This window comes from Nelusetta ayraudi, unplaced genomic scaffold (genome assembly GCF_046127955.1).
Source record: "Nelusetta ayraudi isolate G7.1 ecotype Tasmania unplaced genomic scaffold, CSIRO-AGI_Nayr_v1 ptg000135l, whole genome shotgun sequence".
NCBI classification, from domain to species: Eukaryota; Metazoa; Chordata; class Actinopteri; order Tetraodontiformes; family Monacanthidae; genus Nelusetta; species Nelusetta ayraudi.
The window spans coordinates 15,353,525-15,497,703 of NW_027466185.1; the positions used below are offsets into that span (position 1 = coordinate 15,353,525).

General features: G+C 40.6%; 8 protein-coding genes across 10 annotated transcripts in view; 5 read left to right on the forward strand and 3 right to left on the reverse strand.

Moving 5' to 3' along the window:
• The first annotated feature begins 15,965 nt into the window (after positions 1 to 15,965).
• On the forward strand, positions 15,966 to 64,838 carry phf14 (PHD finger protein 14). The gene is made up of 18 exons (XM_076051490.1): positions 15,966 to 16,073; positions 17,034 to 17,144; positions 17,408 to 18,147; positions 19,165 to 19,297; positions 22,251 to 22,410; positions 24,132 to 24,243; positions 24,449 to 24,586; positions 27,037 to 27,183; positions 27,310 to 27,580; positions 30,023 to 30,129; positions 30,445 to 30,540; positions 32,342 to 32,448; positions 32,621 to 32,752; positions 33,292 to 33,442; positions 40,300 to 40,362; positions 41,297 to 41,418; positions 53,011 to 53,128; positions 63,481 to 64,838. Coding segments are annotated over exons 1-18 (2,781 nt in total). The 5' UTR covers positions 15,966 to 16,072; the 3' UTR covers positions 63,553 to 64,838.
• Positions 64,839 to 72,250: 7,412 nt separating this feature from the next.
• On the reverse strand, positions 72,251 to 80,607 carry glcci1a (glucocorticoid induced 1a). The gene is made up of 7 exons (XM_076051650.1): positions 80,515 to 80,607; positions 80,142 to 80,225; positions 79,539 to 79,766; positions 77,755 to 77,907; positions 77,437 to 77,647; positions 76,492 to 76,612; positions 72,251 to 76,399 (listed from the first exon to the last, which is right to left on the reverse strand). The coding sequence occupies exons 1-7, from the start codon at positions 80,605 to 80,607 to the stop codon at positions 76,081 to 76,083; spliced, it is 1,209 nt and encodes a 402-aa protein (XP_075907765.1). The 3' UTR covers positions 72,251 to 76,080.
• Positions 80,608 to 85,880: 5,273 nt separating this feature from the next.
• Positions 85,881 to 89,153, reverse strand: umad1 (UBAP1-MVB12-associated (UMA) domain containing 1). Of its 2 annotated transcripts, XM_076051688.1 has the most exons (5): positions 88,924 to 89,153; positions 88,369 to 88,450; positions 88,012 to 88,102; positions 87,497 to 87,582; positions 85,881 to 86,773 (listed from the first exon to the last, which is right to left on the reverse strand). In XM_076051688.1, the coding sequence occupies exons 3-5, from the start codon at positions 88,091 to 88,093 to the stop codon at positions 86,501 to 86,503; spliced, it is 441 nt and encodes a 146-aa protein (XP_075907803.1). In that variant the 5' UTR covers positions 88,094 to 88,102; positions 88,369 to 88,450; positions 88,924 to 89,153; the 3' UTR covers positions 85,881 to 86,500. The 2 variants fall into 2 exon arrangements, with proteins under 2 accessions (XP_075907803.1, XP_075907804.1); XM_076051689.1 differs by lacking the exon at positions 88,369 to 88,450.
• A 142-nt stretch (positions 89,154 to 89,295) lies between these two features.
• Positions 89,296 to 90,817, forward strand: rpa3 (replication protein A3). The gene is made up of 4 exons (XM_076051690.1): positions 89,296 to 89,561; positions 89,709 to 89,777; positions 90,418 to 90,529; positions 90,613 to 90,817. Exons 1-4 carry the CDS (start codon positions 89,463 to 89,465, stop codon positions 90,693 to 90,695), a joined length of 363 nt encoding a protein of 120 aa, XP_075907805.1. The 5' UTR covers positions 89,296 to 89,462; the 3' UTR covers positions 90,696 to 90,817.
• A 2,122-nt stretch (positions 90,818 to 92,939) lies between these two features.
• col28a1a (collagen, type XXVIII, alpha 1a) lies at positions 92,940 to 112,150 on the forward strand. Its single transcript, XM_076011768.1, has 33 exons — positions 92,940 to 93,078; positions 94,249 to 94,817; positions 95,348 to 95,368; positions 95,774 to 95,833; positions 97,062 to 97,115; positions 97,211 to 97,255; positions 97,404 to 97,430; positions 97,627 to 97,671; positions 100,887 to 100,940; positions 101,075 to 101,143; positions 101,222 to 101,290; positions 102,114 to 102,182; positions 102,352 to 102,420; positions 102,519 to 102,587; positions 102,688 to 102,756; positions 103,123 to 103,191; positions 103,270 to 103,341; positions 103,586 to 103,654; positions 103,873 to 103,944; positions 104,518 to 104,586; positions 104,856 to 104,924; positions 105,362 to 105,430; positions 105,609 to 105,677; positions 106,041 to 106,109; positions 106,182 to 106,250; positions 106,650 to 106,718; positions 106,805 to 106,885; positions 107,528 to 107,563; positions 107,669 to 107,705; positions 107,992 to 108,546; positions 109,220 to 109,362; positions 109,620 to 109,851; positions 110,618 to 112,150. Exons 1-33 carry the CDS (start codon positions 92,940 to 92,942, stop codon positions 110,788 to 110,790), a joined length of 3,450 nt encoding a protein of 1,149 aa, XP_075867883.1. The 3' UTR covers positions 110,791 to 112,150.
• A 379-nt stretch (positions 112,151 to 112,529) lies between these two features.
• sdhaf3 (succinate dehydrogenase complex assembly factor 3) lies at positions 112,530 to 116,925 on the forward strand. Its single transcript, XM_076011501.1, has 2 exons — positions 112,530 to 112,824; positions 116,455 to 116,925. The coding sequence occupies exons 1-2, from the start codon at positions 112,648 to 112,650 to the stop codon at positions 116,629 to 116,631; spliced, it is 354 nt and encodes a 117-aa protein (XP_075867616.1). The 5' UTR covers positions 112,530 to 112,647; the 3' UTR covers positions 116,632 to 116,925.
• Positions 116,926 to 131,416: 14,491 nt separating this feature from the next.
• Positions 131,417 to 135,524, forward strand: tac1 (tachykinin precursor 1). 2 transcript variants are annotated; one of them, XM_076011799.1, is made up of 5 exons: positions 131,423 to 131,828; positions 133,183 to 133,285; positions 133,360 to 133,383; positions 135,192 to 135,248; positions 135,344 to 135,524. In XM_076011799.1, the coding sequence occupies exons 1-5, from the start codon at positions 131,712 to 131,714 to the stop codon at positions 135,388 to 135,390; spliced, it is 348 nt and encodes a 115-aa protein (XP_075867914.1). In that variant the 5' UTR covers positions 131,423 to 131,711; the 3' UTR covers positions 135,391 to 135,524. The 2 variants fall into 2 exon arrangements, with proteins under 2 accessions (XP_075867915.1, XP_075867914.1); XM_076011800.1 differs by lacking the exon at positions 133,360 to 133,383 and having other exon boundaries at positions 131,417 to 131,828.
• Positions 135,525 to 137,198: 1,674 nt separating this feature from the next.
• The window catches only part of asns (asparagine synthetase), a 16,694-nt gene continuing 9,713 nt past the window's right edge, over positions 137,199 to 144,179 (reverse strand). The window contains exons 8-13 of the mRNA XM_076011182.1: positions 143,131 to 143,257; positions 141,885 to 141,991; positions 140,833 to 140,933; positions 140,399 to 140,480; positions 140,116 to 140,271; positions 137,199 to 138,710 (exon numbers count right to left, since the gene is read on the reverse strand). Coding sequence (XP_075867297.1) covers positions 138,501 to 138,710; positions 140,116 to 140,271; positions 140,399 to 140,480; positions 140,833 to 140,933; positions 141,885 to 141,991; positions 143,131 to 143,257 — 783 coding nt within the window. The 3' untranslated portion in view covers positions 137,199 to 138,500. The remainder of the gene's footprint in view (positions 138,711 to 140,115; positions 140,272 to 140,398; positions 140,481 to 140,832; positions 140,934 to 141,884; positions 141,992 to 143,130; positions 143,258 to 144,179) is intronic.

The following is a 144,179-nucleotide window of genomic DNA, read 5'->3' on the forward strand; positions in this document are numbered from 1 at the left end:
TTGTTCGTGTTTGTTTCTTGTATGTACTGTTTTTGTTGTTATGTAGTTTGTTTGTCGTGTTTTATGTCATTTTAGGGACCCCAGGAAAACTAACAGTTGTCTATGTGTCAGCTAATGGGGATCCATTAAATAAACAAATAAATTACACTCATGGCACATTTTAGTTTCACTAATTTTAATCTGAAAAAAGAAAGAAAAATTTTGTTGTAGGGATTAAGTGGCGACTGCAGAACAACAGCATTTATACTTTGTTAATATTTTGTATTTTATCCCATCCAACTGCAGTCGTTAATTATATGTGGTAACACAGATAAATCTTGTCTGATTTTGATCATGTATTTTTTTTCCGTCTTGCACGTCCATCTCCATGCCTAAAATCACTCTAATAGATAGCCTCTTGAGGGTTTGTGCTTTCCTTCCCGACCTTTCTTCCATTTGATCTTTTAAACATCACTGTCATACAGCAGCACTGTGCTGTATGGAGTCAACTTTATTTAATGCCTTAGTGATAGCAATCATAAAATACAATAGGCCATGAATAAGTCATAATCTCCCATGATGCAATAAATCTTGTCAGAATCTGGCCATGTACCCAGTGAACTTGTATTAGTTGCCTTTATCACTGTAATTGAGTTATGCAGGATAGAGACATTTCCAAGGCATTCAAAATTATTGAATTGTCATTTGTCTTGCAGCAAAAGTGTTTTCCTACCAATGCTGACAAGGTAATCTCCAATTCTGGGCTCTGAAAACGACTTAAGTGCCCCCCAATTCAGTCACACACACACACACACACACACACACGTCTTGGCGATACCTATAATCCTGGCTGCCTTCTCCCCTAACATCATTTTGGCAGTGTGTCATCTGGAGACTGATGATCCTGACAACGTCACCTGTCCCCATCCGTAACACTAATGTCCCTGTCAGGTGATGCCAAGAGAAAACATAAATCAGCCTCTGCGCTGATCTGCTAATGGGACGACTCCTAATGCATATCTTAGCCCGACACCCCTACCGCTACCTCGCCTCGCACCCCACCTCCAAATTCACTCTGTATCCTGCAAAGACAGGGCTAGTGATGAAGGTACGGTTCTTCAAATTCAGCTTGTTTATTGCCTTTGAATAGATTGAAGCTTAGTTTAGCCTTTGTGAAATGTATTTGTGCATAAATAGAAAAAAGTAGGATTTATAACAAAATCACATGTAATTACGAAACACACTGTCAGGTGGTGCGGGATTGTACACACCAGGCTTCCTTAGAAATACAGAGGTGCAAAATCGCAGCTTGAGACCCTTGTTATATGTATATTCCTTTGTATAGGGAAGATGTGCACAGGACAATTTTCAGCTAAAGTGTGTAATATTTGGAGATTTAGAGAAGAATCAGCGACATCAAGTGGTTGCATTTTAGATTGCAGCGCTCACCCTCCCTCTCCCAAACATGCCAGTAAACTACGGTGGCTGTCCATACTCATATATGTTGGTGTAAGATGCCAGCTGACTACGAGCAAGACCTTGATCTATATACAGTCTTGTACTTAAGAACCGTTCTATAGGTAGGAAAATAAAATAACTTTTATTGTACTTTCAGTATACGCTTTTATTAATGTAGTTTTGGGCAATATATTAAGCTTTTACCAATCTAAAAATCATAAATCGGGCAAAAATCTTAGAGACTGGATGGACCTTTAAATATTTTTTTCTTGAAATCAGCACCCCACCCATTCAGCTATGGTGATGTTGCTGGTGAAAAGACAGAGGCCATTGGAGAGGACAGCAGGAAGACACCAAGACAAGACACCACCGCTCCAATTCACACGTGTTCCACCTGCAATTAGAACCTGTGACTTCCCAATTGGCCTCTTCAGCCATCAAAGAACCTGCCGCTAACATCATCACATATTTTCAATGGACAACTGCAAGCGAGCAAATGTATGTGGAACTCGCAAGCTGCTTGAATATCACAAGTTATTCATTTAATCATTTCAGTTTGCCCACAGCGGTTCATATGGAAAACATGACGGTAATAACATGATGAATGGCAGCGAGATGCCGGGTGATTTGTGATTGGACAGGGAAACGTTTCAGGGGAAGCAAGATGTTGCTTGAGGTCTTTTTTTGTAATACAGTATAAGAACAATGCAAAGTGTAACATTTATATTAGAATACAAAGAACAAGATCGCAGTAAGTTCACAATAACGGCTACGACAGTAATCAAAAAATCCTTGCTGAAAAAATATTTTTCCACAAGTGTATGTACTGTATATATGTGTGTATGTGTGTGTGTCGAACTTCCTTCAAAGCCACTAAACACACAATCCAATCGCTTCCAAACACTCTCATGAACAACATGTGACCTACACGTTCACCACGCTATGAAAGAATAATGTAAGATTATGAGTTATTATTAAGGCAAATACATAGAACAGCCTGGTCTGGTACACTTAAGGCGTGTTTACAGAGTGGTCACACACTAGTCAAGTGTACCATGCTATAGGGCTGGCCCTTGCTTTTGCACGTTATGGGTAGCATTGACTCACTTGGTCTCTTCCTTCACCCTTCAAGTGTTTGAAGCACTTGAATGGTTTGAGGTTGCAAATCATCTCGCTTCATTTAACTAATATTTTTTAAACTGAATGGCGTTAAATCATAACACATGAAAAATAGTGTTTTGCCCTTGTAGGCATCTTCTTTGGATTGTCTGTCTTTCTCTTTGCTCATCTTTCCGTCCTCTGCTCTGTTTTTCTCGCAAAGCCAAGTCAAACATGTCGCGCTGTGATTTCACAGGTCACTCGCTCACCTTTAATGCTCTGGCATTTCGGTTTTCAGCTCATCCCAAGTAAAAATCTTTGAGCAAACAGTTTGTTTCTGAGCCTCGCAGGCATTTCTTCAGCAGAGTAAAATGCACGGGTTTGGCAGCTCCCGTACAGCCTTGTTTATTATTAAAAGGAGTCATTTGACGCCATAAGAGCTGGACTTGGTCAGTGAAAGCTCACTGCTAACCATGCAGTAGGAAAAAAAACCTAAGGAGCGAACATACGACACATTCAGAGACATGAATATGCAACAAGAGGAGAGCTTGTCTCTGGAAAGATCTGTCCTTTTGAAGTTATTTCAATGGAGTTGTACCACATGCATGAAAACGAAGCAGAGAAAGACAGTTCTCGCATTTTTCTCTCTGTCTTTCTCTAATTGGACTGAAATTAAGTGGAAGTAATTGCGGAACAATTAACTGCTTTCTTTTTGTGTGTGTGTGTTTTATCTGGGTTGCACATTGTGAAGACGGTTCAGTGGTGGGCCACATGCGCTGCCAGCCACAATCTTTCCCTTTCTCTCTCACAGCCTTTGTTTATCTCATTTTTCAATTAACCTCCTGATTTAACACTCTTCATAGAGGCAGCCGCATGTTTGCTCCAAAGAACAAATAAAAGTCTCTCCCCCTTTTTCCCTGGAACACACGCGCACACACGCGCACACACACACATACACACACACACACATACACGCACGATATCTTTTTTTTTTCCCTGTTCCTGCGTCTCTCCGTCTCTCGCTCGGCTCTCTCTTGGCGTCAGTGTTCTTCCAGTCCAGGATGCTGAGCTTCACAGTTGCCTTGCAGGGTTTTAGCAGGCATGAGGCTGTATGTGTCAGATTAAAGAGGGCAAATCTGAGGCATACAGGGAGAGCTTTGTAGATATGGCAATTTGGTGATAACTTCCTCTTCTCTGCACCGCTCTCTCCCCAGTCCCCTCCTACCCGCTGCCCCTCCCTCTCCCCTCACACACACACACACACAGACACACACACACACCACCCTGCCTTCCTTTTTGGACAGGATCCCTGGTGCAGGAGGGGAGTTTAAGAAGGGCTGCTGCTGCTGCTGCTGCTGCTGCTGATGCTGCTGCTGCTGCTGTTGCCAAAGGAAATCCTGGCCAATCTTTACGAAACACCGCGGGGTTAACGCACATTTTGGAAAAACGCTCACTATTTTCTGACGCTACCTTACTTTTATACTCCAACTCAGCTGATCCTGTAATTTTAATTAAATCTCAGTGCCATGTGCCAGCGCAATACGGTTCGAAGCTTAATTAGAAACTTGTCTTGCCTTCACACCTGAGAAATTTGTCAATGCCTTTAATCTTGCCTATTGATTTTTAAACGCTGCAGAAATGTGGCACTTAACCCGGCGAGTCGCGCCGCTAATACTCAGGAGAAGCTGAAAGAGAGCGAGTCTCAAGGATACCCTGTGATTAATCATCACTAATGAGAAAGGAGGACCAGAAAATACATTGCAAATAAAAATCAACTAATTGCATGAGAACAGAGTGGTAGACTGTTTTATTTTGGCCATGTCACAGAGATGAAGGTGTTGTTGTTGTTGTTGTTGTTGTTGTTGTTGTTGTTGTTGTTGTTGGGGGCTCCTGCAGCTGGCAGAGTCTCTTAAAGCAAACTGATCTCAGGAGTGGAATCGTGTGATTCAGGCGACCCTGACACAGAAAACACCAAGCCACAGGACATAGTTGCCTAGAATACAGAGACTGGGTCACCCCGCTGGTGCTGGGGGTCAACCAGCCAACCAGAAGGTTTGTGATCTGTCCAACACTCTGCTAACTGAGTTCAGCACAGGGCCAATGACAGAGAAACATGGTGGGGTGGAAAGTATGGGGGTTCCATAGTAGGAACATGATTTGCAAATGCATGTCTCCATCTCTGTGTGTATAATCACATTTGCGTGTGTGCGTGTGTGCGTGCGTGCGTGTGTGTTTGTGTGTGTTTCAATGAACGCTCTGGCCCTCAAATAAACCAACAAAGAAGAAGGTGGACAAGGTATCCCGGTTTGGGTGCACAGGGCCACTGTAGCTCCGTGGCAAGCTCAGGAGGGGGACAAAGAGTGAAAGACGCTGCAATCTAAAATGAAACCACTTGATTTCGCTGTTTCTTCCTCAAAATATCCAAATATGACACACTGAGCCTTTAAACTCAGCCGATGCAACCGTCCAAAGTTGTTAGCCTAACATTTTCCCGGCTGTGGAATGACATCAGCACATGATAGACTGGGATTGAAAAGCATTTTTCGACACACTTTTTGGGGAAAACGTAAAGCAAATAACAATGTAAGAATGTAATCCAATAGTTTTGATTGGAAGCGGCGTTTAATTCTTCTCCCTCTTCTTCCTGCTCAACCAGTATTTCAGCAAACACACACAATGCAAGTGACAATGAATGTGTGTCTGTCTACACTATAGGCTTTCTAAAATGTATCATAAAATACAGATTATCTGTCTAAACAACAAAGTTAATCTCTCAATTTAACACTATTAAAAGAGGCTGAACGCAGGTCATGATAGAGAACTTTGGTTGTTAAATACCACAATTATACCCTCCGCCCTATCACAACACACACACACACACACACACACACACACACACACAGAAAAATTACCACTCCAGCCTAATCCTGTTCCTGTGATGTCGCCTGATTTTGCTACAAAATATATAAATTAAGAAGCAGCGCAGTGGAAGTTTGCTCTGCACCTGCAGGCATTCGCACAAGGGGAGGATAAATTGGAGGAAAGTATTGAAATGGCCTCCAAGGTTTCGCTACCTGATGTTTTTTTCTCTGTGTCTTTTCTCTTCCCTCATATTTCAATAAAATCTGAGCTACTTTAGCTCATATGCTTGCAAAGCCTTGTAATTGACTCTGGGCTGTTTGGGTTGAGCTGCTATATCAGACAGCAGAGCAGAGAGCGGCTAAGCTCACGCTGCAGCTTTAAAGCCTTAGATAGCCTGCTGATAGCCACTCAGTATGGTTAGCATTCAGCAGTATTACACCAACTATTACATGTTCCAGGGTTCAACCATGTTAACCGAGATAAAAAGCTGCCATGAGAAGGGATTTGTTCTTTAGACCTGTGATTGTTATATTATTATATTATATTATTATTTAAAAAGACATTATACTGCCAAACACAAAGCAGCTGTACAGTGAGAGACTCCTCCCTAATCTCTCAGCTAATATCTCCCACCAGCAGTTCATTGTGCCTCTGGTTGGTGCTATGGGCAGCCTGTGCAAATCAACACACATAATGTTTTCAGTAATATTACACTCAATCGTGTATAAGAATAACATTACTCAATAGTGTTATGTATGTACAGTATATACGAGTCTCCCAAAAAATGACATCAATTTAAAAGCAATGATCTTGAAAACTACTCAGTCTAGCTCAATAAACTTGAACAGTTTAGGTGTTGAACATCGTAAGTTTATTATGGGAGCGATTTCATAAGTGTTCAATATGTGCACTGCCTGTGACACGGCTCACTGGGTCAACTGGGTGAGTGTGTGCGAGCAGATTCCAAGATGTAACATGACTTATTTTTGGGAGTGAACGGCTCAACCTCAACAAAATAAAACATTCAATATAAAACCTTGAACATTTGAGGTTATTTTGATAAGAATTGACAAAATTATTGGCCTGTGAAATGATGTCAAATTTTTTGGGACACCCTGTGTATATATATTGTCAGAGGCAAAATGTGAATAATATCTCCATCCTAGACTAGGATGGAGATATTATTCAAAAGTTGTAGAAAAACACCCTTGGTTTTCAATAGACAAAATATAGATTTTTTTTTTTTTTTTTTTTTTTAGCTGTATTGTGACACACAAAATCTATTGGTCATGTCTTTTCTGCGCTATCATCGATTCTATACATCTGCGCCTCTTGTCTCTCCATCCTATCACCGTTTTCACAGTCCAGATCAATGGAGAAGGTGCTCCAGCAACCATTCAAACCAGTAAAGCAGTACAGGCGCAGACTGAATCAGGCTGCAGTTCCGCTCCACTTCCACTGGCTGATGTTCATTAAGCCAGGCCCATGATCGAACCAGCAACCTTCTGTCTGTGAGGCGACACTACTGACCACCGTACCAGGCTGCAATATCAGAGGCCTGTCTCATCAACGACAGTGATTAGTTGTTAGTTGATGGATATTTATCACTTTATTTTTTATTTCATTCATTTAGCTGCAACAAAACAATCAAACACTAACACAAACATTCCCAACTCCTGAATGACAGCAAAAAGAATAGTCTTATATTATCTGCAACACAATGAATATTAAAGTACTAATAATCAACAAATAATGATAATGATGAAAATAATAAAATAAAATAACCGTCCTCCAAAGCTGACAGTCACATCCTACTTTAGGTTCCTTTTCCTTCAATACGTCTTCAAACAAAACAGAAAATCTGAAATCATGATATTTTTTTATTTTTCATGACAATCACTCAGTGAAAATTCAGTGACGAAACACTAAGAAATGACTAAAACTAGCCCAAGACTAAAGTATGTCACATGACCAAACTAAATATGATAAACTGAATAGTATGATGTTGAAGGGACAAAACTAAAACTAGAGAAAAGAAAGTAGTCTAACATGCTTGACCTGATGTGATTGCTCGCTGAGGAAAACGGAAAACACAATCAATTTGTTCTTCGAAGTCTTGTTGCAGTTAAAAAAAAAATCTAAACTAAATCAGAGAGAAAACAATGCTGAGGGTTCAGCTGCTGCCAAGAAGCAGCTTTACTCAACCTGCAAATGAACTGAATGTTGGCAAGAGATCAACATCAGCTGGCGGAGCTGCCACATTGTCCTGCTACTGGAAAATGCAAATACAGGGAGTTATTTGAGGTCTGCAGCATTCTACAAATGTTTGCTTCTGTATTTTGGCCGTCAATACAGGAATCAACACAAGTTCAATTAGATTGGGGTGGGAGGGCTATGAAGCAACTGTTAAAAAACAAAGGAAAGTCTTAGAGATAGAAGATTTTAGAGGACTAACAGGCGAGAGAAGAGCGCCCTATGTCTGGAGATTTCATCGTAGTTTTGACAATAGCATGCTGTGACTTTGTATATTAATGAAAGTGAAGGGCTATTCTCTGCAGGGTATTTAAAGTCAGATGTCAAACTGAATTCGCATGTTGACGTGGCATGAGTACACTGTGAAACACCGCCAGTCTCAGTGGCGGCGCTAGATTAATACAGCAATCAAAACTTTACTCACTCTCTCTCTCTCTCCCTCCAACACAAACGCACTCATTCCTTCACTTTTCTCTCGTTTAATGTCCTGCACAGTGGCACGACAATTAATCACACACTACAACACAACACACCCTAAATAGTGTTCCTTGGGCACCTAAATGGGGTAAATAACCCCAGCGCTCACCATGCAGGGAGACATTTCGTCAAACAAATATGATCAAAACAAAACTAATGATGTGTAGATTGTTTATAATGTATTCTGAAATGAGCAGACACAGCGCGCTGTCAGGGTGTAATGAGAGACACGAGAACGACATAATCAGAAGGAAATGAAAATGAGCATGGCCCCAGTGTTGTTTGACACGGTGGCACGTGTCAGCCTGGTGATGGTGAAAGGCTGAAACGTGCACTTCTCCGCCATTTGTGCTCCCAGACAGACAGAAATGTTGTTTGAGGGCAAACAAAGTACTTCTCCATCTTGCCAGCAAGCAGTCACGTGCTGAGCTGAGGATCATTTCAGAGACAGACGAGCTGGGCACAACTGACTAATGACAAAACAAAGGAACTTCAACTGCATCACATTTTAAATTCCCAGTGGTTGTCGCATCCAGAATGAAATTTGTCCTCCGCATTTGACCCATCTTCCCTGAGGGAGCGGTGGGCAGCAGCGGTACTGCGCCCAGGAATCAATGGCTGATGCAACCCCCCCAGTTCCAACCCCAAATACTGAGTGCCAAGCAGGGATGCAGTGGGTCCATTCTTGGTCTGACCATGCTGGGGGATCGAACCCACAACCTACAAGTCTCAGGGCAGACACTCTACCACTAGACCACTGAGCTGGTGGTGGTGGTTTAACTGGCCAAGACACAATGCTTCACAATGCTCATCAGGAGATCTTTATGTATGCTAAGATGTAGGGATGCACAGATACTGATACCAGTATTAGTTATCGGTACCGATACCAGGGTTGAGTACTCTACTTGTGCTTGTAAAATATGTGCCGATACCACAACACCGATACCAGTCGTAAATTTGTGTTTGTACTGCAGTGACAATTGTGACAGTTGCCCTGCTCTAGAAAGACATGTGGGAAAATAAATAATCAAAGTAATTCTATGATGTATAATGGCCTTATGAAGTACTCAGTATCGGTGAGTACTCTCCTTGTTCAGTAAGAAAGTGGTATCGGTGCATCTCTACTAAGATCCCATCTGGAATAAGCTAAATTGGAAGTTAAGTTCATCTATTGACTGTGAATAAAAGCACACAGTGCTCATGCATTGTTCACCATCTACACCTCAATCATGAAAAGGTGGAAAGCGTGGATGAGGTGCGCAATGGTTTTTGGTACCTTGAACGTCTTCAAGATACCAAAAACCAGTCCACCCGATAAAATCTAAAATTAAAATTAAAGCGGCAATACTTAATTTTTTTCCCTCATTGCAAGAGAGCGCATGTAAACCAAAACAAAGAGGCTTCACGTTGGCAATCGTCTAGACTGCTACCGTGCACAACTTTTAGTTGAATGTTTTTCACGCAGTTCTGTGTCAACTTGTAGTTGTCCACTTGGATAATCCAGCCACCATGGTTCACTGGCAAGCTCAGGAGAGAGAGGGTGAGAGGCTGTGATCTAAAATGCAACCACTTGATGTTGCTGCTTCTTATTAAAATCACAAAATATTACACACTGTAACCTAAATTTCTCCTATGCATGTTTTCCTCAAAAAAATAGTGAACTAAATAAACCTTTGTTACTACATACTGTATCGCTATGCATTACTGGATATTTATAAATCTATTGATGGCACATCAATTCACACCACGTCTGTGATATCACACGTATTACCGGAGCAGTTTACTTTTTATTTTTTATGAGTGCAACGTGATAGAACACAGTGCTTATTTCACAGGGGACACATTCCATCCAGCAGGGCCAGAAGTTAATTTAGCGTGGTGCAGATAGGGGGTGCCGTGCTCTACCTGTTTTCATGTTGATGTAAATGGCTGTGATTGAGGGCTGCAGGAAACATGATTTCTCCACACAATCTCTGGGCCGCGCAACAGATGGATTTTCCCCTCCAGGAGCTGAATGAAGGAAAGGAACATTCAATATGTAATTACCTTCCGTGGACGTTGTCACGCTCATGTCAGGAATTCAATATGCACCCATGACACTGGCGCTGCAACACAGAGGAAATAAATGTTTGTTTGGCTTTGTTGGAGGAGGCCAAGAACCATCTTGGCTGTTCATCATGAGAAGCAGCTTGAAATTCCCATTTCTGACACCAGAGATGCCTCACCATGACAATGTGCTACTGTGGAGACCCGCACACATACACACACACACACACGCACACACACACACCCTTCTGCCTCCCATCAGCTAAGTCCATGCAGCATTTGAAATGCTTGTGTAAGACTCTATCGCAATATATATTTTATTCTTATTAACTGCATGGGTGCAATTTATTTTCCTCTCAGGCGATGGAGGTGGTTGGGAGTGAGAGCAACTCTGGTCGGCGCTGATAAGAGCGCCGCTCACACGCAGGCCCGCTGGAGGGAGCAGATTTACCAGGAAGACAATGTCCACCAGGTCTGACATTTGCTTGTGGAGAAACGCGCAAACACAGGGAGACACGCAGACACGAGCACTCGCTGGTTGTGAAAATACTTATTTTGCGAGCGTGCGACGTTCACATCAAAGCTTATCAATCCTGTCCATCCCCGTGTTTTATAGACGAGCCTCCGGGTGCCACGCAGCGTACGCAGTGCAAAGACTTTGGAAATGGAGACTTACTTCTTTGTCGACTGAAATATTGGATAAAAAAAAAAAATATTGACGAGGAAACAAAAAGCCAGTAGAGGTGAAGAAAGGACAACGAGCTGGGGACGTGTCTGTAGGGGGTGAGGGTGGGGGATGAGGTGGGGAGCATGGCAACGCTCTCAGTACCCAAACCTCACACACTCACACGCAACACGTGAAGCCACGGTGAGTGTCAGGGATGACACACCAGCCCTGTTTGCACTTGGTCATTTCATGCGTTTTTCGTATTCCGATCGGCAAAAAACACACAAAGTAACCAAATGCAAACAGTCCAAATCCGTTTTGTCATCCGAAAACAAACAGGTGCAAACAGGGCCACTGACTTTGTTGCATCCTTAACTCTTCTAAGGAAGAGACATTAGGTGATGATGGCGGGTCAGTGGCCACCGAACCCGTTCTAAGAACCAGCTCCTGATTGGCTGGGAGCTGGGGTTTTCTTGTTTTTGAGTTGTTGGTTTTTTTTTCAGAAGCAGAACCGAAAAACAGGTCAATGATCCACATTTGGTCGCTGTTGGAGTCGGTGGCAATTTAGAACCAGTTCTAGTGAAGATTTTGTGATGTACATATATGTCTTGACCTTTCACCTTATATTTCTATTTCACTATCAGTCACACCTCCTCCTCAGCTCTGCTGCAAGGAGAGAGTCTGAAACACTGGCTGTGTTTCCTTCTGTCAAACTACATCTGGAAGTCAGCGCACAGTTTTTGTGGACAAGGCACTATTTCTAATGAGGCATATTTGCATAGAAGAGGGGGTCATTTTGTGCAAAATGTGGGCAAAAGATCAATTCAAATATATTCAAATGAGTCCCGCACAGCCCCGCCGCTACCTGCGCCACGTCGCAGTTTCCACCAGTGTGTGGACAGGATGCGTTTTCTTTTGTCCTGTTTCAATTTTAGTGTTTTCTGCTGCTGTTTATGCTGTTCATTTACCACACATTGCTAATCTGGTAGAAGAAAGTTAAAGTTTGGAAATTAGTACAATTATTACAGAGCACAGTTATTGAAAAGTAAAAGAAGTGCCAGATCTATACTTGAGACAGACTTTTACTTTTGTGGCCTTTAAAATATATATATCATTTGCATTGATAAGTAGCTGAGCATGTGAAGTGCATCGCATTGCTTGCAGGTTTTAGCACTTGGGTTAATTAATTGTAACACTTTGAATTATCATATTTTTTTTATTTTTTTTTACAGTTTTGGTGGTAGTTTGAAAACGGAGGTTGAGGACCAGGGTGATGATAGTGGAGGGAGTACTGCTGCTCACAATGCACAGTCAGTCAGCAGGGTAGTTATGTCTGCGAAGTGGAAGAAGCTGCACTGCACTGAATAAGAGCCTTAAATCCATCAGAGACGCAAACTGACTTTAAGCACAAAGCAGAGAGTGGCTGCAAGTTTTATTTAAAGTTATGCCTTTCAAGGAAAACTGCAAGTACTCAGACACACGCTATCTGAATTTTTTTTTATTTTGTGGAGAGTATTCATGCAGTGGTTGCACTTGAGTGAAACATCATAATATCCGAAGTGGCAGAGCTGAGAGCTGATCTGAAAATGATTCAATCTTGCGTTCACAGCCCAGTAACAGCGTCAAGGGGTCAGAGTTAATGAATCACATTTCTGTGACATCTATTAACCTTGCTGAGACTTGCAGAGTGTTTGTGTGTGTGCGCTTGTGTGCGGCTGCTACTGCATGCGTGTGCTATGTTTGTCACCAAAAAGACAGATGACGCAGATACTTTGAAAGTTTTTACTGTTATTTTGTGAATGTGGCCAGTTTTAGACGGGAACATTAAAGTTAGCCAAGTTAGGGCTTCTATGAAGTAGTGAGACAGTAAATATACTCCCATGGACCTTCTATATAGGACAGGGTATCATTCTGAAGAGAGAGATCAGGCAAAGATGGCATGTTTACCACCTATTTTTATGAACATTTATGTTGTTTCAACCAGCGCATTTGCACAGTAGCTTCCCTTTGGAAATGGAGCTTTTAAATCAAGGTTGATGTCTTTTGGTCACAACATATCACGTTTCCTATATTTTACCATGATGGGGGTCTGGTCACCAAGGCTATTTCATCGTGTGGCTGCAGATTAGCAAGATGTGCCAAAAACTACTAGTACTAAGAACTAGTAGTATAGTATCAAAGTACTACTAATACTAGCAATGATAATAGGCATCTTGCTCTGCATAAATGTCTTTGTGTATACATATTCATATATAACAACACAGTTATTATATATGTTATATTCCATATGTATGTGAATACATATATCTGGGTGGTCGTCCAATGATTGAAGGGTTGGCAGTTCGAATCCCGCCTCCAACTGTCCATATGTCAGTTGTTCAATGTCCAGGGAAGGCATTGAACCTTAAATTGCTCCCAGTGTGGCTGGCATTTTGAATATCTGTCAATGGTGAATGAGAGGCTATTGTAATGGGGGTACAATGAAGGTGCTGGAAAGCACAATATAAGAGCACTTCATTACATACATACGTGCCATGTATAGATTCCACTCAGAAGCAGATTCCTTACCTGCACAATCATGTTCTCCTGTCTTTCCTAGTGAAAAAATAATTTATTTGCAAATTTTTCACACAATTTCTTTTTTTCCCCTGCACCATCCAATAAATAAAATGATCTGTTTTGTGGGATTGTATGTCCCTTGTGACCAGGGAGTGCCACAGGGTGTTGGGGCCTTGAAAATACATGCTTTCGGTTCTGCAACCTCAATTTAGATAAGCAGAAGAAAATGGATGGCTGGAAAGTTTTTTCATCAAGTTTGTCAACTTTAATGGATGTGTTTAGAATAAAAGGCTCCACCCAGTGGTGTAGCCTACGTGCTACATAGGCATACGGCGTATACCCTCTAGAAAAGGTCCCGAATTTCCGTATAACCACTGAAAATAGATCAAAGATACGTAGTATGTTTTTTGGCATAATGTACTTTCTCCTTTTTAAGTTTGCAAGTGTGACAATTTTTCCTCTGCCTCTCTGCACGTCCTGACTGGCTTCCATACACCATGTTGCAACACACGCCACGCTATTTTGTTAAGCGGGTTAAGTCACTGTCAGCAACTAAAGCTGACAGCACTCAAGAGGAGCGAGAACTTTGGCCAGTCTCATTTTTCTAATTCACATCCCTACAAACAAACTCCATTAGACAAATGTGCATGTGCATTATAATTATTCATATTATTTTGGCTGTACCTGCTCGACATCAATCTGCAACGTTCATATGTTGTATAAAATAAGTTGTGTTTGGGAAAAACAAAAATGTGATTCATTCAGCTTTTTTTTTTTTTTTTTTAATTTATGCTCGGCTCTACGATCATTATCGTGGACTATTTGTCATATTCCCTCCAACAAGCAGTGGCTGCATCACAGGCCTCATGTTGATCAAAGCAGAGCAGGAGAGAAAATGATGAAGATGCTGATAGCCATGATGACAAAGATGGCCACAGTGATATCCCCCAATTCCCTTCCCGTATTTTGATGCAAGTTGGCGACCACCTTGGCACAATAAGGAGTCATTTGTCATCGAGCAAGGCCACTTGTAATGATGCCTTCAGATTTCCCTCCACAACAATCTAATGCTATTTATCAGGATTAATCAGTTCTTGGAAAGTCAAAAGAGGACAAGAGCAGCAGAGCGCAATTAAAATAAGCATCATGCAGAATTTTTCCCCTGAACTTTATTGAAGTAGCCTGAAGCAGGTCTTTGTATAGACTGAATATAGCTTTTAAAAAATGCAATTGTAAAGAGAATCTACCCAACAAACAAAACTAAAATAATAAATAAAAACAGACTAATTTGTTGCGCTGAAGAGAAAGACATCAAACAATTGTTGGCACTTGTTACAAAATTAGTGCAAATATTTCACAATTACAATTGACATTTTTGGCATGTGCAAAAACTGAATTCCACACTCCCGTGGATGTGTTCACACTTGCCTTATCCTCTATTTTTGTCTCATTGACCATTACCTACATTTTGTTAAATTAAATTTTCAAGGACGTGTATTTCAACCTCAATGTATCTAATATTTTAGAAAAGACTCTGTGCCGATTATGCCTATTTGATTAAATACTGTGCTATCATCATATTATATTAATGTTTGCCTTCTATGGGCATCTTATCTCTTCCCTGAGAATGTTTAGTTCAACATTTTCCAAGCATGCCCTCTGCTGAAGCCACAAGATAGGGCTGAAAGTTGACATTAGAAACTCCTCTAATAATACCTTAGTGTGGCAAAACATATTATATTAGCACATTGAAACACAACTCTTGTACAAAGCAACTACATTTTATGTAGAATTGCAATAGCACATTTGCTGAAGACATAGAAAACTAATCCTAAGTGGCATATTCATATAGTTTTGCTGGATACGTTTTATTGAGATAGTGTTTAGAAATAAATCCTTAAATGTGAAGCTGTGCCATTGTGCCACACTCTAATGTTGAGTGAGGGTAGGTTGCTGAAAAGGTCATCTGTCCTGCTTTGTGACAACATAAGTTCAATAGACACCAATGCTGGTAGTGAATCTGTACATATTATAGCCTTTTTCAGTTGTTTTTTGTTTTTTTATTTTATTGTACTGCCATCATAATTGCTAACATTTCAACTGTATACTATACTACTACTGTATACTGTATACTACTATATTTAGTTTGGGAAGACTAAATACAAATTTGGTTTGACCTGATTTTATATCTTTAGAAATCTGAACAAATGTGTATTTCTTAGCTTTTAGTGTTCTACTAAGCACCTCTGACCAATTACCTCTCTTCCTGTCCTGCAATTTCTCATTGATTGTGTAAAAGGAAAACAACAGTATGGTGCCATTGCAGAATGATATTCCCACCCCTCTACCTTCATTTTTTAAAACATTTTTTATAACTGCCCAAGATGATTATTATTATTATTATTATTATTATTATTATTATTATTATTATTATTATTATTATTATCATTATTATTATTATTGTTGTTGTTGTTGTTGTTGTTGTTGTTGTTTTTTCAATTCCAAGGTTGTTTTCTAAGGTTGTAATGATGAGGTAAAGCGCAATACGATGAAGCTGCATCCCCATGGTAACGGCATCTAGACGTCATTACGTCACTTCCGGGGTCTTTTGTCCAAATATCATGCTAACACAAGAAAATTATCCTGGTTCCGTCTACTGAACAAACGCTACAGAGTAAGTGCGCAATACGTGTTGAACTCACCGACGTACGTTCGGCACGACTTTGATAATATCCGCTGGCTGGCGCAGAAGTTTGATTTATTGTTGCTTTGTGGAGCAAAACCGCAGCTAACTGGTTAGCTACGTTAGCACGCAACGCTTACTTAGCTCGCTAGCTGCTAAGACAATGTGTCGCTCGCAGTCGTGCTACTGTTAACATTTTCAACTATGTGTGTTTAACCTTATGTGATTCAATGCTTTGTAAACCAGAATGTCAGAAAAACATGTTTTTTTTCTGCATCCAGAGAGTTTGCATGATGCTCGCTGCGAGCTAACACAAACGATGAAAGTGGCGTCACAGCTGCTTTCAATGAGAGCCGCTGGTTTCACTCTGTAAGCTTTGGAGTGTGTGTGTGTGTGTGTTGCGTTAATTGTTTAGCATATTTTAGCCTGTTTGGTAGCCCGCGGGCAGTGCTAGTGTTGAAATCAAGACCGTACCAACCGAGACCAAGACCTTATCAAGATTCGTTCCAGACCAAGACTGAATATAGCAAAGAGAAATAACAAGTTTTCTTCTAAATGGAACAGGAACATCTCTTTTCAGCAAGGCGTCTTCTAATAATTTTCTTGAACATTTGAACATTTTCTTGAGCCAACTGTTTTGAACCATTTTCAAAAAACAACTTTGCTTCATAAAATTAAAACATAAATTAACTTAGAACTGGATAAAACGAGAGCAGCTGGATTATTTTCTGTTATCCATGGGTATGATAGAAGAGAAGAATAGTAACTAGTGGCTTGAAACTCATGCAAGTGAGTCAGTGGAGCAAAAATAGTGACATGGTTCTCAATGACAAACATGTACATTAGGACAAAGCCTAAAAGACATGCCTATATTATTAGCAATTTTGTTCTTATATCTAATCGTATTAACGTCTTAATTTTGTTTTGTGCTCTGCATCATTTGTGTGTCAGTGGAGCGGAATGTGAAGCGCCGGCAGGTGAAGCCACTGGCTGCCTCTCTTCTGGATGCGCTGGATTACGACAGCTCAGATGACAGTGACTTTGAAGTGGGAGATGCCTCGGGTAAACTTTTTTTATTTTTGAAGTCCTTTTTACTTAAAAATATTATTAATAATAATAATAATAATTTAAAACAGCTGGTGTCCTTTTTGTTACATACAGCCTCTTTCAGATAATTGTGTTGTCCCATCTCCCCAATGACCTTTGAACTTTATGTGCATGTTTGTGAATAGTTGGTTCAGGTGACTCTAGTAACGCATGAATTTCTACAACTATGATGGCTTGTAGCAGTCTGTTTACTGTTGTCATTCCTTTGTCCCCAATAGGATCAGATGGCACCGGCAATGGCACTGATGAAGAGGGCTCCAAAGGAAGCGCTGCAGGTTCAGAGAGTGAATCAGACAACGGCGGCTCTGCGGATGATGGTATAGATGAAGAGGCGAAAGATCTGGCGGCTGAGGAGCGCTTAACAGAGGACGAAGACAAGAACAGACAGCAGCCGTCGTCAGACAGCTCCACAAAGGAGGCCCAGGGTCCCACCCCTCCCAAAAGCCGACGGAAGAGTAAGAAGTCACCAGAGCCCGAACCCAGCGCTGTTGTCAGCTCTGATTCGACACTAACTTCAGCATCGGGAGGCGCCAACGCAGACGAGTCGCAATCTGAGCCCAAGAAATGGAATTTCCGCAGAAACCGGCCTTTGCTGGACTTCACCACCATGGAGGAGCTGAATGAGATGGACGACTATGACAGCGAGGATGACAACGACTGGAGACCCACCGCTGGCAAGAAGAAGAGCAAAGCTGCCGCTCAGAAAGGAGGCGGCGAGGAGGGCGAAGCCGGTAGCGCCAGTGACGACGATGACGACGACGACAATGAAGACGATGACGACGACGACGATGACGATGAAGATGATGATGAGGATGATGGCAAAGAACGTGGCGAGGACAATAACAGCAGCAGTGACAGTGACAAAGAGATGAAGAAGACCAAGAAGAAGTCGAAGACCAGCAGCACGTTTGATGAAGAGCTGACCAATGACAGCATCTCCCAGGGAAAGGGCATCGAGGTGAGTGCGGTGCAACAATTTATAAAAAAAAAAAAGAAACGGTCAGTGTCAAATGTCAACCTGACGACACTCAAAAAATATCAATTATGATATGTTAACTCTCGAACCATTTTTTCATCTAATAGAACAAATGTTTGATTTTTCCATTATCTTTTTGTGCAACCTACCTGATCTTGTCCTGCCAATAATGGATTATGTAATTTCTTTTCAAAACAATAAATTCAAAACCAAAACAAATAACTAAAGTCTAGACACAAACGTCCCGAGCAACAATATTTCCTACTGCCACCAGATCTGTATCTGCTGTTGAACAAACCTATGAGATTATTCCGCTCACAGCATGATCTTCCAAGTATGCAATACAAAATAAAAAAAAAATAACAATTGCATAGAGCGTATTTGCATTTCATAGCAAACAACATTTATAATCTCGAATGCAATATACTCCCAATCAATATACATTCACCATTCAATGTATAGTATACACAACCAGTCTTTCATTTGGACACATACTTCTGATTAAATGGTTTTTCATTCAGTTTCTATTTACAGTATGAAACAAAAAAGTGTGAAATAACGCAAGCAAGTTTTATATTTTACACACTCCAGAATTGCCACCCTTAAAATAAAATCTATAGAACATACTGTAACATATTATTTATTTAACATTTTTTTTTCTTTTATCACATTAATCCACATACTACATCAGTATTTGATGTCTTCAGTGTGTATCTACAGTGTAGAAAGTAGTCAAGATAAAAAAGAAACAGGTGTGCCCAAACTTTGGACTGGTAGTGTATCTACTATTTATATGTAAATACACGGTTTCTATCAGATTGATCTTAATTTCATTTCTACCTTCAGTTTGCTGTGGTCCTTTTTTTAAAAACTTGACTGAGTGTTGATGTTGATTGGATATGGGACTTCCAGACTGACCATTACTGGCTGCGTTCAGAGGGCGGTCAGGTTGAGATAAGTGGCTTTAACGGCAGCTCTGTTTGGTTTGTTGCCTCCCAGGATGCTTTGCTGGAGCGGCCCCAGACCTGGAGTGCTCAGCATATCCTTATCTGCTGTGTCTGTCTGGGTGACAACAGCGAGGACGCAGACGAGATTATTCAGTGTGACAACTGCGGGGTGACTGTGCATGAAGGTAAGACGCAGCTCACTGTAGGGTTCACCGTAAGTAAAAGGCTTTGCACACCCACCACTCTCACAAATATGGTGCAATGCTTTCCTCTCTATCTACACATCTCCTCTTCATGCTCTTTTACCCTGCCATTGGTTCACACACACACACACACACACACACACACACACCACAGATTGTGCATACTATTGGTTTGCATGTTGCATGTTGCACGCATCATTGATAACCGGTGTAAAGGTGCTGGTCCTCTCTTCCCATTATGACTGTTTAGGAGACTACAATACTTTGCCAGCCACCATCCGAGTGTGGCTGACTAATTCCAATATTTAGAAGAAAAAAAAAAGGTCTCCTTTTGGGGGCGTGGTAATGAAAACAAATCTTTCAGTTTTGGTCTCATTAGTCCACAATTGTGGCTGAAAAAAACATTTTTTTTAGCTTTTTTTTTTTAGCTTTTTTTTATTTTTTCAAATGAGCTCTATGCTGGAAAAAAAATGGTCCAAAAAAATAAAGAGAGAGCAGGAGACAGTAGCCAGCCAAACCATTCTTAACCCTGCAGCTGCTTTTCCAGTATGTTTTTTTTTTTTTTTTTTTTAAATGATTGTTGTTGTTTTTGATTCATCCAAAAACATGAAATCAATTTCCGGGTAAAACATAGATGAGATTCCCAACTGTAGCTATGTTTCCATGACAGTTTTTCGCAAAATAAAAGCGATAGTTCTAAAATTTCGGCAAAGTACAATTGTGATTTGCAGGTGTTTCCATTGAATGGTGTGAAGCGCAATAAGCTGTAATTCTGGTAGAATCTCGTGGAACGAGATTTTACAAGACTTTTGTTTGTTTACGTTTGTTAGCCTTTTTACTTTTCGGCATTTTCACTTGTCAGTGAACTGGTCACGTGACCCCGTACGTCACGTCCACTGACGTGTAAATGTGAAAAAAGTGTTTCCATGACACTTTTGCAAAATACCTCTATATGGATACGTCTGAAAAACCACCCCATGAGAGCGTCAAAACCTTTTAGCCGTATTTAAAAAGTTTTTCAAGTTTAGCTGTTTCCATCACCATGTTTTAGGGTTTGAGCAGTTCTAGGGGTGATGGAAACGCAACTTGTATATTCTAATACTTTTTGGTGAGAATTAGTTGAAAAGAAGTTGAGCAGCAATAGGACTTCCATGCTGCCACCCCAGTGGCGCTTTGTGGAAAAACTATCATCAACAACAACCCAAGAACATAACAACACAGCAATTTCCATATTTAAAAAAAAATGAAGATGAGTTCAAGCTTCACGTTTCAAGATAGCAAAACCCGTCCAGTTGCCTTAACTGAATCTTACCACGCAACGTGTACATCTAAAAAGACAATTCCATCTGAGCTGAGTGTTTGCCTTAGAACAACGAGCACACCACAACACTACCACCCTCCCAGTGCTGCTCAGAGTGACAGCCATGGAGAATATTGAGCTTTTGATTCCACTCTTTCCTATTTCTCCAAAAGCCTGAAGGCCGGTTGACTGAATTAGGAATTTGTGTTATCTCGCTGGCGAGAGCAGAGAACTGATTGCTGCCCTCATTGGAAGTGAAGAGCACGTCTGCTTGGTGTAATAGCTGCGTTGGAAACTACATCAGTCAAGTAACTGTTGAGACAACCTCTGAAAATTAAGAGGACAGCATTAAAAATCTATATTTCCTATCCTTTCTGCTCATATATATGAGTGTCTGTGTGTGCGTGCGTGTGCATGTGTGTGTGTGTTAATTTATGTATTTATATACATATGCATATACATACACACACAGAGCGATTATTTTTTTTAGATCGGGAATTAACTCTGAATTTACATAGATATTCGTCATTAATTGCTTAAAACAATTTTTTCCTTTTTATGTCCATATTTGTGTCATGCAATTCTTCAGAGTGTCTCAACTGGGAAGCAAATTAACAAAAAGAGAGAATTTTATTTTTGGTCTTTTGTATTATTTCTTTCAAAATGGTGCATCTGGACCATCTTGTTACATTCATTACATTCATTACAAGTTGAATGAAACAAAACACGACTCCTCTTATGGATCCAAAACCAATATGTTGGGAAGACTTTTTTTTTTCTTAAATATGACCTAAGCTGAATCAAGTATTTTATGCCATGTGCTCCAAAAACAAAAATGAAAGCTAAGATTTGCACCGGCAGCAGCGTACTAGGATATTTGTGTATCGATCAATTCCCAGCCGCTCTATTGCTTCCCACAGGGTAGGTGAAGCGACAGTGTTTTTACACCTTTTCTGAGCCACAGCACATTTTTTTACATTGAAAAAATATAACCAAGCAAAAATATTATTATTATTATAATTAGCCAAATAATGACAATATTGTCTCTTAATTTGTTGTCACTCACTCAGTGTGAAACCGGGGCCTGCTAAGATGCACAGAAAGCTGATACCCTGGCAGGAATTTTACATTCCTTTTAAAGCACAGTCACTCCACAATGGAACATTATTATTTCTTTTAGACCAAATAAGTGAAGTTGAGTAATTTGCACACGACATTAGCTGTGTTTCCATGACTCCTAGAATTGCGCAAAGCCTAAATACAGTGGTGATGGAAACAGCTCAACTTGAAAAAAACTCTCAAATATGGCTAAAAGTTTTTGTCGCTCTCATGAGGTGGTTTTCCAGACGTATCCATAGAGAGGTATATCTCAAAAGTGTCACGGACACACTTTTTTCTCAATGACGATTTTTCTCAAATCTTGTCCAGAATTACGGCTTATGTGTTTCACACCATTCAATGGAAGCACCTGCAAGTTGTAATTGTACTTTGTCGAAATTTTTGAAATATCACTTGCGAAAAACTGTCATAGAAACACAGCTACTATCTCACGGTACACTAGACGCAGTGGTTGGAAAACACTGGTATAACACACACACACACACTTAAGATGTCTGTACTGTTGTGTTTTTGCAGGGTGCTATGGCGTGGACGGCGAGAGCGACTCCATCATGAGCTCGGCCTCAGAGAACTCGACGGAGCCTTGGTTCTGCGACGCCTGTAAGAACGGTGTGACTCCCAGCTGTGAGCTGTGCCCCAACCAGGACGGCATCTTCAAAGAGACCGATGCAGGAAGGTAGGGGGCAATAGAGCCACCTGGTTGTCTCTTACCAGGAGCAGAAACTGAACCGTGGTGACTAATCAGCCGCATCATTTTGAAATGACTCTATTAACTTGAACAAGGCTTGGCTTTAATCATGGCTACAAAATGGCCACACACACACGTAAGGAGTTGAGCATCAACTGACATCAATTTTGCTCTATCATTGTTAAATTAATTAACTAATACCAGAAATATCAATTATTCATCAATGCACTAATTACTTGTTGTGAATCCATTCTCTCACTGTTTTCTCCAAGAATTTCACCTCATCTCATAAGTTCTAACGTACTGCTGACAAAACATCTATATATTTCTTACAATGTACAAAATACAAAAACAATATGGAGAAGGACATTAACATTCTGAGGTATTGCACATGAAATTACAGGATACAGGTCATTACGCACCAGGTGAATTTTTTTCTTGCAAATTATTCTGACAGTTTTTATGTAAGTTTTATTTGGTTAAGTGTGTAATATTTGGATATTTCGAGAGAAAACAGCAACATCAAGTGGTTTCATTTTAGATTGCAGCGCCCTTTCACTTTCCCTCCCCCTCCTGAGCTTGCCAGTGAACTACGGTGGCCTTCTCACCCAAACCTGGATACCTCATCCACCTTCTTCTTCGTTGGTTTATTTTCACAGGCCACCGTAGTTCACTGGCAAGCTCAGAAGGGGGAGGGAGGAAAAAAAAGACTCTGCAGTCTGTAATGTAACCATTTGACGTTGCTGTTTATTCTTCAACATCTCCAAATATTACACACTTAAGCTTTAAGTCACATAATTAATTATGATTTGAAAATAAATCATAATAAACAGAACAAAAACACACAAAGAAAAAACAGCTTAATTCCACAGACATTACATTTTTGGTCAATTTATCACATAAACTTAAAAAAGAAAAAAAGAACAGTATTTCCTTCTTCGTCTTCTTCTTTTTTTTTTACTAATTATTTTTAGTGTCTTGAACAAATCTGAGGCCCTAAATATGAGTGAGACACACCTTTGATTTATAATCACTAAATAGCAAAAAAAATAATATATATATACATGTATGCAGCGGCGTGTGCAGCTGTGGAAATATAGGGAAGTAGGATTAAAGAGGAAAAAGCGAGCTGGTGGAGGAGTAAAGAACAGGATGGAGGGAAGAGCAGTGATAGAAGAAGAAAGAAAGAGGAGTGTGTTTTGTGGAGCGTGGAGACTTCAGCCACGTTATCGCTGATAGTGCTCCTCAGCCAGGCTGCACCCGAATTTACTACTTCACTAGAGCATGAAAAACACAGCAAATTAAACTGTGAAGCTGTTGCTTGCTAGAGATGAATATCTTTATATTGGACCTCGGATTCTCCTCCCTAAAGTCTGCATTTGAAATTCTGTCGCCTAAATGTAGCTAGACTCTGGCTCGACATAAATCTTAAAACACATTACTTTCTGAAGTGTCACTACAGCAAATTTTTCTTGAAGTTATTTTTAAATAATGCAAATAATACAATAAACCACATATAACTGTGTGAATTTATCAGATGCTTTTGAAAGACTGACTGCAAACCAGACTAAACAAATTTTTCAAAACAATTTTTTAATCTAGAAACTTTCTGAGATCAGTGATTTTCATACTGATGCCTTCATTTTCTTCTTTTCTTTGTTCTTTAAGCGATCATAAAACTGAAAAAAACAATCCTTCCTGTTTTTCAGATGGGTGCATGTGGTTTGTGCATTATATGTTCCTGGTGTAGCATTTGGAGACATTGATAAACTTCGCCCAGTCACACTAACCGAAATGAATTATTCAAAGTACGGGGCCAAGGCAAGTATTTTTAATCATTCTTGTCATCCTTATTATTTATTTGGGTTGAAAATGGTTTGAAATGTTCATTGTTCAGCAGAAGCCACCAAGTCGAGAGACGCACACAGGCATCGCTTTGGAATGAATGTTTAAAAGAAAAATAAAGAAATGAAATGACCTGACCAGAAGAATGTGGAAATGTGTCTAACTGTTGTGTTGCGTGTAGGAATGCAGTTTCTGTGAGGACGCTCGCTTTGCCAGAACTGGCGTGTGCATCAGCTGCGACGCCGGAATGTGTCGCTCATACTTCCACGTCACGTGTGCACAGAGAGAGGGACTCCTTTCTGAGGCTGCAGCAGAGGAGGTATGCAATCGATATCATAGATTTTGAACATATTAAGAAGAAAAAAAAAACAACAACAACGATATGCAAGCATTATTCATTCATCCCAAACCTACCCATGTGCACCATAAGCATTAGCCGCAGCCATTGATTGTTTTGTATTCAACTAATCAGGTTATTACTATTTTTATTTGATTACAACACTCTTTAATATGTATATGTATATATATATATATATATATATATATATATATATATATATATATATATATAGACATACATAGTAAATTGTCCTGGAAGTGGCAAGATGATGTCATCGCCAAATTTGCATTGACAATTATTTGAATATAGATATTTTAAATGTGTGTTTTTTCCTTTCCTCTGTTCTTTTTCAGCTTAGTTTTCTTCAGTTTGTTTTATTATACACCAGCCAGCACCACATTTGCATTTGTGCTTATGCAATTCATTTGTAATCTGGACACGGAGCTGTGAATATCTCCTGCTCTCACTGCAGCTTGGACGAACCTCCGCGAACTTTGTCGCTAGTAGCTCATTTGAAAAACAGTCGCTGGAGGGCCCGAAAAATCACTAAATATAGTGAGGTCGCCAGGCGGCAACACTGCTGGTTAGAGAAATGAAGAAAAATGCATTTAGATTTAGGAAAATTGTAATGAAATGTTGTTTTTTATTTTTATCTCAATTGATTTGTGTCAGCTCATTGCCCCAGCTTTAATATGCGTTCTGCCCATTGTAAAACTGATGGTGGGCTTCACGTCAAGCAAACAAGTGCATGGCATGACTGCAAGCAGAAAGAGTCCAAGAAGCCAGTAACTACCAAAAGCTACTAACTAGAAGAATATATCTCTTACTGTTTCCTTCTAATGTGATATACAGTACACAGTACACAGTACACTACACTAAGCAGTCCTTCCAGAATAATTTGGGGATCTTTTGGTATTGTTGCGGGCAAAAATCCTTGATTATGCAGCACGTTTTCTCAAAAAAAAATGCAATAAAATATGCAGGATATTTCTGCAATTTTATGTGATGAAATTGCGGGAACTTCAAGAAGTGTGGTTTGATGAAAACCAATTTAAAAAGAGTGGCTCTCCAACACCATTCTTACTAGCTACTACTACCTTAATGTAAAGAGTCACATCTAATGATCTGCTGTTATTATAAAGAATACTAAATCACAGAAAGTGCTGAGATTAACCAAGTTCTCCTCTTTTATTTCAAACCTTAGATTTTCTCATACTTACAAAACAATGGGGCAAACAATAAATTGAAACAATAAAATAAAATTGACTTTGCATTTCAAAGAGATAGCAAAACAGAAAACCTCTGCTGAAATAAGTGCATACCTGAACAAAGTGTAAACTCTTATTGCAAAGTGGAACTGATGGACAGTACAGGTACTACCCGAAAAATTAGAATATCAAGTAAAAGTTGTTTTATTTTGGCAATTTAACATAAAAGATGAAACCAACAAATTTTATTGAGCCATTACACGCAAATTGTCATATCTCAAGCAGTTCCTTGTTGTAACTTTGCTGATTAAGATTTTCAGCTTATTAAAACCACAAACCCACAAACTCAGAAAATGATTATAAAATTTGAGGGTTTTTTTTAAGCTGCAAGACCTGATCAGCAAAATCCAAAGAAATAAAAACTTGAAATATATTGATTTGCATATTATTTGTTTATATAATATGTCAAATTCACCTTGACGTTGAATTGCAGAAATACAACAACCTTTTCAGGATATTCTAATTTTCTGGGTAGTACCTGTACTTACGACTGTACCAAAAGTGCAGTCTTCCAACAAAATTACAATGTTAGACTTTTAACCTCTAACACAAGCCAATTCTTCACCACCCTATCCTCCTTCCCCTCTCCCTCAACGCCCATCTCCTCGTCGTCCTCCTCCCCCACCTCGTCTACTTCCTCTTCCACCACCACCTCTTCCTCCCCCAGCCGTGCCATCTCCTCCCTCTCAAATGCTCCACTGTGTACTTGTTGCTTGTGGTAAAGGAAGACCAAAGCTTTGAGATTTTGATTGGTTGTTGTTTTTCTTCTTCGTCTTGTTTTTCTTCGTCTTCTCCTTCGCTTTTTTAATAACGTTCTCAAAGGAACGGGAGGAAAATGGTTGCTCTTGAGTGAAGTAAACACAAAAAATGCGGGGATTATAAAATTACGCAAACGTAAGTCATATTTTGCGCGGAAATCGGAGATTTATGCGGCGAAAATGCGGTGTCTTTGGAAAAATCCGACCCCTGCATGATTACGCGTACTTTGACTGATTAAGCGTTGAATTACGCGATCGCATAATCGTGTTTTTCTGGAGAGACTGACTAAGGTGTGGAAGACTGTTGTACAGTGTTCTAAATTATTCAAGTCGTAAAAGGCTTTGAAAAGAAAAAGTTGTAGCACGTCCTCACTGAACCTGAACTGTTTGCTTGTTTGCCCAGGATATTGCCGATCCCTTCTTTGCGTACTGTAAACAACATGCGGACCGCTTTGACAGGAAGTGGAAAAGGAAGAATTATCTGGCCTTGCAGTCAAACTGCAAAGTGTCACTGCTGGAGAGAGAGAAACAGCTCACCCCTGAAGCTCAGGTAGGTTTCCCTCCACCATGTAGGCTGCTAAAGTGTGAAGTCACAACTCTCAAGTACAGTTGCATACAGTTGAATGGCCGTGAGTGTTGTGTAACTTTTTGTTTTCATGATGTCTGTTGGTGTCAGGCCCGAATAACAACCCGCCTGCAACAGTACCGAGCGAAAGCCGAGCTTTCGAGGAACACTCGCCCCCAGGCTTGGGTGCCTCGGGAGAAACTGCCACGACCTCTGACCTCAAGTGCTTCGGCCATCAGGAAGTTAATGAGGAAGGCAGAATTAATGGGCATCAGCACTGATATTTTCCCAGTGGATACGTCTGATGCCAATGCCAGCATGGATGGACGCAGGAAACACAAGCAACCAGCCCTGACAGCCGACTTCGTCAACTATTACCTGGGTGAGGATGATGCTCTGTTCTTTACACAATACTTCATCTGGTCTTTACCTTGTCCTTTTATGAAAGCAACTAAAATGCCTCGTGTTATTCATATTTACGCAATGACGGTCTGATGCTCATACACGGGCGCACACACATCCACAATGTTATACAAACCATATTGCCAATAATGGTCCAGTGGTGGTGAAGATGGAGATGATGAGTTGGTCTCCAGAGGCCCGTTACACAAAACTAGGATAAAGGATTAAGCCGGGATATCTTGATTATCCCGACTCAATTTATCCGTAATCCGATAGCACAAAATAGGGATAGAGGGGAGTGGGAAATGTTTTGACAAAAGTTACCGTGGAGATTAATTCTGTGGAGTGAGTCTGCTCCAGACCAGGCTAACGATCCTTTTAATCCCATCTCTTATCTCAGTCAGGGGACAGGGGCCACCACAAACTCAAACCTAAATGATTCCACTGCCTCTACACATTGTTATCACATTCACTAGAACCACTGTCATTATTCAAACATTTGTTATAATTTCCAATTATCAATGATTTTAGATGATGTTGCAATCATATCTTTTTTTTTATTACATAATTTACAGTTTCTCATAGACTATATATGAAATACATATTTCGTATAGATACAACTACAAATCAAAGAGTAACAAGATGTTGATTTCTTGAATAAGGATAAATGAGAGCAGGTAAACCGTCAGCTCCTTTCAGAACTGAAGTCACACTGACTCTACAAGATAGAAAGCATGGAATCAAGGCATTCTATGCAAAACAAGGATAAATACACATTCAAAGGTTTGTCTATACTGTACCCCATGTGTCTGCATGCTGAAACAAATACGGGACAAATCCACATGCGACAGATTCAATTTAAAGCATGCATTATACGAAAACAATTTCCCAATTATTGCCTCCTGGTTGTCAAACAACTGTCGTCCTCAGGGGGGACAGACCGGGCAAAAATAAAATCATAGTCAACATTTTTTGGTTTGTTTTCTCTGAAAACTACCTCTTTGATTTCAGTTATGATTTTTGGTAAAACAACGAAATACAACAGAATAAAGTATTTCAAATAGTTTTTTTTAATTTTGAAACAAAAAGTCTTCAGCTGTCTTCAGTAGACATTGCCCTCAGACAGACTTTACTGCAGGTTTGGTGGTTTGCTCTTCATCTTCAAACTGCAGAGCTGTACCATTTCCACACCACTGACCTGCCCTTCTCGCCCTTAATGGCAGCGACATTCTCACTTCCTTTGGCAAACGGCTTGTTTACACGTGTAGGGAGTGTGAGGGGGAGGTTACAACAGTAGCCTGGAGGGCCACAGCCCGGAGACACCAGAGAGGAAAATCCACTTGACAATTTTCAATTTTTAATCGGTGTCCTAGCTAATAAAACCGTTGACGATTTAAAATTAAGTAATAGCGCAGACCTTATTGCAAGGTACTCCAGCGGCTTTTGTGGCCCCAAAATCATAGCCTGGATTTTTGGGTCCACACATTCCAGCTAATACTGGGAAAGTAAAAATATGTTTGTCTTGATTTTGATAGTTGTGAACTGAACCTTTAGCTCGCGGAAGTTCAGCTCCTTTTTTAAAAAAAAAAAAGAAAACTGAGTTTAATTTAGCTTGCAGTTTACGACCCTCCTCACTCTACATCATCTACATTGCCTTACTCCGATGATGAACTAATCAACTTAATGTGATGGGAAATTGCAGATTTCAAAATTGGATAAAAAGATCCAGCTTATTCTATCATGCTCTGTTTTTTACTGCCATGTTGAGATATCCGTTCCATTTCTGCTTCCTTGGCATTGACCTGCATACCAGCTACCCGCATATTACAATGACGCGATAAATAGAGTGGTATTGTCCTGTCGACTTGCGAAACGGAATTCTTGTAAATCTCGCGGGACGAGATTTACAAGAATTATGGCTTATGTGCTCCACTCCATTCGGTGGAAACATCTGCAAATTGCAGTTGTGCTTTTTCGAAATTTTAGAAAAATCGCTTTTATTTTGTGAAAACCAAACTTCAAAAGCTTTAAGTACGTGACAACTAATGGAACTTCATAGTCACTTTGTTCCTTTTTTGCGGCCCCTTTGAGTTCTGCCATGGATTTTAGCCTCAGCATCAGCTGTTGTCACAGCCATGGTGATCGGCATCAGCTGATCTGTTGTAAACACTTATCAATGGAGTTTTACTGTGAAATTCATAGTTTCTATATGAATGAATACGTAAACACCTTGCAGTTGCCTTACAGATGTTGGAAACAGCTGTAACAGGCAGCACACACGGTGGCACTTGCACCCTCCAGCTGCAACCTTGAGGGCACATTCTAGACTAGAGCCTATCTGCCATCAGTGCACTCCCATGCATTTTTTTCTCTGCACGTAGATTGAGATCATGCTATTGATTTTTATCCCATTGCTATGCAGAGCGGAACATGAGAATGATCCAGATTCAGGACAACATCTCCGAGCAGAAGAATTTAAAAGACAAGTTGGAGAGTGAGCAGGAAAAACTGCATGTGGAGTATAACAAGGTGAGCAAAATCAAAGTTTTAATTCTCTTTACATGTATGAATGTGTGTGTGTACACACGCACAGACAACACACACACACACACACACACACACACACACACACACACACACACACACATGGTCAGCTGCTCAAGCCTTCATTCATCATCTCCCTCATCAACTTCTTCTCCTAAAAAAAACTTTTTTTCTTTGATTGTAAGAAATAATTTGTTAGTTGATACTCCTTTTTGTCGTTGTTTTTTTTTTTAAAAAGAGAATAATTTCATAAAAGTGACAAGAAACCCAATCAGAGTGATAAACCCGAATCTCTCCTAGCACTGCGAATCACTGGAGGAGCTGCTAAATGTCAATGGAAAGCTACGAAGTGAAGGACAGACCATATGGACTCTGCTAGGAGGCATTCTCAACCAGGTAAAATGCCACTGACACCATACACTACCAGTCAAAAGTTTGGACACACCTTCTTATGCAATTTTTTATTTTAATTTTTTGCACTGCAGATATATGCTGAAGACATCAAAAAAAATAAGCAAGATATATGTAATTATGCAGCAAATAAAAATAACTCTGAATATGCTTTTTATGAAAGGTGGCTATTTTGAAGATGAGAAATTTAAAACATGCTCCAGTTATTTTACACTTTTATTGTTTCCTAGATAATTCCATGTGTGTTCATACGTAGTTTTGATGCCTTCAGTGAGAAACTGCAATGTCAATAGTCATGAGAATGAAAGAAAAGACATTCAATTCATACGGTGTGTCCAAATTTTTGTGTGTGTGTGTGTGTGTGTGTGTGTGTGTGTGTGTGTGTGTGTGTGTGTGTGTGTGTGTGTGTGTGTGTGTGTGTGTGTGTGTGTGTGTGTGTGTGTGTGTGTGTGTGTGTGTGTGTGTGTGTGTACTGAGGTGTTTTTGGAGTCGGTATTGCAGCTGGGAATAAAAGGCTTACTTTTGTCTGCAGTATTTCTTTTGAAACCCCAGCTGCAGACAGCAGCCAGGGTGTCCCTCTACAGTCGTGTCTCACATGATTTCTCCTTATCAACCATCAAGCAGAAAGTCAGGCAGCGTTGAGAATTCACACATTCAGACAGTTTCCACTGGCTGTGTTTGTGTCCTCTGTTTGATAAAGCGTGTCGACGGTGTTTGAACGTTGTTTACAATGCTCCATATCGGTGGAAGAGATGCTTTCTGTGACACTGCAGTTCACTCTGAGATAGCCTGGCACCCCAACAGGGTCACTGGGGTCTCCACGTCCTCCAGGTCTCCCTGCAGGGAAGCTCCTTTGCCCGTGCAATCGCAGCCGAGGTGCCCAGATTAGAGCTTCCTCGGGGGAAACCTTGTCTGTTTGGTCGCAGACTTTGTCCCTACAAGATAAATTTTCTAATTAACCTGCGTGACAGCAATGTACCTGAGATGCAGCAGTGAATAAACTGCTTGTCACTTCTTTCTTTTTCCACCTGTCACGTCCAACAGGTTGCCTTTGCTACTTCTGCAGCTTTGCTTCACACTTGTGTTCTGTTTGCTAAAAGCTTTACCTGACAAACTATGATTATATGGTACATTTTAGGTCATGACAATCTTTCTCTTCCTCTCTCTCTCAAGCTGCGTTTCCATGACAGTTTTTCGCAAAGTAAAAGTTCTGAAATTTCGGCAAAGTAATAACTGCGATTTGCAGGTGTTTTCATTGAATGGCGTGAAGTACGTAAGCCGTAATTCTCATGGAATTATGTTTGCTTTGGTTTGTTTACCTTTGTTTGCTGTCCAGAATGGTTGTTCTATTTTTCTCTTTGATTACTAGTAAAAAATATTCTGTCTGCTCCTCTGTCCAATCATTACGTGTCATTTTCACTGGTCAGTGAACTGGTCACGTGACCCTGTGCGTCACGTCCGCTGACGTGTAAATGTGAAAAAAGTGTTTCCATGACACTTTTGCAATATACCTCTATATATAGGTGTCAGAAAAACCACCCCATGAGAGCGACAACAACTTTTAGCCATATTTAGGAGGTTTTTCCAAGTTTAGCTGTTTCCATCACCAGTTTTTTAGTGCCATATTTAGGTTTTGTGCAATTCTAGGAGTCATGGAAACGCAGCTTCAGAGAAATTCAACCTTTACCGAAAGATGCCGGCTGTTGTGTCAGGTGATGACAAAAGAAACTAAGTGTAAATTATATTTTGTTCATATCTGTACATGTTTGGCATCATTTTTTGGCAGAAACTGAACACCCCAGCTGTCCTAAAAGCCCCCAAAGAGAGGAAGCCCAGCAAAAAGGAGGGTGAATCTCCAGGGAAGTCCCCCAGCCTGCCAGCAATCCTCTACAGGTGAAGCACACACCATAAGATGATCTGGGGAAGAGGTTGTGGGGAAAAAATACAGTCGTCTACCATTTTGGCCCATGTGTGACACAGACGACTGTACATTCAAAAATTCTGGAGAGTAAAAATGATAAAAGATGTCTTTGCCATGCTGTAACGTCACCTACTTCGTCTGTAGCTGTGGCATCTGCAAGAAAAACCAGGATCAACACTTGCTTGTGCTGTGTGACACCTGCAAGCTCTACTACCACCTGGGCTGCCTGGAGCCGCCACTCACACGCATGCCAAAGAAGACCAAGAACAGCTACTGGTAAGAGACTGCCTGGGACCGCTGAAGGATCTGATTCAATTCACATTAACATTCAATCAGTCCTCCTCATCATGCATTTCACATTTTGACATCACAAGACCAAGGTGAACATTTTGTCGTGTTTGTTTTTATTGAATTGTTGATGAAAAAAACGACTGTTGCATTATTCTACTTAAATGCTCTGATGTTGTGATATAATATTACTGTAGCATGCAATTTTTACATTTTCCATAAATTTCCACTCGAAGGTGGAATGTCCTTAACTTTTTGTGAGTAGCATATTACAAATTTCTTTATTTTTTAACATTAAAATTAAATTAAAATAGAGAAAAAAAAAACTTAAAACTAAAAAACAATTACATTTATATCCATTTTTTTTCACTGTCACTTTTGTTTATTAATAATAGTAATAATACATTAGACTTATATATATTCTTGTATCACAAAAAGCAGACGGCATATTTCATCCCTTTCAGAGTAACAGGAAAAATAGTGAAAATCCTTGCAGTTTATTGACGTGAGCTGGTTCCTGTTTGCAGGCAGTGTTCAGAGTGCGACCAGGCGAGCAGTGACGAGGCCGACATAGCAATGGAGACGCTACCTGACGGCACCAAGAGATCCAGGAGGCAGATCAAGGGGCCAATCAAATTCATCCCCCAGGAGATGTCACCAGAACCCAGGAAGCATCAAGTGAGAGGCACAGTGTGTGTCAGCACGCTGGATTTCTACCATTTAGTCATTGATTTATTGAAGTACAAGAAAAGTTATAATTATTAAATTCTCTTCCTTTCCAACTCCTGATGACCAACATTGAAAATGTCAGTGTAGTTCAACTCATCATTTTCACTGTGAAGTCACAGAAGGTTGAGATAAATGGTATGAGCAAAGCATCGTTGAGATATATACATATATATCTATATACATATATATCTATATTTATGAAATTGTTGGGGCTCTCACAATGACAAATAATGTATTAAGACTATAGAGCAGCAGGAGCTCCAATAATGATCTCCAGCCATTATTAGTTCATTCAGTCATCATTGAAGCCACACTTCTGACAAAGGAAGGGGGACTTGTGATACAAAAACTAAGAAATAAAACCTGGCTTGTAAAATATTTATGCTTTTAAGTTCTAGGGACCGAACTCCTTGAAGTCAGTCAACACGTATCAGCATAACTGAGTGCAGTTCCTACTGGTGTTCACAAGCACAATTCAACACGTTTTCTCTCTTCAGAACGCAAAATATTCTAGACATAAACTGGAACTGTTTGCAAAGTAACAGAAACACTTTCACCTCTCACATCAACAGGAAGTGTACCACTGATAGTAACATAATAATAACAATGATAATAATAACAATGATAATAATAATAATAATAATAATAATAATAATAATAATAATAATAATAATAATAATAGTAATAATTTAGTAACTTATTAATAGCAGTAATAATCAGTTGGCTTGCTTTAATCCTCCAATAACTTTTTTTTGAAGGTTAGACTGAATTGCACCACAGCTGATGACTTAACACTTGGTCTGCCTTGGCTGTAAGATAATTCTCACAAACATTCACGCAATGTTTACATACAAAGGATCCAAGTAAAGAACTTTATTAACACCAGAAAATAGAAGAATAGACTCAACTGCTGAGCAGCGGTGTCAAATGTCTGTTGCTGTTGACATCCGGTTGTTTTAATATTGTTATTCATACAGTCTCAGTATGAGAGGCGGCAGTTGGAAGACTGTTACCACGCAGAGGGACCAGGACTCTCCTCGATCCCTCACTGGATCCTACTTATCTTTGCCAACCACGCTCTGATCTTGCGATACAGGGCAGCCTTTCCAATCCCTGAAGAAACGCTTCAGATTGATATCTGACAGCTGGCTGGATAAAAAGTGGGGGGTTGGGCTTGTCTTTTGTTTCTCTTTACTTTTTCCATTGTCAGTACGTGACCCAGAGTCCCTGATGCGGGAATTGAGTGATCCTTTCCCTTTGTGGTGCTAGATGGCAGAGAAGATTCCTTTCCCACTGACCCTGTTCTTTTTCTTTTTTTTGTCTACAGCCTCTGTTGCAAATAAAGAGCTGGCCATTGAAATGGTGCAGTGCTTCTGCTACTTCTTCACCCTGTCCACTCAGTCTGTCTTAGAGTGGAAACCACTGGCTGTTGCAGTCCTGAGAGCAAAGCGACAGCCTTGCTGAATGTGTTTTTCAGTTAAGATTTGGAGAACCGTGGGCCCAGACGTGTGCTGAGGACCTGCTGAGGCTCTCAGGGATTATGCAGCTTTTCTGATTTTTCTCCCAGCCACTGCCACTCGTGTGAGCCACTTCAGAGCAGCATTTATCTTCAGATGCACGTTAAAATGGCAGACACTAAAAGGACTCTGCTTTGCATTTTTAATGCCTTTAACAGGACACCAAAGCACTGGCACTTCTCTAAAGCCATGTTTCAATTTATCTGCACAGGCTAATCGACCTCCCGTTGGCCTTCCAGGCTGCACTGTGTGTGTGACTTTGTCAGACAGCTGGAATTGTGTGTTCACATTTACATTTGGCCAGCAGGATTTGCAGAGCCCACAACCACCTTGATGCTGCCAAGATTCCTGCAGGGGCTCTGATTAGGTGCAGTCGCGCTTAATGACAGAAAACCAAGGCACGATTTAAATGGTTGATAAAAGATTTATAGTACACATTAGAACAACTCATTATGGCCTATATGTCTACCCATGTTGGACCACATTCTGTTAATAGGCATAGAGAAGTTGCCCATCAGGGTGCCATGTCTTGCATGGCTCACACTGTCACTGCACACTGGGAAGGTTGCTGTTTAGGTTCAGACTGAGACCCTTCTGTGTGGACTTTCCATGTTCTCCCAGTGCCTGCCTAGGACCTCTCTGGTCTCTCCAGCTTCCCACCACTGATCTTGGTACAGAGATGCACAAGAGATCAATTGGCAACTGTTGGTGTGAACGTGGATTGTTTTTTGCCGCCTTCATTCTAATATAGCTGGCTTTTCTAATGTAATTTAATGCCATGAAATGTCATGTTTAGCCGTAAACGGCATAACAATGTTACCACAGCGTTGGCCTACCCACAGATAATGTTAAGGTGCTTGCAAAAGTGCTCCCGTTCTTTTCCTATGGAGCGACCTTGGCATGGCGCACAAATAGCAGGCGCTAAAAAAACAAGAACAAAGTATTTTGTTGATGTAGACCAATGTGAACTAACATAAATTACATGGCAGAAATTACAGCCTTAAGTCTTAGGGTCAGGGTTTGAATACAATGCTTCTCAGGCCTATCTTGTCATCTTTCCTATCAGTTTTGCTAACCCCGCTTTACAGCACCTCTGAAGCCATATCAGGTTGGAAGTGAAGTATTGGTGCGCAGCCTTTTTCAGATCTCCGGTAAAGTAAATCCTGAATGGGGAAAAAAGATAGAGCATTGATCGTAATAATAATCAGTGATTAATTGAACCCTACTAGCCTGAGTCATAATGGAATGGAATCCCGACCCCTGCCTGTTAACACATATTCCTACCTTCTTGAGACTGCCCATGACATTTAGCTGCAAGCTTACAATTTGAGTTTTTCTGAGGTTGAAAGTAATGGTTTCTACTTTATAAATAATGCATAGTAGACTTAAAGATGTGTTTATATTTTTCAGCATCTAGTAATTGGGAATATATTTAGGATCATGTCAATTTTGAGTTTGTTACGTCAACTTTGGCTGTTTGGATAGAGCCGCTTCATTGGCCATTCTTAGTTGATAGTCATGCAGTTGCTTTGAAGGGCATTTCGAGGCTCGTCATTTAGATGAAGTTGTGTGTATTGAACACATCCAATAAAGCTTTCAGTCTCAACATTAAAATGACAATCCCTTAATCTATCATTAAATTGATGCTGTACTCGTCATTGCCAACCGTTTCTCTGGGTCCGTCTGGGTCACGGGGCCAGTGCTCTTAGCAAGAGAGCCCAGACTGCCCTCTCCCCAGCCACCTCCACCAGCTCGTCTGGCGGCTCCCCAAGGCCTTTCCTGGCCAGCCAGGAGACATTGTGTCTCCAGCATGTCCTGGCTCTGCCCCAGGACCTTCTCCTGGCAGGGTAAGCCTGAAACACCTCCCGAGGGAGATGTCTGAGATGCTAGTGCTGTAGTGCTGGGGATTGGTCTTGGTCTTTAGACCACTTTTTAAGGGTCTTGTCTCAGACTCTGAGGCATTTTTTCTTGGGCTTGTCTTGGGCTTGGACTGAACAGACCGGGAGCTTCTGATCCAGACCAGCGGAGACTCAGCCAACACTGTAATGACACGATAATAACAGAAAAGAATCTAGCTGCTGCCATTTAACGCTCTGTTGATGACACCCAGAGTGACACCCTGTCCCCTTATTCCTAGTTCTTTTTTTATTTTTTATTTTATGAAGCAAAGTTGTTTTCTTGAAAATGGTTCAGAATAGTTGCAAAGCAGCCAAATGTTGAAGAAAAAGATTAAAAGACACCTTATTGAAAAGAGATGTTGCTGTTCCATTTAGAAGCAAACTGGGATTTAAAAAAAAGATACTAGTGATTTTTTTCTGTTTTGTTGTAATTTTTCTTTGATATATAAAGTCTTGGTCTGGTCTTGGTCTCAATGCTCTCTAGTCTTGATAATGTCTTGGTCTTGGTTGGTGCCGTCTTGACTACAACACTTTGAGACGCATCCTAACCAGCTGCCCGTGCACCTCAGCTGGTTCCTCTTGATGCAGAGGAGCAGTGGCTCAACTCCAAGCTCCTTGTGGGGAACGAAACTCCTCCACCTATCTTTCAGGGACAGTCCAACCTCCTTTGTGGTGGCAACTCATTTCGTCCACTTGTATTCACGACCTAATTCTTTCAGTCATGACCTCAAAGCTCATGACAATAGGTGAGATTTGGATGGTATATTGACTGATTAATCACCACAGCGGATTGCTTTAGTGTCTGCAAGACCTGGAGATACTGGATCTCCTCCATTTGGGGCAGGACTTCCCTCCCGATCCTCAATGAGCACTCCATCCTTTCTCCGGCTGAGGACCGTGGCCTCAGATTTGGAGGTGCTGATCCTCATCCCAGCCGCTTCATAGTCAGCTGGGAACCACTCTCATGAGAACTGCAGGTCTATACATGACGAGGCCAAAAGGACCACTTCATCTGCAAACAGCAGAGATGGGATCCTCAGGTCACCAAACCGAAGCCCACCCTCCCACCTGGTTACACCTAGAAATTCTGTTCATATAAACTACAAAAGGAACCAGTGATACAAAGGGCAGCCACCTCCCACAGGACACCAGTCCCACTGACATACTTTATTCACATCACATATCAGATCTTCGCTGTTTGTGCCTGGAGTAAAAACTATTAAGTGGAACTTTTGTCTTGTAATTTAGTGCCTTTTGGTGCTCATTTAAACCTTGCGTAACCTCTCAAGATATGCAATTCTGCACTTAGAAATGTGAGAATGACATTAATGTGTGGTTATCACCATGTCCTATACTGTGGTAATTGGTCTAATCCCCTGTAAAACGGTTTATGCATGTTAAAGATGCATGTGTGTATTTAATTGAAAGATTAATTTTACACTAAACTTAAACTGCCAGCAGTTTAAATTTCCTCACTTGAGCAGAGTCTCTGAGGGAACGCATGCTGTTTGGTTTTGTTTTTTTGCTTAGCCGGCAGCCTGCTTTGCACTCCTGCAGTATAGATTAGCTTCAGAGACATGACTAAAATGCATAAATACCCAAATAATGTCAGGCCTTCTGTTTGATGGCGTCGGCCCGGGAGAAATAAGAAAAAGGTCTGGAAGAGCCAAATTGGCGGCATCTTTGCAGTTTGTACTCTTAATGATAAGTGCACCATCTGGCACTTGGTACCCAGCCAAAAGGCACAGATGGAATTGTTTTCACAATCTGTTTAAATATGTTGTCAATTTTTCTTCCCCTTTTAAGTCTCTCCCCTGCAACCTCAACATTTGGTCACCAGCAATAAGATGAATCTTGCCCTTGCCATTCAAACTCTGTTCAGTCTCTTGGGAGGAGAAACAGGCTTTATCCCAATGGTGACAGCAGTTTTGGTTTTGTCGATGTTTGTTCAACACTGTTTAGTCTTATAAAGAATGTGACCAGTCCCCTGCCAAGTTAGGTGGTTTTGTCGTGCCACACCATGGTTAACCGTTAAGGAGGCCTTAAATCTAAGTCAAATGGGTACTGCATTGATCAAGGCTATTTTTGTATTTCACCCCAACTACTCCTAGGCAGATAATGGCCCTCTGGAGTCTGGTTCTGCCCTAGGTTTCTTCCCACAGGGGAGTTTTTCCCAGCCACTGTCGCATCTTGCTTGCTCCGGGGGCCCGGTTGGTTCTCTCTGATTGTATAAAGCGCTTTGAGACGCCTTTGGTTGTGATTTAGCGCTGTACAAATAAAGTTTTATTATTTTATTATTATTATTATTATTATTAAGGTCGATCACTAATTACCCTTGCTTTGATATGAAGTTTCATTTTATTTTTAGTTTTTCTGCCTTTTTCCCTTATCAATCAGGTTTGTGTCTCTAAGTGAAGGGTGACTAACTATGGTGCTTTGAATAAGAAACAAAGGCCCAAGATTTCAATACCACTCAACAGCCGTCATCAAAGTAGAATAGGCCTTCGCTGACGTTCTACTTGGACTAAACTGCTACTTAACCTAAATGAAGTCTCCTTGAGCAACACTTAATTTCCAAAGCATTCCAAATCAATAAGCTCGCATTCACAATTAACGGTAAACTAAGATCGAGGATCCTGTCGAAACGAAAGGCGATTTTCAGAACTTACTCAGCAGGGCAAGTCGGTCAAGCTTCAAAGAGGCCACCAGAAGTACACTACGTGAGCGTAAACACGTTTCTCCAACAAACTGTGTATTCACCATTTTATATTCGACACAATTGAGACAATGACAAAACAATCTATTCATTGAAAATAAAAGTGATATTTGCATTTATTTTTGAGAATATGCAACCGGGACACTCACAACATCCAGGTATTGGGGAAAGGTCCGTTTATCTGCAGCCAAGGCTCTCTCCTCTCCTCCTTCAGCCACTGGGACTTCAAAATACAGCCTTCGCTATTGGTATTGGTTTAAGACCTCAACGCTGGCTTTAGTGTCGCAGACTTGCGACCTGATTGGCTGTCGTAACTGACTGTGTCCGTTCACTTAGAGTGCACTGTTGATTCTGAAGGCCTAGGGCAGATTTGATAGAACCTCAAAACACAGCCTAGGCTGGAGTCTGATTGGATAAAAACTCTGCCATCATATACAACACTGGTGGCAGCGCAACCTAGTGGATAAAGAATATAGAGAGTCATTTTATTTACATATTTCCAAAAAAATACTTTTCTGAGTATGTTTAAGGCCTTGCTGGCCCTGACAGCCAACCCCTGCTCTTCTTCTCCTAAAATAGCAAATGTCTCCTTTTATTTGTTTCCTTGATTGCTGTCCAATCTCACACACAATTTCTTACCAAAGTTTTTTTTGAATTTATTTTCATGTTTTACAGAGAACAAGAGGGCAGAAAAGGAAGAGAGTTCCCATATGTGAAGACAGAGAAGATAAAATAGAGGTTTGTCAAACAAAATATTAACATATTCACTCATATTTTGCAGAAGGTGTAATTGTTTTTGTTACAATCATTTGCTGCAGATAACTTTAGAACTTTGATGACAAGAAATAATATGGTTTTCTTTTGGGGTGGGGGGGATTACGTGATACCTTAAAAAATGTACTTCTGAACAAATCAGACAGTATGTCATTGTATATACTGCAGTATAGTTTGGGAGGAGGTAAAATTGCAGATAAATTGCATTACCATGACAACCCCTCCCCACCATAGTACTGTAAAAATAGGACAATAGATAATTACTTTTTCCAGATGTATTTCACCCGCATTACAAACCTAATGTAATGTCTTCTGCTCACAATATGATATACTGGACTCACTATTCATTTTCCTTTTAGGATTCATACTTGGACCTCTGCTTAACTGTCTTTTTTCAGTGCTAATGTTTAGAAGGGCCACACTATCGCTGAAAACGTCTTGTTTTCTGCCCCATAAGTAGTGGGCACTCTTTGTTTTTATTGTGCACAATTTTAATGTGCTTCTCAAGTCTGGCCTCAGTGTTTTTTATTGCTAAAAAGATCTGTGTCCACTTGGTTTGAGACCTTAGAAAAATAAGATTGAATAAACAGCGGTTCTGTCAAATGACATATGAAGTGGTTTTTGAGCACAAGGTTGACTCCTCTATAACTCGTTTTGTTGAAGAGCTGTTTCACAGACCTTGATGTTTCTTCTCATGAAAGCACCACAGATGATGGTGGGTTGATATTAGGTTAGAAAAGAACAAATAAAAAAAAATTGGGGGGAATCGAAAACACATTTGATGCATATTTAATGTTTACAAGCCAACCAACTGAAAGATGCTGTTTCATTCTGAAATGGAAATGGAAATATTGTTGATGAGTGCTTCTTACCTGATCTTCTCCCTCTGTTTCCATAGGAACCCTCGCCACGGGAGCGGCGACAACGGCAGTCTGCCATGCTGAAAAAACCCAAATCTGACGACACCAGGACAGAGTGTACAAGCTGCAAAGGACCTGGAGACAACGAAAATCTAGTGAGGTGTGTGTGTGTGTGTGTGTGTGTGTGTGTGTGTGTGTGTGTGTGTGTGTGTGTGTGTGTGTGTGTGTGTGTGTGTGTGTGTGTGTGTGTGTGTGTGTGTGTGTGTGTGTGTGTGCAAGAGAGACAGAGGAAGCAGGGGGGCCGGAGGAAGCAGGGGGGCCGTATTATTAGACATTCGGTGTGTGGGTGTGTGTGTGTGTGTGTGTGTTGGTGGCATGAGGCAGCCATATCCTCCTGATGATTAAAGTTCAGTCTTCATTAGGCCTCGGCTGCCTGGCCCCTGCAGAATGATAGTGCTGCAGGTAGCTTCTCCATAGGCCCCCCTATATTGACCTGCCACATACATTTGCACACTTCATTAAGGCATAATGAATAGCTCAATTTATTCTGCTTCTTCCTTGGGATTTCAGCTGTCTGGCTGCTAATAACAAGGATTCCTGTTTGACATTGAAATTCTCTCTTTCAAAAAAAACAAAACAAAATACAAAACAAAATGTCATGACTTCAGCCAGTGAGAACACATATATGCAGTGTGTATGTGTGATCTATTTCAATTCTTTTTGTTAAAAAAAATAAATAAACGGCGCACGTGAACACTTTGTTTAACCACCACCACCACCTCTTTTCATTGGTTCTCACGCCAACACCAAATCCTCTGGTTTAACCTCCTAAGACCCAAGGCATGCATTTTCATTTTCTCTTTATTTAGGCTAATTGGGACCTGATGAGTGGAAAAATGAAAAAGAATTATCTTTTTACATGTTATAGTTTCTGAGCAAAATGATGTCCAAATATGAGATATTACATATTTAGACGCATACTATTTATATTTTGAAAAATTCGACTTCCATGATAAACATTGAACACTTCTGTACATATATGAACAAGAATCAACCATGACATTAGTTTGAATTTTTTGACCTGGTCGACGTTTGGATTGGGGGAAGCCATCTGAACCTCTGGCTGGCTTGACGGCCATCTTTAATCTAACATGTGATGTGCTATACTCTTCTTCCACCACTAGGTGGCAGTTTAATGTTCTCGTAAGTGGACACCAGGCCCTTGTAGTCCAAAATTTAATATGGTGGTCTAGACAGCCGAAAAAATGTGACGTCAACACGCGTCAACGCCAGGTCTTAGGAGGTTAAAGGTCATCCAAAAACTAGAAACAACAGCATCAAATAAATGTCAATTATATATTCAATTATATCCTATCATTGAAAATGATCAATGCCAGAGTCAAAAATCATAGGAAACAGTGCATTTTACTAACGATACTACTAATAAAGTCATGAATTAGTCATTTTTGATACAGACTCTGAAGAAGCATTTAGTTTCCTTTGATTTTGTCGTCCGTCGATGTCTCGTCCTTTTCCTAAAGTCCAATTGCTTATTGAGACGGGACCGTCATCTTCATCTTCTTCACCGCTTTGTGTGTGACGTGACAGTGTTGCTTGATGGGGGTTGTGAGAGGTGTGCTGCCCTGACTCTTTCTATCTTTGCATTGCACAGGTTGTGAGAAGCGGGGCAGCCACCTCACCTCACCCCCCCCATTAATACTCGGGATGGCCGATGACCATTGGCTTAGACACAGAGAGAGGGCAAATTGGGCTGTTTGAAGAGTGCAGCTCGAGTCAGTGCTGAAGAAATGCCACCTGCACACAAGCGCCCCCTGTTCAACAAATCTGACCCAAACTGGACCGACGAAAATTTGAGCGGAACTGTCCTTATCCAAATTGTGGTACAAGTCTTTGCTACAGCGAAAACATTTTTTTTTTCCATCATTCCTTTTCACAAATGATTTTTCAAGAAGTGACTCTTTTTTTGTCTTTACTAGTTGCATGTGAAACTTTTAGCCAAGTTAGACACAAAAGCTGTGTACTTTAACTTTGTATATTTATTTTTGCATTTTCTTTTTTTTTATCAATAACTGCAACACATCACATGTGCTAAATTAGTAGGATTTAACATTAAAAATGATGTTTGGATCTATTTTATTTTGGCGCATCTAATAATGAATGTCGTCATTATGGTACATTAAAAAATAAATAGTGTTCTTTGGGCTGGAGGTCACAGAGTCCCTTCTGCTTCCATGTAACCCTGTCTTCTGCTTCATATACACTTTTTGTTGCTACCTTATGCCAAGTGAAAAAAACTGAAATACACGACTGACTGTTCAGGAACATTCTCAACTGTCAGTTGGTGCTTTCTTTTTTTTCTTATTCTGAAAAGTAATGGAAAAAAATATTATCAGTGTATTTACGATGCTCAACAGTAAATGATGAAAAGTATGAACAAGTCAGCTTGATTGTATTATAATGCCAACTTTTGTGTGTTACGTGTCGCAGTGAACAATGCTGCCATGCAAGACCCGCGGTAGAAACAAGCAGTAGTGACCAGTAGTGCTTCTTCAATCCTAGTCCACTCGTCTGTTGTCTCAAGAGGCATTTTAAAGTCTTCCTCTGTCACTTTATCCTGATAGATAAACTCAAGGCCTTTACAGACTTGGTGTCTCATTTATGAAAAATGTGCAGATGATCACCAACAATTAGTTTTGCATCAAATCTTTTCAGAGTGGTTGCAATGTGCGTTTTTGCGTTTTGCACAGTAGAAGTGTTGCAGCGTGAAACTTTGGTCTTGAATTTCTCGTCCCTCTTCTAAAAATTAATTATTTCATTTGATTCTTTAACATGTTGCCGTCACATGAGCTGGCAGCACCGTGGATGTTGATTGGCTGATGCTCTGACCGCATTGCAAACGCTGTGAAAATAATCACACTTGAACGAATAAAGACTAATAAGATTAATTCAAAAGATAATAAAAAATTGTCTACTTGTATTGCACTAATAATAGCCCACCAAGTCTGTAAGTGCCTTGTGTTTGTCATCTAAGAGGGCAAGTGTCATAGTGCGGCCTCACATATCACTATTTTACCTATATGCATGTTTGTGGGAATAGTTGTCTGTCTTTCTAGACCAGGTTATTTTTTTTGCTGGATGGAGGGGTGTCCTGCAAACCTGTGAAGTGTTGTCATCACTGAACAGGTCTTTTATTTTTGCACTAAACAATTTTTTAGATTTGAAGAATAAAATAACTGGGAAACAAAACCCAAAGGTGACGGCTCAATAATGGCTCCATCTTGGTCTCATTCTGAAAGAGGGGTGCTAACATCAGCACGCTGCCCAAGGCCTTCATTAGGGTCCGTTTGTCCAACTGCACATTAATAGCAATATCTAATCAGCAGGTTCCTTGACAGCAGCTCAGTTCATTTAGACCTGTAGACGTCGTCAAGACGACCTGCTGCAAGCCAGGCATCAGAAAAGTGAAGCCAACTAGGGGGGAAAGAAGTTATTTCAGTGACTCAGAATGTAGGAAAGTTGTTTGTGTCAGTTGAGCTGGTCTGAGATTTTCTGAATGTGCTGGTTTTTCACTCGCAACCATCTCTTGGTTGATCGAGAAAGACACAATCAATGCAGTCTCATCGGGGCAGACATTCTCTGTTGGTGCCAGAGGTGGGCGGAGGATGCTTCAGAATGACAGTCACAGTTAGTCCATGAACCTTTTGCTGTAACCAAGGAATTTTGTAGAGCGTATCTGAAAAAATACAACACACATTGAAGCAGCATGTCAGCTGGTGTACACTAAGAACAGTAAACTGAAGGTTCACTTCCCACAGGTTCACCAGAACAGGAGGATAGAAGAGCAGAACCTTTCCCCTGGTCTGATGAGTGTTTCTGCAGCGTCCTACGTGGTTAATAACCAGAATTTGGTGCAGACGTCACAGTTCCAAATGGGCAGTTATACAACAATTATACAACTGCACCAGAGTTGCATCTGCAGTCATTATGAATGCCAGGTAGCTGCTTCTATACCAGCTACTCTTAGTATTTATTGGAAAGGCCGCTGTTCTTATGTGTTTGTGCTTCTACCTGATGATGCAGTTCAGTTCATTTTGAAGCCTACCTGAGTTTTGCTGCTGACCGTGTCAGCGCTTGACCACAACAATATACCCTTGTTCTGACGATACCTTCAGTCCAGTGGAGAACCCTGTGGAGTTGCATTGTGGCTGTGTAACCCTGATACCTGGTGCAAACGCTCTCGTGTCAATATGGATCCAAAATCTATACAACATGTCGTTGAATTGATGGCACAAAGAATTTAGCCAGTTGTGAACCAGGTCCTCAAGAATCCCTTCTCTGAAGTAGATTTTCTTTCTAAATTGTGTTGACGGGTATTCTTGGAGTGAAAAGATTTCTCGTTCCCGTGTTGATAACGTAAAAAAAACAACAAAAAAAACATTAAATCTCTGAAGTGTAAAATAGCTCTGCAGTGTGAAACCACCCATAAATAAGATGATCAAAGACTGTGTTCCAGTGATGCAAAGCATGGCTCCTTGTATTTACTCAGATCTGTACAATAATTGAAAAATAGAAATGAAATTGTGCAACCTTGTTAATTTTTAATGCCAGGTAGGTCCAGTACACGGTGGAAAAAAATGCTGATTGAAAAGGCCAATTTTATCGTTTTGTTTGTTTGTAATCATGTCATAAGATTGTGGAGTTCAGTTCATATTTGTGACGAGGCCTTGCGTTACTTTGTGTTTGCAGGTGAGGAAATATGTGTCACGAATCTTGGACTTTCTTGTGTGTTGCCGTGATGTCTGTGAAGTGAGAATGTGATCTGGCTTGTGTTGTGTTGGTGAAGTGTCGGCCTTTGGCCCGCTGCTCTTGCAAATGAAGCAGAGCTTTAATAAACTCTTGACTTTTTCACCTTATTGTCGCAGTGATAAATGAGTGTCAGCCAACTAATTAATTGTTCTAAAGATGCTGCAGCAATGGTCCGTTTGTGCCAGTAATGCCCACTGTCACATGTGATTTATCACCTGGAAATTGCTGCTCTTTGGGGGGGTCTGGTGGGGGAGGGGTGGGGGAAGAGCTCCGATGAACTGTTGACGGTGGAGTCAGGATTGATCTATTAGATTCTCCTACTGTAGTAATGTGGTTACAATTAAAGGTAATACACAGGCACAGAGATGACTCCATGGAGAACGTTTCACTCTTCATATTGCAATATATTATGTAGTATTTTTTACCTATCAGTTTTGGGGCCACCACCACAAAGACCTTCCAGTGTTGAACACTGGATGGAACCTTCTCATCATGGTGAACCTAGGCTGCCCCAGTTCCTCATCCTCTTGCCCTGAGGATCTTTGAGGAGCACATTGCAGAGGCGATCGCAGACCTCCAGGTATCTCAGCATCAGCAAGTGCCTGCTAGACGCACCAGTCCCTGAAAGAGGAGAAGCAGAGGGATAAAGAGAGTGAGAGGGGGAGGAAAAGCTACAAGGAGGTTGTGGAAAACAGTAACCTTTGCAAAGATGAGTGTGTTTCCTATTACTCCTCTGACACAGGATGTGGGGAGATGATTTAATGGCGGCATTTTGTTTTTGCTGACTTCACTCTTTCTCCTCCTATTAGAGAAGAAAACACAGCAGCAACAGCATGAGGGAAGTGAGGCCATGCAGCTGAAAGCCCTCTCTTTCAGCTGCATTGCCGTCCCTTTATCTGACTTATTCACTCTAGTGGCCATGTATGTTCCTTCTAAAGTACTCATCCTCTACTGCTTGGTATGCAATAATTATTGTCTAATGATATTTTAACTCCATAGTCCCAATGAATTGAGTTGTTAATATTAACTACAATGATCAATGATCTGAAATTGTCTATCGAATTGTGCTCTGTGTGTGTGTGTGTGTGTGTGTGTGTGTGTGTGTGTGTGTGTGTGTGTGTGTGTGTGTGTGTGTGTGTGTACACACAGGGCTTTCAGGTGCATGTGTGTGTGTGTCACTAGTAAAATGGTCATTACAAGGTCTTGATATTAGACTTGATGTTAATTTCCATCCAGGTGCTGCGCTTTTTGCGCTGTCTTTCATCTCATACTTACAGTTGGGGCAAATAAATCAAGCAGAGTTGTGGCCAGTTCACTGGGGACCCCTGCTGGAATATATAGGAATCTTTGGACAGATACATAGTCATGCAGAAGATCTCTTCCTCCTACACCCTCTCTTTAACTTTGTGGCAGTGAATGATTGGCTTGCAGATGATCTCATAAAGACAGAGTGTGTGACTTGGCTTACTGCACCGTTGCAGTCAGCACCTCATTCATTACCTTCTCCTCCCTTGTTAAACAGCGGCTGGTTTCTAAAGAACCAATGGCCTAACGGTAAATCAAAAAAAGGGCCCACTCAGTCCAATAATCCACTCTGCTCTATACATCCACACTTGGACACTTTGAGTCATACCAAATGGTTTGTGTCATATTGATTTTGAGTCACGTTGTCTCCAAGGTAATTACATTGCCCTCTTGTGATAAATTCACTGCGTTGTTTTAGTCACCTTTGCTCAAAAGGCTGTGCTGCTGGACAGAAAATAAGTTTTTTGAGTCGGTGAAGCGAGTGTCGATACGTGGAGTCTTTGACGAGGGACACAAAGCAGTTGGCGAGCAGCAAACATCAATATCCTCCTCGCTTCTGCCCCCTGAAGATAGTTTAGCTCACTACTTCATTTCCTTGATTTTGATGTGTGTGTGTGTGTGTGTGTGTGTGTGTGTGTGTGTGTGTGTGTGTGTGTGTGTGTGTGTGTGTGTGTGTGTGTGTGTGTGTGTGTGTGTGTGTGTCATTGTTCTCGCCATCTGTCTTTGTTGTGATGCGCACTTGACCATTTAATTAAGACAAAGATTTGAAGAAATGTCTCCTTTAAGTACAGTATACTCAAAAGTGTCATGATTACATTTGCATTTTCATTTGTACGAAATGTATAAAAAAAACTTCATAAATAATAATACATAAACTGCCAAACGTGTATTGTTCAAGTTATAAAATATGCGTTAACATTTATCTTGTTATAACATCACTGATCAAGCATTTTGATCAAAGAAAAAGTCAATATTTTCATAGATTTTTGTTAAGTTCATGTTGGTGTTTACACAAACCTTCACTTGCACACTGAGCCGTTATGATTTACACATGCAGCAAAAAATAGAAAATGATCTGTGCACATCAAACGCATACTGGAACTCCTCCTGGAGTGTCAAGAAGCGTGCAAGTAGCGCCACCACCAGGTTGGACAACTCCTAATATTGCTAAATCAATTATCCATGTGTAAAGTAGCTGGTTCATCTGTATGATGTACAGTACTTTTATTTTATCCCCACTTGTTTTTCCCATTACATCAATGTTGAAATGAAAATTCTATTTCCAACTTCTGGACTGCTAATGCTGTTAGCTGGTTGTCTAGGTTCTTTTTTTTCTTCTTTTTTTTTCTTTTTATTTCAGCATTTCATTAATTTTACATAGCGGTTCACAACCGTTTCAGATAAGTAATAAGTTGTAAAATAAATGTAAAGTAAATAAATTGCCTAGGTTGTGTGTTATGGCAGATCAGATTTTACAATTGACTCTCCTAAAACTGTTTAAAATGAAGAAAAATACAAAAATAAGAAACATGAGCAAAGCTTCATAATATTAATACAATGCAATATATTATACATCTACCCAAACTTGATACTAAGGGGCTGGCAGGATAAAGTACAGGTAGAAATTGACGTCCTGGGTAAACTAAGAAATTTTAGGTGTGAAAAGCTTAAAGAACCAAATCTTCTCCAACAACTCAAACCTTCACTAAAATCTCCTTGCAAGGAACACTGGCATGTTTAATGCACTCCATGCTGGAGTTGTGCTTAAGAATGAGGTCTTTGGCACTCTCTGGAGTAATCAAAGCACTTTCTTTATTCCAAACTCAGACCAAAAACATGGAGCTAACAAACATCCTGAGTGATGAGAAGAGAACTTTTCTTTACGTAAAGATCAACTACAAGATAAAAGTGGACAAAATCACCAAGTGAGTGAAACATGTGTAACAGACAAAAGCAATCAATCATGTCCACTCCTCCCTCTTGCTTCCAATAAGATTACATCAATCAATAATGTCTATTATGACTGATTGGATTGTGTCTCCTTCTAAAGCAGGGAAAGGGAGGGCGCCACTCAATTTTCCCAATGATTAAAGCAGGGGGCAAATTGCTTTGATAACATCAAGGACTTTGCTGTGGCTCAGTGTGTAAGGGCAGGAGTGGAGAAGGCAGTCAAACTCGTCACAGAAGCTGAGACAGTTGAGCTGGATTCTATATATATATATATTTGTATTTCAAAATCTTTACGGAGTACAAAAAAATGTGATGGGAAAAAAAATCGATGGCAGAAACCAAAGCCAAGCCTTGCGAGCGACACGGCAGAGTTGCCAGTCGATGAAGTCAGTCAGGGCAGTGGTGGGAAACAAAACCAGACAGGATCAGTCAACGGGTCATCAGCCATCACCGTCAAAAACCACCAGGTCTTTGTGTTTTCACATGAGCACCTGCTCCATGTTGCTGGGCTGGAGTTAAGCCCGGCCTGGCCTACAGGTGGCGCTATTGTGACCAAGAAGATGCGTGGAAATACACTCTCCAGTGAGCTGGTTTTTATCTAGCTACAATGTTGATGAAGTGGTAAATATGGAGATGAAATCAAAGCGCCATTAGCCGTTTTAGCATTCATACACGTGGCTCACGCACACTCATGCACCCCAAAACCTGTATATATAACGTCTTAGTCAAGCCCCCAGAGTCCAAGATGTTCCTCACCCAGCGCAGACTGCAAAAAAGTTTTTTGACTTCCGCTTTAATGCGCCCATAGAGCATGTGCAGTAGGGTCACTTCCCATCATGCCTCTGATCTATTTGGCCAATCAGAACACGTCAGGATGCAGCCAATCACAACGAGCTGAGACACAGGAGCACGTACGACGTGGTGACATCACGCTGGGAATAAACTCTTTTCTGCTGATTTTCTGGCCCTCATCATTTTTTTTAAAGGACTGAGAGACCAAACAATCTACAATAGAAAGATTTGCAATGAATCGCATTTCAGGTCACAGTCTTCCTGTCAGCCGGTTTAAATGCTTTTATTTTTTTTATTGCGGTCTATGCGAAAAATGCTTTTTGAGCCCATGGTATTTTTTGCTGCAGTACCTCGAGTGACCACTGGAGAAAACTGGCCCGCAGCCATATTGCCAGTCCAGCATCTAGTTCTTATAATACATCCATGGTGATGGCCGTACTGGCTTTACCTTAAGTCCTCACGACTCGGACAACGCGAACAGAAGAAAAACAAAAAGAACCAGAAGAACTCCGTGACTTGGAACGATAGACTGCCGCCTGGTGGCAGCCGTCCACAACGACATAATGAAATATAACGGAGAACCAAATCGATTTCCCACCCGGTTCCATTAGTTACCACAGACACCAACCTCATCTTTTGTTATTCAAAAAATCAACCAAAGTCTAATTTGTGCAGACTTCCCTGCTGTTGAGCTTCCCTCCAACATCTCAGGTGCTTGATCATTGCATTCGTATACTCGTTCTCTAATGACATGCCTTTGCAAAAATGTGCCGCAAAGGCTTTGTGAGTTTTCTTGGCGGTCAAACGCTCCCACACTTTAGCCCTTCTCTGCCGAGCCTCTGTATCTGCCTCTGCCATGTTTCATGCTTCTTTAGTCTTGAAAGTCACCCGTGGACTTGCCTCCTCCAGCTCTGCTCTTCGCACTCTTCTGTGGGATTTATTGGCCGTTGGAAACTCGCAGGAAAAAGCGCATCACTGCCACCCACCAGACCTCCTGTGGCCCTCACTGCTTCAATGTGATGGCGGCCATCGGCCATGCCAGCATCTGCATGTGAGGCAGCAGCTCTGCATTGCAGCGTGTGACGCATTAGTCGTGTGACGCATAAACTGACATTTGCTTGACTTTTAGGATTTCTTTTTTGTAAATGCGACTGTCAAATCGGACATAAAGTGGTGGTCCCAGCTCGCATAACAAAGGCACTAGCACAGTAGCTACTAGTGATGGGCGATAACATATTTTTCGAATTCAATGCGATAATCAATATTTTGGGGGTTGATATTGCGATATCAATATCAATACACTTTTTGGTTTGTAATCTTTTCAATAAGTAAAACGTTAAAAATCACAAGACACATGTAGCCGTTAATATATTTATTACAAAAAATAAAAAACAGTTGAAGAAAATGTCACAAAATGTAAATATAAATCATAACTAATGAAGTGCTATGAAATTAAAAAGATAAATCATAATTATATAAATGTCAATCAATAAAAAAAATCTAATACCAAAATATAACCAACTTTAAAGAAATAAATATAAATAATAAATAAGTATAAAATCAAATGTCAATGAAAAACAGCAGCTTCTGTGCGACTCTCTCTTGTTGCATCAGTCACAGCTCTGCTCTGTTTGTATCAACTGGCCAACAGTAGGACCAAAACAACTCTGTTTCTGTTGTGTTTTCTTCACCGACTCTGACTCTGCGGTCGCCGCCATTTCTCTGCTGCGTGCTGCCTGCCACATCGTGCACTGCGTGCCGACTGCCGAGCGTGTGCACTGTGCAGCTGCAGTGGGCTCTGTCTATATCCACACACACACACACAGACCTTGGAGGCCCTTCTCCATATGCCTATGTGTTGGTCAGGTGATGTCAGCAGAAGAGGAAAGCGAGTGAAAGACTGAACTGAACAGATGGAGCCAGACTGCAAGTTGCCCGCATTTGTCTGCCATTGTTTTACCTTGAAAACCTTCCATCCTGAAGCACTGCTCACTCCTTGTCTCACACACACACTCCTCCTCGGGGGAAAAAAAAAAAGACTTGCCTCCTCTTGGTCGGCGGGCCGAGGGAGAGATGGTGCGTGAGCCGTTTCATGACAGGACATGTTTGTAGCTGTTTGATATCAGGGAAAGAGTTTTACATAATACTGCATTTTGAATTAGATTTAAATACATAATATATAACATTATAAATACATATAATACATAACATTTACAAAGTAGCTATAAAATCATATTAAATTGCACTTTAATATGCTTCCCCTGCAATAGAAGGTGGCAGTCAGCAAAAATAACAAAATATGCTTTTGCACATATTCCTGACCGAAACCAATGGTTTTACAACTACAGTTGGGAAATCCTATTTTCCATAGATTCCATTCCATTATGAACGCACTATACTATATATGTAATGAATTTTTTTTTTGTCACTTATTTTGGAAAGATTTCCAATGCAAACGACTTTGCTTGCTCTGGGGGCCCTGCTGTTTCTTACTCTGATTGTACAAAGCGCTTTGAGACGTCCTTGGATGTGATTTAGCGCTGTACAAATAAAAGTTTATTGATCGATTGATAGATAGGGAAAAGAAACGAGGAAACATGCAGGTATTTGTCTCGGCATAAACAAGCTCTGCGTTCTCTGGGTGGCATTATGAACCTCTGGATAGTCACTGGTATATAAGGTTAAGCGAATAAAGTGTTTAGATGAGATTTAATATGCGTTAACAATTTCTCATGAGTGAGCGACACCTCGTTGCCTGGTCCTCATCCATCATCAGCCACTGGCTGTCCTTGTAGGAGCGTGAAGGAGCTTTCTTTGTGTGAGGAGTAACAACACATGGTCTTCTGTCTGTCTGTCTGTCTGTCTGTCTGTCCCTCAGGTGTGATGAGTGCCGTCTCTGCTATCACTTCGGCTGCCTGGACCCTCCACTGAAGAAGTCCCCCAAGCAGACTGGATACGCCTGGATCTGCCAGGAGTGTGACACGTCCTCGGCCAAGGTGAGCGCTCAGTGTACGCTGCCACATGCATGGAAACCAAAAGACAAAGTCAGCGTCCTGATGTCCTGTGCTTTTTGAAGAAACATTCATTTATTTTACTGTTTTATCATTTGCATATAAACAGTCAATGTTATATTTCACGCCAAGCACATTGGAGTAGTATAAACTTTGATTTCCACTTGCTTTGCAATGATGCAAACACAGTCGGTCTTCTGTTGAAGGTCCAGTGTGCGAAATTTGGCTTGATGTATGAATTTTATGTTGGTAAAGTGGTATATGGCTATGCCCATAGAATGCCCTTAGAACAGTTCTCACATGTATATAGGAATACACAGTGAGCAATAAGGGTCTTGCTCCTTGTTAGTTGCTATCTTGCGCCACCATTCTTTAAGGGAGCCACCTCATAGTGGCCGAAATAGGAAACAACAGGCTTCCTTCAATACCAGGCTTCACGAAAATTTGACACACTGGACCTGTAAGACTAGATTTGGTCTAGATTTTGGTAGTTATCAACTGGCAGTTGGTAGTGCTACCAGTTACAGTCAGGTCCATAAATATTGGGACATTGACTCAATTCTCATCTTTTTGGCTCTAAACACCACCACAATGGATTTGAAATGAAACCACCAAGATGTGCTTTAACTGCAGACTCTCGGATTTAATTTGAGGGTATTTACATCCAAATCAGGTGAACCGTGTAGGAATTACAACAGTTGGTATCAGTGCCTCCCACTTTTTAAGTCACCAAAAGTAATAGGACAATTGGCTGCTCAGCTGTTCTATGGCCAGGTGTGTGTTATTCCCTCATTATCCCATTCACAAGGAGCAGATCAAAGGCTCAGAGTTTATAGTCTTGATGTTGCTGTTTCTTCTCTAAATCTCCAAATATTGCATACTTGGTCCTATTTATTTACTTGGTTTCCTTGACTTATTTGTCTTCCAAAACAAGCACACAGTAAAAAATAATAGTCTCAATCTACAATAGCGCCCTCTAGGAGAAATATAAGCACATTAACTGGTGACCTCAAATCTTGTTGAGGAGCAACAGCTATCAGAAGGTATTGATTGATTGATTGATTGATTGATTGATTGATTATGTAGAGGACGGGAGGTGAGAAATGAAAACACTGGTTGCGAGTGTCATTTCTGAAACAACGCTACCACTTTCTGTATTACTGCATTCATTTCAGATTATGACAATACTTTATTCAGGTAATTTTGAGACCACACTGTATAATTCCCTTTATTTTTTGTCACCTATACATTATCCCCATATTCTAAGTGTATTTTCCTAAATGGCTTTGGGCAAATGAAGAGTTTTGAATTGACCTCCGAGTTGTCCCCTCAGCGCTTCACTGTTGTCAGTCTCCTTGTACTGCTGCTCTCAGGCTTCCATATCTTCCTCCCTCTGGAGTATCTCATCCCTGTGAAGCTGCTCCCATCCTCCTCCTCCTGCTCCCTCCCACTTGTTAACATCCAATGAAAGGACCTTCAGGCTTTGGTTTCATGGCCCTGAGCAGGGTGACATTCTGATGGTGGCAGGAGAATAACATTTGCTCTTCTGACACGGTTCAAAAAAATACTAAGGAGAATTTCTCCGACATTCCTCATGCAACAGATCACAGATCACTCTGTTGTTCACAAACAGTCGGTCTCCTCAAAATCCCACTTCTATTCATCTATTTATTTCGCCGTACTTAAGCACTTCTATTCTTTTGATGCACGCGGCACATTTCAAAAGGCATGTTTAGCAACAAATGGATGACAGCAGCCGACACGTGTCCAAGGCTTCCAGTCTCTGAGAGTACACGATTTGAGAGGCAGTTAAGAACATGACATTTGAGAACGCTCGCTGCGCGGACCTCTTAAGGTGTAAGGTGCTCAAAGTGACTCTGTAATAGCAAGTGAGGGGAGATAATTGACTCCACTAAGGGCATCTAAAAAGCACTCTGAGATGAGAGCTGTATTTAAGGAAAGTTTTATTATCTTCTTTGAAATGCCAAGCCGTGCACAGGTTTTGCCCGTGGAGTTGGAATGTTTCCTAAATGCCAGCAGTAAGTGCAGAATATTAGCTGATGGTTGCGGCTGAGACTGGGCTGCTGGCAGAGATAGCTGCTGGTCAACTTCTCTTCCTGACAGCCCACTACAAAGAACCTGTGCAGGAAGTGATTTGTCAAAGCTCCCTGCAGCCACCTGCGCTCTTATCTGAGAGAAAGATGTAGGAAATCCAGCCAGAGACAACACACACTGGCTTACAGTGTGACACGCAGCAGCAGCAGGCCTCGGTTTGAAAAATCCATCTCTCAATAGGTACTGGAGAATATGTCATTTATATTATTAATAAGAATAAGAATAAGAATAAGAAAATTTAATAAATTAATATAATAAAAAAATATAATATGCAATATGCACTTTATTTGTCAGGGCGCTTTTTAGACACTGAGGTGGCCTTACAGAAAAAGATTCAAATGCAAAATAGCAGAGAGAAAATACAAAACGAAGCATCCATCACAGATTGAAACCACAGCTTGAAACCACTGCTCATCCAAATTCATCCACATCCACTATGTTTATAGCCATGTACATAGCCTTTTCCTTTCTTTCTTTCTTTCTTTTATTTTTGCATGCTTCTATTTTATTTGCACTATGTACAGTCTTGAGGTTGAATGGAGCACTGTTACAAACAAATTTTCCGTCAGGCTTAATAAAGTATTCTGATTCTGATTAACAGAATAGCCTTTATTGTCATCGCACTACAAGTACTTACAACAAAATTGTTGTTTTGAGCTATATTGCACCCTATTTAAAAAAAAGAAAGAAAGATCTCAAAGAGATACAAAAGTCATAGCCAGTAAAAACAATATAATAAGTAATGTAAATATATGAAAAAAAATAGAGCTGTGTATAACAAAGCAGTGTAATTGATCAGGTGTAATGGGCTGGTCATGGCTCCCCTGTGTTCTGCTAAGTATTGTATGTATATGTTGCTATAGGCCTAAGTTGTTGTTCCAATATTGAAAGAGGGCCCTGCCATAGCTGTACAGTCTTGTACCAATATGTTTTAAGGCTGTGGACTAGTGTTGTGCAGAGCAGCAGTAAAAGGCTCTATTAGTCAAGCTTGAGTTCATTATTGCCGCTGTGTTTCACAGCTGCCTGCTTGGCTAAGATAAAGCTCACTTTGAGCAAGGCCAGATCCTGCACTGCCACCCGCGGCCCTCACTCAATTGATTTCACTTCTCCTGTAACAGTTGAGCCATAATATATGGACAGCCTTTAATTCCTGACTGTTCCACGCCGACGGGGTCTTGTGTGTAGCTTTGGTCACAGCCTGGCGGTGCCGCACGCCACCCCGGCCTCCACGGTGTGTCAGGCCATAAGGTTTGGATAAAAGCTCTGAAATGCCAAAAGCCCTTCAAGTTGTTCAAGCAGTGTTCAAAAGAACTGAGCTGGGAACGTGTGTGGGAGGCACTGGGTCATCAAAAGGATTGCATCTGTTCAAAATCGGTGCATAAAAAGCTTTGATTTCTTTCAATTTATTATTTCCACTGCAAAGTTTGTTATTGAGGTTTTTCTTTAAAGGTCCAGTGGGTCAATTTTTTTTAATGTTTGATTTTTATACAGGTAAAAGCTTAACATACAGCTCATAAATACATAAATAAAAGTATTGTATTGTACTTACCGTACAATACAAGTTTTTAGATACTTTTATTTATCCCTATGGGGAAATTGTTGTGTCCAGCAGCTCATATAAAACATAAAAACATAAAAACATCATCACATATGAGCATAAAACACGTCAAATAAATTAATTACCTAGTGCAACTGTGTGTGTGCGTGCGTGCGTGCGTGTGCAAATGGGGGAGCTATGGGGAGTTATATAGAGGAATTGTAAATAAGCCAATAAAAAAGTTTTATTTTTTATTGCCTTATTTCTTTTAATTGATATAATTTTCCATCTTTTTGCACTATACAGTTGCTAATGTGATTATGCAAATTTCCCCACCGTGGTATTAATAAAGGCCTTCCATTCTATTACATTAAATTATTTTCTAAAATGGACTCCTCTCATTTAAAAATATCGATTTGATCCCCTTTTTCTGATATCAACTTACACGATGTCAGTTGTCCCATTGATGAATTCAAGTGCCTTCCTGCTCTTTCCTTTATACAAGGCAGTCGACGAGGCACTGAAGGAATTGTTGGTTGTCTATGACGCCATTCAACTTCAGTGTCATTTAAAGAGAACGCAGCTAAAAGCTGAAGCAGCCAGCAGGGAATACACGGCACGGTCAAGGGTGGCCACATGCAGAGAGAGAAAAATCAATATGTGGGAGTCACCTCAATCACTTTAACTAGGCGCCGCAGACACCCAAGGCCTCTCAGGGGCCAATTTGTGGAGTAAATGGGGGTGTGATTGCTGTGAGGGTCCCCAGTGGCCAACGCACTCTATTTCTCACAACCTTTGCTCATTCAAATAAGCATAAGTGCTCACTGACACAAGGCCTCGCTCAGGTATACTAGTCGCTGTATCATCATCATCCCAACCATGCAGCCTTTGTTAAGATGAAAATGTACCGACAAGTCTGGCTTTTTGCTGACGAGGCAGACGCACGCACGCACGCACGCACGCACGCACACACACACACACACACACACACACAAACAAGAATTTACTTCTAATTCATACAGCTGTCTTCCTTCACATGAAGCAAGTGTTGAAACAGGCCATTGAAACAAATATTTTCATTTTGGGTTTTAAACTGCGAGTCAATTCGTCATTTCTTTGAATTGATTTTTAAATGGAATTCTGAGTCATTGATTGTGTCGTTATTTTAATTTCATTTTAGTCCTGCAAAGCATGTAGAATTGCCCTTTTGGATGAAATGTGCTGTACAGATAAATGTGCCCCGTCTCGCCTTATGGTTGTAAGCAGTGATTCTTTGAGTCACTGCTGCCTTCCTGTGTCCTTAACAAGGCATTTCCCTCCACACAACCAACACTCCCCGACTGTTTCCTCTTTCTTTGTAAACTTCTGACACTGCAGTGACAATCCCAGAGTATTTGCTGTTTTTAAAATACTCACACCCTGTGGCAACCAACAGCCGAGCCACATTCACAATCACTTCAATCCCGTTTTCCTCCCTTTTTGATGCTCAGTTTAGATAGATAGATAGATAGATAGATGGATGAGTACTTTATTAATCTCCAAGAGAAATTTGCATTTACAGCAGCTCGACAAGATACAGAACAGTACAGAGGCATGCACGGTTTTGAACCAACTGTATAAAAGAGAAAAATCTTGAAAATGACAAATTACAAAAGGTAAAAAGGTACAGTTCTTTATAAATTACAAATTACACATACATGCATACATGTGTACTCTGTAGGTCCAGGGCTCCTAGCGATGAGTGTTAAAGAGCCGTATGGCATGTTGGAGAAATTATTTCCTGAGCCTGTCAGTGGAGCAGGATAGCGACAGCAGTCTGTCACCCAAGCTGCTCCTTTGCCTGGAGATAGTGCTGTACAGTGGATGATCAGTATTGTCTTTTTATTCTTTTTTTGTAATTTATTGTTTATTTGGAGAAGCAAGTGTACAGACATTTCTCTTGCGTACAATATAAAGTCCACATCAAGTGTGGATATGAAAATATAATTGCTAATCCAGTATTTTTTTAACAACAATAACCGTAACACGATGATCAGTATTGTCTATGATGGACGGAAGCCTGTTCAGCGTCCTCCACTCCACCACCGACGCTAGGCTGTCCAGCTCAGTGCCAATGACAGAGCCTGCCTTCCTCACCACTTTGTCCAGGCGTGCGGCGTCCTTCTTCTTGAGGCTGCCCCCCCAGCACACGACTGCGTACAGGAGGGCGCTCGCTACCACACACTGGTAGAAGATCTGTAGTAGCTTCTTGCAGATATTGAAGGACGCCTGCCTTCTGAGGAAGTACATACGGCTCTGCGCTTTCTTGCACAGAGCGTCTGTGTTGGCAAACCAGTCCAGTTTATCATCCAGCTGTACTCCCAGGTATTTGTAGGTGTTAACGACCTCAAGACAGTCTCCTTTGATGACCACAGGCTTTGGCTGCTTCCTGGTCTTCCTGAAGTCTAACACCATCTCCCTGGTCTTGGTGATGTTGAGTAGAAGGTGGTTGGAGTCACACCATGAGACAAAGTCCTGGATGAGTTCTCTGTACTCCTCCTCCTGTTCATCCCTGATACAACCCACAATTGCTGTGTCGTCCGCGAACTTCTGTACGTGGCAGAGCTCAGAGTTGTACTGGAAGTCGGACGTGTACAGGGCGAACAGTACCGGAGAGAGCACAGTTCCCTGCTGTGCTCCTGTGCTGCTGGTCACAGAGTCGGATCTGCAATCCCCCAGTCGCACGAACTGTGGTCTGCCGGTCAGATAGTCCTTGATCCATTCCACCAGGTATGATCCCATCTCACTGCCTCTGTCCAGGTGGGAGAGAGATCGGTGGAGCAAGAAGATGATGGCATCCTCTACTCCCACCTTCTCCCTGTAGGCAAACTGCAGAGGGTCGAGAGCGCGGTGGGTCTGTGGCCTCAGGTGATGGAACAGCAGCCGTTCCATTGTCTTCATCACATGCGACGTCAGGGCGACCAGCCTGAAGTCAATCAGCTCACTGGGATGTAGCTTCTTGGGGACTGGGATGATGCGGGATGTTTTCCACAGCTGGGGAACCCTCCCCTGTCCCAGGCTCAAGTTGAAGATGCGTTGTAGAGGGTGTCCCAACTCTAGTGTGCAGACACTAGAGTTCAAACTTGCTGAAGTTTGAACTTCAGCAAGTCATTTTCATGACATCCAAACGTGTCCAGCTGCTGACATGTTTGTACTTGCGTTCATGGTGCCTGTCATGTCTTTTCAAATACTCCAGTTGGGTAAAATGACAATAACTCTGAATGGAGTCTCCTTTAGTGTGCAATTCGACAGATTTTTCTTTTTTCTTTTTTTTTTTCTTTTTTTTGTGCCAACCTGGAGCACAGACGACAGCATGTGTTCACAGTCAGATGTGCTCTGATAATCCCTATTTAAAGAGCAGTATACAATCCATGCAGCCTTCTGTCTGTGCTTCAAGACTCCCCTTATCATTGAATCACACTTTGGGAAGCAGAATTTGTGCTTTTAGGTTGAACATTTGACAAAGTAGGAGCTCTGTTGCCCCCTAGAGTTCATTGTGAGACACCAACTCCTGGCAGTAAATGGCAGATGCAACGCTTCAGTCACGTCCTTTTGAATGAAAAAGAAAGAAAATAAGGTAAAAGTGTGGCATTTCATTTTCAGGTATGTTTTAGCTAGAGGCTCTCTCAGCCTGGAGGAGGCAAGCGTTGAAAAACGAACCGTGGAGCCCTCTCACTCCTTCTGTCACCCAGAGAGAAGTGATAGACATGCTTCAATTACACTGTCTCAACAATTCCTGGTGTTTTCACTCAATTAACAACAATACTTGCATGCAAGTACACCAATAGCGACCGATGTTGTAATAGAATAATGCTGAGGTTTAAATGTGTCCTGTCCATTTACACCAGCGTAGACATGATCAGCATCATGAAGGTATGTTTCAAGTCAAGGTTGGATGCCTCTTTACATGCAGTTTGCATGACTTAGTCATGGATTTTGAATACATGTTTCAAGATTTTTGTCCAGAAATGAAAAACATGATCAATGAAAAGAGATGAAGAAGATTTCATGCTGCTCCTCCTCCAGCTGCACAGGCTCTGTGGGTAGTCAAACAGCAGGGTAATACCAACAGCAGTGGAGAAGCACTGGCACCCATCTGCACGCCCCAGAGTGGAGAGTAGAACGCTGGTGGTGTGGTGTCCCTGGAGGGGGCGCTGTCTTCCTCTGCTTTGTGAAACAATGAGCATACACTGGCCCGTCGCCCTGCCTATTGACTGACTGACTGACTGGCCCTTTGAGAACAAAGGATGACAGTAGATGCATTTCCATGACCCCAAGAATTGTGCCAAACCTAAATATGGCAGTATTACATACTGGTGATGGAAGCAGCTCAACCTGGAAAAACCTCTCAAATATGGCTAAAAGGTTGTGACGCTCTCATGAGGTGGTTTTTCACACGTATCCGTAGAGAGGTACATCGCAAAAGTGTCATGGAAACACTTTTTTCCCAATGACACGTCAGCGGATGTGACGTACAGGGTCACGTGACTAGTTCACTGACCAGTGAAAATGGTGTGTTATGATTGGACAGAGGAGGAGACAGAATTTTTTTTGACAAGTCATCAAAGAGAAAAATATAACAACCATTCTTGACAGTAAACAAAAGCCAATGTAATTCTCGTAAATCTTGTGGGATGAGGTTTGATGAGAATGACAGTTTATGCACTTCACACCATTCAATGGAAACACCTGCAAAATTGCAATTTTACTTTGTCGAAATTTTAGAAATATCATGGAAACGCAGCTACTGACAGCCGAAACATTGTCCTGCTTTACGAGGAGATTTATCACATACTGTGGATGTACACAAAGGCATAGTTCAGGAAGAGACCGTTTTTTTGGATGAAGTATATAGAATGTATTCAGAGTTCAGAAAAAAGTAGCATATTTCTCTTGTGCAGAGATGTCGTATGAAGACCCGTCCAAAGGCAAAGACAAGGTTCCAGTCAGTGGAGAGCTAAAATGTCGTTTCTGTTCTTTCACATAGAAGGTTGTGTGTAATATTTGGAGTTTTGGAGGAGAAACAGTGACATCAAGTGGTTACATTTTAGATTGCAGCACTCTTTCGCTCACCCTCTCCCAAGCATGCCAGTGAACTACGGTGGCCTGCGAGCACAAACCTGGATACCTCGTCCAACTTCTTCTTCGTTGGTTTATTTGAAGACACCAGCGTTTAGCCTAATTACGGAACGCTCTGCTGTCAGGCAGCTGGATTGTCCACACCAGGCTTCCTTAGAAATGTAGTGGTGCAAGATGGCAGCTAACTGGGAGCAAGTGCCTTGATCTATATTGTCTTTAAAAAAAAGAACCATCGTAAGGGGAGGAAAACCAAATAACTTTGTCTTGTAAGTATACACGTTTGTGAATATATTTTTGGGCAGTATATTAAGCTTTTACCAATGTGAAAATCATTTTTAAAAAAAGGTCATATTTTACACACTGGACCTTTAAACCTTATGTTAATGTGTGGATCTTTTATGCTTTATGTGTCTTCCCAATGGAGTTTTTTTTTCCTCACCCTTGATAAAGATCCAGGACCTACACTGGTTCAGCTCATGTTCAGTCCAGGTTTTCTGCATCAAGTAACAAGGGTGAATAATAATAAGTCATGTCACTGTAAAGACCTTATTTCATCATTAAAAGTAATTGGTAGGACATCATCAGCAATTCCTCTCAGCAAAGTGTTTTGTGTTCTTTTTGTGTAGACTCCGAATTTCCGTTGTCTTTTGCAATTTACCACAAAATGCTGTCAAATCTAGCACTGTTTTTTTTTTTTTTTACATGAACACTTTTACAGTTGTGAAATGAGGCTTGACTGATAGAATTCAAAGTAACTAATGTCTGCTCCCAACTATCTGGATAAAATGTGGAGTCATTAAAAAAAAGCGCACATCCTAATCTGATGTCCTAAATCACACACACTCTGGTTTCTGGGTGTGTTCATTAACCTCTGGAGGGCCCGTAATTGTATCTGTCAGAGTCATTTAATCACCACTGCGCCTCTCACTGTCACTTTCACCTCAGCTGCTACACTAAGACAGCAGGGTTTGGGCGTTGGCATGACAGTCACACCCTGGGTGGCGCATATTAATGCTCACAGATGCATATGATGGAACCTGATTGAAAAGCCCCAGTGTGTAATATTTGGCTTGGTTTATGATTTTTATATTGGTAAAAGCTTAGTACACTGCGCATAAATACCCTAATAAAAGTGTATTTTCACAGTACAATGAAAGTGATTTTGTTTTCCTGCCCTTAGAACATAAGAACAGGAAAAAAATCACACCTGATTGTGAGGACACACCTGTTTATGAGCCCCTGTAGTTCAATGGCAAGCCCAGGAGAGGGAGAGAGAGTGAAAGATGCTGCAATCTAAAATGTAACCACTCAATGTCACTGTTTCTTCTCAAAATCTCCAAATATTACACACTGAACCTTTAAGATACATTTCCCCCGATTGCGCCACTGGTGAGAGGCCTTCAGGGGTAATTCGTTGTGTGATGTTTTTGGCCATCAACCACAACATAAACCCACAATACCGGACCATAAAAACCAAACCCTGCCACAAATACCTCGGCAGTTCTGCGTTAACGCAGCCGCCCTTGCAGGTGCGTTCAGCAAAGTGACTGTGTGACTGTGTTTGCAGGAGGAAGAGGAGCGGCTGAGGAGAGACGACTCTGCTCCGGAGGAGACGGTGGAGCAGGAACCTCCAAACTGAACCTCTGAGAGGAGACTTCTTCTTCTGTGGCTTCACCTCCAGTCTTAGCATTTATATTTAGAATAGAGCACATGTAACTTTTTATATAGTCGCCCAAAGTTTTTAGCCCGCCGATAGTGAGCTTCAACTCTAAAACATTTAGCATACAGAGCTGTATTTTAGGAAAAGAAAAACTTCCAACTGTGATATCTTTGATTAAAAGTGGAAGTTTGTATTTTTATGGACAAGACAGATTTCAGACTCATGGTCACGATTACGCTTTCAATGATGGGGGCTCATTTTATTACGTCTCCTTGACAGCAGTAAAAACCAGCCGAGCAGTTTCTCAAGAGTTTCCTCAGTTTCCTATTGACAGCACAACACTCGCTCATTGTACGCCCACACAATACTTTGTCTCATTTCAACACTTTTATAGCACACTTCAAACAACACGTGACTGGAGGATTTCATTTTCATATTTAAAATGCCTTTCGTTGGTCAATGGTAAATGGAAGCGCTTTCCAGCACCTTTCCAGCACGATACCCAAAGCTCCATACAACACATTCATACACCAATGGCTGGGATCAATTTAGAGTTTAGTGTCTTGCCCAAGGACACTTCACTTCCACATGCAGACAGTTGGAGCCAAACCTTTGATCATTAGACCAACGGAGCCTCAGCCGCCCACTTGGGCGTCAGCGGTGAAGAGAAGGTCGTGCGTTCCATCTGAAGCTCGGGGCTCTGTCTGTCAGGAGTTTGTGGGGGTTCTCTCTAGGTTCTCCAGCTTCCCCACTTAGGCCAAATAACATGCACGTGAGGAAAATTGGGAACGCTAAATTCTCCGTAGGTGTGTGATTGTGAATTTCTGTTTTTCTCTTCGACTGGTCCAGTTATTTTTTGTTTTTGCATCATATGTGCAATTTAGCCTTTGGATTTGCAACAGTCATGGTTTTCAATCCAGAGAAGCTGCAGTCTGATGGTTCATTGGTCTGCTGGTGATCTGTGGTCCAGACTGTGTTTTAAGTTCCCATCACATCTCATCATTAATCGAAGCAAGAGTGATCATTTCAAATAAGCTGTATATTGTGGAGTTAGATACAAAGACAAAATTATAATTTATTATTTTTATTCTTATTTTATTCTGTGATTACTATTTTGTTCACCATTCTGAGCAAAAACGTAACATGTATGTTGTGTCCAAAGAACTGTCAGACTCTCAGTAAATCTGAAATCGTCCCTTCAAGTGCCAAAAAATCTCAACTGCAAAAATCTGTCTGTCACTATTAATAATTACACATTAAATGAATTCATACTCTGATTTGTTTTTGGTCTGTTTGATGTTCCCAGCTGTCCTGGGTGTGTGTTGATATGCATGATGTACATTGCATGAATAATGTGTTTGCTTATAAAGATATTATACTCTGATTTAAGTGAATGAACTACGTTTGAGAGTTTACTGGAGCACTTCAGAGCATTTAGGAATGATCCCAAGTGGAAGACTATTCACTTGATAATGTCAAGTAAACATTTTCATGAACAAATGTACCTTTACTTTTTTCTGAAAGGCAACACTTACTGATTAGCAATTGATTCGTCTAAATAATAGCAGTGATAGTAGACCTGTGACATCTGGATGTTTAAAAAAAAAAAACAGGAAGATTGTCCTTCATTCCTGAACTCATCAGGGATATTATACTACACCAAACCTATACAATGTCAATTATTGTATTGTATAACGTCACACAGTATTTTAAACTGATCTCTGAAAGTCAGTCAGTATGTTAATGATAAGATTTATGATTCTACTCCAGTCCGAATTAGATGATGCTGTGATTGATTAATTTTTCAGTTACCCAACCCCCCCCCCCCTTCCCTCTCCCATAAGTGCATTATAAAATCTATCATGACAAAAAAAAAAAAAAAAAAACACATTTAGCTACATGTTGCGTGATTTAGAAATGTTTAAGTTTTAATTGATTGAAGGTGAAACTATTGAGCTTTTTAATTTCAATCACAAGCTGCGTCTGGTTCCAGCTCTCCTCAAGAAATATGGTTTTCACATTTTCAAATTCCATCCCTGGTCAGATGTTCAGCTCACACTTGCATTCTTGACTTGAGGTCATTGATGGATATAATTCCAATTTGTTTTAAAGGAATTATTAATTTGCCCATTTCAAGGTCACATGGGAGCCCCCAAAAGGCTGCTAGAGGGTGAAAAACATTGTCTTGGTCTTCAGATTTTGGAGAGGAGACGTGCAGAATTGATGACGGGGGGGCCAATGGCGCCTGCAGCTGCTCAAGCCAGGCTCCCCGTGGATGAGCTCCCAGCATGTCGTCTGATAGCAATGTCATTAGGCGAGTGACAACAGCACTGGGCACATTAATGACAGAGCGGCCCAGCACTCTGCCACCCATAGCCCCACCAGTCTCCCATTTACACCCAGTGCATACTAAACAGCTCCTGGTAAAGAGAATGTACAGGCAGGGGAGGAGCAGTGTTTAAAAATGAGCTCTCGCAGCAGTAAAAGCAGGAGGCTGATCCTTCGGTAGCACTTGTACACTCGTCAGACAACTGCGTGGTGATTCTGATGCTGCAGAACACACCCGTGATGACCCAAGCCATTTTGAAGGTCAACTTAGAGCCCAGTGTCCGTCGGCAGCTGAACTTAGTCACTGCCTTTAGTCATTTGAACTAAAATCTCCCAGTATTTACCGAAAGGGCACATTTCAAAAGTCCTACTACAAACTGCTGTGTAGAACATTTCAATCAATCAATCAATCTAACCCGCGGTGGTGAGTCACAGGCAACACAACGATAAATTCAATTATCAAGTCAAGACACAAAATACGCTCGGCAGCACCCTGCGCCACTCAAGCACTTATTGATAAGGTGGTTATCACAGTCCACTGACCTGTAAAACAGCCCAAATGTGAGGAGACAGACAGAAGTGTGTATATAAGTGTGTGTGTGTGTGTGTGTGTGTGTGTGTGTGTGTGTGTGTGTGCATGTGTGTCAGCCAAGTATTATGTAAATTTTATTATGTAAAAATACATTATTATTATTATTATTATTATTATTATTATTATTATTGATGAAAACAATAATAATAATAATAATAATAATAATAATAATAACAATAAATGTTTGTTCACATTTTACATTTGTTTACTGTCAAGAATGGTAGCTATATTTTTCTCTTTGTTTACTTGTAAAAAATATTCCATCATGCGCCATTTTCACTGGTCAGTGAACTGGTCACATGACCCAGTATGACATGTCAATGGGGGAAAAAGTTCCATTACACTTTTGCGATATACCTCTATATGGATACGTGTGAAAAACTACCTCATGACAGCGTCAAAACCTTTCAGCCATTTTTGAGAGGTTTTCCCAAGTTGAGCTGCTTCCATCACCAGTTTTTATTGCCATATTTAGGTTCTGCAGAGTTCTAGGGGTGATGGAAAAGCAGCTTCAAGCGCTTACTTTTAAGGTGGTTATCACAGTCTAGTGACATGTAAAACAGTCCAAATGTGTGGAGACAGACAGAAGTGTGTATGTAAGTGTGTATGTGTGTCAAGGATTGACAAAAAACACTTTTGAAAACCATTTTTGGTTGTAAGCATTACATAAATATTATTATGAAATGTTTGTAAATTGGGCTCCTTCACTGTCAGATGACCATTACAGTAGTGTCTACAATGAGAACTGTGAGTGTGATTGTGAGTGTGAGTAAATGTCCTCTTCCACAGGTAGACTAGTCAGCAGTTTGTAAGCTCTTTGGGTGTAGACTTTTTGAAGCAGTAGCAGCTACAGCAGCACTTGAGCATTAGAATGTGGTGGAGCTCCTGAACTTGGCTGCAGGCCTCGGCTAGCAGCGAGGGGGGACGGGAGGGGGCCTTGGTTGGATGGCTCCACGACACTGGAAGGCAAATCCCATCACAGCCACCGTCTGAACCGCACATGATAAGGCTTCATTACCATAAGTTTATTTTCTCCTGTTGAAACGGCCGCTAAAACAAAAGGGCACTTGATTATTTTTCCGTGATCAGTGTAGCATTCAAGACATTTGGTTTGAAAAGAAGTGTGTGTGTGTGTGTGTGTGTGTGTGTGTGTGTGTGTGTGTGTGTGTGTGTGTGTGTGTGTGTGTGTGTGTGTGTGTGTGTGACACACAGAGAGAGCGAGAGAGAGACATGGAGACAGAGGGAGAGAGAGTTGAGGTTGGGGTGACAATGAAATCCCTCCCAGGGAAAGATGGCAGTCTGACATGAATACAAGACAGGAAGGATGACTGCATCCTGCTGGTGGAATCAGTCCGTCCAGAAGGCCACAATGGACTCATGAGACAAGACCGACACACAAAAGAGCTGAATGTGACAGTCCGGCCAGTGTCTCCAGGGAGGGGAGACGGCCGCCGCTCTCTCCTTCTCCAGAAAAGCCTCCTTCAGCATTGCAGTCGCTATTTGACACATTTGACACATCAGATTTTCCTCACAGAAATGCAGCCACACAGGAAATCAACACATTTTGTGTGTATGAGTTTGGAAGAGTGTTGGCAAGGCTGTTGTCTTAAAAAAAAAGTCTTTCCAAAAAATCAAGAAATTGCTCTTGAAAATGGTCTGGATGGTGGGTTACAGTGTCGATCAAGGACCTGTTCAAGTGAGATCAGATATGCTATGAAAATATTATTCCAAATGTATTGTCATTACCTGTCTTACTTACTTACTGTTGCATTTAAAAACAAACATTTAGTATATTTGTATGTCTGTGAAGGTTCTCAGTCATCCACGCCATCTTAAAGTAGAAGGGTTAAGTTATGACTTGTGATGTTGAAGACGTTTCGCCTCTCATCTGAAAGGCTTCTTCAGTTCTGACCTAAACACTAAAGGGAGATCCCAGGATGGAGCTGGATGGACGGAAATGTCCATAGGAAAATATCATGGGGTATTTCCCTATGGGGAGACCTAACCTGAGAGGAGAAATTGAGGATCTGTTGAGTGAAAGCTGTCAATGTTTGGTTAGTGAAGATCTTGTGCCAGTAAGGAGGATTTCAGTTTCACCTCCGTCAATTTGGAGGAAGTTTGGACAGGTAGAGTTTGGTGTCATCGGCAAAGCGGCAGAGATGAACATTAAACTTGAAGTTAAAGTTAAAGTCCAAGTGATTTTCACATCCCAAAAGGATGCACAATTTGGACTGGAGATGAACCCAAGTGAGCCTCTGCCACATAGCAGGAGATACTTCTACAAAATCAAACATGAACATGGACCTGCACCATGAACTGGTGCACCAGGTTGCGTCCTAATGCTGATGCACCTGCCAGGTGTGTCTTGGTGGAGCCACCCCACAGCCGTTTGTCATGGTTTCAATTTGTGTAAATCAATTGCTCCAAATGGCTCCTACATCTTTTCAAGAATGTATGTTTCAATGATATACCGTAGAAAAAAAATTAACAAAATCTTAACCAATAACCCTCCTTTTCCTTTCCATGTTTTTAAGCATAATTGTTGATTAGCTGTTATTATTGTTGTTACTATGATCAACATCAACAATAATCATATCAATTCATTTCTTTTTGATTTTATTTCCCCACAAAGAAGGTTGTTGCGTTGTTATTTTTATGGTTGTTTTTGTGTATTTTACCGCAACCCTTGATTGGTGTCTCACATTTCACATGAACGTCTGTGATCTCTTATATTTTTGCATATTCAAATTGATTGTGATTTTGTCTACGCTTATGCATAGTTTCAATAAAAAAAAAAAAAAACTTCAAAGGAACTAAGCTACCTGTTTGTTTGGATGAATAATTTCCATTTATGTGAGGCTCTATGTCATTTGAAATTCATATCACACATCACCAATGCTGACTTATGAGAAACTGACCATCTCTATTCCTCACAAGTATAATGTGACATCAGTCGTGTCTCTTCAGAAGAAAACAGACAATGCTTTAGAGTATGCTTTATAGCAAGATGAGTAGCTACATTTTGTGTCTAGTATTTTCTTGAGATGCCTGATTGTTAGCAGTATTGTCCATCATGTGAAGACATGACTTCTCAACTAATCTGGATGGGCAACCTGTGACAATGTTTTTAATAAATCCATCCTTTGGATGGAGCCGTCTTAAAGTGCGATCCAAAGTGGCTTTGACTCCAATGAAGTTTGTTCAATTTGTTTTATTTCCTCGGCGTTAGAGAAGTTTAGCAGGTAAATACAGCGACAACAATTTCCAATTCACAGCCAGTCGCACTTGGAAATATGTGGAAGTGTGTGTTTAACCTTTGAGCTCTGCATTTCCAGCAGCACTGATTGGCTGATTGAGAGGTCTCTGATTGGGGACAAATCTTGCAATCTCGCCGCTTATTAGCAGCTTGATTGGTCCGGGTGTGAAAACAGTGAAGGGCAAATCAAGTATGTGATGACAAAAAGGAGCTTTTTGTATTCTCATGGCTGCCAGTGACAGGTGTGAGCGGTCACTCCACTCACTCCATCATCCGTTTCTCTCTTTAGTAAATAAGGAGGAGCAATTTGCATACCTTTGAGTCTGACTGTTGCTAAGACTGCAGTGAAACAAAGGATTATGGGAAGCTTTTTTGCTCTGTAATTTGATTTTGAGAGTCTTCCCCTTATTGGCTGCACCTAGTGAGGATGCGCCGGTGGGGGGGAGGTTGTGATTAGCACACAGCACAACGGTTGTGACAAAGCCGATTAGCAGCTCCAACAGGGCCAACAATCATGTACCTGTTGTGTACAGAGATGTACAATCATGTAAATCGCTGGCGAGAAGCGCACAACTGTTGTGTTATGTCACGCTCAAACAGGAAGGCTGATAGTGAAGTGCTTTTACTAAAAGACAAATCAAATTTGACGTTCATCCATCACACAGCCGACACTTATTGGATTGAATGGGGTGGGGGGGGTTGAAACCTTTGACACAATACGACACTATACATAAATAGAATCCAAATCTTAAACCATCAAGGATGGCAGTTGACGTCACAGGGCAGTGTGAAGTAACTGGCAGTGACTTTAACGTGATTGTTCACTGCCATCTCCTGGGTGATTGTAGTACTACAGATCAGATTACGTTACATCTCATATTAACGAATAACCAAAGTCTGGACTAACACTCTATATGGACAGCAACAAACACTCCACTACATGACATTCCACTCTATTTAGTTTTTTTTTTTATTCTATTTAGTTATGTATACCTGTATAGATATGAGAGAACTGTTCTAAGGGTAGGAAAACCAAATTGTTTTGTTGTACTGGGAATATGCACTTTTATTAATATATTTATTATGGCCAGTATGTTTTACCAATTAAAAAAAAAAAGGAAATTAAAAATCATCAATCAAGCTACATTTTGTGTTGGATTGTTCACTCAAGGCATGACAAAGACCTGGATTGTAAAATGGTAAAAAAAATAAATAAATAAATAAAATAAGATGCTTGGTGCCGCTGGTGCTAATGAAGCCTCTGGGTCATTTACGATGCTGAGCAGAATCTCTTCCATCACCTTGGGGTGGAGGCAGGTCCAAAGCCACTGTTGAGGTGCCGCTGACACTGGTCCCACCCCATCAACACCAGTTACCCTCTGTGCACAGTGTGAAAGCCCTTCGTGAGATGTTACCCCAACAACTATCCTTTAGTGCGAATGAGTCATTTGAGGCTGATAGCCAATCGGCCTCTAGCTGTGTTCAAGGAGGGTCGTTTCAATTAGACACTGATGGCTTCCTTCACCTCTCTCCCAAACCATCTGCCCAGGAACACTGGGATTTAATGTGAACATTCTAGCACTTCTCAGATTTTCCAGGGTAAAACCCTGTGTCAAACTCACCTAAACAGATTAACTTGTATGTGATGGTTTAAGGGAAATGTTCAACCGCTTCCTCCTAGCAAGTGGAACAGCATATTACACTAGAGCAGAGTGGTAATACTACAGTTGAATTTAGAAATACAGAAGTAGGAATGCACCAGTACCAATGCCCCATACATATACTGTATTTGTATATGTACAAACACACATACAAGTGCATATATAAATATACCTGTAAATATCTTGTTTTAATAATTTTTCCTTGCACTACTTTTTGTTGCTGTAATTAGAAAATTTCTCCAATGTGGGATCAGTAAAGGTCTTAAATTCTATTCTAAACATTTTTTTTTTTCTGAAAATTACACACACATGGCCAACTTGCAGAATTTATTACGTTTCGGTACGAGACCTTTTTCGAGCTTGCTTGACCTTTTGCTTGAAAAAGGTCTAGTACCGAAATGTTGTATCAATTCTGCAAGTTGGCCAAGTGTGCAGTAACTCTTTTTTGTTTCATTTTTGACTTAATTGTCCCTCCAATGCACCTGCCGCGGAAATAAATGTGCAAAGGTTTTTGCCTTTTTATTATTATTATTTTGTTCTGAAAAGAGGAGTGAGCTACAGTAGGATGGGCATTTAGTTTTCAAGACAGTTCACTGATAAGCTGATTACTGAAGTCATTAAATAATGCACATTTAGTGTCACATACACTGTAGTACCTCTGAAGTTCCCAAAGCCAATTGCTAACCCCCCCCAGCATGTACTGTGTGTCCTTAATTCATGTTCATTTGTTGGTAATAAGTTAATCAAAAATGTCTGTGTTTCTCAAGGCAACTGCAAGAGACTGCAGATGCTTGTACGCACTTGCAGTCACACACACACACACACTAAAAGTAGACAAAACAATGAAGGATTCCTTTATTGCCATTGTGCATGAACATTGACACGGCAGGTTACAGAAGGGCTGTGATTGAGGTGAAGTGACAAACACGAGCAGGCCAGCCGACCAATCACGAGCAGACCTGATGACCAATCATGTGCTCTGATTGCTGTTTTCTCTCCTTGTGACAGTTTAAGCTCCAAACCAGGCCAGTGCTTCAGTGATGACACATCCACACCTCTCACTCTGTTCTTCTCTCTCTCTCTCTCTCTCTCTCTCTCACACACACTCACACACACACACACACACACACACACACACACACACACTACACCTAAAATTGACTCTTGCAGAGAGAGTCGTTCATCATTTCCAGTCAGGAGTCGCAGCGTCTGATTGGCTGCTTCTGGTTAAATAGTAACTAACCAATGAGAGGGAGACAGAGCAGCACCTCCAGCTGGCCACACCATGGAATCTGATTGAGACGTCACTTGACTCTGTCACTATTCTCCTCTGGCTGTCAATCAATGTTTTTTTTTTGTTTTCCTTTTCTAAGATGATGCCATTAGTTTATGCAGAATATGTTTGTATTGAGCACAATATGTCATGGATTGCTGTGACTGGAACAGTAATTCTATGGATCAAAAGCGCCATCTTCAGTGTGGTTATGCAGGTTGGAATTTTAAGGCTGTACAGAAAGTGCAGAAACTGCAGACTGATCCACGTGGCTACTTTTATCAGTCTTTTTTCTTGAAGTTGTCATATTATGATAAAGTACTACTTAGTGCATTTTTGAAAAGAAAAGAAAAGAAAAAACTTACAAGAAAACATGAGGAATACATCGAGTGCAGAGTGCCAAAGGAAACATTGTGTGTTGAGTAATGAGACTGTTGAGAGACGACGACAAAGAGAAGGGAAACGATCCAATCAATCTCAATTCTGGTGACACTTTCTCACTTTCACGTCTTAAAAAGGGTCAGAGCAATAAATAGTAGCAAAATACTTGTGCAAAGTTTGGACAAAACCACTAGTGCAGTCAGGGTGCGTGATGCAATCAATGTCTTGAACACACTCATCATCTCCTGCATGGACTTCACAACAACCCACTCTTGGTGTCTACTGAAGGCAAAATGAGAGGGTGAAGATGAAACAATCAGAAAACAACCATACAACAAAACAGAGCAAAAAAACAAAAAAACAAAACAGGAGCGAGTCTTGCTTGTGTTTGGGTTCTGACTCAAACGCAGAGAAAACAGAGCAATCAGTGAGTGGAGCTCACTGGAGGCTCACTGGAGGCCTGCAGAGAAGATCAACCTAGAGCTGCACTTCAAACCTTTCACAACTTCTTCTCTTCTAGTTGATCTGAAACTGACCCTTCAATAATCTTCTCATGTGTCCATGTGGAAACTCTGCTAACTCTGAATTCGTCTCAGGAGACGTGACTTTACAGCCTGCACTGTAAACCAAAAAGTAATCAATTCACACACAAACACTCTTCCTGCAATCATACCAATTAGTAAAAAGTCTCCTTTGATTCAGCTCGACACAATTTGGAGTTCAAATTGACTGTATTTGTTGTATGGATTAATTGTGAAAGCCAAAAGACTTCTCAATCACATCTGCTAAAACTGCAGTTAGAATGTAGTAGAGGATGCAACACCTGCAGGCTATTTTAAACGAATGACTAAATATGTGCTTTCATACTTAACAAAATCAAATCATTATTTCACAAATGTGACAATCTGATATTTCTATTTCATTTCTATATTTGCAGCTTCCCCCGTCAATATACTTACTTATCAAACTTAATCAACATTTACTCATATGTTTGAAATATATAAATTTAGGGTCTGTAAGCATGTGTGACAACGTGACACATTTCAATAGGTTCAAAAAGATCATCTAGAAAATAAAAATCTAAATAATTTGGTTATTAAATACAAGTTTAGGAGTATAAAATAATAAATACAATGAAACATGGAGCAGGAAACTAGAATAAATAAATTCAGAATTTACAAAATTCATGCAACTTTTGCAAACAGTTTTGGTGCATTCAATGTGAAATTATGATCCTACAAACTACTGAACTTGCTTACTATATGACATCCAATTATTTATTTTTTTCATTTGTGTGGAAACCCCCAGGGGGCGCTGTTCTATTTTTCACTGATTCAAGTTGCAAAATAAAAGTGCTTCTTTGGTTTTGCTCATCAGATTGGATTATTTCTTGCTGAGGAGGATGTTGCTCCATCAATCAGCAGCGACAGTTAGTGTTGATTGTATTGTGATGAGACACTTCAGGGAACTCAGTCACTCAGTTGTCTCTGGGCTGAACTCACACCGTCGCTGCAGCCACACTCCATCCACTAATGCTATTGGTCACAGTGTGTGTGGTTTCTCCCTTCATGACTCCAAGAAGGCAACTGCAACACCATCCAAACCCCCCGGTGGCCATCTGCAGAAATCCTAGGCAAAACTTTGCTCGGATTGAAGGAATGATTTGTCTGGAATGCCGAACAAATGAAGAGAATGACGTTGATACTTTTTCAAGCTGGAGATGACTTTTCATACGTTTATATATGGACATATATTCCAAATTACCTGAGAGTAGACTGATTGTGATATACCTGAAGTGAGGCCAAATACACTGCAATCAATGTGAGACCTTTTTTTTTTTACACGCACGCACGTCTTCTTCTCTCTGTCCCTAAGTGTTCCCTCGCTCCTAACACGGGGTTAACAATGTGACCTAGACAGTGTAAACACAATCCTGAAGAGGAACCAGGTTCAAACTCTGACTAGATGATCATACAGGTGGGGAATCTCTGTTATACAAGCACTTCTTTCTTTTTTACAGATACATGTGTGTGTGTGTGTATACACACACACACACATACACACATATATACACATATATACACACATACACATATACATATATATATGCACTGTATATATCTATAAAGATATAGATATATACATATTCTGTATATACATATACATATATATATACATATGTATATACTAGGGATGCACTGATACCGATACCAGCATCGGGTATCGGCTGGTATCGGTACCGATACTGAGGTTGAGTACTCTACTAATACTCGTAAAATACGTTCCAATACCACGACAGCAACACCAGTTGTATATGTGTACATGTACATGACAATTTTGTTCGATGAGTGTTTGTACTGCAGCGAAACTGTTGACGGTCAGTCGCCTCATGTTCTAACATGACATGTAAGACACACTGAGGAATAGGAATATGCTTACAACAAAGCAAAAAAAAGTCATTCCAGTATCGGTATCTGGGAATTCCAAAATGCAAGTACTCGTACTCCACTGGTTCTGTAAAAAAGTGGTATCGGTGCATACCTAGAGTATTCATATATATACATATATACACACATATATATGTATACATATACATATGTACACGCTAATAAGAGCTTATTCATACTGAATGTTAAACCAGAACACAAGACATAAGTGAATGAGACGAAGAGTTTGTCCAAAGTGCTTCACTCTTCGTCACAGCAGCAGCAGCTGCTTCCACAACCTCCAGGTCCGTCCCTGTCTGTCTGTATGTCTGTCTGTCTGTCTGTCTGCCTGCCTGCCTGCCTGCCTGCCTGCCTGTCTGCCTGTCTGCCTGTCTGCCTGCCAGCCAGTGGTGGCTCTTTGATTCTGGGGATACTACGTCAAGCAGGGACCACCACCAAGCCAGCAGTCCCAGGTGTTGCTGCTCTGTCCGTCCGTCAGTGAGTCAGTCAGTCAGTCAGTGAGTCAGTCAGTCAGTCAGTCAGTCAGTCAGTCAGCCAGTCAGTGATGGTGGTGGTGGATGTGTGAGCCTCTAGCTGACGCCCTCTGCAGTCTCTGTGGCTGAGGCGGCCTCCTCCGCTGGCTCCACTGTGCTGCTGCTGCTGGAGGCCTGAGTGGGCTCCTGAGTGGTCTCTGAGGCCCCAGAGGGAGACTCCTGCTCCTCCTGCTCCTGCTGCTCCTCCTGCTCCTCCTGCTCCTCCTGCTCCTCTGGTTCCGAGGTGGCCGCCGTCAGCTGCATCGAAGCTGGGAGCCTGACGGGGCAGAAGGCCGAGCCCGTGGGGATGAAGTTGACCTTGTTCTTGTCGGGGCAGGAGAAGAGCGGCACCGACGCAGGCGCCGACTGTCTGGAGCTACGGGGGGGAAACACCAGCGGCGTCAGTGAGGAAGGAAGGAAGTAGCTCCCCCATTTCAGAGAAGCGTGTAGGTGTCAGAGTGCAGGTACCTCATTTCCTCGAAAGCCTTGACCTTCTCGCAGCCTTCTGGCGGCTCCCGCTTGAACATGTAGCTGTTGTTGGGTTTGGGAGACGAGGCAAACTTGGGCAGAGGTGAGCTACTGCCACTGTCTGGAGGAAACACAGATGAACGGGGACAAAACCAAGAGGCTTTTCACACAGTCAAGCATTTTCATCAGTTCAGTCAAGAATTGAAATCATTTCAAGACATTCACTTTGAGCATTGACTTGAAAAGGGACAGAAACAGACGCACAAGTTCACTTACACACTCGCAGTCAAAGGTTTGGACTCATACTTCTGATTGAATGGGTTTTCTTTCATTTTCAGGACTATTATTGACATTGTAGATTGTCACTAAAGGCATCAAAGCTATGAATGAACACATGTGGAAAATGTAGTCAACAAAAAAATGTGAAATGACTCAAACAAGTTGTATATCTGAGATGATCTAGAGCAGCCACCCTGCATATAAAATATATACAACAGAACATATTTAGAGATTGAACATTTGTTTTCTTTTGTCACATTAATCCACATATCTTGATCATATATTTGATGCCTTCAGTGTGTATCTACAGTGTAGAAAGCAGTCAAGATAAAGAAGAAACAGGTGTGTCCAAACTTTGGATTGGTAGTGTGTATATATGAGAACTGTTCTAAGGGTAGGAAAACACAATTATTTTATTGTATTTTATTGTAGGCACTTTTATTAATATATTTATGGGCAGTATGTTCAGATTTTACCAATGTGAAAAAACAGAATTCCAGCCAAATTTTACACACTGGGCCTTTAACGGTGCAACAGTGGATTGTACAAAGCACTTTGAGACGCCTTCAGATGTGATTCAGTACAAACCACATCCAAAGTGATAGTGTAAAAATAGAAGTTGGTTGATTGATTGATTGAGTGATGGACTGATCGCTCCCCTCCTACCTTTGTCGTGCTCGTACAGCAGCTCCTCGGTGGAGTAGGGACTCCCATCCTGTGACCCTGGTGGGCAGGCGGGGGAGGGGCAGGGCGAGAGGCTGGAGCAGCTGCTGGAGCGGCCCGGCGCCGAGGGCGTCTGGGCGTCCACGCTGCGGCTGCTGCTGCTGCGCTGCTGCGGAGGGAAGGGAGCCCGTCTCCCATCAGGAACCTCCAGGGACTGTGAGGAGCAAGACAGGAGGAGAAACACAGGACCATGAAGCAGGCAGGCAGGCAGGCAGGCAGGCAGGCAGGCAGCGTTTCACTGAGGAGGACACAGAGCCCCACCTTCAGCTCCTCCTTCTCTCCATTGTCCTTGATGAAGACCTTCTCCAGCTCGTGGTTGATGCCTTCCATGCTGCTGGGCACCCTGGAGATGGAGGGCTTGGGCACTGTGATGTTGGACAGCGGCATCTGGGACGACTTCGACATGGACACACGCTGCAGGACAGAACAGACCCAAGGACACTGAAGGGAACGACTCATGCAAAGTTCTTTCATTTCATAAGAATTCAATGTCACACACATGTATTTATATACTGTATAAACACACGCGCACACACACACATACACATATATGTATATATATATATACATACATACATATGTATACAGAAACCTGTGCAACTCTTCAGCATTAATTAATATCCATGTACATGTTTATATTTATATATGTCATATACTTATACATCTTATTTGAATTATTTATCTATATCTATATATCATGAGCTTTGTATGTATTTAGATAGATAGATAGATAGATAGATAGATAGATAGATAGATAGATAGATAGATATAGACTTTATTGATCCCTTTGGGATGACTCCCTCAGGGAAATTAACATTTCCAGCAGCAGTAGTACAATGGAAAAGAAGAAATTTAAGCACACAGATTAAAAGAAATAGCAGCACACAGATAGATAAAATAAAAAAAAAATAGAATAAAATAAAATTAAAAAAAATTGCAGCACACAGGTATAAAATAATAAATAATTACTAATATACATATTATGTATATATGTCATATATATATATATACACAGAGAAGTAAAAAATAAACTAAACTAAAATAGCGGCACACAATAGCGGCACACAGGTATAAAATAATAAATAATTACTAAAATACATTAGTAATATATTAGTACTAATATATTTAGTTATTGACCCTGCAACTCACTCTGCCACTCTGACTACTTCTATCTCTGTCGCTCTCACTCTGTTGTATTTCCTTTTCACCCCGACGCAGAGGTCACAGCAGATGACCTCTGACCTTCTGGAGTCTGGATTTGCTCTAGGGCTGTGTCTCAATTCAGGGTCTGCATCCTTCGAACAGAGTGTCCTCCGTCTGAAGGAAGCGTTCTTCGAGGACCCGGACCAAACCCCGCCTCCCAGGTAACCACTCGGGACGGTCTAGCCTTCGGCGTATTTCCTCGTTTCGTCACCGCCGTTCCCTCCGGCTGGCCAACCCCGGAAGTGACGTTTTTATAGCATCAAGCTAACCATTGGTTCGCCATCTAACGATGCCGTTGGATGATCAAATCAGTAAAATCCTACGTTAAAAACTGGATACTTTATGTGAAACTTCAATATACTTAAATTTATATGTTGTGTCTTAACCAGTACATGCCGCTAATTTCAGCTGACTTCCCAGGATCCTACGATGCTTTGCAGCAGCACACAAAGCATCATGGGATACACAAGTACGCGAAGGATAGTAGCGGTGCATCCTTGGAATCGGCTAAAACGAGGGTGCATTCCGAGTACGCATTTTGAGCATCCTAAGCAGACTTGGGACAACCCTTCGCGCAGTGCGATGACGCAACTTCCTTTCAAAATGCGCACTTCAAGGATGCAGACCCTGAATTGAGACACAGCATAGGTTTCTCCCAACAGGGGAGCTTTTCTTGCCCACTGTTGCCCCCTGCTGCTCTGGAGGGCTCAATCTTCTAATTGTACTCAGCACCTCTGGTTGTGATTTAGCGCTGTACAAATAAAAGTTGATTGATTGGCAGTTGAAGTTGCATATTTCTGTCACTTTTGAACACGGGGGTTTGTTTTGACTGTGTATTTTACTGGAGGAGGGCGGTGACTCCCTGTTTGGATTCTGCTGTTTATGTTGCACATCTCCAACACTTTATAGACAATGTACCTGGTTGAAGGCGGCAGGCAGCAGGAATGTGTCTGGCGGAGCTGCTGGCGGCTCTCAGAGGGGCAGGTGCCGTACAGGGACAGTCCAGTCCAGTCTTCAGTGCCTGGTCCTCCTCCTTCACTGCACTGCAGCTGCTGCTGACACTCTGCAATCTGCTCCAGTCAAAGGCCAGAGACAACAGAGGCGACAGAGTCATTTATTGACTGGACACCATAGAAAGTGGGCTTGTAATTTCCAGTGACTTTTATTTTGGCACCCAAGAGAGAGTGGTTGTTTCTATTTGACTCGGTGAGAATTGCAAATTTTATTACGTAGCCATTTCAATGAAGAAAACCAGCCGATATGTGATCATCCGGAGGACACAGAAATGACTAACGATGTATTTGGATTTTGTTAGCAGACAATATTTGCTGCCAACGGCTCACTGAAGCCACTTCAACCTGTTGAATGTTGTGAAGATAAAAAAAAAAACATACAGTATTTACTAAAGAAACTATTTGAGCAGAAAAAGAAGAAGATGCTCTTACTTCGGGGCTTCGCCCCAGCGATGCACAGCAGTGGTGGGAGCTCCTCCTCTTCTCTGCTGTCACCTCACACCAACATCTAGGAGTCTGAAAAGAAGACACAAGAGCAGCTACACATGACTACAAGCACGACTGATCATCGTCTTCGTCGTCACACATGTTGTCAACTGGCTCCTACAGCATCATTTCATGCATCTATTCTTTACAATGAGAGCAATAATTAAAGCCGCTCTTCCATTCGTAAAATGGAAGAGCGACAAATAAAATGGTCTACACTTCTTTTTTTTTTTAACTTGGACACTTAGTGCATTAAAAATGTCACTGTATTTTACACACACACAGAGCGTTTGTGAATGTGTTTTCAACGTGTTTTTGCTGATGTGTTTTTGGTGTTTTTGGTAATGTGGTAGTTTGTCACTCCTCTGTCATCAGAGTTGTGCTGGTTATTGACTGACTGAGCCGTCGACATGTCCTTGTATGGCGCTAGCTGCTGCCACACAGCTCCAAGCACAGCCTGAATCTGGCTGTGCCTGGAGAAGCTGACTCACCGACACACCATCACACTCTCTACAGCTGTCAGTGCCGCAGTGGAGGAAGGCAGCTCAGCCAGGAGAGAAGTGCTGGCTTTTGGCAGCGTGACATCTGCTCTGAGCAGGAGCAGGACGGTGGTCACTTTACTGTACTGCAGCCATGAAGTCAACAAGCCGGATCACAATGTATTACTTTTGTAGTCAAGACGGCACCAACCAACCGAGACCAAGACCTTATCAAGACTACAGAGTATCCAGATCAAGACCAGACCAAGACTTTAAATGTTAAAGAAAAATAACAACAAAACTGTGAAATCTTTTTAAAATTCCAGTTTGCTTCGAAATGGAACAGCAACATCTCTTTCCAGCAAGGTGTCTTTTAATCATTTTCTTCAACATTTTGCTGCTTTGCCAACTGTTTTGAACCATTTTCAAAAAAACAACTTTGCTTCATAAAATTAAAAAATCAATGAGCTCGGAATAAGGGGGCAGGGTGTCACTCTGGGCGTCACCAACAGAGCGTTAAACGGCAGCAGCTGGATTATTTTCTGTTATTATCGTGTTATTACAATAAGATGAGACTGAGACCCTTAAACAGTGGTCTGGAGACCAAGACCAACCTCCAGGACTACAACACTAGGATGAATCATCTGGGAACTGGTGTTTCCTCTCACTCACTTGCAGTCTCCGATCAAAATGACTGATATCTGATTGATAGTGTGCCATATATGTTGAAAATAACGTTAGTTGAACTGACTCCGTATGAAATAACATTAAATAAGCAGGATAAATCAGATTCTTGGTTTCATTCTTCAACCTGGGAGCTAAAAAAAAAAAAACAACCGCTAAGACTGGAAAGAATATGGCTTGACCAAAAAAACAAACAAACGTATATCATATAGCTTGGCAAGAGAGTTTCAGATGATACAAAGAGGCCCGGTGTACGAGAAAATCTACATACCATTCAAAATAACTAGATGACAATAAAAACATCACAAATTGACAAGGAACCTTAACTGCTTTTAGCCCAGTATCCTCAAACGATCTAACAAATTGCTGTTATGAATTTTGTACCCTGTGGTCGGCTGGCCCCATCAGAGGAGAGCTGCTACAAACTTTGCCCACGGTGGAAGGAGAACATGTCCTGATCAATACTATCACCATTTGCAGTCGCACTAATATTTCCCTGTGTGTCGTTCCAAGCCACAATAATCTGGCTCACAATCACAATAGTGCCGTTCTGTCTGCTGGGCTCATTTCGTGACGATGAGATAAGCTGTGAATTTATGATTTTTATTTCATGCAGTGCCTTCCCGTATGTTTATATTTCACTGGAACTATCAGTCTATCTTCCTGTTTACACAAACACACAAGAAAGGCAACTTGAGGTCAAAAAGGTCAGAAAAGGTCAGAAAAGTAAGAAATCCAGTTCAAGGGAAAAATCACGTGATGAAAACAACTGTGCAAAAATAATGTTTTCATACTGATTGACAATATTTATTAAATTCCAAGACTATTATCACTACTAGTGCAACGTTTACTATCAAAAATTTAAAAAAAAAAAATACCTGTCATATTAATCTGAAGAGCACTGATCCAGATCAAGTAGACACTATGTATATATTATCTATCATATTATAGTTACACTATGTAGCAGGGCATGCACCATTCATCTCCACTCAGACTCACACTGATCTCATTTCTAAATGGCCACAATTCTCTCACATTTTTTTTTTCATTCGGGACATCAGCTGCAAGAATTTAAGCGCTCCGTCATTTCTCCCACAACATTTTCATTCGGGACATCGACTGCATGAGAACACACACTCCTACTTTCTCACTCAGCGTTGTCCTCAATCCAAAGAAAAGATGTCACAGTCTGTGGTCAGGAAGTTTTCCACTTTCAGAGAAGACGATGAAGAAAGTCAATGACATGCAGAGTGCTTTGACCTGATGGCAGCACTGCAAGGAAACGCTACAATTTTATACAACCACCTAAAATGGCGCACATTTTGAAGACGCTATGAAGACACACAGAAGCCTGAAAATGTCGAGTGTCTCGTTTCCTAGCGAAGAATCTTCAACCAGTTGGCTGCAGAAAAAGTGACAGTATGTTCCACTTCTGTTTAAGCGTCATCTTCTTTAGAAAATTGATGTTTATTCTATTGTTTTGTTTTGTTTTTTATCGTCAGATGTTGCAGTTACGACAGTTCCTTTTGATGACCAGATTTGATGTGCCAATCTTGAATAAAGAACTATATTTTCTTTGTGCTGGACTTTTGTTACGGACATTAGGAGTAATAAATATTTGGTTTGGGAAAACAAATCATGTTACAATCATGATCTCAATCCAAAAAAACTAAATAAAAAATGTGAAACTCATTTTTTTCAAGAATCGTTCAGCCGTACTATGTAGCAAAACTGCTCAAATGTCACAATATGAAATAAAGTGTAAACTTCTCTACTCTGCCCCTCGACAAATAAAATACAAAGGGCTGCTTCACCTCATCAGCAAAGAGTCAGTCATCTTAATGAGACACTGTTATGAGACAGGAAGACTGGGGCAGGTGGCAGGACTCACCTGAGTGGTTGGAAAGCACAGACACGGCTTGTGTTAATAGTCAACAGTGTCCCCTTTTCTTTGTCAGATTTGACATGACTTTTTAATGTCCACATAAATGCAGCGTTTTCTCATAATACTAAAAAAAAAATTACAAAAAAATATATTTTCTATTAATTTGATAATGAATTTATAAAACGATAAAGTACAATGGAATATGTGTAAAAGAACAACGACGACGACGACGACGACGACAACCACCACCACCACCACCACAACAAATAATTCTGTAGAGGGCAAAAAACCGAACAAACAAAACAATATGGATCTTTCAGGGCCTTACAGTCGCTTACCGTGTATACACTAATATGGGCGACGGGTCACTTTACGGCTGTCGCGGACTCACTGGCCTGCTGCTCCAACGGGCTTTATTTATGTCCCACACTGCTAGGCCCGATGTTGCCATAGGAGCAACACACCTTCCAGCTGATAGTGTTATTTTTAGGTACAGTGAATTTCAATGAATTCAGTAAATAATAGGATTTCGCTGAGTTGTCGAACAAAATCTGCTTCATAATCATCATTAGTAGCGTTTTAAATCAGTGCGTGCTGTTCATTTTCGGAAGCCGCTGCATCATGACAACAAAACACATCCATGTCATGGCATATTTATTCATCTCCCCGAGGGTTCATTTATCCCAACGCAACGTCACATCTAATAACAACTGCGTTTCCTGCAGCATGGGGATAAATAATAATAATAATAATAATTTAAGCCTGCCGTTGTAACGCTATGGGTACACACGTTAAATAGTGATGCCATGGAAATTTTGTTATGGGATGACAAATTAAACGTGGCCCTCTGAAATATTATGGAATAAGTGCAATTGTGTATCTGTGCCGTGTCGACATTGTCAGACCAAACGCTGGCTCCAGAATTCACTGTGGCCCAAAATACAAAATGAACCCACTAGCCTAGCATCTTGTTTGGAAATCCTTCATTCGTAGTTTGAGAGAACGTCTGAGGGAATGGATCCTGCTTTGAAAACTTCGAAATTTTAGATGCTTTACCTTGTTGAGAATGTCAAATCACATTACACGACTCTAAAAGGCTGTGGCTTGAATAATATTAGCCCGATGTACGATTCGGCGGCTCTCTTTTTGCAATTATTTATATTTTCAACGAAATGTTTCTCGATTATAGCCGCTTCGACAGTCACATCGACTAGCTGGCCTCTATGACTCGGTATCCCATCGACGTCAATGCTTTGCTTTTAGTTAAGAGAGTTTACATAAGCTTAAAACTGGACAACTGCGGATGAACTCGCCGAACGTGTAAACATTCGGTGTTCTTTCGACCCAAACACAATACGTGTATCTAGTCTAATAGGAAACCGTTCCTTTACCGTAGAACCAATTGCAACGCCAGATTTTGAAGGGGGTTTGGTACAACAGTCGTTCCATCAAACACCGACGGCTTCCGTTAGCGCCGAGCTATCTTCACGATGATGTGCGCATTTAAGTTGAACAGCAATTGACTGACACTCTTATTTACCTGTTTTTACCTTGTGGGGTGATGTGATGTGAGTAATGGAGCGTTTGCTTGAACCTCCGTCCGTGTGTGGCGGAAATCCTGCGGTCAGCACCCTGCCATCCCAGTCGCTTCCACTCGGGCTTGGCGGGATCGGAGCAACGGGACGTGGTGGGTCCTGAGCTGCTGCTGCCGGGTTCTGACAGCAGCGGGTGGAAGCGGAGCGGAGCGGATTGGGCTGCGTTGATTTCCACGCAAAGGCTGGCACGGCACCGTGGAGCAAGCAGGCAAACTGCAAGCCGACCGGTGCACTGTTCTACCGTCAAGGCAGAGAACTCTCGGAGAGCCGTTGGGGCTAAACATTCGCTTATTTATCCCAGATATCATCACTGATTTATGTACGAGACGCATGCAGTTTTATTCTGAAATTATTATTTCTAGAAATGAGTTGTGGTTGGCCCAAAGGTAAAAGGATGGTGATGGTGAACTGAAGTGATGCAGATGAGATGTATCCCCAAAGTAACCTCTGAAGTGATCCTAGAGGTGGTCTAGTTCATCTACACTGATGTCAACCAGGGGCCAGTCCAACCATCCATCCATCCATGTTTCTTCCTGAGCTCAGGGTCACGGGGGTCATCTGGAGCCTCTCCCAGATGTCAAAGGGCGAAGGCAGGGTGACACCCTGGACAATTTAGAGTTTCCAATTCACCTCACATGCATGTTTTTGGAGTGTGGGAGGAAGAACCGGAGAACCCACGCAGATTATGCAAATGAATTATTTACAAATCATACAAAGTGAAGTGCACCTATGATGAACATTACAGACCTCTCTCATGTTTTTAAGTGGGACAACTTGCAGAATCTGTGGTTGCCCTACTGTGTTTTTCTGACTGTCCTCGAGAGAAGCCTCCCTCTTCTGCAGCTGTCTCCGAAGATTCTTCGTTTCCACTTTTCTATTTTTTTTTCTCACCAGGTTCAAGATGTTTGATTTTTGACTTAATTGTAAAGATATTTTTAACTTTAGATTTGAAATGTGCTATGTATTATAACATTATTAACACAAACAGATGGTGTGATTTCACTTTTCTGACCAATGCAATTACACTCCACCAGTGCATATTTGTTTTTTCTTAAGTTTTTTTTTTATTTTTTAAACGAAGGTAACAGTCCAAGTATCTCACAAAAAAAGATATCGTTGGGTACTTCACAAGTTGCACTGAATCTGGGCCAATGGATACAAGAGTTGAAACATAAGAGAATGATGGACGTCATCTCTACCCATGTCATCTCTATCCATCCATCCATTTCTATCACTTTTTTTCACGTTTCGACAGCCTATCCCTATCCCGGACAGTGAGGGGTGTCTTGCTTTGCCAAGCCCACAGTGCTGGGGCTGCTGCAGAAAAGAATGTAGAAACAAACACTAAACAGCTGTCAGAGAGTGTGTTGTGAAGAGGAGTGGGTTATCCACAAGTCTGTGAAGCAACTATACAGCCTTCAATTCGGTATTTAGGCATTATCTAGTGCACAGCCCTACAGGTCTGTGTGCAAAGTCAAACAATTCACTTCATAAAAAGTTGAAACTAGACAGGGAGTATGAAAAGAAAGTCAATCCTTCTATGTGGTTAACTTTTCATGTATTTTAACTTTGTCTTTAGTAGACTCACCCGTTGGCATAATGCTACTTAAACACTATAGCTGGAAGAACAACTGCTGAAAGTCTGGATGCATTTCACACAAGCTAGGAATTCTGAAGCACAGAGTTTTCCAAGGAGAAATCATACTGAAAAGTGGACAGGTTGTAGTTGATGTCCCGGAACAGAAGCACATCCGGGATGACAGGGAGGCCTGCCTGCATTGCAGCCACATGAGGTGCTAGAATGAAGGGGACATCGCCGAGGAGGTCTGGGAGAGCGGCAGCAGCAGGATCCGCCACTGCTGCAAAGGTCTCTGCTTCTGCTGGAGTCAGAGACTTGGCTGGAGGATACTCCACTGTTGCATATGGAAGAGATGACTGTAAGGCAGACAAAGAGGTGTGATATTATTGCAGTGTTCATAAAAAAGGTAAACATCAGCAGAAACATACAGACATCCTGTCAGAGCTTATCAGAATGGATGCACTGGTATCTAAAGCCAGTGGATTTCGTGGCTTGATTTCCATTGAAAGGTCCAGTGTGGGATATTTAGCCTGATTTACGCTTTTCAAATTGGTAAAAGCTTAATGTACTGTTCATAAATACATTAATAAAAGTGTAGACTTTTATTATACATTAATAAAAGTGTGACTTGCAGTAGAATACAAGTCATTTGGTTTTCCTCATTCTCGTGTTTCATTTTAAAAACCCTGCTTAATACCTGCCCAGCCTATTGGAACCGCAGGTACTAAAATGATACCTAATAGTACCGTTCCCTAGTGGGAATCAGCACAAACCCACCCGAGCTGACCTGAGACCAGCCGGTACTAGTGGAAACGAGCCTTACTGTATGTGTCCAGTGTGAGTTAGCTCGCTCCATCAGTTGTGCCGGAACCATTTGACTGCTGTTCATTGTGTAGTGGCATATCAGGCTTGTCAAATGTCAATGTAAGCACAAAACAAGACCTGACTTTAGACTTTGAAAAAAAGAAGAAGAATCCTTTCCTCTCTGTGCTCTGAATACTGAGATGTGACTTCAGCTGTTCGGAATCCATGCATGGATAGACATGATCTCAAAGGTATTACAAAAACGTCAAACTTACTTTTGAATGCTGCACAATGACATTAGTTGATGGCTGAGTGATGGTTATGTTATGCATCTTCTTCCTCTGCTCATCAACAGTATCTCCTGGAATGATGATGATGCAAAGAGTCATTGTAAGTTTTAGCAACAGACTCAAACACGTCTCCAAAGCTACTTAACCAGGGCTGTGAAAATAACACTACAGCAATCATGAACAATTCACCCACCAACTCAGGATTCCCAGTGCGCCTTGTGTGAAAATCAACACTGTGTAGCTGTGTAAAATGTATTTTTATTTGCATCAGCACGAAAAAGGCACTTTTTTCATTTATAATTAGTTATAAAGAAATGTAATGTTTGATCTTGTATTTGTTATACCTAAAACTGTTTCCAACTGGTTGCAACAGGTGATTTTGGCAAGACAAAATTTCATTTCTGTACCGCTGCAGTTGGACTTGGTTCTTTTTATTAAATCTTCACTTTTTTTTTATTCATTATTGTCATGATTTATTATTTATTTCTTTTATTTCTTACCAATGATGACAAAGCCTCCATCAGCCTCTTTTTCCGATGATAACTTTTTTGATTCTTTGCGGAGTCCAAGAAAACTAAACATGATGATTCTCTGTCAAAAAGGGAAATTACAGTTACCAATTATAAACTGTGAGACTCTTTCAATACGGAGACAGAAAGAAATCAACAAATTGCATAATATAATTTTTATCAGGAGGAATGGAGCCATTATTAAAGAAAGGACATTTCATGTAGCATGTGAAGAAATTCATTTGATTAAAGATACGGATAACATCTGGAATGCTTTCCTCAAAACCAGATTGAACTCAATTGGTGGTCTTAAATTTCGGTTGAAATGTGATTATAAAATTGGGTTACCTGTAAAATTAGCAAATTTTCATAAACACACTCTGCAGGCCAGGAAAAGGTCGTATAAACATGAAATTTCAGCAACAAAATCCTGTAAATGGAATAACAAGGATATATATAGGAACCTATCCCCTAAAAAAGTCCAAAAAACAAACGCAACATTAATTTGATATCCTGATCATTATTTCGTGTCATGTGGTTACTGACAATCTAACAATAGACAATAGTTAGGATATTTATGGTCGGTAACCGCAGGGTTATGAATTTCTCATGAATAACTCAAAGTTATGGCCTTACCGAAACTAGCCCTTAACAAATGGTGTATATAGTAGTGAGCCTACGGAGAACCAGAGAGAAGCTCTTTTCAATACATAGTAAAAATCGACACAACCGTACAGATTATCACGTCCGTAACATGTAAACCCAGTTTAAGACACTATTACAGAATTTACCAAACAGACAGACAGTTTAAATAACTTCCCGTCAGCGTATCGAGGAATATATATATATACACGCACACACTAAACTTCGAAATAGAAACTAAGCAAGGAAAACATAACTTACTGTTATGTTGTAAGTCAACCCAAGTTCAGACAGTCAGTGAAGTGTCATCCACCCTCGATTATTGTTTTTTTTATTTTTTTTTTTATTGAGATAAATCGATTGGCTGCTCGACAGAAGGGTAATATAATCAGTTACAGGTTATTTAATGACTTGGTAAAAGTAAATATCGTTCGGGTCATGTTTTGCGCTGACGTCAGTGAGTGTGTTCGATTTCTTTCACAGCCCGTGTAGAAACTTGAGTTTACAAATGGTTCCCATGTCAACTGTTCGGTGGTCAGGATGCGGAGCGGAACTGCTTCCGGAATGTTCCCGGAGGGACAAAATATACTGACGCGCAAAGGATGTGCTTCAAGAAGCGCTTGATAATTTACCACGGTTAGCCGTGGAGATAGTCGACCGAGTAAATTCAGCAACTCCGCCCGCCTAGGTGCCTACGGTGAACGAAGAAAACACATCATGGTTTCCCGCGCTCGGCAGTAGTGTTCGGTCAACACACACATATACACAGTCTGCGACAGAGCTACAGACCTACAGTAAAAATGACAGCGATACTGGATTCCCCCAAACCAAGAATCAACTGTTCAATGCTGTCGCAGTACATTAGCAAAGCGGTGTGCTTGGTCGGACGTGTTGATAAAGTAAGTGACGCTACTGGCTGAGTTTGGAGATTATTAACGTTCTCTGGCGGCGGAGTCTAATGGACGTCACTGGAACTCTGCTGCAGTGTTTGAGTGTTTGTCTTTCTTTCTCATCCGCCTTTCCCCTCTCTCCCTCTCATGTGTCAGGTTCGCTCGTCGGCTTTCACCATCACGGACGGAGAGGGAAAGGTTGGAACAGTTGAACTCAACCAGCCAGTAAGTGCTTCTTCACGTTACATGTATTCACTATCAATTTACCAAAGTCACTGATTTATTTATTTATTTTTCTTGTCCAACGCAAACTCTTAAAAACCGACATAAGGTTGTGACCCGAACGTGCATGAGATGAGGTGCTTTAAATTTGTATCTAAGAAAATAAAGTTTCTCTTTAAAAAAAAAACAAAAGGGCCTTGAAGTGAGCCGTCGTTTCAACTTCGTTGTCCCAATATTCACGTAATGACTGTCAGTTTTGCAGCCGAGCGAGGCTATAAAGTTCCCGAATGATGAATCAATCAATCAATCAATCAAACAATCAACCAACTTTTGATTAAAACATAACATAATTGATCAGCTTAAAACACCAGCGGTAGCCTTCATCCTCTAACAAAATCACCATGTGGCTGCCCTCTGGTGGCTTGGAAGAATCTTACACTAAAACGTAACTTGTTTTCAATAATCTGTCCATAAAATGATAGCATTGTAACTTTTTGACCAGATAAGTGAGAATTTGATCAAGCCCTTCACCAATATTCACATTTTCCCATTCACACTTTTGTTTTTAACATGCACAATCAAATTCAACTTAAATAGTAAAAAAGAAAAAGAAAAAAAATGAATGTGATGTTTCTTTTTTCAGCTTGAGGAGGAGCTGAGTGGAGTGGTGGAAATCATCGGCATGGTCTCAAACAAAGGGGTCATCATGGCGTATACGTACAACATTCTGCGAGAGGACAAAGGAATTCCCTTTGGTGGGTTTGTTGTTGTTGTTGTTGTTTTGATTTTGACATTGATTTGTGCTGATTGTGGCGTGTGTGTGTTGTGTGTCTCCCAGACCTGGAGCTGTACAACGAGGCGCTGAAAGTCATTCACGACTTCCCTCAGCACTACCCCTTCGAGGTGGCTGCCAGTGGATGAGGCTCGCACTCACATCATCAACATTATATTTCATTTCTTTGTCTATTGCTTGTTGTCTGTTTGAAGATGTGCACTTTTTTTTGTAAATAAAAAAAATGTTCAATACATGCTGGAAAAATGTTTCTGAAAGATAGATAGATGTACTTTATTGATCCCAAATTGGGAAACCACACTGTTGCAGCACTTAGTACAAAAGTACAAAAAACATACTATACAGTAGTTACAAAAACATTCATTTCTGTATGTGATGTTCTTACAGTGGACTGACTAAATAATAAGTAACTGATAAATATGAATCAGTTGCTTAAAGCTGTAGAGTTCAACTAAATGTCAATCACAATGAAGAAATATAAAATGAAGCAAAGCAAAGTTGCAACCAAATCAGTGTCTTTGAACCACCATGGTGTTTAGCTCTTTATTGAAATCACTCTGGAAGCACTGAAAAAATAGATGAATTACAGCTATTTTATGACTTACTGACTATAAATATATCTTCAAATTGGGCTTTAGAGCCAGATTAAGAAGCTGAACGGGCTGTAGTTTGCCCACGCCTGACGTCGACACAGGGAGATCATGCAAACTCCACATAGAGGGCCGAAGGATCAAACCCTCAACCTTGTTGCAGTGAAGTAACAAACTACTGTGTCGCAACGTCATCAAATTTATGATGAAATACATTTTAATGTTAATAAAAACTGATCAAACAATCTCTTGGCCGTTTCTGACAAATTAAAATTCTAATACCCACATCCAAGTGAAATGTATCTAATAAAATCAAAATTGTTGTTGTGTTTTTTTTTAATGCATATGATATACAAACCTGAAGTGTGTTAAAGCAGCGGAATTCTGGTTCATTTTCACTCTTTCTGAAGTTTAATACGCAGCTGTGCTCCAAACCAAATGTAGGTCACAAACTGCACTGGAAGTAAACGGATACTATCCACCTCAGTAAACATCACAGCAAAAATCTACCAAAGGAATAATCAATAGCACATTTTAATGTTAAATGTATCTCGTTGCTCTGTCGTTGAAGTTTTTATTTATTTATTTATTATTTTTATTTTGTTTATGGTGCTTTATTATGTCATAATATATATTCAGTTTAACTGTACAAAATGTGAGCATATTTTTCAGGTCCTGTAACAATTCAGAGCGAGAAAACTGAAACAGACAGAGAAAGAAATGGCAGAAATATGTGCAATGATCAGACAGAGTGGGTGCTTTAAAAGAGTGGAGCAAAGTGTAATAATGATGAATGTTAAAGAGCGGAATCTGATTGGCTGAAAGTGGCGCAGCGACAATGACCTGGTATCACAGTGGAGACAGTCGAGGCGGCTCCGAGATGAAAGGTAGCAGCGCTGTGGTCGTCGTAGGTGCTGCGTTCAAGGACAGTCAGGACCTCTGGGAAGTTGAACTTTATTCTCCGCTGCTGTTCCGAAACACCGCAGCGCTGCTCGGGACATGAACAGGTACGTGCCTCGTGCCTCGAGTGCTTCGGTACTTTCTGCTTCTTAAAACCTCTGAAATTTATCGTCGGCGGTAGATAGTCGAGGCTACTTTGTTCCCTTCACAAATAATGACTTTATGAAGTTAAATGAGCAGATATTTCAATCAGCGCCCGAAAAAGACTATTAATGAATACTACGAATACAATGATGATGATACATTTGACAACTACAAAGACTTTTCTGTTGATTTGTAGTTTTATGGTCTCTATTCGATGCTTTCTGCCTAAAAGTTTGATGACTGCAGTGTCACACTGCCAGTGTGCATGAATCTGTCACGTGAGCAAGCATTCAATATTAGAGCACGATGTAAATACTGATATCAGCATAATAACTAGGTGTTTCAAATAGTGGTAACAATAAATACATGGATGAAGAAGAAACAACATATTGCACATAAAGATGATTAACATATCTTGCTGTTGATTTTTTGTGTTAATCAAACAGAGGTGAGCAAGAATAGTTTTATTTCTCTATTTTACAGGTACTTAAAACACTATTAGTAAGTGTTTGGCATGTGTAGCAGTTAAGTCAATAAGATATTGAGAAGAAAGTTCCAGTGATAGTGGTGTGAAAGAATTCAGCTGTCAGCACTGACTGAAGTTCTGCAACTGGTGCAAATAATGCCAGTTGAATGATGTGATGGAGATGTCTAAGATGTCTCTTTTATTAGAATCACTGATCCCAAGTGCACCTTTAACTGTTCTCTCCTGACAGGTGCCTGTTAACTAACTGAAGCATGGTGATGATGATGATGATGATGAGGTGGCTGCTGAAGATTCTAATTGTGACACTGGCCCTATCAGATGTGAGCAGTAGCCAACAGAGGCGCAGTAAAGGGCCGATAGACAATCATCTAGTTACTAATGGGGCCAAATGTAAGTTTTTAACAAGCTGTATCAATGTATTTGAGTGTCTTTGCTGAATCAGCTGATCACAGACAGTACACAATAATAATAGTAATAATGATAATAATAATAATGATAATAATAATATGGACATTGTGCATTTAGTCTGCAATAATAATCGTGACGCTATTTTTTTATTTTTTTTTATTTATTGTTGGTGTTTCACATTCAAAGGTTTTCATCTTCCCTAAACTATCATCATCTTCCAGTGACAATGACATTAAAGATTTAAAATGGTGCTGTCAATATAGCTTCTCCTGTGGTGAATGGATGTTGTCATTGCATCAAAAATATACAAAACAAAACTGTGTTGCTAGGAGGACATCGGCATATACACTCTCACATACACAACAATAAAATTAACACCATCATGAGTGGCTAAAAGTTTAAATAGATTGCAATGGTTAATGCAAAATGATGACATCATAAGGATATTATTCAAAATTATTGTCATTCTACAGTTCTTTGTAAAACAAAGATAAGAAGGCAATGCCACGGAGGTGCAGTCGAGGGAGCAGTGTTAAGTATAAAAACAGTATAAAAAGCATCAGGTGTCATAAGGGGAGAGGGGATAATACAACATTGCAAAAGTAATACAATAGATACATGATAGAAATAAAAGAGCTATGCACAGTGAATTAGTCAATGTCGTATTGCACACAAGGATATTGCACTGTAATTATTAGCAGCGGTGAGGTAGATAAATTACAGATTGTCTTTAGTTTGGACTCATATTCTGATTGAATGGTTTTTCTTTCATTGTCATGACTATTGACATTGTAGATTGTCACTCAAGGCATAAAAGCTATGAATGAACTCATATGAAATATGAGTTCAACAAAAAGTGTGAAATTACTCAAACAAGTTCAATATTTTAGATGATCTAGAATAGCCACCCTCCATATAAAGTATATAGAGCATAACATATTTAGGTATTGAACATTAATTTTCTTGTGCCACATGAATCCACATGCAGTATCTTGCTCATATATTTGATATCTTCAGTGTGTATCTACAGTGTAGAAAGTAGTCAAGAAAATAAGGAACAGGAGTATCCAAACTTTGGACCGCTAGTGTACTGCAGTGAATTTCCAAACACAGAGCAACACAATTGATTGGATTCCTCTGTCTCGTCTCCAGCTCCAGTCTGCCACCTGGAGGTCATGTTCGTCATTGACAGTTCGGAGAAGGCTCGGCCGTTGCTCTTTGACCAACAGAAGCAGTTCACCTTACACATCAGCACCAAACTCATGCAGCTTCAGTGGAGCAAGCGGCGGCTGCGTCTTCGTCTGGCCGCCCTGCAGTACAGCGACAGCGTCTCCACGGAGCACAACTTCCGAGACTGGCAGGACCTGGATGTCTTCCAGAGCCGCGTGGCCTCCATGTCCGTCACGGGGCAGCACAGCGGCGGCTCGTACGTGGCCTACGCCATCGGCAACGCCACTCGGCTGTTTGCTCGAGAGACGTCGGCCAGCAGCCTGAGAGTTCTGCTGCTGATGCTGGACGGCTCGGAGCAGCCTCGCAGCTCTGCCTCGGTCAGTTCTGAAGCACAGCGGCAGAACATCAGGGTGTTCGCCATCAGCACGGCGGCTCTGCCTGGCGACAGGATCTCCAATGCAGGGTTACAGTGGGTGGCCAGCAGCCCACCTCAGCAGTACATCCACAGCCTCGCTGACAGCCAACTGCATGACACACTCCTCAACCAACTGGTCAGTCAGCTCTTTACTCTCACACTGATGCCAACACCAGCGTTTCCCAACCCAGCAGACACAGGGAGAACATGGAGAACATGGAGAGAACCCAGCAGACACAGACCATGTTCTGCGTGTGTCTGCTGGGTTTTCTCCAGGTTCTCCAGGTTCTCCATGTGTCTGCTGGGTTCTCTCCAGGTTCTCCCACACTCCAAAAACATGCACGGGAGGTGAATTGGAAACTCTGAATTATGTGTGTGAGTGTGATTGGTTGTGTGCCTAATGTGGTCCTAATGTGGTCCTAATAAAGTGGACACTGGTGCAGGGTGTCACCCTGCCTTCACCCAATATGAGATATGAGATGTCAGAATAGCCCATTTTTGACGGCACCCCTGACATCGTTAGAGACGGCCCCTCAGGGTGCCGCGGCACCCCGGTTGAGAAACGCTGGTGTACACTGATACATGCAACTACTGCTGATATGTGTCACTCCGTCATTTGGCTGATTTTTGGCTTCACTGTCCCATTTCTTTTGTTTTGTTTCACAGAACATGATTGTCAAAATGGGGGTAAGTACATTTTCAATGATTGTCAATGCGATATGATTTGGTCGACAGTTTGTTTTTGTTTTTGTTTTTATCAAAGAGAAGGTTGGTAGTTTGACATCCAAGCCTCTGCAGTTGCAGGTAGTTGTATTAATCCCTTTTTTTCTTAAGTTTTTATTTTATTTTTTCAGGCACAGCACATTTTTACATTGAAAAAGGTCTGCCACATATGTGGCACACTGCCAACCAAATGTATTATAAAATGACACTTTAGCCTAATCATGACAATATCGTCATGATTAATTTATTCATTTTTCACAACGCTATCTCACGGCACACTATTGTGCCGCAGCACAGTGGTTGAAAAACACTGTTTTATGATATTGCTCTGTAAGCCCATTGCATATTGTTTGCTTGCTTGTCATTTAGTGCCCACAGCCAAAGAAGTGTGTGTGTGAGAAAGGGCAGAAGGGCAAACCTGGGAGTCTGGTAAGTTTTTAAAGGTGCTAGTTCACTTAATGGCGGCCACATTTTTAAAAAATTGCCATAATTTATTGGGAAACTACTAATATACTACCCATAGGCATGTTTGTATGAGTGTACAATTACTGAAAAATAAATGTAGCTTGGTTTTTCTACCGTTAGAATGGTTCTTTTAACATTTATAAGGCAGCTGGTGCAGAAAGGAGCTGTTTTTACCAGAGTACTTAGACCAAACACACGAGCTGTAATGATGTAACAACACGCGGCGCTGTATGAGAGGTTTCCATTGGACAGAGTTGCAGACAGCTCAGACACAATGTCAGTCCAGCCAGAGAGTGTGTTATGTATTTACGTTTAGAGTCTCAAATCTCCATACTTGCTGTGGATGACATCCTCTTGATATGTGAAGGCCACTGCAGTTCACTGGCAAGTACGGGAGAAGGAGAGTGAGAGAATGAGTGAGTGCTACAATCTAAATCTAAATCTCTTGATCTTACTATTGTAATATTGCAATTTCTTTGCATTTACCCCAATTTTACACATAAGACATTTTTTAACCATCGTTTTTGTATTGACCTCCATTGAAGGGTAACATTTTAAAAACAACACATAACTTTTATTCCTTCATCGTTTATTCCTTCAGCTTCATGTTGCCACCTTTTGTTGGCATGTTTCTTTTGTTTTTGTTTTTTCAAATAAATAAAAGTTTACATTATATGTGTTGGCATTGTTGTGATCAGAGCTTTCTCTTTCCAGCTGGACTCTCCATTTTACAGCTATTTTATTTTTAAGTTTAGAGAAGGAAAGTTGCAGAAATATTCAGCATGCTTTCAAGAGCCCAATAAGCCTGACACACTGGATTTGTTTTAGGTTGAAATGAACAATGATACTGCTAGACTCAGAACTCAGGGGGCCAGAACTAAGAATGACTCGTATCCAAAAGTGAAACTAAGAGAAAATGTGAAGTGACAAATGTTTCCATACTGCAAGTATTGCAGCTGCAGCTGCAGCCTGGTTTAATGAAAGGGTCTGTTTTTACTGGAGTACTTAGACCAAACACACAAGCTGTAATGATCTAAAAACACGCTGCTGTGTATTAATGGTTTCCATTGGACAGGGCTGCAGACAGGTCATACACAATGACCTGGCGTACAAATTCATTCACAGAATCCAAACCACAAAAGGGCCCCAAAAATCCTCATTCTGCATGATCGCTCTCTGAACTTTAATCCAGGGGAAAGCAGGCGAGCCAGGCACTGATGGAGGGCAAGGTCCAAAGGGATCCCGCGTAAGTCTCCATTGTCCTCTAAATCCACTGCTGGCAACACAAAGATTCCATCCAGTCACTTGATATTCTTCTTTGTCTCTGCTCGGTCACCCCAGGGAAAACCTGGCGTTAGTGGCCGTTCAGGACTCAAAGGCCTTGGGGTAATCATCAGCTCTGATTATTATTAATATTACTATTTTCTTGGCTAGCATTTAAATTAATATATCTGCATAAATAGTCGCTTACGAATCATTCTTTTAAAGATTTGACCATGGGTAGTGTAAAATGATCAATTTCCTCTCTCTGTAGGGTCGACAAGGCAGCAATGGAGAAAAGGCACGTATGCGTTGATTCATTTTCATGAAATCACTACTGTCAAACTTTTAGCATTTTTTTGAATTACACTGGATATCCTTACGTTTCACAAACATTGAGCAATACTGAATTGTATCAAATGAAAAATGTGTTATCTTTGGTGTGAGCTTTACTGCTCAATTATAACTTTACTGATCAATACTTTTTGGATTTATAGGGACAGAAGGGTGAATGTGGTGCCTCTGGGGTGAAAGGAGAACAAGTAGGCTTTGACCTTTTCTTTAAAAATGACTATCTTGCCTTTTTCTTTTGGTTAAATCTGATGAAACCTCTTTCAGGGTGCCAGTGGAGGTAGTGGCCCGGTAGGCCTCAACGGGGAGCAGGTGAGCACTATCTCTCTATATCATGTTATATATAAAACCCTCTGTCCACAGCCCTCAAATTATTCTCTAAGGCGAGGTTTTCAGACGTGATTTTGTTTTTCCTGTTATCATTTCATGGCAGCCTCAAAAACGAGGATCCATCCTCCTCCACATTCATTTGCTCTCCTTTTGCGCTAGCTGAGCTCTCCGACTGCGCCAGGATGAGCGCTCCCCTGCCAGGGTTTCCCACTTGTCCATGGGAATCTGGGTCTTTTTGAGTAGCTGTTTAAATTGGTCTTTCAACCGTCTCTTGGGTCCCCCTACCAGTCTGGAGCCTTGGGCCAGTTCACAGCACAGGGTCTATTTGGGGAGGGATGAGTCTTCCCTGCGGCACAGATGATCAAGGAAGCGTAGTTGGCTCTTGGCAATGATCACTTCCACTCTTAGGCGGCCGGTACGGGTTAGAACAACATTGTTGGTAATGAGTTCATCCCGCCCTATTCCCAGGACTGACTGCAGCTTTGGCAAAATTTTGTTTTCCCATTTAACCTGTACTAGTTATCATAATATAGCAACCAATATAACTATTAATCAACTAACTATTAAGATTAAAGTATGAGAAATGATAGCAAACAAAAAAATAAACCAAACCTAAATAATGAAGGGGTTTAGGATTTAGGCACAGTTCAATTTTGTTGAAACACTATACAAGAAAACAATGCTAAATATTAAAATATGGCCCATTAAAGAGGAGCAGTGACTGCTGGCAGCCTTAAGTCCACTCCTTCAATCACAACCAGTCCTCTTTATTCCTGAGTCTTTGTGTCACTGTTGTTTTGTTTTGTGCGAGTGTTAGTCTTCAGTCTGTGTGGATAGTGCCGGACCTGTTAGTCAGTCAGTGTCCCACTGCAGGCCTTCATTGTCAGTGAGCTCCTGAATAAGGCCCTTAATCTAGGTCTGACACTCCTCCAAAGTGCCTTGAGGGGTCTCACTCTGTCTTATCTTAAATAACCTGAACATGAAGAATCGTTGTGCAATTTTTGTGTCCTCCAAAAAATATGTTGTTTGAAACTCTCTCAAATTGGTGAGTCATCTTTGGCCATGGTGGTGTGGTACAGCTAGATTAGTTGTTTTTGTTATGCAGTCAAACTACACTAGAACTTACAACGTGTGCCGAAAGCAGAAGAAATGTGAATTTTCTTGTCAAGTCTTCATTGAAAGAATAGCACTCTCTCACTGTTTTGAAACACGTTAATTTGGTGTGTGGTCAGATTAATGCATGCAACACCCACAATGACAGTCTACTGTATGCTGCAGGGAGAAATGCACATCCTGAGACCATCTGAAGCTCTGCACTTGTGGAATGTGAGTTGCGGATTAGGTCTTATCCCCCTTCTAATGTAGCTTCTCTAAACAAGGAATCCAGGCTTGCAAAAAATTGGCGTAGTCTTAGATCAGACGTTGACCCAAAGGATTAGGATTTGGGCACATGTTATCTATTCTCTAGCAACTTAAATGCTTGTTGCCCCTTTCATCAGCAGTAGGAAAACAGCAGCCATCATAGAGTACTGTCTGAGTTCATGTCACTCAGGTCAGTGACAAATTCCCATGAAATCACCGCACACTCACAAAGACAGAGCCAGAGGTGTGCACACACTCAAGCACATAGAGTAACCTCAAGAGTTCTCAATGTGTATGCAACAAACAAACCTGTCTGTAAAAAATCTCTGTTATTTTCTCTTGAAAAGCAACTTCTATTTTGCTTTTGTTGTTGCTGTTATTAAGTTTGATTTAACATCTGTTTGTAGGTTAAACTTTCTAACATATCTGTTGTTTTGGGTGGCCTGCCAGTCCTGGCTTTGACTTTTGGCAGGGCTGCAGCCGCAAACTGGTCCCAACTTCTTGCAGCTCAGAGATGGTTTTGTGTGGGTTTCTCAATAATCTTCAGCTTCCGCTCAACATCCAGATGCCTGTATGTTTGAATGTGCGCTCTAATCACTCTCCACTCATCCATGGGTTGATCAACTCTAACATTAGAACCAGATATCTAACACAGATGTGGCACCTGAAGAGTCTGAGAATGAATAACTGTTGATAGAGAAATTCACAAATTTAATTTTGAGACGTTTCATTAAATTAGTTTGGAATATTTTTCAATGCACAAAGACATTCCCCTGTGTATTTTTATATGAATGCAACAGCAATCCACACACATAAAAAGACTAAACAGAAAAATTCCTTTTTCTTGAAATCCACAATTCACATATGTATTTTCTTCTCGTTTGTCAAAAAACACCTGAAGTGAATTTCACATTATACAAAATGGTTCAATATATTATTATACCATTATCAAGACATCCTTCACACATTCACTGTTGCTTGCAAGCTCTATAGCATTCGTATGTTAAGTTTATGAGGTTTCTGTGATGTGATCCTTTTGACAAATGTGTTATTTTCATGGAAAATGTCTGTTGCCAATAAAACGTATCCTCTCTCCTTTTTTATGTAGTCATACAAATGAACTCACAGCTACAGCTGAAAGACGGGTTGCAAACTTGGTGGGTTTGAGAAAATGTTTGCTTCAAGTCATCTCAAACAAACTGTTGCAAAATATTTTTTAATCATGTTCTTAATGATGGATGGAGTTTCGATGACCAGGTGGAAGTCTTTTGCTGTCAGGGTGAGGGAGTTAGTAGGTCTGATTTATTGTAGTAGCTTTGAGAAGATGTGTTCCCTACCAGTACATGATGTCCGAGAGGCCGTTTGAAGAGAGTGGAATGGGTCTGAGCAGTGATGGAATTGGTGGAGATCTAAAGCTGGAATGTTGTCAGCGTAACACTGAAAGCGGAGGCCGTGACGACGGATAATCTGACCAAGGGGCAGGAAGTAAAGGATGAAAATGAGAGGACCAAGCACCGAGCCCTGGGGGACGCCTTGGAGCAGGGGGGCAGTCGAGGAGGAGCAGTTGTTGATGTCAATAAACTGTGTTTCTCCTGCCAGTGAGCTATAAATAGATCCAGGATGGCATCGCTGTCCTGAGATGAGTGGGAGAGTACAATGTATTGTGCATTTTTAACCTGTATTATAAGTTGATCTTCTGGTTTTTCTACCTTAGGGTGCCAGAGGAGCACCTGGGGACCAGGGTGCTGATGGGCCACCTGGAGCTAAAGTAAATTAGTCATACTCAAATTAAAAGACATGAAGATTGACATTCCCCAACTGTGTGCAGTTAATTAGTCATCAGCAGGGTAACCCCACTGGTGTGTTTTCATGTTGTGTTTTTGTTTGTTCCTTGACCAACAGGGAGGCAGAGGACAAAGGGGTGCACCTGGACCTACAGGAGATAATGGCATTGGACTCCCTGGTCCAAAGGTCAGTTGTGATTTTGCCCGTTGTTTACAAGTCTCCAGTCCCACTGTGCTAAAGTTAATGATACTTTTTTTTCTTCAGGGTGACAAGGGAAATCAAGGAAAACTGGGTCCTCCTGGACCAATGGCTAGAGGTGAACCTGGAACACCGGTGAGTCATTAACACAGAGGGAATCCACTTTGTTCATGTAAGATATATATAGAGATTTTTGCAAACAAAAACTGATTGTAATCTATTATTATTAACAAAAAAAAAAAAGTAAAATCCAGGGACGTTTCATATTTTAATGTTTTTTCAACCCCAATTATTAAAATTTAACAAACAGATGCATATGGCTCACACCAGCTGTGCACTGCCAGGACACTGTGTCAAATATGTAATTAAAAAAATATAGTTTCCTATGATTAACTTCTTCTCAATTATTTGAATTGGGTGATTGAAATCTCAGGGATAGATTTCAATGACTACTTCCTGTAACTCAGTGCCAAGGGTAAAGGAGTGGCCAAGACATCTCTCCAAGACAAAAAAAAAGACCATTTGGAAGCCTCTGTGGGCGTAGTAGTTAAAGAGACACTGTTACGCTGCAGAACGGAGTAGTTTCATCATTCCGTCAATGAACAATTAATGGAGAACACTGAACACTCGTACGACAAAATTAATTCACTTCACTTCAAACTGTAGTAAAGTAAAACACTTCATTTAAACAGTGATGTGAGGCTAGCCACAGGGCACAGATATGTGACTAATGTAAATCTGAGTTTAAGAAGCGTTGAGCAATACCAGTCAGGCCAAACCAGCTGACCATCTGAAGGATTAAAAAAAAAACAACACTCGAAACACATAAGTCCAGAGAGAAAAATGATTCAGATCAGTCAAATCCACGACTTTAACAACGAACCTTTCATCTCTGTACAACAACTATATACAGTTCATAGTTCTGGTGAATATAAAGATATTATATTGGCATGCTTAGGGGCAAGCAGGACCAACTGGAGTACAAGGACCTCCAGGTTTTCCGGGAGAAGGTCTTCCAGGCCCTAAGGTAAGTGCTAAGATGTATTTCTTTTTATTCTTTCTCTTCTATTATTTTCAAAATGACGCATGCATTTGTCATAACTGGTGAGAAATACATACTTACCTACAAAGAGCTCAAAAATTAGAGAGAGGGCAACAAATACACATTTGAACCCCCCAGTGTCTTCTTCTCACAGGGTGACAGAGGTTATGAGGGTCCCAAGGGAAGCCGTGGACCTGCTGGCATTGCATACAAAGGTGATAAGGTATGCTTAGTTGTTTCTCATCGTTGAGGTTGTTGATATATGCCAATGACACAGCCATTAGAAATGTTTAACGTCTCACCTTCCCCTCCCACTCTTAGGGTAACACAGGAGCCATTGGGCTTCCTGGATTGGTGGGTTTCCCAGGGGCAGGAATACAAGGTGACAAGGTACGAATGATTTAATTATTATTTGACCCCCACCCCCTCCATTTCCTGTTATACTACATTACTGTATACTGTGGTATATCTTCTATGTCTTTGACATTAGGGAGAACAAGGGCCTGTTGGACTCCCTGGTCCAAGAGGACCACCTGGAATTGGTGTCGTTGGATCAAAGGTTATGGCCAGACAATTTAAAGGGAAAATCTACTTTTCTGTATTTCCCTTTAAGATCTGTAATAGGTTTTACTGGTAAAACAAACAAACACCCTAGTGTTATTTGAATAGATTTGGACTACCAATGATTTGTTTTACAAGAAAAAAATATTTGACTTTGAAAGCACCATATATATTTTATTTCAACATTTCTAAAGAAATGTATTTTTTATTATTAACTAGATGCTGTGAGGAGTTCAAATCACAAGCCTCAGATGAACAAAATAAAAGTCACATTTCATGGGAAATTCCAAGTGTCTTTTATTTGTGACAGATTTACCTTGACCTGTTTGATCATCAGCTGCTCTGCCTTGTGTTCTACCCCCAGGGGGACCAGGGTTTTGCTGGGGAGCCTGGAATACAGGGTCAGAAGGGTGAGGGTGAGCCTGGACCAAAAGTAAGAAAACTGAGCAGTCTTTTCAGAGCAGCAGGTTCTACAAAGAACCAGAGGTTTTCATGACTGTGTTTTGTTTAGGGTGAGCCAGGACCTAATGGAACTGCTGGGACAGCTGGAATACCTGGTGAAGATGGAGCTATTGGGCCAAAGGTAGGTTCTTAATGTCATTTCATTTGAGACATAAGGGCTTTCGCTTTTTCACTTACTTTATGAAGATAATAATAATAATAGTCTCAAAAGCTCTCCAGTTAATTGCATTTATTCCATTCATTCTCTAAAACATTTTTAAAAAATAGTTTCTGTGTTCAAAGTTCTCATTGTAACTACAAACTAAACCTTATATGAGCCACAAACTGTGTGTTTGGGGAGTGACACAGATATGCTGTTCTTCCAGGGAGAGACTGGGTTGCCAGGTGTGCGTGGCCCTGAGGGAGCACCTGGAAAAGGAATCCCTGGCGAAAAGGTAATCAATTACACATGTAGTTACTGTCTAACATCTTAATGAGTAGAGATTAATGTGTTATACATACCGATAAGACCTGGACACAAAGCACAAAGCAGTGAACATCCCACCAATCACAGTTAAGTGTTATTGTTGAAACTACAGCAAGCAGGAAAAGTATTTCATATTCATATGGAATGAAAAGTGCATCATTCTGCAGTTTGTGAATCTTTCCATAGGGAGATCGGGGTGACCGTGGTCCTCGGGGAATCATGGGGTCTCCAGGCCCAGTTGGACCTGCAGGAGCTAAGGTATGTTAAAGTGGGTGAGTCTTCTCTATGTGTGGGAATGCAGATGCCACACTTAGATCAGAAAGATGTCAACATTTTTTGTCATTTATGTCAGACTTTTTTTTGTTTGTTTGTTTGTTTTAAATGACAAATATTGAAAGTAATTTGGTACAAACCGTTGACCTTAAATAACAATCAAAATATTTTTCCAAAACCGAAAAGTTAGCTTTTGTAGAAAATACCATGAATACACTCTTAATGTTGTCTAATAAATAAACACGTTTGCATTGAAGTTTCAAGCCACTCTTTCATAATGTCATATTTACACAGTTAAAGCAGTTTTCTGTCTTGTTTAGTGGGTTTTGTTTTCAAACCACATGGTAGACTGAGTGGTAACCTTGACTGTTCTTCTGTTTGGAGTCACACATCGTAAGGTGTGTTGAGCATATACAAATCACTTAGAGTATATGTAATAAATAAATAAATAAATAATGGCAATGAAATAAAACTTGCAGATTCTGAAATAAATAAAAAACGACTTAATTTTGTTATTTTTATACACTTTACTATACATTTTACTCACCATTTGTTCAGGGAGAACCTGGAAGTTCAGGAATAATGGGGCTGACTGGGATTCCTGGACGTGGCTTACCAGGACAAAAGGTGATGATCACAAACAATTCAATGGAACCAGAAGTGTGTTCAGTAATGACATCTAATTAACAGTGTGCATTTAAAACAAGAATAGTTGTGTTCCTATTGCTGCCTTGATAACTTTTCAGAATCCAAACCAAATGTAAACACCTTTTGGTGTCGTCTGTTTCATTTTTAAAATCGGTCCCAAACAAAATTTGTGCCTGTGAAAAACAGGCAGTCACATACAATTTAAAGAGTCATTGTAAGCATTTATTTATTATTTAATTGTAATTCAGGGAGACCCAGGGCCTATAGGACCTCCAGGACCAGTTGGAGACCCTGGAGTAGGAATAATTGGGCTGAAGGTAACACTATGAAAGAACTGAATCAGCAGTTTTGCATTGTGGTAATGTGACACACTATCCACTTTCACACTTTACAGGTTTTGTAACATGGTAGTAAAAGTTAACTTGAATTTTCCCTTATGTTATTTTAACCAGCATTATAGTACAGATTTTCCACAGTGAGGGTTTTAACTCAGAAAATTGCTCTGTAGACAGTTTAGACCACAAATGTTTTAACAAGGGCCTCTGAATAGATCTTACCAAGAAGTCTCATGAGCGTTATCCCGCTGTAGTTAATAAAATGAGCACATGGTCCACCCCTGGTTAAAGAGGCAAACCAAACACCCTATCCCTGTCCATGCAATGTTACCTCATGTTACGCAAGACAGCCCCACAACATCCAGAGGCCTGAATAACTGCTGTGTGTGTGTGTGTGTGTGTGTGTGTTCCTACTTTAGGGTAACAAAGGTAATCCTGGACATGTGGGACCGCCTGGAATAAAGGGAGATGGCTTTCCAGGGCCGCAGGTTTGGGACAATAGTAATATGTATATGTTCATAATTTATATTAAGATGTTTTTTTATTGTCGTGTTGCATGTGGTTTATTGAGAGTATGTTAGATTATGTTAGAATATTATTGCCAGCTCAAACTACTGAACACAAGCAGAAAAGACAAGCCAATGAACATTCAAGCTGTCATTCTAGGGACAACAAGGTGCACAGGGACTGCAAGGAGAAATAGGACCTGAAGGGAAAGGACTACTTGGTCCCAAGGTGAGGTGTTTTAAATTGTTAACACCGTCAAATAATTATTATCAAGATTTAAGGTCCCATATAAGACTTTCATTGAAATCTATGAAAGTCATGATGTGATTTTATGCCATCTTTCTGTATCTATCTCTATTTTTGGTCTGTGATAATATGTTGATTATCACGGACCGAAATATTCTAAATGATGCACAAAATAACAAAGTGTCCCTAAATCTTTAGATGACTGTATTATTGTCCAAAAAAGGAATAAACTGGGCTGACTGGCTGTGTGTGTGTGTGTGTGTGTGTGTGTGTGTGTGTGTGTGTGTGTGTGTGTGTGTGTGTGTGTGTGTGTGTGTTTCGTATTGGTTGTGTTTTGTATGTCAGGGTGTCAGAGGCTCACTTGGAGTACAAGGGCCAGCAGGGTCACCTGGAATTGGACTTTTCGGACCTAAGGTTAGTGTGTACTATACCTGTAGCTGTGAGGATGCACCAAAGGTTATAATTGCTAAAGAGGAGTTTTTTTAGGGTTCTACAGGTCAGCCTGGACCACCAGGTGTGCCCGGGCCTTTGGGTGAAGGCCTCCAGGGACCAAAGGTAGTGTTCATCAAAAATCTCTCCTCATTCTCACAAAATCACAAAATGGCAAAAATAGGAAACTTTTCCACCAAGGCCGTTGCTGCTAACTCGGTGCATCTTAAAATGAACATTTTCTATGTTATTTGGAACACAACTCAGCAATACATGGCAATAAAATCTGCCTCGGCAAATAGCCACATCCAGAATAGGATGACCTGATATTAGCAGATATTCACATCTAACATGGAATGTTGTTACGTTGCGTCCATGGGAGTCACCAAATTTCTTTGCTTTGGGTGGAGAGCTGAAGGGGTTTTGGTACCCCTGCTCGAGTGTATAGCAGCGTGTTTATGATCTACGCTGATGATGACTGCATAAAGATTACCTTAGCAACATTTATTGTATTTTTATTCTCAGGGAGAGCCTGGGTTCCAGGGGCCAACAGGCCCTCGAGGTGCACCAGGCACAGGCTTTCCTGGGGAGAAGGTAGACACAAATTAGCTACTATTATAACATTGCTTGTCATATATATATGAAGGGATGTATCAGAAAGCTTGTGCAATCTAACGCAGGGTGATAGAGGTCTTCCTGGAGCCCGTGGAAGAAGAGGAGACAGGGGAGATTTTGGTGATCCTGGCTCAACAGGACCAATGGTAGTGTAAACTATTCAATCCTTAAGAATGGAGATAAATTGTTTATTAAATAACTTCCAGATGCAACTCTCTCTGGCGAGCAGAAGTATTGGCTTGCAATAGCTAAGGAGAGGCCAGAGCTTAAATATCCCTCTTTTATTTTAGGGTCCCGTCACGTCAGCCCTATTTAATCAAATTAGCTCATTTGTTGGAAAGTGCAGATTCATTTGGGTCAGGTGTGAATGTGCAACGAAACACTGATGCAGATCAGAGAAGATGTCATGTTACAGTCTGCTTCAAGATAATAAAGCAGGAAGGAACTGCACTCCACCAACAGCACTGTGGATAAACCCAACCTAAACAAACCTGCATGTCAGAAATGGCCAGCATGTAGAAATGATTTACAGTCTGACGTGGAGTGAGAACAGAGTAAAAGTTATCATTGAATTATTGCCACACAAAAACATATCAGCTGCTGGTGAGCACTCACAGGAACAAAGGTTACATATATAAATGGATGTCCGAGGCATCTGCTGTGCCAGTCATGACTGGATGGAGTTAGTGAGAGCTGAGTCTATCAGTATTTATGGTTTAAGGTTTATTGGTGTAAATGCGTGCGTTTCCTACATTGTTCCACATCCTAATATAACTTTGATCTTGTAGGGAAGACCTGGTCAGAAAGGGGAAGCAGGGCTCACGGTGAGTGAAAAGACACTTGGCTTTGTATTTTAATGTGATTTCATGGGTGATTTTAATGTTCTTTACACTTATAATATGAGTTATTTCATCTGTCTGTCTGTTCAGAGAGATGATGTCATCAGTATTCTACAAGAAATCTGTGGTAAACTATCCACTTTTTCATACATCTTTTTAAATTACGCAGTTCTTCTAAAATCCTTTTAATGTTGACATTGCATTAAGTGAAAAATAGAGTAGTTAACCAAGATATTTTTTTTTTTTAAAGATTTTCATTCAATTCAGTTTATTTTCAACAGAGGAAGCTAATCTTTTATTATGCACATTTAATGCACAAATTATATAGGAATTGATTCGTGAATTCATATTTTGGAGTCCACTAGCGCACTGATTTTCTGATCTCTTTATTCAATGTCGTATCTGTTCCCCAGGGTGTGGCTTACAGTGCAGAGATACACATCTGGAGCTTGTGTTTGTGATACACAGCTCTGAGAGTGTAGGACCAGAAAACTTTGAGTTGGTCAAGGACTTTGTAAGCGCTGTAGTTGACCGTGTGTCAGTGAGCATGGTGGGCAGTCACATCGGTGTGGTGCTGTATAGCCATGTGGATATGGTGGTAGCCAGTTTGCAGGAGCTGTCCAGTCGGACTGATATTAAAGCTGCCATCGAGCAAATGCCTTCCCTGGGTGAGGGCACCTTCACTGGCAGTGCCATCCATCGAGCCACCAAAATGCTCCAGGCCTCACAAGCCAGCGTGAGGAAGGTGGCTATGGTTCTGACCGACGACCAGGCGGATCCTCGTGATGGTATAAAGTTTGAAGAGACTGCAAGAGAGGCCCACGCCAAAGGAATAGAGATGTTTGTTGTCGGAGTCAAGAACAAAAGTGATCCCCTCTATGGCCAGTTCCAGACAGAAATGAATGTTATAGCCTCTGATCCAGATGAGGAGCATGTTTTCCTGATTGATGACTTCCACACGCTCCACAGTAAGCAACAAGTTTCGCATTATTCTGGTATTATTCTACAAAGACTTCATTCTGTTTTATCTTTATCCCTTCCAATGTGGTCCACTTGTCATATCAAGGAAATTTTTTGATTTTGATTAAAAAATGAAGGCAACCATGTGTAACCAAAGAAACTATAGGGAAGATTCGACACAAAGTGGACCAAGGAAACACAATACATCTGTCTGATGAGACAGCTGGGTTCATATAGCAGCGGTGATTACTGGGCCCAGGCGCTTCCAATGATGCTGTTGCCTGCACTGCCTTCCGGCTACCAGTTCATCAGTTCATGAGAAGGATGAATGAAACATTGAAATCATCATCATAAAATCTAAGACAAATCCAAGGAACCATCACAAAAGTAAATAGGAAGATATTTCTTGCATAGATTTTTAAAAGAAAACTGACAGGCTTGTATGAAAATAGTGGGTTGCACACACAGTCCATGTGCAAGTCCAAGGCATTCACAACTGTCCCAACTATTTCCACTGCAAAGACAGCGGCACACCCAACTTGAACCGACTGCTTATATTCATTGAGTCTATGTACTAATTTGTTTTTCTATATATCTTTTAACACGCATATACACACACATATATTACAATGAGTCATTGATGAAACTTGTCTTGACATATGTTTGATTGGTTTGGCACAGATCTAGAGGGAGAACTACTCAATCAAATTTGTGAACCGAGTGACACAGTAGCATTTATGTCAAACTTTATACCTGGGAAAGTAACCCAAGAGGATCCAGAAGAGCACTTCCCCAAAGTGCCCCATGAGAAGGAAAACATACAGGTGATTTTGACTGAGAAACGTGAATACACAAGAGTGCATGCACTTAGTTAATATTACTGCAAACATAAGTGTTGAATTATTCATTTATCAAGCAGCTCTGAAAAATTTAAATTTTTCAAACCTTCTATGTACCTTCAATCTTATAATCTATTGTCCATTAGTGTTCCATTTTATTTTATTTCAAATGTTGACCGTTGAACATGTTGATTTGAACAGCATAAGTTGGCTGGTTTTGACATATTGTTTCTTGTTTATAGCTGGAGTCCAAGTTGGAGACAGTGCTAACTCCACGATTCGACCAGCTTGGCAAGAACCTAGATGATGGAAAATTACCCACAATGCCAGATGTCATGTTTGCCTCTCCAGGGATCAGGGGAGAGCGAGGACCTGAACTAACCTCGATAGTGGCTTCTCAGGCTCCCATCGACTGGTTACATGAGGGAGGAAGCACATCTTCTCCTCCCTCATCCATAGCTTCTTCTCTCCCAGGTAATAAGCAGAAAAATAAACAATCAATCAATTTTGGGGGCACATGACTGAAAAAATGATAGGAATTTGAGATAAAGCTGACTAGTGTTTGTGTGTATGTGTTTTGGCAAAATTTGCTGGACATGAACATTTACTACTAACTTTGTGAAGAACGCCTTGTTTTTTTTTTTATGTCAGTAGCTGTGTTTCCATCACTCCTAGAATTGCGCAAAACTTAAATATGGCAATAAAAAACTGGTGATGGAAACAGCTCAACTTGGAAAAACCTCTCAAATATGGCTAAAAGGTTTTGACGCTATCATGAGGTGGTTTTTCCACACTTATCCATATAGAGGGAATATCACAAAAGTGTCATGGAAACACTTTTTTCACATTGACACGTCAGTGGATGTGACGTACGGGGTCACGTGATCATCAAAGAGAAAAATATAACGGCCATTCTTGACAGCAAACAAACGTAAACAAACAAAAGCAAACGTAATTCTGGTCAAATCTGGCGGGACAAGATTTTCTCACAGCTTTTAATAAGCTTGAGTTTATTGAATACAGTATTCGTTGAATACTCACATAGTCTCACAGTATTTTGTTATCGTACCTATCCCCAAAATATTATTGTGTGGAAGAACTACACGTTTTATGAAGTCTTCTGTGCAATGAGCTGTCTTTGTCATGCAGTAATCCACATTAGATGACTGATTCATCAAAAAAAAGAAAGAAAGAAAGAAAAGTAACCGTACACACCAACTCGCTCTTTGTGTCCTTCTAGTTGGAGATTGTGTTCAACGTTTCGACCCTGGACCATGCCGGGACTATGTTGTCAGGTGGTACTATGACCCTGAAGCCAATGCTTGTGCACAGTTCTGGTATGGAGGCTGCCTTGGCAATCTGAACAACTTTGAGAAAGAGCTTGACTGCAAGACTTTCTGTGTCTACGCGTAAGGGGCTCAGTTTGTTGAAAAAGTCATTCGCATCTCTAAATGCTTTGTGGAGTATTTAAATATTTGGAGGAAAAAGTAAATCTAAATACTTAAACATTATGAATTGTATTGAAAAACATGGGGGAAAAAAAAACAAAAAACTTTCATGTATTCAAAAATGTTGGCCCCTTAAAACTTAAAACTAAAACTATTTTTAATTTTAATTTGATACTTAAAAAGGTAGTTTGAATGGGTAGATCAAGTACACTGATCTGCTGCTTAACTGAAGACATAAATTCTATTTACTGGTAAACTGTACTTATCTTTGTATCTAAAACTTGTCACTTTTAGTATCACATTTTCATGATTGTGCTATTAAAAACAAGACATACTACATTTAAACGCACAGTGATTCTACAGCATTATTCATCCTCTACTTGTTGAAGATGAATAATGCTGTAGAACTTTATAGTTTCTTATGCTGAATGTTATTATCAGGTAAGAGTTTTAATGTTTTGTGAAACAAGTGAACAATTCCTTTGCTTCTGCAAACCACAACAAGAAACGTCTTAGCCAACTCATAAAATATGTGAGGTGAAGCTCCCACAATGACCAGCTTTTTAAAAACAAACAAACAAAAGAAACAAACATAGAGTAAAGCTTGGAAACATGCTGAACTGCAGAAGGGCTAAAACATTCTTAACTTTCTTAATGTAAATTTAAACTATTCCAGAAACAGGTTTGTACGAATTCCTGAACTCTGTAAATGCTTCTGTGAGTGCACATTGCGCAATCACATCAAACCAATGTGCGTTCACTGTGCCAGTAAAGACATATTGAAAAAAATGCAACATTAACTACAGTGTTTGAACTATGTGAGCGGGTGGACTTCAGTGGCCTGTTCTCTGATCTGCCTTTGGTTTTAGTTATAAGAGCTTGGTAGCTGTCAGAACTGCACAGAGGTTAATTGCACATTTCTATCTGTTGTGTACTGAATCTATCTCTATCTTTATTTACATGTTTATGTCTTTTCCATATTCCAATTGGTACAATTCTGAAAGAATGCTTATAAAACACTGAAGCACAAATGTGGTTGCATTTTAAACCAAAAGCGTGTGAAATGTAAAATGTCTACTCATGTTCATACAGTTCCAAGTGCAGCAAATGAAGCTCAAAGACGACGTTGTGTCTTTTGAAGAGTTCTATTTCAGGTTTTGTTTATGTACAAATGACAAAATTATCTTCTTTTTTTTAACATATAACTTTGGAGTTTTAACACTATCAACATAAAAAAGATACTGTGTTACTGTCTGTTTACACTTTTTTCACATTACGCTCTTATTGTCAATGTGAATGAAATTAATTGAGGGAAAATGAGAAAGTAAAAGTGACAGACACAACTTTAAAATACATTTTTCTGTTTTCTTATTATTTTTTTTACCATTAAAAAGTGTACCAAACTGTATAGCCAACAACATCTGAGCATGATTTTCTTTGATTTATTTTTCTCAATTAAGTATTTCTGAAGATGTCAAATCAGTGCATGGAGTTTTTTTTTTTTTTATCATGGATCTTAAACAGCAACAGCATCGTCCTTCAGCTTATTTAATACATCGCACAATGTTTTCAAAGTTTTTTGTAGCCTGAAAATAAATCTGTAATCATGTAGTAGAAATTGTTTTTGCTACTTTGCGATACCCCGCCCGCCCACCAGGAGCAGCATAAGCGCCTCTTACATAGTTTCCAAACCAGAAGAAAACGACCATTTCCGGAACAAACAAGGACGTTGAATAATATTTGGTTGAGAGTGTCCTTTTTTGAGAGACTTTTGTTATTATTACTATTTTCAGTGAATATTGACTTGACATCGTGCTCTAGCATGGCAGCTTCGGCCCACATATCCAGTGTTCGCTCTCTGTACAAAAGAATCCTGGTCCTGCATCGATTCCTGCCAATAGATCTAAAAGCCCTCGGAGACCAGTACGTGAAAGACGAGTTCAGAAGACATAAAAGTGCATCACCTGAAGAAGTGAAGAGATTCATGAAGGAATGGGAGGTAAATACTTGTTTAAAAAAAAAAAAAAAAAAACATGGCACAGCACCACAAGTTTCAATGAAATTATCAGAGAAATTGTCGTGACTCTCCTTGGAGGAATGTTCCCTCTGAGTATAATGCTCACACAAATACAACAGTATTACAGTGAAATTACATTGCAATGCATTGTAATGGGAATAATTTACCCCATATTGTGAAGGGTAAGAAGTACACTACCAGTCAAAAGTTTGGACACACTATGTAATGCAGTATTTCTTCTTTATCTTTACGACTTTCTACACTGCAGACAGATACTGAAGACATCAAACATATGAGCAAGATATATGTAATTATGCAGCAAAAAAAAAAAAAAAAAAAAACATGTTCAAAAACTATGAATATATTTTTATGAAAGGTGGCTATTTTGAAGAATTGAACTATAAAACGTGTTTGAGTTATTTGACACTGTTATTGTTTCCTACATAATTCCATGTGTGTTCATGCATAGTTTTGATGCCTTCAGTGAGAAACTGCAATGTCAATAGTAATGAATGAAAGAAAAGACATTAATTCATAGGGTGAGTCCAAACTATTGGCTGCTAGTGTATAGATTATTAGAAATGACTAATTATAAGTAACATTCAAACTCAGCATGAATTCTTCCTGAGTTGCATTTGACTAATTAGTTTCAATGTGAAGGGCAGTCAGGTTGCAGCGATTCATAGTTGTGTAATGAATCACTAGTCAAGTGCATCTTCAAACTTTTGGCTCAGCCCTGAAAAATCTAAACAAGTCCAGATTTTTTTTTAAATGTGCATATTCAGCATCTCTGTCAGAGACTGATTAATCTCCTTGCAAATGTGTATTCTTTATTTTCCCTTCTATTGGTTGGTTTCGTGCTATTCTAAGAAATTGGTCATTGGTAAGAATGACATGTTGTTGTTTTCACGACCACATGATGGCAGCCTCAGTTCAGTTAGGTGGTGCAGTTACATCATGAGCCGCATGTCATCAACGCCAAACCCCAGGAAAGCTCTAATATATGCAGGGTATTCTTTTGTTAGTTGTAGTATTATGCTGCAGTAAAAGAAAATATTTGAATGTTCCTACTTCTTAGTTCATCCCTCAGCTGAGGAGTAGAAATGTTGGGCAAAGAAATGGCAGAGTGGCCACATCCATCATGACGACTCTTCCAGAAGTTAGCGGAGTCAGGTGGAATGAGTTCAGCAACAGGAAGATAAAACCACAGTTTGAAAAAAGAAGCAAGAGAGAGCAAAGAAGAGCAAGGGGGGTGAGAGTAATGAATCAGCGACAGATGTTTGTTTTCATCTTGTTTCAGTTTGTGCTAAATGCAAGAGAGATGTGAGAGAATGATGGCACTTTGGATTTAGCTGTGTGGTGCAGAGTGGCGTGAAATACACAGAGAGCCGCTGATACGTCTTTCCCTTCTAACTTTGGCTTTCATTGGTGATGATTGAATCTGTTCTTAACAAATGCTTTGTGATTTCATCTGTCTTGTGCCAGCTTTCATGCTGCCCACTCCTGCCCACTGTTTTGGGCCAAACAAACAAACAAACAAACAAACAAAGAACTAAAATCACACTGAGCCTCCTCTCAAGGACATGCGTCTAACACATTAGTGGTGTGGGAGAGTGCATCAACTCCTCCCAGCAGCCACAGATGTTGATCTTGATGCTTGATATGCAGATGTGCTCACTTGCTGATTCTCTATTTGACTCTTTTACCACCCGAGGAGTTGCACCAACAATGTCAAACGATGAGGTAAGTAAACTCACACTGTTTGATTTATTATTCGCTTTCTTTTGGTTTAGTTATAATATCTTTATTATAACTTTAGCACCATAATTTAGGGAATTTGCAATTGTATTGCAAAGTAAATGGACCTTCCGCTGGGGAAATGGTTCAATGATTTTCTAATTTCACCAGCTAATCCACAGATAATCATGTTGTGTGACTGGTGATTGAGTTCATCAGCAAGGCTGCCACGAACGTCAGAGTGTTTTAGCTTTATGGCTGGAGCTCATTTGTGGCCACAGTCTTTACTGGATTAGATTAAACACGTGCAAGTGAGTGTCTCCCTCTCTCACTTATGTCTTTATTATAAAACAATATGAATGGTTTCATTTGCTTTGCACTATAAAAAGTATAATAAAACCATTTTTAGGATTTGATTATTTAATTTAAAGGTCCAGTGTGTACATTTTGGCTTGGTCTATCATTTTTATACTGGTAAAAGCTTAATGTGCTGACCATGAATACAATAACAAAAGTGTATTCTCCCAGTACAATAAAAGTCATTTGGTTTTCCAACCCAGAAGAGTATTATACATAGAGTGTTTGGTGTTTAGGGTGAACGTTGGCGTCCTCAAATAAACCAACCAAAGAGAAGGTGGACCAGGTATCCTGGTTTGGGTGCGCTGGCCACCGTAGTTCACTGGCAGCTTAGGAGAGGGACGGAGGGAGAGTGAAAGACACTGCGATCTAAAATGTAACCACTTGATGTTGCTCATCAGTATTTTTCTGTGTACAGACTGCAGTGATATAATGATGTTTTTATTAGGGAAGTGTAAATAGGATGTGACTAAAGAAAGGGCAGTACTAGATCAGAAGTTCCTCTCCTCTCCCCCACCACCCTGAATATTCATTATTTTTAATATATTTTTATAACTTATATGGGATATAAAAGACAAACAGCTGCATGTATTAACTGGAATATCAAAGGTGAATCATCATCAAACAAATAAAATTTGATTTATTGTTTCAGGATCACACATGGTGGAACTGCAGAGGAGGAACAGCAGCTGCTGCATCTTCTCAGCAGAATCATTTTCCTTCATTATTTTTGGAAACTACAGGGGTTACAATAAAGCACAGATTCCACTTTCACTCAAAAATATAAATTTCTGTATAAAAATCTTTTGGTGTGTTTATTTTTCAGTCTCAAATTACCAAGTGAAAAGTAACTATTTCTGAAATTTCTAAAATGTACTTTGTTTTATTTCCCTCTTTTCCTCATGTTATTGAAAATTAAATAAACCAGTGTGGTAAATGAAATGGTCTTGTTCTCTAATTTTTCTCCTTGATTATGTACAAGAGCTGAAGCCTTTATGGAAAGATAATGGTAACCATAGAACACACACCAATATGAATTTGATAGTAGTCAGAATTCATGTCAGAAAAAGCCTCTGAATGTTTCAACAGTATTCTAAATTTCGAATACTTGACTAGATTTAAAGTACTGACACATAACATGTACACATTTACCAATATTCCACATGACACCGACTACCCATATATCGTAGTTCATAGAACACATTCTCTACAGTTAGAAACAGGTAAAGGAAAAATAAATAACCTGGGGAATCAGGTTTAGAATTAAATCTAAATGAATGTGTGAAATTAGAGTGGTCCCGCATAAGGCTGTACAAATTGTTTCCATCACCACAACTAATCTGTGGAAAATATACTGCACGTTCTAATGAAAAAACAGTGTATTGCGTTGTGTGTTTGTCATTGTCACATTAGATAATGTTGGCGGTTGGGCTGAAAGCAGCAACCAATCTGACACGTTTGGTGAGCAGTTAGAGTGGGAAGACCAGATTGTGATGCAATGCAAACTTTGTCTTGCAGATTTACAAGAACACTCTGCAAAGTCAAGTGCTGCTGTCAGCTGGAAGGTCAGTCAAGTTTGGAGCCGACCTGGCAGAGGAGAAAATCAGCCATTTCCAGGAGGATCAAATCGGCCAACTGTATGAACTGATGCTGGAGTCGACTAAACCCAACACACAGTTCAACATTCAAGAATAGAATAGAGTAGGATAAATATTTATTGTGCGCCAGGGTGGAAGGTTGTCTTTGGCTCGTCACCAACACGGGAAACATCAAGAAAGACGAGGACAGCACGACGAATACAAACAGCAACACACAAGAAGGGATGAAATGCAGTGCAAGTTAAGAGCAGGCAAGAGGGCGAGAAGTGAAATGACTGGACACTTAATAATGAGTCTCAATGAGTCAGCAGTGTGTTACCTCCAAGTGCTTCAATCAAGCTGTTGCACTGAAAAATGTCATTGTATTAAAGTGCTGAGTAATGTATAGTAATATCTGTGTGATTGTGTTTCTTTTACAACACAACAGTTTCCTTCACAGATTTCATCCAGGTGGCACTCAGACCTTCTCTTTGTCCTTGTTAGTTTTTTTCCTATCTTTTGCATTAATACAATACAATGAGTTGTGTAGGGTCTTGATAAAGACACACACAGTTGTGAGTGTGTTTCCTCAATAATCAGCGATGCCTTGCTCAGCCTCACTTTAGGGTTGAATTTGTTGAAGTGAGGTTTTGAATTGAAGGTCTCATCGTTCATGCAGAAAATCTAGAGGCCATTAGCTGTTTGTTTGTGTGTGTGTGTGTGTGTGTGTGTGTGTGTGTGTGTGTGTGTGGAATGGGATCAGACAAGAAGCTAAAGCTGTATAGCTACTGATATAGTCATTGTACCCCAAATTCTTCCATAAATCTTTGCATTTTTTTTTTTACAAAAGATGAACAGTTTTCACACATTCAGCTTGATGATCAGCGAGATGAGCGATACTGAGGCTTCTTTCTGTCTGGATTTCCATTTCCTACCATTGTTTTCTTTGATTGTGATATTGTTCGACAGCTCTTGGGGAATCCATGAGGACTGTGGCATAATCAATAAATAGACTGATAACTAAATACTCAGTAAAAAATAACATTCATACAACAAGTTAATCTTGAACCAACCTCTGTGTGTCATTAAATCTGTCTGGCATTACGAGGGTGTTCCAGATCCTTCACTGTTCATCTCAGTTTCCGGATTGAACAGAATTAAAATAAATTCAAAAGGAAGATTCTGGTATCTGATATGCATCAGTGCTGATCAGAACTTTCTGAACTGTACTATGTTAAACTCGCTTCATATTTGTTTCATCTAAAGTCATAGATCTGACAGTAACAGTCCTGTTGGGTCTCACCAGGGCATTTAAGCAACATCCACGCCTGGGTTTTTCAAAAGCCATCAGATTAAACACAGCCAATAATGTAGCAAAAGCCGCAGGAAACATATTTCCAGGTGAGCAGAAAATGGAAAGCAGCAGGGGACAAAGGATGGAACACAACAGGTCTGATTTCTCCCTGGACAGCAGGTGGAAATCAATATGAAAGAAGCCACATAATGTTAGCTGAACCTGCACTAATGCCGCTCGGGCGAGAGGTTCATTGCAAAGATACCACTATCCAATATGACATAGGCAATATCATACATTATTTTATGTATATATTATTACACACACCACACACACTCACACAACAAAGTTAGAACAAAGCATCAGGTTTGAACAATTAATACTGAAACTCTACCACTGTCGCTGATCATATCAACAGTGCAGCACTTTGAAGTCACTTTGGTTCTGAGTTTTGTTCTGGGATTTCCTTAAACACATTATTGAGATCTGCAGGTGGGAAGATTCCTTCAGAAATGTCTACTGTGTATGAGTTTGGACCAAATGGATCCAAGGTAAATTCTTGCAGTTACTACTCCAGTTACTACTTGTTTAATAACTTCACAGTTCAATCATTTGTTTTGTGATCGTCTGGTTGGTCTCTCATAAGAATCGACAACAATGCTCAGTTTATTGGACCAGTTTGGGCCAGAGTTGAAGCTCACAGTGTAGTTCTAGTGGACTTCTCTAAAAATCGCCTGTGGCCTTTCACAAAACTGTGGCCTTAGTCTGTGGCCTCAGAGTCTTAATTATGATTTAAATGCTCTAGAAACTAGCTTTTGCTCAACTAGGTCCCTACAGTAAATGAATGGTAAGTATGATTCTCTATGGATTCTCCAGCCGTAGTGTCATACTGAGAGTATCGTGAGGTGTATCAATTTAGGGTCGACTAAATATGACGTCACGGATGGCCTCGGCGTGAAATGCACGGCTAAAGCTGGGTGTTTTACTGGACACTTTCACGTTATGTTACTATGTAACATGATTCAATTAATTTGATGATTATATGGTAAATCAACTGCCCTCATGTCAGATGTGATCCATAGATACAATTTGGCCAGATTTTCACACATGGCTTCGGTGTGAACTGCACGGCCCACCACTGCTAATCAGTCTGACTCAAACAACGTCACAGCCAAATGCATTTCCTGATCTCAGAAGGTTGCCCCAATCTCTGTCAAAAGCAATGCTCCCATCTAACAGGACACGCGTTGTGGCGACTTCATTGTGTGATGCAGTTAAATGATATTCTGTAACTCTATATGAACAATACTTAACACTACTGTTTTTAATTTACACAGGAAATCATTTGAGAGTTGAAGCAAACACCTGTGACAAAGCAGTGCCAGTCACAGTCCAAAATCCTTCAAAGAAACCTTTTATTCACAGAAGCAAATCAATACACAACTAGGTGAGAACAACACACGATCATGTTTGGGTTTCCGGAGGGACGAGTGTGAACACCTCTCCTAGTGCACGGCCAGTCACCTCACTGCTCTCTTTCACCGTGGGTTTGGAGGAGTGTTTGAGACATGAGGGGTGAAAATCAATATTCCACAACTGCACAATGTGAGCGGAATTCGGTTAGGAGAATCATATCCACGGAGGGCAGCTTGATAATCAATTGACATCAATTTGGAAATGAAAAGGTCTCGTTCAGTTTGGTTTTGAAGCGCCGAGAGTCAACGCATGACAATGTCACACATAAGCTGGTGCATGTGGAGGTTCCAGGTTTTAATCTTTTCTTTCAGCTGTTAAAATACTTCATAAATTGTAAACATAGCAAAAAGAATTCAGAGAAAAACTATATTGCAAAAAATGTTTTTGTCATTCTTAAATATTGATGGTGTTTAGAACACAGTAATATAAGTAAATATCAATCTTAATTATTAGATATGTTTGTAATTACTATTTTGAATAAACAACACAGTCAAAAACGCTATATTACTTTAAGTAGACAAGCAAATATATATAAATCTGGTGTCACATCCCCCAGTGAGAATCGCAGTGAGTCAGTTATTGGCTAACGCACTGTGTCATTAGTGTGAAATTAAAGGAGTAAAGCACAGCACAGGCCTGTCAATATGGTGATAGGATCAAAACTGATTAGAACAAGTTCTTGTACCTACAGTAATATTCCTTTCATACTAAACATTTGATTTCAGCAGTAACAGAACAGACAGTCTGAATATGTTCCCCTTTCTTGAGTTGATGACATAGCCACATTCTAGCAAAGGCCGTATCGGTGGTCTTGTCTCAATGAAGCCCACTTAACTCAAATAGAGTCAGACCTCGACCTGCTCATTGGAATGAAATGAAAAACATCAAATACATGGAGATAGAAGCGCGAAGACCATCTTCTTGACAACTACAGTAACTACCAAAGTTAAGGCTCCTTGTTTTGCTGTCAAACTGGTAAACTTTCAGCAAATAAGCTCAAATCGCAAACCTTAAATCTAATATATATACTGTTTAGATTTTAACACTTTCCAATCACGTTAAGAGGCTTTAACATGCTAGTAGGTCAAAGAGCTAATAGGTAGAAGAGGAAAAAACTAAAACAAAAAAAAATATTTTCTATATGTTTCTGCGGTTGTGCGTTTCTGAAGCATTTCTCCATTACCTTAAGGTTATATAACATTTCACTGGACTAAGAGCCTAGAGAAGGGCGCCCTATCTCTTCAGATTCCATCAGAGAATTTTGACATAGAAGAAGGAATGGGGGCGCTGACGTGCTGTGAGTGCTGAGTGAGCAGGAACTAAATCGTGAGTTGACTGATGCCAACAGGAAAAAAGAGCTGTCTGGGGCTAAAAATAGAACAAAAAAAGAGAGAGAAGGAGATGGAACGTCAAGGGATGTGACTATAGTTCAGAACAAGTGGATGTTGAAAGGCAATAGGTAGGAGGATTCAAAGTGTAACTTCTGTGCTTGGAGGCATGTATTCACGTAGGCAGACTGGCTAGCACATGCTAACACTGGGAATGTAGCAGCCAAATGGGGGCCAGCAGTGGTTAGCAGTGGCACTTCACACCTAGGCCATCGTGACGTGACATTTAGTCCACCCAAAATGTGTGGGCGTAGTCAGTTGTGCTCACAAATGTGGAAGTGACGAAAAATGCAATCTTTTTAAACCAATCAGGCACTCTGGCAGAGAGAGGAGAGAGTTTCAGTTCAGATCGGATCAGTGTAATCAAAGTGACAAGTTCAAAAGATGAAGACAGACGGACAAACTCAGAATAAAACCTGAAGCTGGCTGTCTCTGTCTTGGGCATAATGCGACCAAATAAAGTGTTTGGCTCAGAGACACTTTCTAAAATCTCTGTCACTTCATATTTATTCATCCACACAAATGTTTGTGTGACAGTTGACGGTCCTGTCACTGTGCCTCCAATTGATCATGCGCCGTGGCTACTTGGCCAAGGGAATTTCCCTTTGGCTGACTGGTTAGCATGCATGGCTATTCCCTGGGAGCCTGGGGTTCCAAGCCCGCCCGGGCCCTCTGCACCTTGCCACACTTGAAAAGCAAAATATTACATTTATTCTGCGTGACATCTGTAATAGTTCATGCTTGAGGTACATTATCAGTAAAACAAATTAATATTGCCATAAAATGGAAATGCATTTCACACTTTTTATGAAAGTACTACCCAACAATTAAGGAAAAAAAATGAAATATCAATATTCACTGTATTTTTTTTAATAATCTGTCTTACCTTGTCTATTGTTAAGTTTTCGTCCCTGTCCTTGGTTTCCTGCCTTTTTGCCATTGTGTGTTTTTGATAGAAATTGTTCACCCAGCCTTTGTGGCAATGAGGTAACAAGCAAGGCTCTTTGTTCAAATAGGAACAAGTACTAACTCTTCTTCGTGCTTGGGGAGCTCTGCTTTCATAGCCTTGTGTTGTGTGAGATCTTTGCACGCTGCTGATAAAAGAGACACTGACTTCAGTATTACCTGTGCGTGTGGTGAAATTGTCTTCCACTCACCCTGCTCCTTCAAGCCGGATCCCTGCTGCCATTCTTTTACTCCTGTGCACCTGGACTGGACTGGACTAAAATACTGTACATTGTATTCCCTGTTAGACACAGTCACAAGTGTTTTTTCAGCAAAAAATACGTTACGCTGTGTAAACTAAACCACTTTGTCTAAATGCATCCAAGCACGTTAGGAGATGTATTGTGTTGCAAAGACTGTCGCTGCTATTACCTTTACAGAAGTGGCCGTGTGTTGTTATTGTGGCATAAAGGTGAATGAAGTGTGATTGAAAATTTGTCAAGTTCTTCTCCTCATTTAAAAGAAGGAATGTCAAACCATCTCATCCGTCTATCCATTTAGAGTCTTGATTTGTTGGCGACCGTGACTTTCCCTTTTAAATTAAAGGGACCTTGAAGCAAGCTTCTCTTCCACCTTTTCAATATCAATCCCACACACTCACCAAACAAAAATGTTTCCCTGCGGCCTTATGTAAAGGCCACGTAGCCTTGATCCCGGCTCAAGTAAACAGAAAGATAATGAATGAGGTGCAAAAACATTCATTCAAAGGCATTTCTCTTTGTTTTCTCGTTTGGTTTCATGTTTTAAAACAGAAATAAAGAAAACATCTGTTCAGGAGCATTTTGATAATAAGCTTTCAAATTATTCAGTGAAATATTATTAAATTAATTACTAAACATCATCAGAGATGTTTGCATCAGCCTAATTGATAGCTCTCTTTTCAACTTGGACTGTTTGCTTTTGTCAGTGTCGAAACATGAAAATGCAGTTGTATTGACGGGACTTGCGCACTGGAGTCGTGATTCAGAGAGTAATTTTATTTGTCGTTTTTCCACATGTGAAACAACAACCTTACACTGCTGCCACATACCTCATGAATTTGCCATGCCAATACAATAAGGGTGGACTCACACAAGGGGCGTTTGTTTCGTACCATGCAGAAGCACGACCGCTGCTGGCCTGCGCTCACATTGTCCCAACCCCAAACGTGCTTAAGCGTGGCTGCCTGCGCTACGTGCGTCATTGCGGAGCACACATGGTTTGACGGCATCATAAATTGATGGATCAATAATCAAGCAATCAATCTACTCCCCATGTGTATCATAATCAAGCATTGTACGGAGCACTCACAGTAATAAAATAATCCAGACTTTAGGGCTGAAGCGTGCTTGGCGATGGTACGGATGGCCTTGTGTGAGTGCACCCTAATTAGAAACAGGAAACAAAGGATGAGAGTGTTTACAGACGGAGAAAGAGAGCAGTTCAGTGATGGAACCTTTACCAGACTAGGTGTACCTAGCCGCTCAACCAAGGGTACCTTTACATGGCGATTGTGGCCAGGACTTAATAATGGCTGGGAACGCTTCAGCAAGGGAAGCCCAGAGTAGCGTGTGGGACTGCAACTCTGTTGCCTGATCTCCACCCTGGAGCATCAGTGAGTGGAAGCCAAGAATGTAACTATATAGCTAAACAAGAGCGCTCCATCCCTGGTGGGGTAAATTCCATCCCTCGGCCTGGCCTCAGGAATGTACTTAACTGTGCCTGTTGGCTGTCCTGTGTTAACATGCCCCACTATGGAGGAGCCAATTACCTGGGTATCTTTTTATTACAGTTGGCGTGCTACTGTGCGGGGCAAACTTATTTGAGACATGTACTGAGGTTAAAGTTAAAGTCACAGTGATTGTTACATCCCGACGGATGCAAAATGTGTTCTCCACATTTGATCCATCGTCCCCTGAGGCAGCGGTGGGAGGCAGCGGTACTGCTCCCAGGCATCATTGGATGATCCAACCCCGCCAATTCCAACGCTGAAAACTGGGTGCCAAGCAGGGAGGCAATGGGGACCATTTTTACAGTCTTTGCTATGACCCGGTCCGAGGATCGAACCCACAACCTACCAGTCTCAGGTCTACACTCTTCTAGTGGACCACTGAGCTGATCTAGTGGTAGAGTCTAGGAGGCGGCCTGACTCAGTGCACACAGTGCCACACAGTGGCGGTGGTGTATGGTGGACTTTTTGGAGCTACACTTCCTTCTAACAGTCACCCAGCTGCCCTTTCCCAGCTGCTCTGGAGCTGCTGAGTGAGGGAGTTAGTGGGACCTGCAACCTCCAACGCTACACAAGGGCGTGAAAGCTCCTCTTCAGCTATGCTAATCCTGGTAGTTATGGGTCTACTTTTATGCCCGAAGGAGCAAAGTGGTTCCTCAAGCTGACGAAGTCTCTCCTCAAGTGCTAACGTAGCACTACACTTAATACAAATGCTACACTTGGTAATTGAGGATGAGGTAAAGCTAAGCATCTGGCATTGGGAGCAGGAAAAGACAGAGGGGGAGCGAGGAGTGCCTGGGGAGAGGTGGGAGTGAGAAGCCGTGGCTGAGACAGAGGTGATTAAACTAAACTGGTGGGAGACATGTTGTAGTAAGGAACAAAAGCGATTAATCAGAGAGCGATCGCCTTTGATAAATAAGAATTTGGTGAGTCACTCAGCAAGAGCTCGACAGTGCAGCGTGGCTGGCTGTGCTGTCGCTTCCTCGATGTTACTTCTATGTTTCCTTGTCTGCCTGTCTGCCAGTGTCTGTCTATGTGCTCACTGTGTGATTTTATTTACAGTACCAGTTTTAAAATTTCTTTGACACATTCACTTTTTAAATGTTTTCTCATTAGCAGCAAACACACAACTAATAGTTTTGACTAATGAACTCTACAAGTGTTCAAAAATAGTAATGACATTTTTGTCTTTATTTTGTTTTGTAGTTTCAAATTGCTTAATAATATACACATTAAGAGTAGTTATTATCTTTGAAGGGTGATTGGATGTTTTATTGGGACTATTACAATTTTATTAGGATTGTTTCTAAGATACAGTAAAGGACATCAATGGTGCAGGCTTTACTGTTTAACAAATTAAATTTGGGGCCTATCAGTGGTGAACCGTCAGCACTATAGCTGGGCCTTTAGAGGAGGGCCGATGTTATCTCCCAACTGGTAAACATGCAATTGAACTAGAATAGCAATTTCCGTTTTCATGATATAAAACTTGTTCCTTGTAATTAGATGTGTGCCTTCACTTAGAATAAAAGCTATATCTGGGCTACACTCTTCTACTGTAAAAGTTGGGCAGCTGTATTTAGTTATCAGATGTTTGCTGCTACCAGGAAATTAACTTTTTACGATCTGTCAACATTCAGGACTAACAACTTAGAGGGGAAATGTAGATCTAATTGCCTGTTTGATGGGAAACCGTGCCACTAGTTTACACATTCTCAATAAATGTAAACCCTGAGAAGCCAACTCATGTGGCTACTGTCAAATGTGCGGCTCAGACAGCAAACCAGCTCTTCAAAGGAAAAATAGTGGTTCAAGCATTTGCTTATACATGCCGCTGCCCTTTCCCCTGACTCTGGCTCACAGGCCTACAAAGGCCAGACAGCAAGGAAATGTAAACATGTCATTGGCATTCTTCATGTTTTACCTTGAAGTAGGGATGGCTAACTGGATGAACAATCTATTTGGAATCGTAGGGGGGTTATGCGTGCGTGCCTGGTTGTGTGTACAGATGGGGTAGAGAAGAGGCTCTTCACTCAGGTATTGACAAAAAAAATCTATTGGCTATTTAACAAAAATGAGAGAGAGACAGAGAGACAGAGAGACTAAGAGACGGAGACGTCTTGTTGGAACAAAGAGAACAGCCAACCTGGACAAGCCACGACCTCACTCTAGACAAAATAATAAAATCTATGGCACACTGGTAGAAAACAAGCTTGTGGAAGAGGAGGGGTTATTGGTTAATTGATTGGTTAATTGCTAAGCTTTCATGAAAGTTGTTTTTAACAGAGCTAGTAGCTTTTTGCCTTTGGAGTCCAAATCTTTAGCCTTAACTGCAAGAGACAGCAAACAAGGTAGCTTAGCTAATTTGGGTCAGATATATATCTATTTATCTCTCTCTCTCTCTCTACATATATATATATATATATATATATATATATATATATATATATATATATATATATATATATATGTATATACATATATATATACATATACACACACACACACAGACACATATGGCTGTCAGCATTAACATGTTAATCGCGATTAAATACAAGGCGCTAAATTTTTTTTACATTTTTTTAAATTGCAATTTAATGGCAAGCCTTCTGTCCCTTCCATTCACCCATACTCAGGTCCACAAACCAAAACGCTGTTTCAACACTGCATCCTGCCAACGTAAGCTGTGTTTATTTTGTGCAATTCACACCACAGTGACAGTTTATGCAACCACCAACACCCTCAACATCCTGGTGCAGCCAACGTCCCTCAGACTGGCCATGCACCGCTTTGCAAAGCACCATTGCACAGTGTGGGAGGCACCACAGACCCGTGGATGAAAGCACATCAAAGAAGCTATCAAAATCAGTTGCTAAATCAGTTGCTAATCTGACCTGTTGTGGTCCTTACCATCACGGGGAACAATTGTTTATGCATACCAGAGCTGAATGAAACTGAAAAAGGAAGCAAAATGGAGCGCCTGTAAAGTACATGTGTAATACGTGGCTCCAGATGCACTGTTGTGTGTGTTCTGTGTTCATTTGGTTCCCAATAAAGACACTCTAGTCAGAATAGGCCTATATTAAAGACTGTTTTGAAATGCAAAATAACAGAATTTTCAACTTGCAACCCAAATCACAATGAATCACTGTTTACTATGAAAAGTCAGATGTTAATGTTAAAAGACTACTGAAAAATGAATAGTTTGACAGTGCACTACTTGTCGAACTACAGTAGTGCTCTGTCATTTTTTTTCACAACTGTTTAAATGTTTTAAGTACTTTTACAGACAGACAGACAGACAGACAGCTTGTTTTTGTGCAAAACACCAAACCCCATTTAGCTTGAACAGGCGTATAGCCAACAACAGCAGCCTTAGAAAACACATTATCCAGATTGAACACAGTCTTATTGGTATGCAGCCAGTCTTTTATTCAGGCCAAGAAGGGCAGCACTGAAGTGGTGGATGCCGGCCACGCCCTACCCATTACTCCTCTCTCTTATATATGCAGCAGATGGGCCAGAGGAGCTCCTGCATATTTCCAATGACGCAGTGATTGATTATGTCTGAATTTTGTCATCTTTGATATTGCACAAAAACTTTTGAGTGACTTGGTAAAAAATCAATGAAAAATGGTAATGAACTAAACAAAAATAACAAACGATCCCAAATAATAAAGTTAAGAAATTCATTTGAGTGACCCTTAACAACTGTTTCTTTATTTGTGATACTGTCAGAAACTATCCGTTTGTACTCACTGTTTGCAGTTTTACTCATTTGTATAAACTATATACCAACCACAAACCAAATTTTTTTTTTCTGTCAGTTTTAAATATCACAAAAACCAAGGAAATGTATGTTTGGTAGATAATCTCTTTAGCCACATTCACACACAAACACTTTCCACACCGAGAGCTGCATCACAGCTGTATCAGTGCATTCACTAATAAGCCGCCTTCAGTTATTCACGCAGAATCCAATGAAGGTGGCTCATTGCTGCACCAACACAGTCTTCCCTGAGTCAGTGTCAATGTACACATATATGTATATACATATATACTGCATATATATATACATATATGAACACGCTGTGGCTTAACAAATCAAACTTTAAAACTGACCTCAATGCTGATAAACTTGGTCTACAGTTGTGTGTGACCTCATGAATGACTAACATAATTTAATCCTCCCAATTCAGACTATTTCAATTATGTACTTGACATTTCGCAGTACACATGGTTATTGTCCATCAGTATGTCCAAACAACTCTTGAACTAAAAAAACATTCCGCGCTCCCGGTGCTTCTGAGTTCTTAACCAGGCGCAGCCACTGCAGGGCATAGCCCCGTTCACATCTTTACAGTTGCGTGTGACGGCATAAATGACTAACACTACTCAATCCTCCCAATTCAGACCATTCCAATTATGTACTTGACATTTAGCAGTTAACAATAACTAACAGATACTAGTGTTTTAAAGGGCACATGGGTAATTGTCCATGCGCATGTCCAAACAACACTTAAACTGAAAACATTCACCCCTTCTGGTGTTTGGGAGATCTTAACGCCGCACTGTTACGTCATCTCACGTCGATTTTTTTTTTTTTTTTGTCTTTCAACAGAAAGCATATATATTTGCGCATATCTATAACTTGCTATTTTAGACTGACTCGTGTTTCAGACGTGTAAAGAAATTACTTGCTGGAGAAGAGAATGAAATTAAAAAGCCACATGGATGATCAGAATAGCTTCATACAGTTTAATGGAAATATGCAGTGGGGAACCCTCAGGGCCCGCTACACCATCAGAGAAGGCCAAGAAATTTTCTGGACCAAAAAATAGGAGTATTAAACATTAAAAACATAATTATTATTTTACAAATTCAATTTAATTTAATGTTATGTGATGCATTTAGTGCTTTTTTTTTTTTCTTATCTGCACAAGCCTATTGTCAGGTTCATATCAGCACAGACATAGGAACCATCTTGTGGTGAGGGCTAGGAGCCGTTTGGTGCCTGTATGATTGGAGCAGGAGTCTGGTTCGTGTTGCCAGCAGTAAGTCAGACTTGTTCCCAGTGCATGTTGTTCTCCAGCAGATGATGTCGTCATATTTGCTTCTTTGAGCCAGGACCTCCAAGGTGCACTGTGGGGGTTTGCAGCTGAGTGTGAAGCGGCTGGAATGAGAAGCAGCACCTCCAAGTCCGAGTCCATGGTTCTCGCCTGGAAAAAGGTGGCTTGCCCCTTCCAGGTGGGGGAAGAGACCCTGCCTCAGGTGGAGGACTTCAAGTATCTCGGGGTCTCATTCACTAGTGAGGGAAAGGTGGAGCGCGAGATGGACAGGTGGATCGGAGCGACGTCTGCAGTGATGCCATTGCTGTACCGATCTGTCATGGTGAAAAAAGAGCTGAGCCAAAAGGCAATGCTCTCAATTTACCAGTCGATCTACTTTCCTACCCTCACCTATGGTCATGAGTTTTAGGTAGTTTCCTCTGTAGGTTGGCTGGGCTAGGGCACCCAGATGAGGTGGCTCAGGCATCTATTTGGGATGCCTCCTGGACGCCTCTTTCTGGGCATGTCCAATCGGGAGGAGGCCCTGGGGAAGACCCAGGATACACTGGAGTGACTGTCTGGCCTTGGAATGCCTTAGGGTCCCACCGGATGAGCTGGAGTGACTGGGGCCAGGAAGTGTGGGTGCCTTTGCTGAGACGGTTCTCCCCACAACCTGACTCTAGATAAGCGGCGGAAGGTGAATGGATGGATGGATGGATGGATGGATGGATGGATGGGTTGATTAATCAGTCTCTTATACCCCCCAAAACATACAACTGCAGTGCAAAAAAATGGATCGCTTTCACCCATTCTTCGTAGAGACTTAGGAGCAGTCACTCACCAGTCTCTCCTTTCAGTCTCCCATGATACTACCTGCTCCTGTCCTTTTCATCCATCCAGAATACAACATCATCATGTAGAAAGCAACCAACGCAGTATTATCTGTTCATACTTCATTAAAAATTGAATTTGAAAGAGTGTTGCGGCAAGAGTTTGTGTATAAGATAAATAAAAGAGAGGTTAAAAACATCTGTTTGGGTGAAAATGGTCATCTTATCAGAAGGTGACGCTCTTGCTCTGACCTACCACTGAGAAAGCCAACAAACCAGGCAATCAGACAAAACATTTCCTGAAATACAGAGCTTAATGGTATTAAAAGTGGCTGAAAAATCCAACAGTAAAATCTTGGCATGAGCCTTGAGCTTTTCAAGGTGACTGTGGAGTAGATGTAAGAAAGTAGTAAATGCGTTCTCTTCCCTTCTCGGAATACAAATTGCAAAGGATCTTAGAGGTGCTGTGTTACAGATGAGAGGCATTTCTTGACAAGACATTCAATAAATGTCATTACTAGTAAAGTCATGTCATGGTAACGGGTCCAGTGAATGCTGCTACAATAAAGAACTGATTTTTTTTTTTTTTTTCAACTGACTTTGGATAAATAAAACTAAACGAAAAGCCTTTCGGATAGTAGCAAAGTTCGGTGTCAATCGGTCAATCATCTTGTCCATAAAATTATTTAGAGACACTACATAAAAATTATTATTGTTTTGGCGTATGTATTTAATTTGTTAACCTGTTAAAGCATTTATCCGCTAAACGACTGCAATGGATGTTGGTTATTGTCCTTTAAGTTCTTCCTCGTGCTTTAGGTTTGGGTAAGTCAGTTTGCTCAGATCTGAAGGCTCCATCAGCTATATTACTTCTTTCACTGCTCCTGTTCTCTCCTCCCCCCCCCCCCCCCCCCCTGTAATTTTATTGTATGGGCGTCACAGTTTTCAAGGATGATTGAATTTCAGCTGAGAGAGCCTCTGTGAACAAGCCCAGCCCCCTGAGAAAAAAAGAAAAAAATTAAAACGATCCAAAGTCACTTCCTCGGCACAGAGTCCAAACGTTTTCATTCCGTTTGGCTACGGCGAAAACACATCATCGTGTGCCTGGTTGTGCAAAACTAATCATCAATCAATTCAGGGTTTAATAATTATAAAATAGCCACAGCATCCATCAGCAATTCTGTTGTTAATGTGGTCTTGTAAAGATTTACTGAATGCAAAGATAAAGGACACTTGCTTGCACTGAGCTTCATTCTTCTTAAAATAACATTAATGTCTTCCATCAGCTCATGTGTACATAAGGAACATGAATTGTTAATCCAACAAAGGTACCGAATCAAGGACTCATTGAGAGGAGTGGACGGACAGACGGTGACAATGGCGAGAAGATTCAGCCCTCTATGTATCCCAGACATTCTTCTCTTGTTTTAACTGGAGCTTTTTAAATGGAAATAGGATGTGCACTCGTTTAATGCCATTGTTCTCATTCAATCTTTCATATTAAGGGTTAATACGTTTTCTCTTCATATCACGTACAGGCGTGACATCATACTGCAATATATAGTAGGTGGTCAAATGCAAAATGATTCAAACAAAAAACAGGTATTGTGGGTTTCCGACCTTCCCCTGATTTGTAAATCCCAAACATTATTTGACAGACTCAGACTTAGACCTTCTTTACTGTCATCGCAAAAAACAAACAAACAAAAAAAACGGTGATTTCTTGTACAATGAAATGTCGTTTCTCGGTTTCGGGAGTGCAGCAATCTGTTGCTACGCTGTATAATTCAAAATATAAAAATGCAAAATATCTGGAGGTGGAATGGTGGTAGAATAAAATAGAATAAACAGATTAAAAATTTAGTTGTCTTATACAGGGATCAGAAAAATATTCCACTGAAATGTATTTATCTTACATACAGAATAAACAGTATAAACAGAGATCCAGGTTTTTTGTTGCTTTTTTTTGTTTTGTTTTGTTTTTCCTTTTCTTTTCTTTTTTTCATTCTTATAAAAAAGACCAGTGACGCAGATGGGTCCAACTCCTGGACAAGTGCGGCAATAAATAAGTCGTCACAAAATGCGATCTGCTCGCGTCTGGACCCCAGTGGCGACACACAGTGCGTTACTAAGCACCACTGTATAAATATGAGTGTTGACTGGTCAACGGCGCAGTGAGGCAGCAGAGACGCAGCGGAGCGCCAAGAGAGCCAAGGACGCACGCACGCACTCACGCACTCACCATGGACCACTGCTGAGCGGCTGGAGAAGACCATCCTGCTGCTGCTCCTGCTGCTGCTCCTACTGCTGCTGCTGCTGCTGCTGCTGCTGCTCCCTTCAAGTTGTCGTGGGTTTTCCTCAATTGTACACTTGATCCCTGCCGGTCAATTAAAAGCCAGAGGCGACTTTCAACTTGTTGCTGCGCTCATTGGGAGGCTGAGGAGGAACCATGAAGTTGCTGTTGCTGCATATCTTCATGGCTCTTTGCGGAATCGCTCACATCTTTGCCGATGAAATCGATACGAGAGAAGACGGCGACCAGTGGACCGGAAGCAATCAAATAAAGGTATTTACAAAGAAGAAAAAAAGAGCTCATTAGATCCTAACCATGTGACCAGAGTAACTCCTAATCTGATTTACCTCTGTTACAAAGCAGTGTGTTGTTGTTAATAATTTGAAAAAGTCTAAGTGCATTTGGAAAATATGGTAGATTATTATGTCATGGATGTGATGAGTCACATTTAGGCAAAGAAGCCTAAATGGAATCATTCACTCCCGTTCCCCTGCAGCGTCACTGAGCAGACCCCAGTCTCAAGACGCAGAGAGCTTTTACTGAAGCAACAAAGCGCGCGCGCGTGTGCACGTACGCACACACACACACACACACACACACACACACACACACACACACACACACGCACACACACGCACACACACAATATATACACACGCCAGGAAAAGAAAAACTTTCATAAATCTTTTTTATTGCAAATTTAATCAGACATCACAAGATTAGTCTCTATGTAAAGAAGTACTTATACAAATCAAATATTTATGCATGTTTTTCCTGTGTGTATGTGTATATATATATATAAGCATATATATTCATATATGTGTATAGATATATAAAGTATGTGTGTGTGTGTGTGTGTGTGTGTGTGTGTGTGTGTGTGTATATATATCACAGAGAGAGAGAGAGAGAGAGAGAGAGGGAGAGAGAGAGGGAGAGAGAGCTTCGAGATCAGCAAGTCGTTGGGGGAGAGTATATGGCCGTTTCCGTGCACGCCGTAAAAGGAACCCTATTGATATGAAAGGCACGTCCAGTGTTTGTAATTATGGGATGGAGGTTGTCCAATAAGGTTAACAGTAGCCTGGGACAGTTGAGGAGATGAATGTGCTGGTGTCTACAGCTTGAGCGTTGGACATTAGTGGGCCCTGGGGAGAGCATCTCACTAATGGAACAGCTAATGCGTATTCACAACTCATACCTCTGCAGCGCCCCCTGTCTCCCTCTGTGTGTGTATGTGTCAGGGTTAAAATGTGTTTTAATACAATATTGTTTTTTAACAGTGATCAAAAATATTTTATTGTTCACCATAGTCATGTAGAGCTTATTATTAAGACACATTTCAGCAAGGACAGCATATAAAGCAACTGGATCCAGTAGATGAGTTAGTGGAGATTAATCCCGACTTGGATTTACAGTCAGTTCATCGCAGAAATGCAGCTTCCTGGAGTTTATCCCCAAGATCTAATAAATGCAATCGTAGTGCTATGAAGGGCATCCAACATTAAATCCTGCACCAAACTAAATGTGCATATGGCAAATTGATTTGCCATAATGATCAGTAACCATGTAGATGAGGTCTCCTTATTTTTGTTGCTTTAAACACTGTCACGTTTTATTTCTTTGCTTTCAGAACACCTGGATCCCTAGTAACCCATTCAGGGAAATGCTCCTCAGGATGACCAGAAAGCCTCGACCGCATCAGTTCATCGGCCTGATGGGCAAACGATCTATGGGTGAGCGTCACGTCAGCACAACCGAGCTTCTCATTTCACACCTTTCACTAAAAATAAGTGTTTTCATTCCACAGCAAATGCGCAGATTACCCCCAAAAGTAAGTATGGAGTGGATCCATTTGTAAATCAGAAGCACACTGGATGCTGTTCTCTATGTCTTCTAGGCTAAAAAAAAAAAAAAAAAAAACTGATAATACTGAGACACACTGCACCAATGGTTTGGCATTAGGCCAGGTGAGATGGAGATTGAAGTAATGGTCACACTGTTCTGGACTGGTTCTTCTGTGAAGGGTCTGTTGTGGATTTGACAGACTGAATGTTGTCCAGATTCCAAGTTTTGATTTTCTTTCCAAACAATTAGTTGATTACCAGATGGAAATGAGATTAAAATCTTTATCTCAAGGATGCGTTGAAATATTACATCTGGCATGTCAGTGTAGAATCCTCATGTAGATAGATAGATAGATAGATAGATAGATAGATTTTATTGATCCCAACACTGTTGCACACTCTAAAACACAGTACAAAAAAATAAACTCCACAGTAATTACAGTAGTTTAGTGGTAGTAGTTACATATAGTTCCAAAGACATTCAAATCAATCTATGTACAACCAAAGCAGATGTGTCAAAGACAGTCAAACTGATAAGTAAGGTTTGAAAACCATTATTATTATTATTATTATTATTATTATTATTATTATACATCATTTGCCATTGAGTCCGGGAAAAAGAGCAGAATGTTATCTGCCACACAGCACAAGGTCCAATGTTTTGCTTAAATTATTTTTCCGTTAATTAGTGAACCATTTAAGGCAACATTCATCCCTCTCGAAATGAAAGCTTAATTAATAATTATTCAATAATAATAATATCTCAGTTCCTTCAGTAGACAGATGGACAGATCCGAGAGAACACATTCATTTACCAGGCTTTATGAAGTAGAAGTACTGAAAAATTATTCCTCGCATCGTCTTTGCATTACCGGTAATGTACATGGAAATAGAATTAGGGGGAGCAGTTGCTTTCAATTTTTTGTATTCTTCACCCAGCCAGGATCTACAGCCAGGATCTACAGCTGGCTGTGTGTATCACACAGCCAGCTGTAGATGCAGATGTACATCTAATGAATTCCTGCGATGCAGCTTTGCCGATCAGTCACTGGTGATGAAGAAGGGGAAGAGCACAGGGATCAATACTCCAAGGACATTGCAGTTCAATTGGATTATTTGTGCTCGTGATGGATGGAGGCACAAAATCATTTCACCCTTTTACTTCTAAGGAGGTTACTTTGAAGATGCTCACACAGCGCCGAAAATCACAGGGAAGGGGGGAGGGAAGGAGGGAAGGAGGGAGGGATGAGGGGCACAGAGAGAAAAAGGGGACTCTTGAAGGGAGAGAGCAACACAGTCTGCCAATGGATTTCATTAGTCTCCTGTAAATATTGATTGAGTTACGGTTTTAGGACACATGACCAATAAATGAGCTCCTTTTCTCTTGTGATCACTTTGGTCAATCGCCGTGATATAATTACTTTGAAAATTAAATAAATGTTTTTCAAAAAAAAAATTGTTTTTCACACGCAGTTAGTGAGCTACATTGAACTGTAGCTATCTCTCCTTTGTCACGTGTCAAAAATCAGGCTTAAGACTTTCATTGAGTTTGAAGGTTTGATTAGTCGTCAAAGGATGTTGACATTGAAATGGACCAGGCAATCCACAGGAATCAATAACACAAAAGTAATGTCAAACTAAAAATATAGATTCACAATGCCTTTATTCTTGTCGTTCATTGAGCTGTTTTTACTTTGTTTTTATTTTTTTGTTTTTATTGGGTGTTTTGTTGTCCTTGTTCAAGTCATGTGGTCATGCCGAAAAATTTCCAATCCAAAACTCTTGTCTTTGAAAGGACAAAAGGTCAGTTCTTTTGTGGGGCTGATGGGGAAAAGGAGCCAAGACGAGCCTGGTAAGTCACAGTCATCCTGAAGGAAAGTTGTTCATCTCATAGACAACAGCAGAGTGTCAGTGGTGTGCAGAGCTGACCTTTGGTCTTCCCATCAGATTACTACGAGTGGAGCCCGATGCAGATCTACGAGCAACAACGCTAGCATTTCTCATCTTTCCCACCTGCTCTCACCTCACTGATCCAGTGAGGACCTGGAGGAATGCTTCTCATGTTCCCTTTAAACTGTCTGTAGATGACTGTCCAATAAAATGCTTTTGTTTTCACAATATAGTGATATTTCGGTGCTATACGTGTTCCATTTTTAATACAAGGAGAATTTGTGTCTTTTTCATTGTTGGATAATTTGCAAGTGTGTTTTTAACTTTGCCATTTCAAGACCTGATGTTTTCTGGACCATTAAAACAAGGCCTCATCACAGCTGCAAACTTCTAAAATCACTTATTATGCCTCATAACTGTCACATTTTTCTCCAAGCAACATATTGGGACAGATTCCTATGGCGGCCTTTATTGGGATCTTCACAGTGCCTCTGTGCTCCAGGTTCTGCTGAGATCAGGCGCCAAGAATTTAGCCTGATTTTTAACCAATGCATCGCAGACAAACATCCACTGTCGTGCCCAATGACGCTTCACAATCACCACGCAGAAAGTCTGAAAAAAAACAATATTTTCTTTTTCTTTTTCCGCCTAGTCTGACATTTCCTACGAGGTGTTCCGAGACAAGACATGACGCAGTGATCGGGTTCTGCATGTCACTGTCATATTTATAGTGTGGCCACTCGCAGGTCCAAGACATAGGATGGATTTATTACACTGTCTGAAAAAAACGAGTAGTCTGATGGTAGCATTTTTGTGAGGGGCTGTGACAGCATGTGCCGTCGTCGGTGGTGAACATCGTATCGTAACCAAGTATTTCAGAGGCTTTCCCGTATTTCATAAAGCTGTTGAGAGTTATGTAATAATTAAATTAATACCTCAATTGTGTGTAATATTTGGAGATTTTGAGAAGAAACAGCGACAGCAAGTGGTTATGTTTTAGATTGCAGCGCTCCCAGTCCCTCAAACTCGTCCACCTTCTTCTTCACTGGTTTATTTGAGGATGCAAGTATATATATATATACATATACATATATATATATATATATATATATATATATATATATATATATACATATACATATATACATATATATATATATATATATATATGTACATATATACATATATATATATATATGTACATATATATATATATGTGTATATATATATATATATATATATATATATACATATATATATATATACACATATACATATATATATATATATATATACATATATATATATATACATATATATATATATATATACATATATATATATATATATATATATACTGCAAGTATAAACTTTTATTAATGTATAACTAAACTATATAAATCAGAAATCAGGCCAAATTTTACACACTGGACTTTTAACATAACAATAAATCAAATTTCAAGTTTTCTTTAAACAGCTAGTTAGGCTTAGACTATTGCAATTTTGGTCAATTAGTGTCATTTATTTCACAATGTAATGTTACCGTTATTGCTTGAGATTGAGCTGCTTTTCTTCATAATTGCGGCTTGCTATTTGAGTGTGAGAGACTTGAACCTCATTCACCTGCCAATGTTAGCTTTTGTTTAGTTAAAATAACTTCCAGCAGAAAACAGATTGCGCTGTCTTCAGTTTAGATTTAGCTTTGATTCAGATTTAGCTTGGTTGCTCAATAAAATGATAACATATTGGGCAATTTATGCAATAACAGTTTTTCATGCCAATCAAAGAAACCTATTATCACAATAACTGTGATTAAAAAAAATCCACTGAACATCGTATCTTTAATACTACATAGAGTAACTAACCAAAATCGACACATTTTAACTTAAAACATAATACACAGGCAGCAGCATTGTTTCAACCAACCATTTAATTGTTTGCAAGTTGACATTATGCAGCTACAGCGTAGCACCAGGTACCGTTTACAGTACATACCACAACACCACAATTTATACACACACACCTGCAGCAGTTACTTGACAGTAAGAGGCCCGAGGTGTGCCAAAAATAATTGTCCTACACCTTTACACTGCAAGCAGTACCATGAGCTGTTGATACAAGGCACAATAGGTGCAACTGATAGGTCCACCTGCCGAAGGGCTTTTTGTGTCATTGAAGCCAAATTATGAGTCCACCATCTAGATGACGCAGCAGATAATGTGGCTTGTCAGACCAAATGTTTTTACGATCTTCTGTTGTCCAATTTAGGGTGCAGATGCAGAATGCAGCCACTAGGCAATCTGCGTGCTATGCCCAGGCACGTATCACACCTTCATTTGACAAGAGTGCTCTGCTGGCACAGTTCACTTCCTGTGCCTGGCACAGCAGTGGGTGCACTTAGGTGAGGGAAGCATCAGCACAAGGACAGTCGCACTCGTGGCTTCAAACCGCCGTATCACTCGATAGGAAACCAAGACGTGCAAGTCATGATTATCATTCATAAGATGAATCCACATTGTCAGTGATGTTGTCCATTGTGCCACTGCAACCGCACCTCAACTCAAGTCTAAAACCCTTTGCATCTCCTTATTTCAACATAATGACGTGCAAAGGCAACCGTTGAGTGGAAATACGGTGCAGGCAAGGCTTGATATCATCAATTTCTGCTGACACGGCACAATGAACAACATTATTAATAACTTGGATTTCTTTATTAAAGTCAGTTGTTTTTTTAATAATCAGCTGTTGACGCTGTCAAAGTTATGAATACATTTACTGCGCAAGTCAGTGGTTTGCAGTGATTGTCACATGCACATATTATGTCCATGTTGCACTTGTTCTGTCCTCACCATTGGAAGTATCTCCGGCCTAAGTTTGGAACAGAGCGCTCACACTAGTCAACTGGACTGTACTCAGATGTGAAATGTGCCTGAGCATGGAACACACTGCATTGTGTGACTGCTGCTTTCGTTTCTGGTTCTTAATTGACAGAAACAGCAACACACCTCGCCACTTAAATCAATAAATAACTAAACTGGGTGCAGCTAATATAATATGCTTCTTTGTATTGTTGTATTGTCTTTACCTGCTACAGTGGTTAATGGATGTGTGCGTACACGGGTCGGGGAGGTGTACATGAAAAACATGCTTCATCGGACTACACGGCCTAATCTTAAATTGCAACACAGCTGCTGAAACCTTGAGCCCTGGACACTTATTCAATCTTGTCAGATTGGTAGATAGACAAGGTCCGGGCTGATGGGTCAGTGGCGTCGATCCAGCGGGGCATCCAGAAGTGAGGAAGCCACTCGGCCTTGTCTGAGTAGTGCTTCTCAAAGGCCTGTCTGTAATAGTAGGCCTCCTTGGTGGCTGGAGTGTTGTGAGGGAATGTCTTGGCAGCATTCTCCATCTGCTCATCATTAACCTGCAAAAATAAAAATTGTTTACTATTTTCCATTTACATTCTCACTGTCAAAACGTCTTAATATTTTATTCATTTTTGATCTCAGAGATTTCAAGTCAGAAATATAAGACATCCAGCTTGCCAAAGGTGATCGTGGACACCCTCCCCAAATTGTGGTGCTGTTCCAAAAGGTAAATATTTACATTGGAGGATGAATGGTACCACTAATAGACTTAAAACAACAACAACAACAACACACAGACAGAGGCTTAATTGCACCAGGTTGGCCAATATATGATACGTGATATGTGACTTATACAGGCTTCAAGGTGATGAGATCACTTGTGACTGGGAGGGCAATCAATTGATCAAGGGAACCGTGGTAATCAAATCTCTGGGCATCCTGGAAGTGCACACCGCACAGCAGAGGTTGCATGATGTCATTCAATTCAAGCACACGCAACACAAAACACACTGAACAACACATTGAACTGCTGAAAAATTCGGAGGCTAAGGTCAAGAATAAAAATGAAGTGCACGTGATGCAAAGCCCACAGAGATGTTCCAGGCAGACGAGTCAAACTGTGACAGATCCTGATCAGCCACGTCACACTATCTTCTGCTTCTCCACTCATCTGTGAGCTCAATGCTGCTCTGCTGTCACCGCCGCTGATTTGCACACGTCATTCTGCAGCCTCGCTGCGTGCGACCTTTAAATTCTGTAATCCCACCGCCTCCCCGGCACCCACCTGTCGGCTCTGTTTCTACCATCTCCTGCAGGGGTCTGCTGTTCAGTCCCTTCACTGTTCATCAGAGAACAAGTATATCAAGACGGAGCCTCACACGAAACTTGCTTGATCTATTCCCTGCTTCAGCAATTAAATAATTCTTAATGAAGATATTTCATTAAATTCAAATTTGCCTAAAAACTAAAATATAACAAACAAGGTATTTTGGTCTCAACCTCTGACTGAATTGGTCATATGCTCAAGTCCTCGCTTAAAGGTACAGTGTGTAGTATCTGAAGAAGAAACAGCAACATCGAGTGGTTACATTTTAGATTGCAGCGTCTTTCACCCTCCCTACCCCACCTGAGCTTGCCAGCGAAGTGCTACAGTTGAGGACCTGTGTTTCCCCTAGAAAGGTTGATTTGTGATATCATCACATTGAAGCACTATATAAGCACAGCCCACAGCTGTCATACATGCACAGTATATGCGATGATGAAGGCCTGCTGAGGTTGAAACATTGTGTCTGACCAAAATAAAACTTGGAGAGCAGTTTTTTTTCTTCCAAGAAATTCAAGTGATTGTATGGAGGAAAGAGGTTTGAGTGAAGCAAGTGCAGAAAAGGTCGAGTCATTTCTTCTTCACACTGCTGGGTTCCAGATCAGATCGCAGAAACGACAGACATGAAAAACACAAACCATTGAGTCGAGCTGCTCCTGCAGATGGTTATACCAGGACTTCTTCAGAGACATGACGCCGTCACTAAACGCCTCTTTGCGCCTCCAAAGAATCTCCTCAGGGATCAAGTTCAGGCCTTTGAAGGAGTTTCTCAAGAGGTACTTCTCCACTCCGTGCTTTAACAGGATATAGAAAATATTTTAGTGTAAACACTGGAAGACTGTGCTGGGTTCTTTGTCTGACAAAACAAACAGCAGTTTGTTTCAGTCGCACTGAGTAGAAGAGGTGAAGCCATGAGCCGACCTGAGGAACCCTGATCTCCTCAGGGAGGGAGAGATAGTACGCTGTAAACCTGTGGTCCAGAAAAGGTGCCCTGAGCTCCAGCCTGTCAATTTAAAAAGCATATCAGAGGGCTTTTCAGTGCAAGCTGAAAAATATGCATTTTAATTGCATTGCATTTCAGATTGTTGCTGCTGCAATTACTATCAACGATATTTAACTCAATTTTACTATGACAGTAAAGCATCTCTACTGTTATTAGGTGAGTTAATTGACATAATAAGAAGTAGATATGAACCATGTGTGCGATCATGATTCAGAGTAACAAAAATAAATTAAAAAATCTACTGGACGATTTTATAAAGTATTGTATAGTAGAGGGAAGTCAGGTCAATGCTAAATGAATGAGTTTCAGCATCTGCACTTGAATTCAAAGTGAATGTGATGACGTGTTCTACCCATGTGCAGCAGTGGAGCGATCGCCACGGAGGACATCAAACAGGTAAAGTTCATTCAGCAGTCGAATGCTGTCTTCTGCAGCTGCTTTGGGAGAGGGGGCCTGATCAAGGATGAAGACAGTGTTAGCAGCTAACAGCTCACACTTACAATGTTAAACACCACATTAAAGCTGTGGTTTAGAATTCTGGAAATAAGACTTCATTTCCAAGTCGGCGAGCGTGCTGTTTATCAGTGGAGACTGTTTCAACAACCAGTCCTTCTGGTTTAGCAGGTTCTCGGTTTACTGCTCACCTGCCAATAAAAACCCACTCCACGGTGTACCCAGAGCAAATACAGTACATTAGAACACCAGACTACTGACTTAAGAGTACTGTGTTGATAAAATATTGTTCGAAATAAAATTTCCCTTGCATCGCAATGATCGCAGTGCATGTTGAGGGACTAGTTTCTCAGCAGTTTCCCATCAGAATTTTACTTTGCTGTCGTTAGTAGTTGCCTCAAGCTGCCTCAACAAGTAAACAAAGAGGAGCGTTCAAGTGGAGACACGTCACTGTTAATTGTTTTGCCTCGGGTGGGTAAGAGAAGCATGTCGAAACAGGCCCCATTGATGACTAGCACACTTGCTAACTTGGTCATGTGTTCAAAACTCTGAACAAGCTCTTTAAATCCATCGGTGGAATAAACAGCAAAGACCTAAACATCAAAACATCAAGACTCTGAAAACTGACTACTAAAGAGAAAGACTGTTGGTCTTTGTCATTACAATGAACTGCAACAGTGAGAAGTGATTAAATGACTTGAACAAACCCAATTCTTTTCAATCAAACTATTATTATAGCTATAGTATGGACTATCATCATCAGGCTCAATTATTAAGTTCAATTCAGTTTTCTTTTCATACCTCAACCTACTTAATAAGTAACTTGGTAATTCTGTTTTCATATTTAAAAAGTGTATCGTAGTGCAGTAAAGTGCTGCGACAGTTGCACACTAACCCATGAGTCTGTGACTGATTTATTATTGTATTAGAATTCCCCCTTTAAAGACTTACCTTATGGAAGTAGATATATCCCTGAGCAAGTTCATCAGAACCCTCTCCAGAGAAGATAACCACACTGTCGGAGTTTTCTCGGATGTACTTTGAAACCAGGTACATCGCTGCAATAAAGGAAACACATAGAATGTGACAAATAAATTCTAAGAAGAGTCACTCCATATACAAACTCTGATTTTTGGTCAAAATAGGAGACAAAAACACATTAGAGATGCATTGAGAGCCAACTAAATCATTTATTGATTGATATAAAGTCAGTGGCAGAGTTGTGTAATTCTTTTAAAAACTTTTTCCTCAGACCTCCAGAGGCCACTGACGGAATTGCTGAATTGAAGACACACAAACTTCTGTCCCCGTCCGGGACAGAAGTCGCCCCTACGTCTGAGAGGTAGACTAGTGAAACCATCAGACAGATATGGTGATTATGTGATATAGCATATGTTTAAACCCACCAACCACTACACCCACAATTTATTCTACAAAGATTCCACAATGATTCAAACGAGGCAATCAGGAGGAAAAGGAATGTCGTGAAGCAGCATACTCAGACACATTTGTCTCGCCTCACTGAGCTCATCATTGAGTGAGCACATCACTTGCTGTGTGATGATTAACGTTGAAATAGTCTATAAAAACCCAGATAACCCCCAAGTATATAACTCTCATGGGGGTTTGGTAGGTTCTTTTTCTTCCACCATAGTCCCAATTCCCTATTCTCCTCTTTCAAACCAGGCATTTAAGGTATGGCTGTTTTTGAAACTCCATTCTCAGATTATTTTAGCGTGACATAACCATGGAGATGAAATAAGTTGCTCATAAAAACAAAAAAAACAGAAGGGCACTAATTAATACCTGACATAATTTATGCATAGAGCATATTGCAGTAACATCCACATTTTGATGAGGCTGGGTTTTAACTTCTGCACATTCATTTCTACATGCCTAAATATACTGAAGTTTGTTTATTAATATGGACAGAATAAACACGTTTTTGGAAGTAATACTGTGATATTTTTTTTACAAAATTATGCAGCTAATGTATTTTAATTGTTTGTTTCTTTTTTGACCAGTAGTCCTCTCCCATGGTTTCACCCAAATGTCATGTGATGATGAGCTAAAGTGCAGAATGAAAAGTGCCATGTTCCCATATTGCACATTGATACATGTGAACTTTTCTATAATGATTAGAAAAGTTCTCTTTCACTGTTTTTCAATGCTAGGGATCATTTAATTCATTACTTACCAACAGAGGCACGAACAGTTGTGATATCATATGACTCCAGGTGATATATGACATCTTCTACAGCTTGGATGCCTTCTTCAACAGTGAAGTTCACCTCATGGTGTTCACTGCCAATATGAGCAGCAACCTGACGTAAACACACACACAGGAGTAATTATTTGATCCCCTATCAACTAGCAATAATTCTGACCCAATACAAGCCAGTCATGTGCCCATAAGGCACACAAATTAGTCCTGTCCCTTTAAGAGAATGTCTAATTCTGCTCTAGGTTTCTTCCTACAATTGAGTTTTTTCTGGCCGATTTGGGAGAAGAAGATGCCATTGTCCTGGTCGATGGAGTTAGTGGCCCGCCTCCTCATTACTATTACTTCTTTGATCTTATGTCTGCATTTATTGCTTTCCGTGTCCCACTAACATCATCAACTGGGACGAGGAAGCATTCCTCCTGTTGCATATCTGGGACTCTCTTCTCCTGTTCCCAAATAACTAATTTTTATAGTTCTCACATGACAGAATCTCTGGATGTGCTGGATTCTATTCCAGCTTTCTTCGAGTGAAGGGTGGGTACAACCTGAACAACTTGCCAGTTTATGCAGTTTCTGCTGGTCTACATAGAAAAACAAAGTCATTTGCTCCACTTTGCACTCAGGACAATTTAAAGGTCTAAATTTGCCTCATGTGCATGGCTTTGGACTCTGGTGGGAAGCTGGAGTACCTGGAGAGAACCCTTGCTGGCATAAGAACACATCAATTGATGATCCCAATGACGATCACACTCCCAATGTCTAGTGCTAACAGTGCTAACCACTGCCAACCATATAACCACAGGCCCCATAATGATGCCAAATTCATCTTTTTAAGTGAATCAACTTATAAACGAAGTAACTTCTGGCTGCTCAGAAGAACTGCAGTATTAAAACTTCCAAGATGTTAAGACTGTCAGTTTCCCTGTAAAGGACTGTGTTGTGTTCTGCGTGCATTTCCTGTTTTATTTTAATTCTAGTTTTCTTGTTCATATTCTGAGTTTCACCTCCTGTCTTTGATTATT

Coding starts and splice junctions, on each gene's coding strand:
- tac1 (XM_076011799.1), top strand. CDS start 131,712: ATGAAGTTGCTGTTGCTGCATATCTTCATGGCTCTTTGCGGAATCGCT. Junction 131,829..133,182: donor CCGGAAGCAATCAAATAAAG/GTATTTACAAAG, acceptor CTTTGCTTTCAG/AACACCTGGATCCCTAGTAA. Junction 133,286..133,359: donor GATGGGCAAACGATCTATGG/GTGAGCGTCACG, acceptor TTCATTCCACAG/CAAATGCGCAGATTACCCCC.
- glcci1a (XM_076051650.1), bottom strand. CDS start 80,607: ATGTCGACGGCTCAGTCAGTCAATAACCAGCACAACTCTGATGACAGA. Junction 79,767..80,141: donor CGCTGGGGCGAAGCCCCGAA/GTAAGAGCATCT, acceptor TGACTGGAGCAG/ATTGCAGAGTGTCAGCAGCA. Junction 77,648..77,754: donor GAGAGAAGGAGGAGCTGAAG/GTGGGGCTCTGT, acceptor TGCTCCTCACAG/TCCCTGGAGGTTCCTGATGG.
- umad1 (XM_076051689.1), bottom strand. CDS start 88,093: ATGTTTAGTTTTCTTGGACTCCGCAAAGAATCAAAAAAGTTATCATCG. Junction 87,583..88,011: donor TGGAGGCTTTGTCATCATTG/GTAAGAAATAAA, acceptor TCATCATTCCAG/GAGATACTGTTGATGAGCAG. Junction 86,774..87,496: donor TCATTGTGCAGCATTCAAAA/GTAAGTTTGACG, acceptor TCTGCCTTACAG/TCATCTCTTCCATATGCAAC.
- col28a1a (XM_076011768.1), top strand. CDS start 92,940: ATGGTGATGATGATGATGATGATGAGGTGGCTGCTGAAGATTCTAATT. Junction 97,431..97,626: donor AAGGCAGCAATGGAGAAAAG/GCACGTATGCGT, acceptor TTGGATTTATAG/GGACAGAAGGGTGAATGTGG. Junction 109,852..110,617: donor CATAGCTTCTTCTCTCCCAG/GTAATAAGCAGA, acceptor GTGTCCTTCTAG/TTGGAGATTGTGTTCAACGT.
- sdhaf3 (XM_076011501.1), top strand. CDS start 112,648: ATGGCAGCTTCGGCCCACATATCCAGTGTTCGCTCTCTGTACAAAAGA. Junction 112,825..116,454: donor GATTCATGAAGGAATGGGAG/GTAAATACTTGT, acceptor TTTGTCTTGCAG/ATTTACAAGAACACTCTGCA.
- rpa3 (XM_076051690.1), top strand. CDS start 89,463: ATGACAGCGATACTGGATTCCCCCAAACCAAGAATCAACTGTTCAATG. Junction 89,562..89,708: donor TGGTCGGACGTGTTGATAAA/GTAAGTGACGCT, acceptor CTCATGTGTCAG/GTTCGCTCGTCGGCTTTCAC. Junction 90,530..90,612: donor GGACAAAGGAATTCCCTTTG/GTGGGTTTGTTG, acceptor TGTGTCTCCCAG/ACCTGGAGCTGTACAACGAG.
- phf14 (XM_076051490.1), top strand. Junction 19,298..22,250: donor CGGGGTGACTGTGCATGAAG/GTAAGACGCAGC, acceptor GTGTTTTTGCAG/GGTGCTATGGCGTGGACGGC. Junction 24,244..24,448: donor ATTCAAAGTACGGGGCCAAG/GCAAGTATTTTT, acceptor TGTTGCGTGTAG/GAATGCAGTTTCTGTGAGGA.